This window comes from Anabrus simplex, chromosome 9 (assembly GCF_040414725.1).
Source record: "Anabrus simplex isolate iqAnaSimp1 chromosome 9, ASM4041472v1, whole genome shotgun sequence".
Taxonomy (NCBI): Eukaryota; Metazoa; Arthropoda; class Insecta; order Orthoptera; family Tettigoniidae; genus Anabrus; species Anabrus simplex.
The window spans coordinates 43,774,189-43,914,134 of record NC_090273.1 but is presented as its reverse complement, the minus strand read 5'-3'; the positions used below and the strand labels follow the sequence as shown (position 1 = coordinate 43,914,134).

Sequence of the window (139,946 nt, the reverse complement as noted above, 5' to 3'; positions counted from 1 at the left end):
CAGAATCACATACTGTCACTGATAAACATTTAAAGGCCTGCGTTTCTAATTTATAAAGTCAGACGTTATCTTGTGTTGTTATGATCAGTGCTCCTTAAGGCATTTATTATTGTTGTCTTTTTTCTCAATTGTTTTAGTTATATCTTTGTTTTCATTTGTTCTTTATATGTTTATTTTCTTCGGTTTGTTCTTCTGTCTTGTCTTTATTTTCTTTGTTTTTGATTTTGTGTTTGGTTTTACTTACATATAAGTATTGATGTGTTAAGAAAGTACTTTATTGGTTCTACTGGCTGTGCACTGTACTTTCAAATAAATAAATAAATAAATAAATAAATAAATAAATAAATAAATAAATAAATAAATAAATAAATAAATAAATAAATAAATAAATAAATAAATAAATAAATACCAATATCAAAGACCCCCTAGAACGACGAGTATCAGTGATACCAAGCGTATCAAGAGAGCTAAAACTGTCGAGTACCTAGGAGAGTGGATTTCAAAGACCTCATTGAAACGGTTGCTCTCGAACAGAGGGAAATCAAACTAGACAAAGCATATTATACCTGCAGAAAACAGTACGTCTCAAAACACCTATCGAAGAATGTCGAACTATCTCTAATCAAGAAAACCCCCTCGAAGCACAAGAAAGGAAGTTCCTCAGAAAGATAGTGACGGATACCGTGGTTCAAATCCCGGTTACTCCATGTGAGATTTGTACTGGACAAAGCGGAGACGAGTCAAGTTTTTCTCCGGATACTCCGGTTTTCCCTATCGTCTTTCATTCCAGCAACACTCTCCATTATCATTTCATAGCATCTATCAGTCATTAATAAATCTCTTTGGGAGTGGCGACCCCATTGTAACAATAGCCTATATATGGTTCATTCTCATTACATCGCTGACCCGGTCAAAGACCGGAAAACAGGTTGTAGGTTTTCAATGGGCCAATGGAAAACTCAAGATATCAACAAGAAAGCAGCCACCAGTCCTATATGATTTTTCACGAGAGTTTAATCCTGATGTAAACAAATAGGCGGAGCACCTTGGCTTTGCACGTGGACACAGACGTAGTTGATTGGAGAAGCAACCGTCGTACTCACTGGACTGTATGCGAGCTCGAAGAAAATTAGTAGGTGGCATTAATTTAATTTTATCTTAGTTTATAACATTTAGATAGTCTGAAAGAGTACGTAATCAAAGTAAAATATGGTTGTCATATATACCGGTGTGTATCTATAATTTTTTTTAATTAAACAGTGATTAAATAACGAGATATGAAGGCAGAAGGCGTGGTGTAATGCAGGAAGTCTTCTCATAGCGAGGGAAAGTCCCAAGCTGTACAGCGTGGAGATAAGGTGTTGCATCTTGCAGCAGCTGTAAAGTGTCAGTATTCACAGTGAGAGAAATGGAGCAAGAGGTGCTCTAGCCTACGATAGCTTTCTTTAATATTCAGAAATGAATAAATAAATAACGTAGGCCCTAATCTTCAGCAGTAGATCTCCCTTTAGACCCCTCTGTTTAGTTTCGCACAGCTCAAAATCTGTTCCTCGTCTATTTTAGGTAATATGCTCAGCACTGTATGTCCGAACACGAGACATTGACGGGTCGGAGGTCGATAGTACACGCTCAGCGAATCACAACTCTTTCTTTGGCTGAGGCGTGGACATGCCTTGTTTACATCAGGATTAAACTCTCGTGAAAAATCATATACCACCAAGAATACCAGAAGCGGCAAACAGCAACAAAACAAGAGCACAGAAAAGCCACAGGTGGCCCAAACGAACTTAGAAAGAAGACACATCTTTTCATAAAGAAGAGATATAAATGTCAATGTCGCGCTAAAGACTAAAGGCCGCGTTCACACTAAGGTGATATAAGATAAGTGATATATCGTAAGCGATATACGATACGCGACACGCACAGACAGATACTTGAAATCTAAAGGGAGGCGATAAAAAAGGTTCACAGCTGCGCGATTGCACAACATATCGCAAGTGACATATCTCTCGAAGTGCAGCTTGCTAGTCTCTTCAGCGATTGATTAGTATTGTACGATATTTCGAGCTGTGAACATGACGGGAAGAAGAGAAGACAATTCTGTGATACCTTTCATTAATTTAGTGGAACTGATTGGTAACTTACAATTTGTAAAAAAATTATGTAAAAAATATCAAATTAAACTGCTAAATTTTATTAATACTGCTTTTTATATTCATATCTACTTACCGTCGACCGGGGTGACTACGGTTTGCTATGGTCCCAGGGGTGACTATGGTCAAAACTGAGGAAAAATGTTATTGAGGCTTAAGTTATTCATATATTATATATTTTCAAAATCTCAATTTTCAAATTTCCCTCCAATCTAGGCACATTTTTCTTTCCAGAAAGGGAAAACTTGTGATTCTAACCTGAAATGCGTTTTTCTGACTATCATTTGTTTCAGCACTTGTTTTTTTTTTGACAGAAACAACAGTTGACTAAAATGTTCATTGTTGCTGCTAGGTAATCGCTTCTAAATGTCATCTGAAAGTGTTGTTTACCTTTGTTTATTCCTTGTGAAGGTATGTATGTAATTTTATCTTTATAAGAAATTATTTTGTACCTTAAAAGTGCAAATTTATAAACAATAGTACAATTGTCTTGTTTTTGGGGGTTACTATGGTCATGAGTATCAACTCATTGCAATTGTCTTATGGATTACGTTAGATTACTCTTGTTAAATATTATATACAATTAATGTATTTATATTTTATTATTCACTTGTTTGTTTCATACTTCATGCTTGTGTCCTTTTTATTTCAGCGTTAGCGGCAAAATAGTAGGTCTGTCCTAGAAACTGACAATTCTTCAGTTGCTAGTGACATTGCTGTTTCTGTTTTACGTTTCTTGAAAGAAATGTGCTATTCCAAGGAAAGAAATGGCCCCACAAGAAAGAAGAGATGGTTTGTCGAGCCAGGAAAAAAAAGTCTCTCTGGAGGATATTGAACTTTGTCCACCTCTTCAAGATCAGTTTCAAGCAAGAACAAGTGGTGAAACATCAGTGCTACCAATCTTCAGAAAGAAGCAGAAAAGGCGTACAAGAGAAGATTCACCAGACTCTGAAAGTGATGTTGAAATTCATTTAAATGGAAGTGATGAAGAAACTTGGGAAGAGATGAAAGTAGGACTGATGGCAGAAGAAGAAGAAGATAATGATGAATGCTGTAGGAAACCAACAGCAGGAGGCTATGTTCTGGTTGAGTTTAGTACCAAAAAAACAAAACTGCATTACATAGGTAAAGTGATAGATGATGATGGTACTTGTCAAGAAAATGAATTGAAAGTTATATTTCTTAGAAGATGTCATGAATATTTTGTGTGGCCAAAGGAAGCAGACACTTATGTTATCAATGTGAATGAAATTCTTAAAATACTACCACCTCCAGTTGAGCAAAGGTGGGTGTAAGCTAAGCTTCTATATGAAGTTTACTGGCTACAACTTGAAATGAGACAATTATAAATGAAAAGAACAAATTAACCACATTTTGCAAATTTTTAAAAAATGTTTTACACAATTGTAATTTTTTTAGCTTTAGAATATAGTTAAATATAAGATTTCTTACATCAATATGCTTGGAAAATCACGTTCTGTTCGACCATAATCACTCCCTACTAATTCCTGCATATTTAGTAACAATTCTGGAGTGATTTTAATATATGACCATAGTGTCCCCACCCCATGGGGTTACTATGGTTACTATATTTTCAGATGTGAGACAATTACCGGATGTTCGAAAAATTTATTTTAGTAAGTAGATGATACCCAACACTCTATACTAAATCTTATTTCATTTTTACATGGATATCTCATAAAATGTGCAAGATATTCACACAAAACTTACAAAAGTGACCATAGTAAACCCAGTTGACGGTACCTTATAGTAATCAGAATTATTATTAATAGCGTATGGCAAGGAAATTATATACATAATATACGATATATACACAATAACAAAAAAACATTGATTCACTTCAGGCATTAGTGTTATCTCTTATATCTGAATGTCCAACTTATCAATTCACTGTAGTGCTTCGACTGTTGGAGATAGGAAGTCTTCCAAACTACCTGGATAAGCCCGTAGTTGACACTCGCTTACAATGTCGGGAATAGTCTGGCGAGGGGCTCCACAGTCACATTCTGGAAATGGTACAAAGTTCCACTTGTAGAGAGAATCCCTGCACCTTCCATGACCTGTCCTGATCCTGTTCAGTCTGGACCAAGTTGCACGTGGCAGATGGGATCCATTTACAATATTTTCCCCTCTGAAGATGTTATGCAGGGGCACGTCGGGAGAGTTATTCCAGCGGCCTTTGCACTCCTCCAAAGCATTGAAGTTCGTGGACGTCTTCAGAGCAGCATCACAAAGGGGTGGATGTCGTGATTTCAGTCTTTTGAGACTAAGAGCTGGTATGTCATTTAGAACAGGTAGCAGAGGAAGTTTTTTAATCTGAGGAAATGGCGTTCCTGAAGGGTGTATTTTTTTTCAAGGGTTCGTGACACTAGGCTTTTCAGAAAATGAAAGTTTTCAGGATTCATTCGATAAAAATCGCTGAATTTTGATTCATGTTGAGACAGCTTTCGAGAAACAACAGCCGAGGTATTGTGCAGGTTGGTAAGATTGTAGGGATGTACCCAGTATTTCCATTTTCTTTTCATCCTACGCCTAAACCATTAAGCCACTAGAACGTTTGAACTCATATTTGTAACTGAAGTAGTGAGAATTGTGTTCCCGCCAAATTTTTATCGCCCAGATCGCGCCGATTTATCGCCCAGTGTTATGAACCTTCCTAGCAATATATCGTCGCAATATATTCCGTACTATATATCACTTATCTTATCGCCTTAGTGTGAACGGCGCCTAAAAGGTAAGCATTCAGTCCAAGAATGCCTTTATGAACTTATGCGACTTCAATATTGTTTGTTTTACCACGTGCTGTATTTCTAGAACGACGTCTACTGCCAGCGTCCTGTCTAATATTTCTCACAGCTCTCCAGATTGTATTACTGTGTCTAACAAACATCTTGTGTTTATTTCGTACAATACCTACGTGACTTCCTAATCATTGGTTTCACAACTCAGAAGGTGGCTTACAAAACACTGAGTATGAGTGACAGGAAGTACAGAATGATAGATGCGATTACATAACAAGCCTATGGAGACAAAACTTCTCTCTACTTGTTGATGTCCGGCTTCATGGCTAAATGGTTAGTGCGCTGACCTTCGGTCACAGGGGTACCGGGTTTGATTCCCGGCAGTATCGGAAATTTCAACCATGATTGGTTAATTTCGCTGGCACGGGGGCTGGGTATATGTGTCGTCTTCATCATCATTTCATCCTAATTCACGACGCGAAGGTCGCCTACGGGAGTCAAATCAAAAGACCTGCACCTGGCGCAGTGTTGCCAACTTGGCGGATTTTCCGCTAAATTTGGCGGAATTATAGATTTATTATAGCGGAATTTAGTGTTTTATCCATTTTACGTTTTTTTTTTCATCTGTATTCCAGTCTGTCTCCGAGCTATTCTGTATTTCTTCTCAGGAGCTAGCAGTCGCATGAGGAAAACATGTAATTTGGATTTGATGTTATGAGATCATGGTATCATAAATTTGTAATGTATGGGGAAAGGTTTCTTATCTCTTAGTCGACGAATGACGACAGATAATGAAACAGAGAGAGTAGCATTTATACTTATGCATGAAGGAAGACCGTATAATGAACTGGCCTGTTCTGTGAGTGGCCCATGAGGTAAGGGATTCACCTAGTTTGCACCCGGCAGTAAAACGCCAACAAGTTTTAGTTCGCCGGCTTGCAGGCAGGGGGTTAATCCCAGTGAAACTCACAGATCAGGTGAGTGCAGGCATTTACTTTTATTATTATTATTATTATTATTATTATTATTATTATTATTATTATTATTATTATTATTATTATTATTAATTTTTATTGCTCATTATTTGAGATCGGATTTCTTGGCGGAATTTTAGCGGATTTTTAGTAGTATTTAGCGGATCTTGAAAATATAAATTGGCAACACTGACCTGGCGAGCCGAACATGTCCTCGGACACTCCCGGCGCTAAAAGCCATACGCTATTTCATTTCATTTCTACTTGTAGACACTAGTTCAAGTAACGGGCTTGGAAGGTCGTGTACTTCATGTGAGAAGACTGGCGGTGGCGACTGGTGCTCCAAGGCAGCGTTTCAAACCCGAAAAGTCAGAACAAAGCACGTAGATCGGAAAGAGAAATTAGCTCGATAAAACAGATATGTTTTATTCGTTACATTGTGGACGCACCACCATAGATATCAGTGAAGACTGCAAACACCTCAGTGAGAAGGGACTCCAGCACCTTGTGTCATTTACTACTGCTGAAGTAATAGAGCTACTTCTTCTTCTTTTTCTACCTTCATAAAAGGTTAATGCACGTCCGGACTTAAGACTATATCTCGCACCTCGAGAGCCTGATTTCAAGAAACTGAGTGAAACGAAGCATATATTTTTAAGGGTAACTTTCTTGGGATCGGGCCATCTTCGTATCGAAAAAGAATTTACCGAGCTGCTGTGTCTCGAAGGTTTGCATCAAGGTCAAGAGCTGACTGACAAATCTGCGTGCACGAGAAACAGCTGTTATAAGCGCTAGTCTAGGATGTTATCAGATAGCGCAAGCCTGAGGGATAAAGTCCGTTAACACTTGACGAGGCAATACTTCACGGAATATTGGAGGTAGAGAGGTCATAACTGACACACGTGATTGGCATAACATGGGGTTTTATTGACATCAAAATAAAGTACACAACATTACCAACAGATGAGCGCTTCATACTGTACGATACCCAAGCAGTAATTAGCACAATAATCGACGTTCAGCAAAGACAATCTTTATAACGTATCCTCAACATGTCGGCCAACATTCATCAACAATACTTGTCGTCGAGGGACAATGTTGTGACCAGCACTGCAGAGCATATCAGTGGGTATGGTGAGAAACTACCATCGGTTGTTGTATTTTACCATCCCTGATAAAAAATTCGAAATTCCCATGGAGGGAACTAGATATTTTTCACCAATAGAGCATGTCAAAAATGTCAAAAACAGATCAGATGTAAGGCTTTTCAGGCGTTTACTCTATTAACCAGCGCTTCATCTTAGGTCTGACACTAGAATCATGAGAGTGGGATGTGCCAGACCCTACCCACTGACGCTGGGGTGTATGCAGGTGAACTTATCAGAAGCCCTTATAAGAGGCACAGTCTGATAACTGCATACGGGAGATAAATCTCCACAATGGAATTATTGCCTGCCTAGCAATTCCCAATGGAAAATTCTAAATTCCCATGGAGGGAATTAGATATTTTTCACCAATAGAGCATGTCAAAAATGTCAAAAACAGATCAGATGCAAGGCTTTTCAGGCGTTTGCTCTATTAACCAGCGATTCATCTTAGGACTGACACTAGACTCATCAGAGTGGGGTGTGTCAGACGCTACCGACTGACGCTGGAGTGTATGCAGATGAACTTATCAGAAGCCCTAGGGCTCTGATGAGTCTAGTGTCAGACCTAAGATGAAACGCTGGTTAATAGAGCAAACGCTTGATCTGTTTTTGACATCCCTGATGAAGTCGAATGATCGCGGTAGATTTGGGACCTCAAGTAACCCCGCAACCAATAATCACACGGATTGAGGATGAGGGACCAGGGAAGCGAAGCATGACATACCACGATTGCAGGCTTATCTGACGCTCTGTCTACTACTACTACTACTACTACTACTACTACTAAATGTTTTGATTCCTCCCCTAAAGGAGGAGGCGGGCCTCTTGGACGGTGACGCCGTCTCTCAGGCTGGGAGATTTGTTACGGTGAAGGAGAAGCACGGAGAAGGTGAGGGGGTTGGCGGCCGTGACCTATACTAGGAACTGTCCCGGCATTCGCCTTAGTACAGGAAAATGGAAAACCATTCTCAGCACAACAGGCGTTTGGAGCCAGCCCTGTCCCGTCTACCGAATGCAGAGACGTAGAGCCACGGTAGAACCGTGACTATCCCTCCTCTGCTCGGTTGACCGGTTAGAGTGCAGAGCCGTTGGACCACAGACCAGCCCTGGCCACTTATGGGCCGAGACCCACTCTGCATCTACCGACGATGTCCTATCTCACGACAGCTCCTTTTATACCGTACACGGGTCTCATGCGGCATAACTGACTTGTTGCTGTCCAGCACCATCTGTTGATCATTTTGTGTAATTTATTTTGGCGTCAAAAAAACCCATGGCATGGCAAAAATGTGTGTTAGGTATTACCTGTCTACCTCAAATATTCCATGAAGTATTGCCTCGTCAAGTGTTAACGGACTTTTGGGTCAACCGAGATTCGCAAATGGAGCTTGTCATCTGCGACTTCGGGGGTTGCTTTCGTATGTGACCGCCAATTAATTCACACCGGAGAAACAGCGAGGCTTCGCCGCTTTTACGATTACTAGAAGTTACAGTTTTTCGGTGGTTCCCGTCATATTAGCTCCCAGCATCACTGTAACCCTTTCTTGTTAACTGATCCTCACAAACCGCAAATCCCGTATTGAACAGTCAATGTTGCACAAAATTTGAGTTGTAGGTTTTTTTCAGCTTCAAGGGAGGAAATGTTTGGTTCGAGAAATGGAAAAATTCGTGTAACAGAGTCCGGTGCCTTGGGGTCTACCTGAGACTTGTTCTCACACAAAACTGTCCCTTCGGTGACATCAATCATTACGATGGAATGCGAAAGCACATGAAGAAACCCACTTAAGTGGCAAATGCAGCACATCAATGCGTTCTCATTAGGAGGAATACGACGGCGATAAACAGCCCTCGTAAAATGTAATACCGTACTCAGAAAAGCTAATGAATCGGAATTGAAAACAAATTCACAAAAACTACACTTACTAACAACATCCGACACTAAAAGGAGAATACGTTATTAAGAATAAAAGAGGATGAGGAAATAACAGATCACTCACCACTAATAGCTGGAACCGGAAGGAGGTTATGGCCTGCAAAGGGAACACTCCACTGATCTCAGAGTTCCTTTCTTGCCACTTGTCTTTCCTGAACTACAGTGAGACATGATAAAGACACATGCACTAAGTACACTTACCAATACACAAACGTAAATAAAACTACAGCTATTTTTATACACTGAACTACTAAACCTGTATTGTACTAACTTATGCTATGCTAAACTGTAAACTACGCTATACTCTACTATACTAGAGAGATAGACTAATATGAAAAACACCAATTACTGTAGAAAAATGCAAAAGATCGCGTACCGGTACCATATCGTTACCGAATACCATGCAGGCTGAGCGTTAACCACGTGGTGAGTGTAAATCGTTGCCTACGTTATAATACAACGCCTGCAAATAGAGCCCGTAAAACGCTATCGAAGTGGTCGCACTGCAGTTCATTGCCGGGCCGCTAGGATCGCTTTCTTGCCCTCTGTTTACCAGGTTCGCGCCTTTAAACGTGTGTATTGAGTTGGTTATGAATGTGTGTATTCTTGTGATAATAAGCACTCGAAGTTTCAATCATGGTTTATTGCTGTGTTCCTTATTGTCATTCATGAGAAATTAAAGGTAGTGGAATTTACATTTCACAAGTTTCCAGTGAATAGTGCTTTAAAAGAACGGTGGGTTGTTGCTATATCTCGCGGAGGAGACAAACCGGGATCTCTCTGAGTTCCTACAGAAAAATCGAGGGTGTGCAGCAAACACTTCAGAGAAGAAGACTTTAATATAAGTACATCTAAAAAGACACTCCTGCCTAATAAAGTCCCTTCATTTTTTACAGAGTTCCCCAAACACAAACAAGTCCCTTTAAAATGTAGGAAAGCTCCCAAGAAAAGACAGCTTGAAAAACCGGACAGTGAAAATGAGTATATAAGAAATAAGATAAAATGTGTGGAACAATCGGATCCTCATGTGCCTGATAATACTGGAGAATCTTACCTGATAAATGTAGGCACTACAACAGTAGGTACACAGTTTTCTCCCGTCCTAAAATCAACAGTACCAAAATACATTACCAGGAAATTAAGGAAGGAGATCAGAAGAAATAGAAAGCACGTGACCATTATTAAGAAGTTGCGCGTAAAAATCCGTGACTTGGAAGCAGAACTTAGTAAGGTAAAGACGGATCCCGGAAATCTTGTAAGTCGAGTTTCTAAAATTCAGAAGGAAGCTGAAGGAGGTAATATGAAAGCAAACTTTTTGTTAGAGCAACTTCAGAGCTTTGGAAAAAAGAAATGTAAATACCAGGAGACTACAGTTAAAATTTGTGTGGTATTATCTTCAAGGTCGCCAACTGGTTATCGGCTTCTCAGAACACTCGATATTTTGCTTCTTTCTCATCCAAGAACGTTGGATACTCAAAAGGGGAAACGGGCATAACTTCGCTAACTAAAGCCCGATTACTGGCAGAAAAACTATCGTTAGTGAACGATAACGAAAAGGTTAGTTCCCTTATAATAGATGAAATGTCCATAAAGCCGAAACGTATGTATGACAGGAAATTAGATATGTTTATTGGACTGAATGGCATTGACGTTGACGCTCTTGGAATCGAAGATAGGTTGGCCAATAAACTACTCTGCATTTTGTTCACGGGATTCTCTACATATTACATAATACCGGTGTCTTTCTATTTCACTTCATCCGTTACGGGCTCACAACTTGCAAAATTAACCTTGGATGCGTTAAATGCTGTTGAAGAGTGTGGTTTCAGAGTGATCAGAATTGTGGCCGACAATTCCCAGGTAAATGTTTCGATGTTCGAAACATTTTGTGGAGGAAGCATTACGTATGAGATACGACATCCAGCTGATGAAACTAGGCCTCTGTTGCTAAGTTTTGATCCCAGTCACGTCATAAAAAACGTGCGATCCCAACATTTGTCACGAGACTTTTTTTAAACAATGCTATCGTGACCGGCGATCATTTGAGAGGTCTTTTCAAACTTCAGAAATCTTCAATTATGAAGCCGGTGAGGAAACTAACCAGAAAAGTAGTTTACCCTACAAATTTGGAGAAAATGAATGTAGCAAGAGCCAAAATTGTATTTTCCCCTGAAACAATCGCTGGTTTGAAGAGTATGGGGGTGGTTTGTCCAGAGAGCATTAAGGACAGGAACAGTTCAAAAGAAACAATTTGTTTTATGGAGCATTTTATGAAGTGGTTCGATGCCCATGATGTCTGCAACACCTCGTATGGGACATATTCCAGGATTGAGAACAAACTGGCATTTTTCAGCATTGAAGATGAACGCCTCAGCTGGTTAATAAATGATTTCCTGTCATATATCAAGAACATTCAAATGCATCCAGAGAAAGAGAAAGGATTCATGAGGGAAACGTATCAGGCGTTGGTCTTGACTACCCAATCCACTGTGGCCTGCGTAAAATACTTCATAAGTATACATTTTCATTATGTCTTGACGAGGAACCTAACAAGCGAAGATATCGAGCTTTTCTTTAGCCACCTACGACGCAAAGCGGGATACAATGATACAATGGACGCAAGGTCATGCCTTAACGTAATCGAAACAACGCTCCATACAGGAATTATTGCGGCATCAAAACATGGCAATGATGAGCTGAGGGATGAAGATAAGATCCACAATGTACGAACCAGTTTACTACAATCAAGAATGTGCCAGATGGATTAAAAATATAGAAGGAATGAAAGTCGCGATGATGTGCAAATTCCGCATCTTCCTGAACACATAATGTCTATCATTACAAAACCCCTTGCAAGGTAAATTACATCAGATCTGTGTGAACAATACTTTATTACTAAGTGTTCGCTAGTACATAAATATGATTAATTTGTTTCAGATTCAACAGCTACAATACCTGGTATTTCTGTAGCTATGGTAGCAGGATACTTAGTGCGTGTGGCAGAAGAACAAACAGACTGTGAAGGCTGTTTAGAACATATCACTTCTCCAGCTAGTGAAAGTCCAACATTGTGTCTTATTCGCTTTCAAGATCGAGGAGCCTTCAGATACCCGAAATCATCGTTTGTGGCTCTTCTGCAGCGCATGACGGAATTTGTCACCTCTGCTGTGCAGTACTTACCCCGACGACAGTTACTAAAAATGTGTACGTTTTTTCTGAAAGCCAGGTTCATTAGTGAAATTAAGTGTAGAGAGTGTTAAGACGACAAACTACCTCTTTTTCTACTCCAAAAATTTCTGAGACCTCTATTAGACAACATTGCTTCGAGCCACTCAAGTAGAAGTGAGAAAGTTTTGAAACTTGATAAGAAGCCCCTGAGTAGGAAAGTTTTAAAACTTTAGACACCTACAACATTCAGCTCTCTTTATTTAGGATATAACTTACTTATAAACATACATGGCCATGTGAATTCAAAGGGGCAAGAACGCGATCCTAGTGGCTGAATGGTGAACTAAGATGGCACCCGTTTTTTTTCATTAGTGCATTTCAAGGCCTTGTATTATAGCGTAGGCAACAGTGTAAATATTGGAGTTGGCAACTAGGTTTCGAGATCGTACTCTGTCGATGTAACTCGATATGAATGGCAGCTTGGGATCGGTTGGATGTCTACGTTTCAGCGCATAACCACCAGACAGAGCCAAAATCGGCCAAAACGTTAATTTAGAAGCAAAGCAGTGCGGAGTCCATCACTTGTAGGAGTCAGCAACATGGGGAACATACACGGTCACACTACGAACAGGGCTTCGGTGGCAACTCTTTTTCACATCTCCAAGCTTTTTTTTTTCGGCTGGGTGGCGCTCTTCTCTGCTCAGTCGGCCCAAGAACAATCAAACGGGCAGACGCCTAGTTGGCTGTCGCCTATCCCCCACCATTTACACCTGTCTCATCACAAGCGTGGACACGTCCTTCTCCGACTGGTTCATTTGTAATGAAGTTGATGGACACGGCCACTCAATCTGGGAAGTTGCCCGGCTTCAGGACAGATCTTCTGGCCAGACCTCACCGGACGTCCTCGCCTTCTTCCGGGAACAAGCCCAAGTGGAGAACTTCATCCCAGATGGCGCCATCATCGCTGGTCGTCGGCACGAGGTGATTCCAACTCCTGATTATCTCACCCGTGACCTACGATCCCTTATAGGCCCTCCTCTCACAGTTGCACCCCGTTTATCTCGTCAGACGTCGTCACCAACCCCAACCTCCATTATGTTTACTAACACCACACCCACCTTCACTACTTCTGCCTCCACTCCCTTGACTACTTCGCCAGTACTTACCACGACTAGCCACTCTTCTCCTATCATGTCTACTCCCCCATCTCCTTACCTGCATCTCTCCCGAGTCCATTGCTTCCCTCTGTCGACGTTTCGGCTACCACCTCTGAGGCTCCAGCTCCACGGTGTAGATCCACGCCCGACGCGGCAGCACCACCTCTCCACCCGTCTCTGAGCTGCGTAGTCCGTGGCATCGACCCGGCCATCCCGGAACAGGATATCCAGACCGAACTTCAACTGGCTGGTGTTGCAACCCGTCGAGCCTTTCGGATCTTCAACGACCAAGGCCCCACGTTCATGGTCCGTCTTCAGCTCTCATCTCCAGCCGACGTTGACCAACTGATCTCCACCGGCGTCCGTCTCCGCGGAAGAACTTATCGAGTGCAACCTTCCCGCTCCCCGCCCCGCCATGTCCGTTCTTCTTCGCCCCACACTTCTCCTCGCCCAGCACCGGTCCCACCACCCACCCCACCCCCGCCGCCCCTCAACGTCCCCGCTCCCCCACCCATACTTTCTCTACCACCCCTCCCGATCTTGGACCTTCTCCGTTTACTCGCCACTTCCGTCACCAACATGACCATCACCCTGTACCACCTTCTCTCACAACACTCCCCTCCTCCTGCCTCCAACTACTTCCCGCACCCCCTTATTTCTCCAGCTCTGTATGTGTATTGTAACTCTCTGTCACGCTATGTAACATTGTCTTTTGCGAAATGCGCGCCCGAGATGCTTTGCTCCAATAATAAATAAAGTTCTCAACCCTTTCCCTCTGGTGTTCGCGGGGGTTTGCTTGTGCGGGGTGCCTTGCGGGTCTCCCCTGGGGTCCGACTTGTTGGCCCGGTCTCCTTACGCCAGTTTACTACACACTTTCTTTTATGGTATGTACGACACATACCCACTGCATTTCCATTTTTTCTCTGTTCTTCTTCCTCTCTCTGGCCGACGAGCACCTTCGTTGAGCTGATGGCCCGTCCTTCCTCGTCTGAGGAACGGGAATGAAATAACCGCTTTGATGATGATGAACATGGGGAAGTACAACCCGATTGAGGGGAAGCGACTTCGCCCTCCTGCACAGGTATTTCTAACACGGGCACCGCACCACGGCGAGCGAACTTTGACAGCCGTGGCTTACATGGTGCCAGCGACAGCAAAGATAATAATTAAAGATGGATGAGGTGGAGTCAAGCCGAATCTAGTGAAAAACTGGTTTATCATCTCAATCAATCACAATCAGTCACTACTGTTCTGCATTTAATCCTGTCATCCAGGAGACAGATTCCCTCTCCTTTGTTTACCTAATCTTTCATGAAATGATATCAAAGAAGTTGAAAATCTATCGAACATGTCCCTTAGTAAATTATTCCAATCCTTATAAACGAATATTTTGCCCAATTTGCCCTCTTGAATTCCAACTTTATCTTCATATTATAATCTTTCTCGCCTTTAAAATCTCAAATCAGACTTATTCGTCTACTAATGTTATTCCACTTCATCTCTCCACTGACAGCTTGGAACATACCACATAGTCGAGCAGCTCGTCTCCTTACTCCCAAGTCTTCGCAGCCCAAAGTTTGCAACATTTTTGCAACACTACTCGTTTGTCGGAAACCATCCAGAACAAATTGTGCTGTTTTCCTTCGGAACTTTTTTCAATTCTTGTATCAAGTAATCCTGGTATGGATTCCGTACACTGGAACCATACTGTAGTTGGGGTCCTGCCAAATATTTATGCGCATCTCCTTCACACCCTTACTACAGTCCTTAAATACCCTTATGACCAGGGTTCGGAAGTTTATAAATCAAAGAACTATAAAATATGCAAGCAAATATACCCTAAAACTAGCTAAACATGACCTAAAAAGTAAAATATGACGTAAGAATTTTAGGGATAGGTAGCAAGTATTAGAGTATTACCATGACGAATAGAATACCGAGTGAGATCATTCCACTCTCTCAACACTGTCATTGGTGGCCCCGCCGGAGTGTAGCGTTGCAGTCGCAATGCACCAGCTGCAACAACACGTGTCCCAAATTGTCGACGAAGGTAGTAGCGTGCGTGCGTAAAATCATGGTGATAAATTTAACGCTTATCGAGGGAATTTATTTGTTCTAATATTTTCCGAAAATCTGTGTCAGTATCTGTACAGTGCTTTATTTGTGTAATAAACTAGTTTTCTATTATTTCCAGAAAATGTCGTACAGTTTCGTTCCTGGTTGTAAATCGCCTGACGGAAGGAAGCTTGATGGTAGACGATTTTTTTACACCAGCAAAAGAAATTAAAGTTATCGAAATGAGCGAGACTTATTCCGCGGAAATTTAAGCAATTGTCGGCCAGAAACATAACATGTAACCTGCATTTTTCCTCAAATTTAATTATATTACAGGTCCGGCAGTGGCACGAGGTTTCCAACACGTTCATCTACAAGTGTGTGTGACATTCTTTTACAGACTGAAAGGAAAATTCATGACAGATTGAGCTCGTTTAGGTCGATGTGGGGCGATATTTTTTACGAATGTCTTGACTCGATTGAGGCGATTTCAGTTGTGCCATCAGGAGGTGGCTGTTGTATTGAACACACTTTGGACATTATTCCTAAACTGGTCTACCACTATTTAAAGTGCCGATTCTTCTTCAGAGCGAGTGAAGTCCGCAGAGATCTTAATGCTCGACAATATACTGACTCTACTCGCAAACACTCAAAAGTGGCCTCTGACTGGTTTTGGTGGATAATTTAAGTCATTTATTTTATGTAAGAAAAGTTTCAGTGTTATTTGCAATCTGGTGTATGTTTAATGTTTTATGTGCTCTGTTTAAAAAGTATTTTTAAAGTGTGTAAAGCACAGTATTGCTTTCGCTTTTCGTAATGTTCCATTTTATCTCGTGTGTTCTCTTATAAAAATCCAGAGATATTTCTTTGTGATGGCTAAGAATAGTATTTACAACTCTCTGACAGTATTATTCATAAGTCTAAGGAATTGAGTGTTATATTTGGTTATTTGCGTATCAGTGTAAAACAGCTGACCGTGTAGCATTGGTGATTTGCTTCGCTAGAGCCCCTTTTGCGGGAGCGCGCCTGAACTCAGTGAGTGATCTCCATGGCCGACTGGATCGCTCGCTGAGCTCCTGGAGCTAGCTAGAGCGACGCATCAAGTCAGCCGTGGTGATCTCACTAGGTATTCTATTCGTCATGGTATTACTAACATTAAACGTGCCAAAAAGTGATTAGCGATAATGCACCAGATACATTTCATCGTGCAAACTGACAGTGTTACAGTAGGCAAATTAAAACTTTATATATTCAGTTATCATAGTGCTGAGGCGCAATTCTCACTCTGCTTTCATGAAGAAAGCCCAAATAATGGAAACATTAGCATGCTCTTTGGTGTCTGTCGGCGTACGTGTAGCTCCTGCCTGTTGTAAGAGGCGCCAAGAGACCCCCAGGAACTCTGAACTTGAAGCGATCAAGGGCCCTTAGCTGAATTGTTTCCAATTAATTATGCCAGGCTCCTTATTCTCATCTATCCTATCCGACCTAAATTGGTCAACTCTTGTTCTTTTCTGACCCCGAGCGTAGAGGCGCGCGGCTGTGAGCTTGCATCCGGGAGATAGTAGGTTCGAATCCCACTATCGGCAGCCCTGAAAATGGTTTTCCGTGGTTTCCCATTTTCACACCAGGCAAATGCTGGGGCTGTACCTTACTTAAGGCCACGGCCGCTTCCTTCCAACTCCTAGGCCTTTCCTATCCCATCGTCGCCATAAGACCTATCTGTGTCGGCGCGACGTAAAGCCCCTAGCAAAAAAAAAATCTGACTCCGACGTTTTTAGGTTCACGAGGCCGAGGGAGTCTTTCATTTTCACGCCCTTCGTGGCCCTTATATTTCCTTGGCCGATACCTTCATTGTTCGAAGTGTTGGACCTCTTCCATTTTCCCTCTGCTTAATGTTAATAGCGGATGGTTGCCCAGTTGTACTTCCTCTTGAAACAATAATCACAACACACACTCACACACACACACACACACATACACACACGCACTCATTTTATTCCTTCTTCACTCAAGACTTTGAGGCTAATAATTCCTTACAAAAACAATTGCAAGAGGTGGTGGTGATGGTGATTATTGTTTTAAGAGGAAGTACAACTGGGCAACCATCCTCTATATAGCATTGATCAGATAGGACAGAATTAAAGACTCCCAAGGCCTCCATCAAGGTCGGAAAAGACAAGAGTTGACCAAGGAAGGTCAGATAGGATAGATGAAAGTTAGAAGCCCGGCACAAGGAAGTGAAAGCAACACCAAGACTCAGCTAAGGGACCCATGATCGCCAACCCATGCGCCCAAGTTGAGGACCCCTTTTAGTCGCCTCTTACGACAGGCAGACGATACCGTGGCTGTTATTCTACCGACCCCACCCACGTGGGGTAACAATTGGAAGACACTGGTGTGGTCGGTGATAATAACGGCCTGTAGCCTGCGAAGAGGTCTGGTGCAGGTCTTTCGAGTTGACGCCATGTAGGCGACTTGCGCGTCTGTGACGATGTGGCCCTACTTGTGATGAATTCTAATGATGAAGATGGCACACACACACACCTATCCCCCGAGCCATGGGAATTAACTAATGAAAGTTGAAATCCTCGTTCCGGTCTGGAACCGAACCCGGGAGCCCCTGGACCAGACGCCACCACGCTAATTATTTAGCTATGAAGCCGAACGATGTGGTCGGTGAGAGTATTTCGTAATCAACCAATAAGTCACATACAATGAATACCGAGCACTTCATTCCATTAGCTGTTGAGGAAATATTTCAGTTTTCCCAAGAACGAACACAAAATTGTTTGAACTCATTAAGGTTTTGACGTAATCAAATAACAATGATTCGCATATTTAGTGGCAAATCGATTAGAGTAGATGGTGATTAGTGATAGAGCATGTGATAACAAGTGGTATTGCTCACTTCTAACGCGATACGTCACAAATAGCTTATTAAAGTGGACAGACACGAAATGACCGAGCTCAGAGCCGCAGCAACAAGCATGGAGACCATGGAAACAGAACCTGCTACCAAAGGTGGAAATAAAGGTTAGTGCGTCGCATTCTTTAGTTATAGTATTTCTCTTGCTCCGTTCACCGGTCGTGAAATTAACATACCGCATGCCATGTGGATTTCTTCATGCTCTGTTCTTGTTTCGTTTAATGAAATTAAAGCAGTGATGGCAAGGTAATAAGACTTATCACTAGAGACCGGAAGTAAGGCAATTTTTTTTCTAGGTAGATATATCGAAGTGTCGCATAGAAACACACATGTTTCCGTACGTTTGGGAACGTTAGGACCTGTTATTATTTTAGCCTATTTGATAGATTAATGCCTTTTTAAGTTGTGGATATTTTCTTCTGTTATTTATGTACTAAAATTAATCAATGAAAAGAAAAAATACACATAATTCCAACGTACTGTATTCATAATAAAGAAAAACTAATTTTAAGTTAATAGATTAAAAAATGACATTTACACAAACGATATTTTCATATTACACAAATCTCTACTGAAAACTCCACAAGCCAAATGGCCGAGAGGGTTGCCAGGTCTCGTCTTTGGTACGTAAAATGAGTGCTGGTGGTGATTATTGTTTTAAGAGGATGAACAAATTCGTAGCCGATACTTCGAACGGGGTTAAAAGTCAGGTTGTGAGTTTCACAAATAGGAAAAGTCCTCTCACTTTTAATTACTGCGTTGATGGGGTGAAAGTTCCTTATGGGGATCATTGTAAGTACCTAGGTGTTAATATAAGGAAAGGTCTTCATTTGGGTAATCACATAAATGGGATTGTAAATAAAGGAACAGATTTCGGCAAAAGAAAGCGAAGGCCCACAAATCTACTATCGTCGGGGTCGGAAAAGAACAAGAGTTGACCAAGGGAGGTCAGACAGGTTAGATAAAAGAGAGGAACCTGACACAAGTAAGTGAAAGCAACGCTAGATTTAGCTAAGAGAAACCGTGGTCGCCAACCCACACTCCTAAGTTGAGATCCTCCTGTGGGTGGGGGCGGGAGAATAACCCCCACGGTATCCCCTGCCTGTCGTAAGAGGCGACTAAAAGGGCTCCCAAGGTCTCCTATCTGTCATTACTTCCACTTACTTGTGCCAGGCTCCTCACTTTCATCTATCCTATCCGACCTTCCTTGGCGAACTCTTGTTCTTTTCCGACCCCGACGCTATTAGGTTTGCGAGTCCTAGGGAGTCTTTCATTTTCACGCCCTTCGTGGCCCTTGCCTTTCTTTGGCCGATACCTTAATTATCGAAGTGTCGGATCCCTTCCATTTTTCCTTCTGATTAGTGTTATATAGAGGATGGTTGCTTAGTTGTACTTCCCCTTAAAACAGTAATCACCACCACCACCTCCCAAGTTGCGAGGTCCTGGTCCCACTTATAGTCGCCTCTTACGACAGACAAAGCATACCGTTGACGTTATTCTGTCACCCCCACGCACAGGTGGATTCAAGATTAAGTACTAAAATGTCATGCGGATATGTGTTCCGTAGCTTACATTAGAGCATCTTTATTATTTGTGTGCCAATTTTTGTCATTACGAAATATGCCTAATTAATTTAATGCCTATTTCCTAAATGTCAAGTGCTTATTTGCCTGCTTCTTTGTACGTTTGTACGGGCATCGCGAGGAAATGCCTAAAGAGAATTTAATGAAAATCAGTATGTAAAGACGGGGAATGATGCTGTACAATATAGCTATAAATTATTTTATTCACGCTGAGTAAAATGGTAGTTTAGGGGAAGGCCTAATATGTAATTCTCAAATATTTATGTTATTAATGGTCCTATCGATAATTACTTCATAATTCAAGTTATATATAAGTGAAATTCCGATCATTTATGCCTTATACATTTTTACCGTATCGGCTTTGATAACAGAAATATTCGTGAATTTTGATATGTTGTTGCTAAGTCCACATCAACGCCGAAACACGATAAAATGAGTGAACAGAATTTAATGAAAATCGGGATGTAACGTCTGGGAATAAGATACTACAGTCTAGATTATAGATAATTTATTCGCGCTGGATAAAATGGTAGTTTCGGGGAAGGCGCCTAAAATTTGTTTTTAAATACCTGTCTTATTGGTCCTGTCGAAAAATATTACATACCGTAACAAAAGTTATGGAGAATACAAGTTTCATTTGCCTGGTGTGAAAATGGGAAACCACGGAAAACCATCTTCAGGGCTGCCGACAGTGGGATTCGAACCCACTATCTCCCTGTTGCAAGGTAACAGCTGCGCACGACCAAGTCGCCCGGTTTTTCAAAAAATACAGTTTTAACGTACCGACTATGATAATGGAATAATGTAGACTTTTGTTGTTTAGTCCACATCAGCACAAAGCTTTGTTAATATGGAAATATTGTTTAATCATGTTAACTAGCGATGGTTTCTGTCATGATTGTCTTAAGGTATAACACCACGCGGTCATCGGTCATATCGAAAAGGAACGATCGCTTGAAGATTAAGACAAAGAGGGAGTCATGAAAGAAGGAAAGACTGCCTTTACATTATATTAGAGATGGCTGGAAAAAGAAACAACGTAGCAGTTACTTTGTCACAGTTACATGCCTGTCGCTGTTACAAATGTACCAAGGACGAAAAATAACAGGTCACCGAGTAACGACAACAGAATAACGTACTAGTGAAAACAGTAACTGGGAAGTGGGAACTGTCACTGGTAGCAGCTTACAGACACAGAATGTGACCTTCAGAGTTCAGATGCTACGCATGTTTTCCAAGTGAGAGCGCTTTCGTAGGAGATTGCTTTAAGTCAAACACACTATAGTGTATTTGTTTAAGTTGCTGGTGCCATCTGGTAACTAAAGTGAAAATGAAAACCTACAACCTGTTTTCCAGTCAATGACCGGGTGAGGAATGGGATGAATGAAGCCCCCAACTTGCGGTGATGACATGAATTGTGCAGGCTGCCGAGGCCTATCGTACTCCTCTGGGGCAATGATTAATGACTGACAGATGAAATGAAATGATAGTGGAGAGTGTAGCTGGAATGAAAGCTGTCAGGGAAAACCGGAGTACCCGGAGAAAAAACCTGTCCTGCTCCCGCTTTGTCCAGCACATATCTCACATGGAGTGACCGGGATTTGAACCACGGTATCCAGTGGTGAGAGGCCGGCGCGCTGCCGCCTGAGCCACGGAGGCTGGTAACTAAAGTTTAAACTGTTATGACATATTCAACTGCTCAGGGATAATCGTTGACTCAGACATCGCGCATGGCTACCTGCATTATAATATTATTATAAATTTCAACCGTATATTTTTTCTTGTATCATAAATAAATTAATATGCTAACTTTCCATATTGATATTATAGATAACATAACATTAGTTCATTTTACTTAATCGATTCTCTTGTACCGGTTTGTGTCGAAGTTTGGCAGACAGATCATCACTTTTTCTTGTCTTCTATCCTTCATCGGGGCATTGCCGAACTCACTCCTCTATATTTCAGAAAAGACGCTATGTTGTCTTCTCATTTTATCCGTTGTCTGCCTCTCGTTAACTTTATAGCAAATAGGAATGCGTGTTTTGCTGCACCGACTTTCAACAGTGTAGTGATGCGTGCGCGCATGTGCGAGTGAATGAATGGGACTTCGCAACACAGCTGTAAGGAGACAAGCTTGAAGCCGTGACCAATAAAAGGTGAGTAACGTTGGTCGTTATTTTTAACTGTTACTTTTCTCAGCTTATTGTAGCAGTGCCAGATGTAGCAGTTATACGAAAATAACCGTTTGTCACACCTCTACATTATATGTTCTAATATCCCAGAGTCGGAAGAAGACAAATGTGAAGGCCTACAATACCGAAGGCCCGTAAAACTGATCAACAGTAACATTACATTGACCATTGTTGTGATTAGATTTGTCTCTTCTGCTGCCACTCGTCTCCAATAGATGACATTGCTGCTGCGTCCCGCGTGAAACAGCATGCCTGAATATTGGCGTAAAGTAGGTGGGGAGTTGGAGAACTTTGCACCTTCTGTATGATTATTCCGTCAGCGGCGGATACTGCAGCTAGTAACTGATTAACCCAATGGCACTGCAGTCCTTGAAGTGCCTTGGCCTACCAAGGACCGCTGCTCAGAACGAAGGCCTCCAAATTACCATGTGTCGTGTGATCAGCACGACGAATCCTCTTGGCCGTTATTCTTGGCTTTCTAGACCGGGGCCGATAGCTCCTCAATTCTAATCACGTAGGCTGAGTGGACTTCGATCCAGCCTTCAAATCCAGGTAAAAACCCTGAACTGGCCGGGAATCGAACCGGGGGCCTCTGGGTAAGAGGCAGGCACGCCACCGCTATACCACGGGGCCAGACTGCAGCTAGCATAAAATAGTAATTGAGGAAAGAAGTAGCGACAATATAAATTGATCAATATCACATACGATCTTGGCTAATGACATCTTCTTTCTGTCCTTCCTGTCCGGCTCCATGGCTAAATGGTTAGCGTGCTGGCCGTTGGTCACAGGGGCTCGGGTTCGATTCCCGGCAGGGTTGCGAATTTTAACCATCATCGGTTAATTTCGCCGGCACGGGGACTGGATCTATGTATCGTCTTCATCATCATTTCATCCTCATCACGACGCACAGGTCGCCTACGGGTGTCAAATCAAAAGACCTGCACCTGGTGTGCCGAACATGTCCTCCAACACTCCTGGGACTAAAAGCCATACGCCATTTCATTTCTGTCCTTCCAAAGTATAGACATCGTTGAGTGTGATACATTGAATACTTTCGCAATGTTTGTTTCCCCATTTCGTAATCGCCATATTATGTGTAACTTTTCTTAGATATTAAACACTTTCCCTTTTGCGACATCGTCACGGCGATGCTTGCCTTGGCAATTTAACAGACAGACTGAGTTGAAATCTACAATCTACTGAAAACAAGAGTTTGAAATTAAGCGTTAGATTGATATCAGCATTCCCTAAAAGCGTAACAAACAAACAAAAAATCAACATTGGACGTTATAGTCGATACATTTAATCGAAAAAGTGATAAAAATATGCCGTTTTATAGATATGTCGTAATAAGCGGTGTCGTACCCCCTGTGGGTGGGGGACGCAGACGAAGAATACACGCACGGTATCCCCTGCCTCTCGTAAGAGGAGACTAAAAGAGGCGACCAAGGTCTGATTTATTAGAACTATTAGTACCATCACGCGGGGAATATCATAGGTTGCCTTTACTTGCAAGTAGTACCACTATGTTAGGTAAACAATAGGCTTGTGATCAGTAGCAACAGAGTGTGAATCAGTATGGGTTTTACAGTACCCGTGCTTAGTACCATTAGTTCACATATAATTCGAAATTGAGATACCTGTCTTTATACACGTCTTGCAATAGAACTTTTTTTTTTTGTTAGGGGCTTTACGTCGCACCGACACAGATAGGTCTTATGGCGACGATGGGATAGGAAAGGCCTAGGAGTTGGAAGGAAGCGGCCGTGGTCTTAATTAAGCTACAGCCCCAGCATTTGCCTGGTGTGAAAATGAGAAACCACGGAAAACCATTTTCAGGGCTGCCGATAGTGGGATTCGAACCTACTATCTCCCGGATGCAAGCTCACAGCCGCGCGCCTCTACGCGCACGGCCAACTCGCCCGGTAGAACTTGTGTAACGTCAATTTATTTGGGTTGTATTTCAAAGATTCATTAGTAGCTGAAGATTCCTTCACTAAACGTATACGAGTGTAGGTTTAAGAGAAACAAGATGATTGTTATACTTCCACTTAAAAGAGAGAAACTGCTGTTTAAACACGACATTAAACTTTTAAAATTAGCTGATTTTGCCTCTAACGCTGAAAATGCCATTTGATAATAGTTTCTAAGATTATTGATTTTGAATGAAAGAATTTCTTATACACTCCGAATGTTTTCAAGCCGTATTCACGCAGATTGCTATTCTCATCAGGCTAATTATGATGTGAATATCACAGTTCATTCAAAAACATATTGTTATAAAGTCTTTTTATTCTGCCATAACAATTAATAACCATGGCAAAAATATGTTTCTCATCACTTTACCTAAAATACCTCCGTATCCATGGCTAAAGGTGGTGGTGGTGATTATTGTTTTAAGAGGAAGTACAACTGGGCAACCATCCTCTATATAACACTACCAGTAATCAGAAGGAATAAATGGAACCGATCCGACACTTCGAAAATTGAAGGTGTCGGCCAAAAGAAGACAAGGGCCACGAAGGGCGTGAAAATGAAAGACTCCCTAGCCCTCGCAAACCTAATAGCTTCAGGGTCGGAAAAGAACAAGAGTTGGCCAAGAGAGGTCGGACAGGATAGATGAAAGTGAGGAGTCTGGCACAATTAAATGGAAGCAATTCCAGGACTCAGCTAAGAACCCCGTGGTCGCCAACCCATGCTCCGAAGTTCAGAGCCCCGGGGGGCCCTTTTAGTCGCCTCTTACGACGGGCAGGGGATACCGTGGGTGTTATTCTACCGCCCCCACGCACAGGGGGATCCATGGCTAAATGGTTAGCGTGCTGGCCTTTGGTCACAGGGGTTCCGGGTTAGATTCCCGGCAATTTTAACCGTAATTGGTTAATATCGCTTGCACGGGGCTGGGTGTATGTGTCATCTTCATCATAATTTCGTCCTAATGGCGACGCGCAGGTCGCCTACAGGTGTCAAATCAAAAGACCTGCATCTGGCGAACCGAACTTGTCCTTGGACACTCCCGGCATAAAAAGCCATACGCCATTTCATTTACCTAAAATATAATTTGTCAATGAATGAAACACAAATTGACAACGGTTAATTTACAGTATTTTCATCTTACACCTCGTTTTCGAGACACGTCTGTATGGAATTTGTGGTCGACAAGTGTAGGATTCAGTGGATCGAAATGGGAAAACTAACAATAAAACATTTAAGTCCAGAAGACAGAAGTAATCTTGTTGTGTTGTTATTCCTGTCTCAAAACTCTGACAACCTTCACAAATTGCCCCAAAGTGTGTATTATTTCCTGTAAAGAATTCCAGTCTTGGTGATAATATGTCACAGACTGTAACTCTAGTAGGAGGTTTTTGTCAACACCTCAATCAAGGTGATCATCCTAACAGACATGATGCGCGAACAGATAGATAAACATACTTCAAGGGCATCTCAGTTATTAATGTACAAAATGTTTGTAACTTAGCTCCCAGCTTATCTCGCCAGGTGTCAATATCATGAGATATTTCTCATTAACTTGTTGGAAAGAACTTGAATTTCGGTTCAGATCTGCATGAATATCGCTCTGCTCTTGTCAGTATCAGACAAATCACTTCTGATATGCATCTAGGGTTATATTCTCAATCACCAGTATATATAGTTTTCTCTTAAATGATTTCAAAGAAGCTGGAAATTTATCGAATATTTCTCTTGGTAAATTATTCCAGTCCCTAATTCTTCTTCGTACAAATTAATATGTGCTCTGTTTTGTCTTCTTGTGTCCAAATTTATCTTCATATTATCATCCTTCCTACCTTTAAAAACACCACTCAGACTTATTCGTCTACTAACCTCATTTCACGCCACCTCTCTACTGAAAGCTCGGAATATTCCACTTAGTCGAGCAGCTCGTCTGCTTATTTCCAAGTCTTCTCAGCCCAAAATTTGCGACAATGTCGTAACACTACTCTTTTGTCAGAAGTCATCCAGAATGTATCGTATTGCTTTTGTTCTGAATCTTTTCTCGTTCTCAAGTAGTCCTGGTGAGGGCTCCATACACTAGAACTATACTCTAATTGGGGTCTTGCGAGTGACTTATACGCCCTCTCCTTTACATCCCTACTACAACCCCTAAATACCACATTTCAGATGGTCCTGTTCACTTTCTTTCTGAGCTAGTTATTGTATATGTTTCACTTCCATACAAACCACGCTCCAGACGAAAGTCTTCAATGACGTCTTTCTAATTCTTATATCAATGTTCGAAGTGAGCAAATTTCTTTTCTTAAGAAAGGCCTGCCTTGCTTACGCTAGCCTGCATTTTATAATCAGATCCCTGCATGGATATACAAAATATTATCCGCTCCGCATCCACACTTCCTTCATCCACACACCCATCCACATCCGCGAATGGTTATCTGAGGATAAATATTTAACTACAGTATATTGCACCCAACGGATAGATCTGTTAACATAAAACAATGGTCCTGATACCTAGCAACAGAACCCCTAGAGCAGGGCCTCTCAAACGCCCAGAATCTTCCGCGTGCAAATCAAGGCGCAAGAACTCAGTGCACTGTGCATCGGTTCCACTCGGTTCGGCTCGGACCAACGCTTCGTCTCTGGGCTACTCGGCTAAGCTCGGCTCAACTCGGCTCGGATTTGGAGCGCTACGGAGCAAGTAAGGAAGAGGGAGACAGTGGGAGCGAGTGAGACAGGCGTGGGGAAAGAGAGAGACAGCGCCATTGCTCTAAATCGAGGAGTGGGGGGTCTGCACTCTGGGCAAGCAAGCGAAGTCGTCTTTTGCACCGTGCACAGTGCATACACCAGGCATATGCACCCTGAGAGGCCCTGCCCTAGAGTCACAGGCTCATGAGGGATTTCTCTTACGACAACTATGTTTCTTTCTTCCATTAATTGCGGGCAAGGGCCAGTTAGGCTTAGATCAGATTTTCGGCGTTATGGTCTCAAGGCTCTTTATGTAGCACCATTCTCCCATACCAATGTCAAGGATCGCCCGACCACGAGCAAAAGTAAGAGTATGCCTGAGTGAAAATCAATCTACTTTATTTTTCAGAAATTATCAGCAAAATTATCCGCACTGCCATACAGTTTGCATCCGGCAAGACAATACCTTCGCGGACATCCGCATCCGTGCAGGGCTCTATTTATAACCTCTTTACTTCTGCCATCGTTAGCTATTCTGCTACTCAAATAACAATATTCATCTACTTTCTTTAAGATTTCAGTTCCAAACCTTGTATTACCTGTACTACCCGACTACGTTCGACTGCACTCCAATATATTTGCTTTGGATCTATTTTTTACCCCTTCTCCAAGACTCTTTCCATACCATTCAGCAATTTCTCCATATCTTCTGCAGACTCAGACGAACAATATCTTCGGCAAAACTCAGAGTTTTGATTTCCTCTCGTCACCACTCTCAAGCCTAGCCATGAAGCCGGCTGGATCTTGATCATGGCGTTGCAAAAGTTCTCTGCTCACGTCCACACGCCTCTGCTTTTCGTCTGCAGACAAGAGTCTAGGCACCCGTGTGGATGACACATTCCCTAACTGTAAGTGGCCGTGCACGATCCGTTGCAGGGTGTTTCGGCTAATTCCCGTGGCCGCCTCCATTTTAGTAAATGTGATGCATTTGTTTCCTTGGATGGCTTGTTCGACCCGGGCAATGTTGGCTGGTGTTGACACTGTCACATTCCTTCCAGAACTGGTTCCCTTGACCACCGATGTGCACCCAGTTGTAAACTGTTTGCCGTGAGGCGCATGTTCCCCACAGACTGCCACCAAGTGCCGATGAATTTCTGCAGTGGTCACGCCTTCTTTCCATAAGAACCAAGTCGCATAGCGCTGTCCCTGGTGGTTGCTTTCCATGTTGTCTGCTCCTACGCTGACAGTGTTGTTATGAAATGGCAATGACGAGCGCATTCGTTGGCCCCTGTGCGTGTGCTGCTACAAAACGGTGGAACCAAACACTGGTTACACGTCACCACCTTCAAAAGTGAAATTGCGATCCATACCCGGACGTACAAAAAATAAAGTGTAAAACAATATAATACGCCCTTCGTATTATTATTATTATTATTATTATTATTATTATTATTATTATTATTATTTGCGAATTGAACACTGAGGATCACGTTAAAATTGCATTACTTTCTTTGTCTGAAGTTTACTCATCCTCCAGTAGACCCTACTCATTCATATTAAGGGCGTTATGATGTTCCTTCTCTTCATCCGTCCAGGCTCTTCCCGTCTTTGCAGTTCTTTCGACTTGAAACCCTTCCAAATTTTGGATCATGGTCCGAAATGTTTTCCTGTCAAACAATTGAACTTCCTGGATGTTGAACTTCTCCAGATCTTTACGAAGCCACCGTTGTCGTTTTGTTTCACAGGTAGTCGAATAGCTTTTTCGTTAGTCTGGTTTTGTCCATTCTGTACAAATGTCAGGAATATGATAATCTCCTCTTTTTCGTGGTCTCTGAAATTTTCTCCACGTTTCTGTAGACTTCATTGTTGTTCCGAAGTTTTCAGCCGATTTCAGTCTGGATTGGGCCCAAAATTCTCCGTTTTCTTCTTCTTTTTTTTTATTAGTATTATAGCCTGTATTCATGTTCCATATTCCGTGGAGGTATGGTATTTGTCCCGGGCAACTGATAAAGTATCGTACCCTATTGATATACTCAGTGGCGCGGATTTGGGGGGGAAGGCATTTTTCGCTTCCCCTCAATATGATCTATATGATCTTAGGGGACAGAGAACCATTTCCCCGCCCCAAAAAATTCCCGTCCTAGATGTTCAGTCACCTTAGAACGTGGAGTTTGATACGAAGGCTGCTAAGGTGTTAAATCTGGAGAAGGTGGTAGATGGTTTTACATCAAGAAATGAGATAAGAAAGCTGGCATTTCTGCAGAGAGCTGCATTTCCTAATGGGGACTGTTCAGGCGGTACATCTGGGGGCAGAGCTTATCACATTTCGTATCAAGAAATGCATTATGTACTGTGATAGGACATTTATTAAGAAAATATATTTATGAAGCGAGTTCTAATTTTTTTACTTATGATTATTTTTGATAGATTCGTACATAAAACATTCCTTCAAAATATTTATTTATGAATCAAGTTCTAGTTTTCTGTTAATGTTATTGAAAACTCCCTACTTATGATTCGTTCAAAAATGTATTTGAGAAACAAGCTCTGTTAGTATTGTTATTTGTTTTTCTGTTTGTTTGTGACTATTGTTGTTATGTAGGAATGTTTGCATTAATAGTCGTTCCTCATTTCACATGCCTATGTTCATGTTAATCATCTCCCCCCCCTCCCCAATAATTACACGAATTCTGTATATTCTGCATGTTTACTTGTAAATCCTAATGATCGCCATTATTTTTGCAGGAAGGTTGCGGTATGCTGTCGCATTCCTCCTGCTGTGTGGCGTGGCCTTCAACTACATCATTAAGGTGATGCTGTCAGTGGCTATCGTCGCCATGGTCAAGGAAGATGATGACTCTGACAACACTACCATCGCCAACCACACACTTCTCGACACGTGTCCAGGGAAGGTCCCTCGCTCTAAGGACAATGATGGGGTAAGATTATATTTTTATTCCTTCTTTTCTTATCTTCCCGTTATGGCCTGGTAATGACAACGTGCCAATACCAATTCAGCAGCCTTTAATGTTTCATCTTTCTTTCATGCTTTCTTTCTACCTTCCTTCCAATACTCCTTTATCCTTTTGCTGTGTTTATTCTTCCTCTCTTCCTCTCTTCAGACCAGTTTGTACCAACTTTCTTTTCTCTCTTCTCGAATCCAGGTTCTCCTTGTTGACTTTCTCTTCCAAAGACATTTGAGTATCTTTTTTCTTTTGTTAATCTGTTTTCATATATCCGAAAGGTATGCCCAAAATACAGGGCGGTCCGAAACAGCGTGACCCGGGTAGATGAGTGTTAGAGGGTTGGTCATACTGATAAATAACTTTTTATTATTATTAAAAAATACGTCACAATTGGGAAATATCCCGGTGGCAATGACCCCTTACAGTAGTGGGATAATAAAGTAAAGTTAAAACATAATTACCCAACAACAACAAGAACAACAAGAGTACAACAAACAATTCCCTGGAAAGAATATGTTACAAGAAATACTACTAGTTTAAAATTCTAAATCCAAAACATCATCATATATAAATTCACATACAACTTAAGTATTTCCAATACTTAATACTACGGCTTAAATCACTATAGGTTGAGCTTATTATCAGCTTAATATTACAGCACCGTCATATACAACCTGTCACAATAAAGTTCGGTGAATGAAGTCAGAACGGTCGATCCGGCAACACTGGCGACACACTGGCGTAGCAGCAGGTTTTGACCACCTGCTCCCAACGTTGTTCAGTTGAGCATCGTGTTTGTGCCGTTTAAGACCTGTTTGACACAGTGCGTGTTTAGAGCGTTGGCTCTGAACTGCGAACAGGAACATGAACGACCAAAAGATCAATGTACAGTTTTGTTTCAAGCTTGGCAAGACACCGAAAGAAACGCATGCGATGCTGGTACGTGTTTATGAAGATCAAGCACTGTCCTTGAAGTGTGTGTAGGAGTGGTTCACCCGTTTTCGAGGAAGCCGGGAAAGTGTTTCTGACAACCCCCGTAGCGGAAGACCGGCGACCGCCGTCAGTGACAAAAATATTGAGAAGGTGAGGATATTAATCACGAACGATCGGCCATTTACTGTGCGCATGATAGCAGATGAACTGCAGATTAACTGTGGATCCGTGCGACAAATCGTTACCCAGAATTTAGGGAAGAGGAAAACGTGTTCTCGTCTTGTGCCACATCACTTGACTGACGATCAGAAGCAGGCACGTTTAGAGGCTTCACAGGATTTTATCGAAACGGCGCATGCGACACCAGATTTCTTGAACTGTATTGTCACTGAGAATGAAACCTGGTGCCTCAGGTACGACCCTGAAACGAAACGGCAAAGCATGGAATGGCGTTCTCCATGATCCCCTCGTCGGAAAAAGGTCAGAGCCGAAAAGTCACGCAACAAACTCGTTTTGAAAGGAAAGAGATTTGACGATATTCCTGACATCCAACGAAACGTGACGAGGCTTTTGAACACCATCCCATAGGAAGCCTCCTTGCAAAGTTCCCAGGACATGCATCGCCGATCTCAGCAGAGCATAGTTATGGGAGAAGACTATTTCGAAGGAGAGTAAGGTCACTGTCGTGCATTGTTCATCTATGTTGATAGTATAGAATTATTCACCGAACTTTGTTGATAGTACAGGATTATTCACCGAACTTTATTGTCACAGGTTGTACAAATTCATACGTACGTTAAGTATTTCAAACTTTTACACTATGACCATGCCGAATAATTCGTCATGCTATGATTTACATTAAACTGAGCTGCCAAATTACTATTATCTTAGCATTGTGAATACAGCCCGTTCATACACAAATTCATACATACCTTAAAATATTCAGATGCCTTAATACTACAGTTTACAGAGCATTAAAATATGAAAAGAAAAATTCGGCATTTCAAGAGCCTCCGTGGCTCAGGCGGCAGCGCGCCGGCCTCTCAGCACTGGGTTCCGTGGTTCAAATCCCGGTCACTCTATGTGAGATTTGTGCTGGACAAAGCGGAGGCAGGACAGGTTTTTCTCCGTGTACTCCGGTTTTCCCTGTCATCTTTCATTCCAGCAACACTCTCCACTATCATGTCATTTCATCTGCCATTCATTAATCATTACCCCAGAGGAGTGCGACAGGCTTCGGCAGCCGGCACAATTCCTATCCTCGCGCTAGATGGGGGCTTCATTCATTTCATTCATGACCCGGTCGAATGACTGGGAAAAGGCTGCGGATTTTCGTTTTCAGTTCGGTGTCTCACACCGTTGTCATTTTATCAGCGGCTGAAGTTAGCCAATCAGATCACTTCGCGGGCGAATTCAAACGGCCTTTGCGAGGCGGTGTATAACAGTCTCCCTTTTCTTACTGTTTACGTTCTGTGTTCTATTTTCTGATAGATTCCCTTTTTATTTCTTAATTTCCACAATTCTATACTTTTGACTGAATTCTGAATGTTTCTAATTATTATTTTTTTTCTAATATTTCAAGTTTATCTAACATACAATTTAATATTAATATGTGTTTATTTGTTTATTTATTTACTTATCGTTTAACTTTTAGTGTCGGGAGTGTCCAAGGACATGTTCGGCTCACCAGGTGCAGTAATATATTTCTATTTAACGTCCGTGGGCAACCTGCGCGTCTGGATGTGGGATGATGATAAAGAGATAGGGAGAAGTTGAAATCCAGCGTCGGACATAGCCTACTCCTGTCGAAGGGGTCTGCTCAAGGCTTAACGTTTCCATCCGACGGATGAATCACCACCAACAGCGTCATATGCCCTCACTCCATGTGAACACTACGAAGAGGTTTGGAATTTAATCCAGGCTTTTGACACGCAATGTAGTGATTAGAAATTGTATACCACCACCTCCCCTACCCTGTCGGTCAACATTCTGAAAGTGATATTTTTGCACCTTGATTCTAGAAAGCCCATTGTCAAAAAACTGTTTCCGAGCTGTGAGAATTTGAAGCTTCGTTTATAGTCTCCAACTATTTCTTACAACAACTAATTTTAAATAAGTTTACACTTTCTTTGTGGAAATAAACTGACTAAATACCAGGGGCGGTGTGTGGTATTGTTAGAGTTTTGCACAACTCCCCATAATTTTACATTCTAACTTATTAGTGTAATAAACCTAACATATATTCTAAAATATGTTGAAATCAACCACCTTTAGTCGTTCGATGTAGTAATGCTTCGTAATGGACCAATAAACGCTGTCGGCTTCGAATCAGACTCAGGGGGTTTGCTTTCCTACGGCAACTCCCAAGCGGACAGCGCGGCACAATGTAGTTTCAGTAGGGACGAGCCTAAGCATCAAGCAGCACGCTCGCCAGTATTGACCCTTGAGCTTGCACGAGACCAGCAAACCCACTATCGAGAAACAATTCCAAATGTTCCCGTTAGATAGCACAAATAAGTAGTATGACTTCATTCTTGCTTTGTATCCTATCGCGAAGGTAATTTATTTTCCACGCCACTAGTACGCCATGCCGGTCCACCCACAATACTACCAACGTTTTGTGTCAATGAAAAACAGGAGGGCAAATTTTCAAATCAAGTGAGGTAAGTATAATCGTAATTATACTGTATAATTGGTCTCGTATTTCCTGTATTTTAATTGCCGGGTATAGTTCAGTTTTAATAGGAATGTAGTTCATTACTTAAGGATAATAGAGTTTCTGGGTATTTCAGCAAGCTTCTCATATAAAAATGTGATATTGAACATTTTGCTGAAACACCCAGCTTCAGATACCACCAGCCGCCGCTGGTAAATACAAAATATTTGTATCTTTTTTTTAAAAAATCTCAGGTCTCTAATCTAACATAATTGGCAATGGTTTATTTAATTAAACTTCAACTGTTCATTTAATATTTATCGGATGCATTGGCTCTTTTAATATGTTTTAAGCTGAGATTAACAGCTTTCGTATCTGTTACTATCTCAATTCCGATTAAAAAGTGACATTGGCCCTTTTAGAACCAAGGTATAGATTTGTTTCCACCAACGGGGTTCGAACAGGCTAACCACTAGGGTGACCAAGCGTCCCGAATTTGAAGGTATTTTGTAAATGTTCCGCGCGGGACGTCATTTGTCCCACAACTGTTTCGGAAGCAATTTTCGTGTTACTGTCGGCGCGAAATTTCACAATACGCAACTATTCTGCCATTTGAGATGAGCTTAAATGATATTTCAGAATATCTGTGACCGCCGTATTTCTGACACAAAAATGTCTGTAACTTCGGTGATTCAGTCACAGGAAGCGCGAGCATATGCTTATCGTCACTGTCACACTTTGGTCGCGGGAGGCCAGTGTGGAGATACTTCTAGTTGTGATGACAATAACGGGTACTATTTTTCGGAAGATTTCGGACATTAGAAATGGGAAAAATAATATTTATATTTATAATTTGAAGTTTTAATAATGCATAGGGAAAAGGTTGTTAACATGATGTGCAATAAATTAATAAACGGAATGTGATTACCCGTGTCGTGTCTCCGGGATACCAGTTATTTACAGTACTTAATTGTAGGTTTAAAAATAAAATGACTAAAAATAATAAATTTATGAACTTAATACAAAGATTCCTGCCATATACAGGGCTATTCAGCAACGTTATCCACCTCAAATAACTGGTGAACGGTTAAAGATATTGGCGTTTTGTTTTCATTTTCAGTAACGGTACGAAAAGGCTAATAATCGGACTTACAGTACTGTTTCGTGGCTTAATATTTTATGAGATAATAATTGTACTAACTTCGCTTTTTAAACGGTACTACACTATTTTGTACATACAGCCTTGCGTCTACAAACATTATAAATTCAGCACCGTGATTATTTTGAAAATCAGACAAGTACTTCTCGAAAAAATATTATGTATTCAAACGTGCTTCATTTTCCAGCTACGTATGAAACATGAGCTAGCTGTTGACATACAGTGTTGCCAGATAGGTATTCTCTCTACTGTGTTCATAAATACACTATGATAAAATGTATGATTTAACACCTTTAATATCGCCGTAGGTAACTGGTAAATGAGAAACGGATATGGACCTTGAGCTACAGCAGATAACATAACCCTGTGAACATGATCCAAGTCAACGACATTAAAAATATAGACTGCTAATCTGATGGCCATCTTTGAATCTACTTGAACCACTGGCAGCCATGACACTTGTAGGCAAAACATATGCTTATTTCCTCTGAATCTGCCATAGAAAGGATCTGCAGAAGTTGTTGTGTGATGGAGTACGGTCTTTGAGAAAGTGTGCAAGGTTAAAATAAATAAATAAATAAATAAATAAATAAATAAATAAATAAATAAATAAATAAATAAATAAATAAATAAATAAATAAATAAATAAATAAATAAATAAATAAATAAATGTAGGCTATGAATTCAGTAGAATCATCGCCCTCTACTATGACTGCGCTAATACGCCTTCCCAATACAGCAATATGAGTGATATGGGCCTAGTTCCCATTTTTACCACCGAGCGCTGCTTCGCTGGCATTGAAACACGATTGTGCACTACGGCACACGTTAAGTGTTTTGTATATTTATGTTCAAATATATAGCCAATCACTCAATAAACATATTTGAATCACACCTTACACCTTAATAAAGAAATTCAGTGAAGAACGTACCCCTATGAAGCGGAAAAAACGTACAAAATAATGATAACGATAGGTATTAAATGCTGTAGAAAATAAATAATTTTACACACTTTTCTGTTTAAGTGTTTCACGTCCTCGCGTTCAAATCTTTCAAAGATCTATGTTATTTAAGAATACAGGACTAGCACAGTTGCAAATACTGTAACTTCACTCAATAACTATGAATGTCTGATTTCAGGACAACTGAAGTGAGGAAAATCACGCAACACAGGCACTAAATAGTCACTCAAAGACGCAACAGGATTTTTATGCACAAATGATTGTTCTTTCAATACAAAAACATCAATAACTTTCAAAATCCACAGTGGCAAATCAGATGGGTACTGCAGCCTGCTATTTTAATCTCTTTAATAAATCAAGTCCATGAGCACTGTTGAACGCCTTGGTCTTGTCAAAAGAATCAAGCATCTTGTCCGGCTGCAATGTTGCTACATTTGTGCTACTGACACGTACCGGTATGTCGAATCAAATTTTTATCGATAAAATGTATTTGACAGTGGTACCTGCATTAAAAAATCGTGCATATCTGTATACGAATGGTCTTTTAAATATTCTCTTGCTAGGGGCTTTACGTCGCACCGACACAGATAGGTCTTATGGCGACGATGCGATAGGAAAGGCCTAGGAGTTGGAAGGAAGCGGCCGTGGCCTTAATTAAGGTACAGCCCCAGCATTTGCCTGGTGTGAAAATGGGAAACCACGGAAAACCATCTTCAGGGCTGCCGATAGTGGGATTCGAACCTACTATCTCCCGGATGCAAGCTCACAGCCGCGCGCCTCTACACGCACGGCCAACTCGCCCGGTTTTAAATATTCTAGGGCTGTTATTACTTCAGTCGCGCAAAAATATCTTTCCACACGCCGCACATTTATTTTCTTAAACTTAGACGGCTCGATGGTTTTGCATGTAAGAAAAATGAACCGGTTTCACAGTTTCATTTGATTGCATCTGATACAGTTTCCTCATAAAATCACCATTTATATCCTGATAACCATCAAACAGATTTTTTGAGTAAAGAATTTCTTACTTTTCAGAATGTGTCATTTGTCGAAAGCAAGAAGAGGCATTTCACTATCAACAGAATGACAGATCTTCGGTTTAATGTGCTTTGAAGATTTATCCTGTTAACATTAGTCTTATGATTATCACTCTCAATGCGGAACACGAAAAAACCGCAAGCTTCGACTTTCTTTATTGTTTTGAGTGTTAAAGTATGTAGCTCTGTACCCAAAAGCCTCTTAAAGAAGAAAAATGACCGGGCGAGTTGGCCGTGCGTGTAGAGGCGCGCGGCTGTGAGCTTGCATCCGGGAGATAGTAGGTTCGAATCCCACTATCGGCAGCTCTGAAAATGGTTTTCCGTGGTTTCCCATTTTCACACCAGGCAAATGCTGGGGCTGTACCTTAATTAAGGCCACGGCCGCTCCCTTCCAACTCCTAGGCCTTTCCTATCCCATCGTCGCCATAAGACCTATCTGTGTCGGTGCGACGTAAAGCCCATAGCAAAAAAAAAAAAAGAATAAAAATGCTGCCGTAACCTTCATTTTGTAGTAACAGAAGAAATTATAAAAGAGAAAAGGTTATTGACTAGGGTCATTCGATTTCTACCTTCGATTGCATGACAGTCATCTTGAGTAGTTTTTATTCGCTCAACGTGGAATGAAGCGTCTCTCTGTTGAAAGAAGGTGTCGAGTTTCTTGTCATATAACATCTGCTGTTCGATGGACTACAACAATCACAATCTCTCTGCTTCCTTTAGGCAATGACTTTCTGCTAAGAGGGACTCCTTTACTAAGAGTGTTATTCCAGTCTCGCAGTTTATATCTCCTACGTAGCGTGAAAGTGTGGTGGATTTATTCGGTGTACCAAACATATCGTTTCGATGATCTCGAATTGAAATTCGGCGGGAAATCCTTTCTTGAAATAACATTCAGCCATTTATGACGTTGTTGCTCGTTGAGAGGAAATTCATGAAACGAAATCCCACTTCCCGATCTGCTTTTCATCTTACATTAAGGCACACAGCAGTATACAATATTATGTACATACACATTAAGACGGTTCACAACCAACGAAACAAGCCAAATAAGGTAAACACTGGCTCAAATTACACCAGCACTCTTAGCAATGATCACCGAGTGTGTCTCGTCAAGCAGACTAATGCCAGCTTCTCAGCACTCCAAGCGTCTGAACTGGTAACTACATCGTGTTCGCTCGTTTACATGTGTGACTGGGCGAATGAGAAGGCGTATTAGCGCATTCATAGTAGAGGGCGATGATAGAATGAACCCAGGCGACCAAGAGAGGTTCGATAGAAATATTAAAGTGGTAAAGCTGGTAGGATACCGTATGTGGAAGGAATGCTACACTCAACCAGGGGTCAGCTGTTCTCAACTTCAGAATCTGGGGTTACCCCATTTAGTGGCCCCTTACGACAGGCAGAGGATGCCGTAGAGATGTTCTACACCGCAACCAACGGACGTATGTGCTACATGTCGCAGAGCAGTTCTTAGAAAGTAGCCATACGTAGCAAAAAGCATAAAACATAACAAACCAGACAAAGAAGCAACATTCAAAAATTATACCAGAATGACACTGAAGGTATGTCATGAAAAGGCAGGGTATCTTTCTCTACGCGTGTGAATTCTTCAATGGACTGCTGTACGTATAACATGTCTTTCTGTAGTTAATGACTTCATTGTTAGTGCATGACGCCGAATTATCCATTCTTCTACATACGTAATTCTCGTTTTAACCAAGCAAATGCTCACCATATTCACTGCGCTTATTTCTTCTTCTTGTTTCGTATAGGCCAGCTAAGGACCACGACATTCAGCTATTGCATGGGCTTTGATGTTTGCCCAGTAGTTGCGCATCCTCAGGCTGTGTTGCTCCTTCCTCTCCTTTGTCCAAAGGGCGCCAGTCTTCTTTGTTGGTAGTCTGTCCTGGAACTTCTTATGTTTAAGCATCTTCCTGAGTGCTGTACGATCCTTTAAGATTCCTTCTGTTATTCCCAGTTCCTGTAGATCTTTATTCACTTCCATCAACTATGGTGACTTGGTCTTCCTATTTTGCCAGTAGCTGAGAATCCGGTTGGTCAACCTGGTAGGATGCATCCTGTAGACGTGCCCATAGAATGCTAGGCGTCTCTTCCTTGCTACATTCGTTATTCTTTCACAGTACTTGTAGAGCTTTTGGTTAGGCCGTCTTTTATAACTGTCCCCTTCCTTGACTGGCCCCAGTATCTTCCTCATTATCTTTCTTTCCTGGATTTCAAGTTTTTCCATGAGTCCCTTCCTGTTGAATGTTAAACATTCTGAAGCATATAAAGCTTCAGGGCGGATGACTGTCCGGTAGTGCTTCATCTTAGTATTACGAGACAGACACTTTTTATTATACGTATTCTTGGTCAGTTGGTAGGCCATTTCAAGCCTGTTAACTCGAGTTGACAAAGCTGTTCCTTCAGAGAGATTGGATTCCAACCATTCTCCCAAGTACTTAAACCTGTTGGTTTTCCTGATCTCTCCCTGTTCCAGATGCAACGTACAAGGAGATTCACCGATGTTCGTGATGAATTGTGTTTTTTCGAGAGACACATGTAGCCCAACCTTTGCTGCTTGTTGTCTGATAACATTTAGTTGTTTCACTGAAGTTTCTATTGAATTAGATATCAGGGCCAGATCATCGGCATACGCCAGACAGTCAACATTGAACTCATTGCGCTTATGTCCCAAATAAATGCCACTTGGAATCTCCATTCTAGCTAACTCCTTTCGCCACTCTCTTATTACTTTCTCCAAGGCACTGTTAAAGAGGAGAGGGGACAGACTATCTCCCTGTCTCACTCCTGATTTAATTTCAAAACTTTCTGATATGATTCCTCTGAACTTTACTCGTGACCTGGTGTTGCTTAAAGTCTGTTTGATTAGGTTATGGGTCTTCTCATCAAGTCCTAGTTCCTGCAAAATCTTCATAAGAGTAGGTCTGTCTACTGAGTCATACGCCTTTGTAAAGTCGACGAAAATGACAACGTATTTCTTACCGGCCATTTTTGCTTGATGTAATACTGATTGCAGATTGAGTATCTGTTCTGTACAAGAGCGTCCTTTTCTAAATCCTGCCTGGTACTCTCCTAATTGTGGGTCTAGTTGAGGTTCGGCTCCATTTAATAAGGCTTTAGAGAAAATTTTGTATGTGACAGGTACCAATGAGATTCCTCGATAATTATTGATGTCAGTCAAGTCTCCTTTCTTGTGCAAGGGATGAATCAATGCAGTGGTCCAGTCACTAGGTAATGTTTCTGCCTCCCAGATGTTTTGTAGAATTTCTGTCAGCTTGCTTACAGTCTTGTCTCCAGCCTGCTTCCATAGTTCGGCTACTATTGAATCTTCTCCGGATGCTTTGTTGTTTTTCAGACACTGGATGATTTGTATTACTTCTTCTTTGGATGGTGGTTGCGAGTTTGGTTGCTTGATGTTGTCTTGGTAAACAAAAAAGGTATCAGGTGATTCACAATTAAGGAGATCCTCGAAGTACTTGGCGAGAAGGTGGCAATTGTCAGTGTCATTATAGGCTATCTTCCCATCTGGTCCACGGAAATGGAGACTGGGTGGACTGTAGTGACTAAAGTTCCGTTTAAAGCCTCTGTAAAAGTTTCTGGTATTGTTCTTCTTGAAGTCATCATCCAACTGTGTCACTTGGTCTTTTATGAATTGCCGTTTCACTTGTCTGATGATATTGGCAGTTATCTTCCTTTGCTCTATGAACTTCTCTCTCTTGTCTTGTGTCTTCTGTGAGTTCCACTTTAACCAGGCCATCTGCCTCTGCATTACCGCTTCTTCACATCTAGCTGTCCACCAGGCATGCTTCTTCTGTTTTAGTAATGGCGCAGTCTCTGTTGCTACTTATACTAGATTTTTCCTCAATTCATCCCAATCTCTGCATTCTATTCTTTCCAATTTCTCCGTAAACTGTTTGCAAGTTGCAAGTTTTTCTAAATCAAACTTAGTAAGTTTAACTGACTTGGTTCTTTTAGTGTTCCTAGGTAGAAATTTCAGCTTTATTTTGGAGAGGTAGTGGTCGGAGTCCAAATTCGCTCCAATTAACACTCTTACATTCTGGATCTCTCTATGGGCTTTCCTTGCAATGGCAACATGATCTATCTGAAATTCCCCTAAGAGGTTGTTGGGTGACGTCCAGGTCTTCTGTTTCCTTGGTAGTCTCTTAAAGGCCGTTGACTTCATTAACAGGCTTTGCAGAGTCCCACTAGACGCTCCCCATTTCTATTTGTTCGTAAGTGAGCTGGGTATTCTCCCACAATGTCTCTAAATTTGCGCTCTTTCCCTAACTGTGCGTTGAAGTCCCCGAGTAGAATGATTGTATGACGCTCTGGGACTTTGCTGATGATGTCCTCTAGTTCTTCCCAAAATTTGTCGGTACTTTCAGGGTTACGTTTATTGTCCTCATTGATAGGTGCGTGAACATTTACTGCAGTGTAGATCTTGTTTGTGCACCGGAAGGTTAGAAGGGACACTCGACTATTGGGCGAGTTGAAGTCAATTACCGAGTCCAGTATCTTATGGCTTACAATGAACCCAGTCCCCAGGTGTGGCACATTCTTCATTCTCCTGCGCCCTACCTTTCCCTTAAAAATACGGTACCCCTGCGAATCAAAGGCATTCTCATCTGTATACCTGGTTTCCTGTATTGCTGTGAGTAGTATCTTGTGGTGAGTCAAAGTGTCATTTAAATGCTTCAGTTTGCCTAGCTTAAGTAGTGAGTTGATGTTCAATGTGGCGAAATAGTTATGTTCCTTATATCGGATCTTATTGCTAGTAGTTCCAGGACGCTCCGACTCGTCCTCAAAGCATGTTGGTGTGGGCTCCCCAGAATCCGAAGGCCTACTAACACCGCCAAAGGCGGAGGTGGATTTGATACCACCTGGGGTAGTTACTTCCGTGAGTTTGTCCTCCATGTTTAGTTGAAAATTGTCTTAGGAGACCAGAGGTTAAACCCCCTGATCGAGATACTACCGAGGTTGTGAGCTCCGGTAGGTTTATTTAGGGTTTTCTCCCTTAGACTGATTGCCTTCCCAGGCTTACAACGGAGACTAATCTTCCCCACAGCGGTTCTTCCGCCTTCCTTGCCGTTGGATGATGTAAACCATCTTCGTCCGCCTCAGAAGCCGTTGACCGTTTTTCTCTTTAGTTTATTATGTTTTCATAGACCACCAAGATGGCTCCCAGCAGTAGGCTAAGATCTGTTGCCTTAGAAACGCCTTAATGGAAGAGTGGAGTTATACATCTAGTTATTAGTATCTATGGAGACCAAGAAAATTTAGCAAGTGGGTGGTTGTTAGGGCAAGGTTAGCAACCAAATTACACTCTTAGCATGTTATCTATGGAGAAATTGTAGTAAAATCCAACATGGAGGCACTAAGAGCCATAAAATGAAACAAAATTATGCCCTCAAATCAATTATAACATCAATGGAACATTAAGCATATTTGAAAATGTCGTGTTTGTTCTTAAATATATCTTTAATTTGCAATAACATATAATCTCATCAATTCATTGAACTGGTAAGGGCTAACTGTCAAGACCAAGAAGTGGCAGCCGCCATGACAGTTGCAGGCAAAAGTTAGTTCGCTGTGCTTCAGCCAGGGGCGCTGTAACGAGTATGTTTAGCAGTCTATATATTTCATGTCGTTGACACAACTTGAACGATCTTTTGTCAGAGATACTTCTGTGTGAGCGTGTCTGATATATCGGCGACAGAAAAATATTGGTGACAAAGTAGCAGTCAATGATTTGTCGACCATATCTACCTGCCATCTAGCTTCAGCTAAACATAGCATAACCGTTGGTAACAGTATGATCTTTGAAAATGCAAAGCAGTAAGTTATAGCATCTTCGGTGAAGCGTTCCGGATATACCTCCTGACTTGCGAGTTACCGTTAGTTCGTGGCACCGCCGTCTCAGTCTGTATCACCGCCATCTCAATCTCGCCATCTCAATCTCTATATACTGCCTGCTCTATGCTAAGCGGTTAACATGCTTCTCAGCGTGAGCTCTTAGTGTCACCAACCTCCGCTGGGGGCGCCAGCTAACGCACCCAACTTGATCTCCGTACCCACGTTGTTGTGTTCTAGTGTGTTTGCATCGAGCATTTATGTGTGTGTGTCTGGTTGTAAAATGATTAATTGTTGTGTTCCAAATTCTTCAGGTGTGAGGATTCCTGTTATCCTCCCAAGTAAATAACTTAGGGAAAATTGGCTTAACGCTATATCAAGGCAAGGATCAACCAAGGGTAAGCAATGGATTCCATCCGATTATTCTCGTGTTTGTAGCCTGAATTTTAGAGATGGAGCTGAAAGATAAAACCAAAAGAAAAATATATTGAAAACAGAGAGCGTGCCTAGTCGGACTTCGAATTATCCCCATTACCTTCAAACAGAAAAATTTCTCCACGGAAGACCAGACAGCGACAAGATATTTCTTCGGAAGAAATCTGTGATAAAACAAGCTCTTCAATCGCAGGAAATACATTGGATCATGAGTACGAAATTCATTTGAACAACGATGTATCAATCCAACTCAATATTCCAACGAGTAAAACTGACAGCAGTGATCAGAAAATTAGACATTAGAGGCTCCGATCAAGAATTCTGAAACTACAATAACAGCTGATGAGTAACCATAATGAAGTCAAAAGACTACGGAGACAATTCGAAGACAACCCAGAAAGTGATCGTCTGAATAAAGTAAAGGAAGCAGCCAAATATAAAGGAAAAACGACCGTTTTAAAAAATAAATTTATAATTTTCGCATGACAAAACCCGGGCAGTCAAGAACAAATCAGGCGGCACTATGTGGCGTGGGGAATAGTATCCTAAAATGTTACGAATATGGCAAGACTCCTGGTCTAGTGTCAGCTCCGTCACGAAGTACTCTGGACAGGTAGCCTAAATGGAAAATGTTGATAGTGTTTGTCAGGATTTCCCAATTAGTGAACGAAAGACTTAGAGCTGAATGTTAAACTCTCAGACCAACAGAGAGGATTGTAACAGTGATCGCCGATTAAATGTCTGATTAGGTACGGCTCCTCTACGTCGGAACCAGTGACAAGTTCGTTTGTGTGGTTAATGTTGAAGGTGTATGCGGTACATATATTCTAAAACCTCCTGCTCTCGCAAATAAACTGTTGTGTTTTCTTGTGTAATCCGACTTGTAATCCGAGTTCTCTAGTCCTGCTGTCTACTTCCTCGTTAAAGGCTTAGAAGTCTCCGATCCATTCCTTTTAGTTCAGAAATGACTACTCTAATGTTTTTCGGCAAAACAATCCAGATTGTGTGCATTTCTATTCACCAGCAGACAAAATACTTACAATGGTTGAATGATGATTTCATCAAGTACGTTAAAATGATTCGGTTGGAATCAAAACGTGAAAAACTGAAGTGCCTGACTAATGAGACGGGAGATGCTGTCTCGCTAACTGTGAAATCTATAATGGAATTTGTGTCTTATCTGTTAAAAAGCTAGTTATTTTATGTTCTGACTAGATGATTTTCTGGAGACGCAATAGAAGCTCTATTTAGTTCAGTGAGATTGGGTGGTGGATTTAATGACATGACGAACGCACGCATTATGTGCCGTAAAACGCAACCTGAAATCTGGTTATGAACATAGGGTCAGCGAAATAGTGATAGAAATATTTTTGCGTCCACTGCTGGTAAATAACAGTAAGAAAAAGACTGAAAAGGTGCTCCGTTACTCGTGTCGAGAAAATTCTGAAATGTTTATGTACCATGCATCAGTGGGATGATCCTAATATATTTACTGTAACTGGTAAGATTTTATATATTTTACGTTTCTATATCTTAAGCCAAGCTCAAATGTGAAATGTAAGTTTCTGTATGTGCATTATCTTTTCAGTTAGTAACATGTTAAGAATTATTTTTCATTTTATATTGGCTTTACGGACGAACTCTCATTTAACCAACATGTGCTCTGGGTGCAGTAAGTGCTGCCATCTGCAATGTCGCTGCAAACGCAATTCTCGCGGCACAGAGCAGGCAGTATATAGAGATTGAGACGGAGACGGCTTGGTCTGTATATATAAGATTGAGACGGTGGTGGTTTGTGGCATGGCGTGTGTGTGTGGCCATTCTGTTCCACGAAGCGCATCAACATAGACGTGTTGTATTAACTGGTGTTTTCCCTGACGTTTTTGTGAGTTTTGAAATGGATTCGGCGTCGGATAGTGAGGACTGTACTTCTACTTCGTCACAAAAAAAGAAAGTAATCATTAAAACCCGAGAAGGTAAAAGGGGAGAATAAATTCATATGTGCATATAATGCAAAGTGGGGAAATCAGCATGTCATACTTACATCCTGATCGAAGTAACGTCGACATAATTTTGCAAGAATACGTTCAGTATTCTTCGTGGATTTGAAAAGAAATTGAAGGTAAAGATGCGTGAAATGTGTTTTCCTACATTATTACATCATTAAGAGTACTTACTCTTAGTCAGAAAAGAAGAAAACTGGTAACACAATGCTTTTGAAAATGTTACAATTTTTTTCGTTTAAAAATACAGCTAAATATGTAGCTGTCTCCCCTAAATCGTGCAATTTCCACCTTTCTTGACTGTCTTGTCCTTCATTCCTTCCATCAACAGTTGGTCACCCCACTAACCGCAGTGTCAGACCATATAGACTTGACCCTTAGCGATCACGACCACCAGGCTGGCTGCATTTTATACTCAGAGACCATGGTCCAAGAGGCTCTTGCAGATTTGGATCATGGTGTTCATCTTAATGGTGAGGATATTAATAATACAAGATATGTTGACGACATAGTTGTGTTCGCTCATTCCTTGTGGAGGGTCTACACGGATTAGTAAATAAAATACCAGAAGTAAGCGAATCTTATGGTTTCCATATTAACGCAAAGGAAACAAAAATGATGGTTGTTGTTAAACAGAGCATTATTCCAGGAAGATTATTTCTGTATGCTACAGGAACTGAGAGACCAAATAAATTTACGGATCTAGGCACCACCGTTAGCTCACATTGGGATCACTCGGTTGAAATGAAATGCCATATAGAGCGAGTACCAGTAGCGTTGGTTAATTTGAATTCCGTACTGAAAAAGCCTTCCTTCATCTGAGCATAGGGACTCAACTTTTGTTGGTAAGCTATTATGTTTTCACAGTCCTTATCTACGGTGAGGAAGCATTGTCGTTGAATGTAACCACCACAATGGAACTAGACCACTTGGAGATGTGGATCTCTAGACTGATATGCAAAAATTAATTCTTAAATATACAGGTTCCACTTTTTTTCACAAAACTGTCTCCCAATTGAGGTGGCCCCCAAGGATTCAGTGTACCTACATTACAATAATAATCAACATTAAAATTATAATTACAATATTAAAATACACTGAGTGGCCAAAAGTCACGGGAAGGGGCGTTCCATTAGAAAATGTGCCGTGTATGATCCCTGAGCATTGCTGCTAGCTGCGGTGTAGCCGAGCAGTCTGTCACTGTCACGTCGCGAGTTAACCGACTTTGTCCGTGGGATGATCATCTGCGCACGGCGCATGGGTCATAGCATTGCGGAGATTACACGCGAATACGGGTTTCCGAGGTCAACAGTGTTGAGGTGGATCTTCAATATCGTAGAGAGAATGTTACCACCGGCGTAAACCACCGCACGGAAAGGCAATAGGTGTCATATCACCTCCGCAGAATCGTACTGGGCGCTCGACGGGCTACTGTGAGTCAGATCACCGGCCAGTTGAATGTTGGTAGTCAGCAAACCATTTCTACAAGCACTGTAAGGAGGAAACTGCACTGCATAGGCTTCACCGGCCGACGACCAACTTGTGTCCCTTTGCTGACACCTCGACAGAGAGCTCAATGACGTGCATGGGCCCGCGATCATCGGCAATGGACTATGGAACACTGGCGGCGTGTGGTATGGTCCGATGAATCCCGGTTCCCGTTGTATCGAGCTGATGGGCACAAAGGAGTGTGGCGTATGCCGCATGAAGCTATGGTTCCGGTGTGTCAACAAGGCTGTGTCCAGGCGGGAGGTGGCTCAGTTCTGGTCTGGGCGGCATTCTCATGGTCGCAATTATGCCCTATTGTCCGGCTGCAGGGAGCACTGACATGTGCATGTTATATGGACATTATTTAAGACCATCTGCATCCCTTTCTGGCCCTAGAGTGCCCTGATGGACATGCCATGTTTTAACAGGACAATGCGCCATGATACCGCTCTGGGTTGGCACGCAGATGATTGGAGGAGCACTCCTGTGAAGTTACGACCATGGCTTAGCCCTCCATATCGCGCGATCTTAACCCAATCGAGCAATCGTGGGATGCTCTCGATGCTGGTGTACGCTCCATGAACCCCGCACCAACTACACAAGACCAATTTTCTTGTTATAAGTTGTTTTACATCGCACCGACACAGATAGGTCTTACGGCGACGATAGGACTAAAAAGGGCTAGGAGTGGGAAGGAAGTGACCTTGGCCTTAATAAGGTAAAGCCCTTGCATTTGCCTGGTGTGAAAATGGGAAACCACGGAAAACCATCTTCAGGGCTGCCGACAGTGCGGCTCGAACCCCCTATCTCCCGAATGCTGGAATACTTAAGCGAGTGAAGCTATCGAGCTCGGTACAAGATCAATTGTGGGCAGCAGTCCAAGATGCTCGGGTCCAGATCCCTCCAGAACGATTCCAATACCTTGTAGAGTCATGTCTCGCCGTCTTGTTGCCGTTTAAGGGCTCCCGGAGGAGCAACTCGTTATTAACATCACATTTAATGTCTTCTCATGACTTTAGGCCACTCAGTGTATAATAATATGAAATAAATTTTAAACACCTAGAGGTGCGGATTAAGAAGGTGATTCAAAACTTGACAACTCTTCTTTAGTACTATGGTGATATCTCATCTCGTACGGAAGTTGTAATTTGATATTTTTTTGAAATTTTATAAAAAAGAACGAGATGTAGCGCCTCGTGCTCTTATCAGTAGATCTATTACATCAACGCATTTCAACTTATATCTGTCTTTGAATTAATTAACAGTAGGTTCATAGATTGCTTTATCCACTTCCTAAGCTTGTTGAAAATCAACCTCGAATCGGATGGAGGGGTCAATAACTATGCCATGCCTAGAGTTGTTAGAACATGCAATAATATCAACTCTTCTAGTAGACCCGTCTGAGGAAACGCATAGGATTTCTTCGTGTACTTGCTACCCTTTCTGTCGCAAAGCATTAGCGAACTTATACCTCACCATGTGATGGTGTGAATTACGTAATAATGTTCCTCCATCACAGAATCCTAAGACATGACCAAGTGATTCATTCTCGGTGCAGTGTCTGCATCGGGTAGCGTCTAAGGATCTGCCTGGAATGGTCCGGACAGCCGCCACGTTTGCGTTCATATGTGGATAATCCAGCTTTGTTAGAGTCAGATGCATCTGCAAAGACTTTAACACTCCTACCTCCAAATTCGCGAGTTCTTAGATCTTTACGAAGCTCCTTTACTGATGTTTTTGACAAAAGTTCATATTGAGGAAGGCTGAGATGTTTGGAGTTCTTCTTGAATTGGACGTAGGATATTGATATGTAGATTATTTGCTTTAATTAAGGAGACACATATGTTATAGTGTAGTAAAAAGGCTTCTCATGTTGCTCGAATTAATCCAACGCCTCTCACATTCTTGTTACAATACAGCATACTATTAGGGATATTAGCAGGCGAAAATATAATATTTAATAGAATCTGGCTGGGGATGGCCACAATAAAATCTAAACATGTTCTAGTTTTAGGAATGACTTTTTAATTGTTAAAGGTCGATTTCAAGTATTGAATATGTGGGACTTTTATAATAAATTCATTTTAAGAATTAATTTTTGCATATGTTTAATGTCAAAGTGGAACTAACTATGAAATTCATAAATTGTAATCTAGACAGATATTGAAGAATTCGTGAACTAACTATTTATCCAACAATTATGTACAGTATTGAGAAGAATAAGAAAGGTCCTAGGTATCCTAAAAATCTAGAAAAAAATAGAAATTTGAATACCTGTGCCATTTGATGAGACACGTTGAGAGATACGTGCTCCGTCAAGTAATACTTGGTACGCGGGGACTAGGAAGACGAAGGATTATGGAACTTGGTTTAAGACTGAACTGTTCAGAACTGCAGTAAACAAACGCATGATTGTACATTGACAGCCAACATCCGATAACGGAGATCGGCACCTTAAAATGATGAACATGTTTGCATAATATTTGACTGGGCAATCTTATTTTGACGACATTTTCTGTCGAAGTGCTTGCAATCCAATATTTATTTATTTAAATTTAGCCGTGGAGGAGTTAGGGCTCGAAGCTCTCTTCTAAACTTAACCACGTACGAATAAATTACAGGATAAGAAGAGAAATATAGTATTCTATTATAAAATCAAAGATAACTAAGCTAAATAACAGATTTGGAGAACATAAAGCAAAGTTCAACAAACAAAAGGAACAAAAGAAATCCGGAGCTGAGAAGTAAACAGGAAAGAGGAAAGGAATAATTAAAAACAAGTCACATGCAATCTATATAAATAAAATTGTTTCTGTTTGTCTGTTTGTCTGTCTGTTTGTCTGTTCCACCATCACGTCGAAACGGCTGGATAGATCTCAACCAAACTTCATATTTAGAGTATACTGACCCCGGGGAAGGTTTCGATATGCATATCATTTTAAAATCTTTGAAAAGACGGGGGTTTTATAGGAAAAACGGTTTTCCTCCATTTTCTCTTATACTATTATAGGCAAAATATCGAATTTGTCGTATAAGGACGAGACAAAGCTCAATTTAATCCTCTTGACGCAAAGAACAAAACTCGGTAAGCCCTACGGGCCCGAAAACCATGTTTTAAGGCCCTAAAACCAACCGTTACGGAGATATTGGCACCACACTACCCCTGCTCTAGGAATCGGATAAAGAAATGAACTGCCGTAACCATGGCAACGTCAGCTCCAGGATTCTAGAGCAGTGAGATTATGCATGTACGTTTGGGCATAGCTGTCAACCAAAATAGGTACAAATAAGACTTAATATCTGGGAAAAAAATATACTGTTGTGTAAGGCACTCATAGGACTCCTTTGGGCGGGGATGGAAAGGGGGTGAAGAACGAGTGTAAAAATCTTACTATATATAGAAATGGAAGTGTGTGTGTAAATGACACATCTCCAACTAAACCACTGGAGCAATTTCAACCAAACTTGGTACACGAATCACTTACTATCGGGAGACGATCACTGTGGGGGGTAAGCCATCCCTAGCGCCCTTAAGGGAGAGGGTCAGGGGGGTGGTAGTTACAATAATAATCGAGAATAGTGTCGAATTCATAGTTTTCGGGGTCGCTGAGTTGAAAAGTGATACTCTAGAATTTTTTTAAAATCCAGCCCCCTTTTAGGTTGGGAGCAAAGGGTGGGGGGGTGGGGTGAGATATAGAAATAATTAAAAACAGTTTCGAATCCATAGATTTCAGGGTCTCTGAGATGAATAGTATTACTCCGGATTTTTTGCAAATCCAAGTGGGGAGCGAAGGGGGTGAGATATAAAATTAATCGAAAAACTACATATAAAAATATTATCTTCTTCTTCTTACTATATATAAAAATTGATGTATGTGTGTGCGTGGGTGTGTGGGTGTGGGTGTGTATATGACACATCTCCTCCTAAACCACTGGAGCAATTTCACCAAACGTGGTACACTTATCAATTAGTATCAGGAGACAAACCGCGTGAGGGTAAGACACCCCTAGCACCCTTTTGGCAGGGGGCGAGGGGAGTGGTATAAAAATAATCTTATAAATAAAGTTGTTCGTTTCTGTTTGTCTGTTTGTCTGTTTGTCTGTTCCACCATCACGTCGAAACGGCTGGATAGATCTCAACCAAACTTCATATTTAGAGTATACTCATCCCGGGGAAGGTTTAGATACGCATATCATTTTAAAATCTTTGAATACACGGGGGGTTTATAAGAAAACCAGAATGGTTTTTCCACCATCACGTCGAAACGGCTGGATAGATCTCAAGCAAACTTCATATTTAGAGTATACTCCTCCCGGGGAAGGTTTCGATATGCATATCATTTTAAAATATTTGAATACACGGGGGGTTTATAGGAAAACCAGAATGGTTTTTCCACCATCACGTCGAAACGGCTGGATAGATCTCAAGCAAACTTCATATTTAGAGTATACTCATCCCGGGGAAGGTTTCGATATGCATATCATTTTAAAATCATTGAATACACGGGGGTTTATAGGAAAACCAGAATGGTTTTTCCACCATCACGTCGAAACGGCTGGATAGATCTCAACCAAACTTCATATTTAGAGTATACTCCTCCCGGGGAAGGATTAGATATGCATATCATTTTAAAATCTTTGAATACACGGGGGTTTATAGGAAAATCAGAACGGTTTTTCCACTATCACGTCGAAACGACTGGATAGATCTCAACCAAACTCCATATTTAGAGTATACTCATCCCGGGGAAGGTTTCGATATGCATATTATTTTAAAATCTTTGAATACACGGGGGGTTTATAGGAAAACCAGAATGGTTTTTCCACCATCACGTCGAAGCGGCTGGGTAGATCTCAACCAAACTTCATATTTAGAGTATACTCCTCCCGGGGAAGGTTTCGATATGCATATCATTTTAAAATCTTTGATTACACGGGGGTTGATAAGAAAACCAGAATGGTTTTTCCACCATCACGTCGAAACAGCTGGATAGATCTCAACCAAACTTCATATTTAGAGTATACTCCTCCCGGGGAAGGTTTCGATATGCATATCATTTTAAAATCTTTGAATACACGGGGGTTTATAGGAAAACCAGAATAGTTTATCCACCATCACGTCGAAACGGCTGGATAGATCTCAACCAAACTTCATATGTAGAGTATACTCCTCCCGGGGAAGGTTTTGATATGCATATCATTTTAAAATCTTTGAATACACGGGGGGTTTATAGGAAAACCAGAATGGTTTTTCCACCATCACGTCGAAACGGCTGGATGGATCTCAACAAAATTTTATTTAGAGTATACTCATCCCGGGGAAGGTTTCGATATGCATATCATTTTAAAATCTTTGATTACACGGAGGTTTATAAGAAAACCAGTATGGTTTTTCTACCATCACGTCGAAACAGCTGGATAGATCTCAACCAAACTTAATATTTAGAGCATACTCCTCCCGGGGAAGATTTCGATATGCATATCATTTTAAAATCCTTGAATACACGGGGGTTTATAGGAAAACCAGAATGGTTTTTCCACCATCACGTCGAAACGGCTGGATGGATCTCAACCAAATTTCATATTTAGAGTATACTCATCCCGGGGAAGGTTTCGATATGCATGTTATTTAAAAAAATTTGAATACACGGGGTGTTTATAGGAAAACCAGAATGGTTTTTCCACCATCACGTCGAAACGGCTGGATATATCTCAACCAATCTTCATATTTAGAGTATACTCCTCCCGGGGAAGGTTTCGATATGCATATCATTTTAAAATCTTTGAATACACGGGGGGTTTATAGGAAAACCAGAATGGTTTTTCCACCATCACGTCGAAACGGCTGGATAGATCTCAACCAAATTTCATATTTAGAGTATACTCATCCCGGGGAAGGTTTCGATATGCATATCATTTTAAAACCTTTGAGTACACGGGGGGTTTATAAGAAAACCAGAATGGTTTTTCCACCATCACGTCGAAACGGCTGGATAGATCTCAACCAAATTTCATATTTAGAGTATACTCATCCCGGGGAAGGTTTCGATATGCATATCATTTTATAATCTTTGAATACACGGGGGTTTATAGGAAAACCAGAATAGTTTATCCACCATCACGTCGAAACGGCTGGATAGATCTCAACCAAATTTCATATTTAGAGTATACTCCTCCCGGGGAAGGTTTCGATATGCATATTATTTTAAAATCTTTGAATACACGGGGCGTTTATAGGAAAACCAGAATGGTTTTTCCACCATCACGTCGAAACGGCTGGATATATCTCAACCAAACTTCATATTTAGAGTATACTCATCCCGGGGAAGGTTTCGATATGCATATCATTTTAAAATCTTTAATACACGGGGGGTTTATAGGAAAACCAGAATGGTTTTTCCACTATCACGTCGAAACGGCTGGATAGATCTCAACCAAACTTCACATTTAGAGCATACTCCTCCCGGGGAAGGTTTCGATATGCATATCATTTTAAAATCTTTGAATAGACGGGGTGTTTATTGGAAAACCAGAATGGTTTTCCTCCATTTTCTCTTATACTATTGATTTTCTGTAAACTTCGTTTACCGTACGTGAAACGTCTCTTCATTATAAACAACTTTCGTTATGTTTATAATTTACCTTACTCTTTACATGACGGAGAAATTTACAATTTTCTGCTGGTACCATGCTCTGCATTGAGTGACCGACAGACCGACAACGAACCTACAGGTTACCATGGCAACGTCTCTGACTGCATGCCAGCAGGGAAGTAACGTATTGCCATTTTCCTCATTATGCTTTTAAATTCTTGGCTGTTCCTTGGGTAGAATGCAAGAAAGGCGTCAATCGGCCTATCTGCGGGATATTGGCGGAATATCGTTGGATGTTATAACCGCCTTCGAATAGATTAAATAATAACACCATTAGTCATCTTCTTATTATTTGTTTACCTAGGAATCAATGGACCTAAATTGCTCCTCTGTTACCGTTTTATTATATCCATAACTCACACTAGCATAATTTATGGAGGGGCATTTGTTTTTCCAATACATTAACTTGGCATTTACATATTTGTCGTTTTCCGGCTGTCCTCAGTTATAATCCATTTTCTATTACTTTCAACTATCTTAACTGTATTATTTTCTTCCTTAATTACGCCGTATGTACGCGAGTGCTACAAACTACTGGATGTATTTCCACCAATACTCATATTTAGAATACACCTGTCCTTGATAGATTTTAGGGCAAATATTGTTTCTAAATCCCTGAACTGACTGGGGGTTTATACGAAACCGAAACAGTGATTTTGCACTTCCACAAAATATACACAACCAACGTTAATTTAAATCTACCTGCCATGGTAGAAATTAATTTCTAAACCTTTTTTCTCATGTGCATCATTTCGATACGAGGATTAATAAGGGAGATATCATTAACGGACCGTTTTTTTGTACAAGTCCCATCGGACTTAACTCACGAGCGGGTGCGTGTAAAGCGTATTCCTTACAACTTGAAAACTACTGAAGACATTCGAACCAAAATTCATATTTAGCATCCACCTGTCCAAAGGTAGGTTTTAAACGTAAATAACATTTCATATTCCGGAATGGACTGGCGGTTTATAGGGAACCGAAATGGTGATTTTACTCTTGCACAATATATAGAGAACAAGACCAACCTGACTGGAAATCGACCAAACGTGATGGAATTCCACCTCTAAACCTTTTTTTCATGTGCATTTTTTCGTCAGGAGGATTAATAAGGGAGATATCATGAATGGTCAGTTTTGCAGGTTAAGTCCAGCGGCCATAACCAAAAAGGTGTTTTACATGGAGCAGATTCCTTATCTATATAAATCAAATCGTAACGACTGTGTGCCTCTACACTGACTATTTTGGCGAAATTTTCGTACAGCTTTCCGTTTAAGGGGTAATAATGACCATCTGCATAATTTTTGGTTTAGTTTCTGAAAGTCCTAATTTTTACCCGCCTCGCCGAAAATCCAGATTGCGGCATAATCTGCCAGAAGAAAAAGAAGATAATTGAAATTTGACAAAATTATACGTTTTAGCCTGTAACGAACGGAAAACATCCAAGATCATTAAATTCTTCACTTTTTATCCCCGAAGAATATCGAAATATGCAGGCAATTTTAATAATGGTGCAGACCTTCTGAAATTCCTATCGCATAACAGATTGCACAATCTCCGTTCAATTTGGAATGATCTACAACCTTGGTCTTATTACTCTTTGCCGTATCTGTATCAATTTTACGTTTGATTTTTCTCTATTAATGGATGTTAAGTCAATTTGGAATTTTCACATGCATAATTTACACCTTCGATTACTTATATGAAATACAGAATCATCAAACTCTTCATGAAAATTGGCCCACCCAGTAGCCATATATGAGCCAAATGCTATGTATATAGCTGTCACATAATTATCCGAAAAGTAATGTAATGTGAGATAATCTTACAAGAACGTTACCCTGTTCCACGTTTCTAACTCAATCTGACCCAAGAATAGATTACATATCATAGGACCAGCCATTTAGGCCACTAAATCCGGCGTGTCTTATGGTATAATCCTTTGTCGATATGACGTACGTTTAGTAGCAGTTAATCTGTAAATGAAGGTCTTCAGTATTGTAAACACGCATATAGTTTCGTATGTCGATCTATATATATTCACTGATGTCGATTTGTAGCGATCGAGAAAGGGTGGGTCTGCTATTGTAATCAGTACTCCCCACACCGACTTTGACTGGCAGTATGAAAGGGTTCCTTCTCCAACTCCTGTGTAACTGTCATTAGTAAGGAAGGTCTACAATTGTAATGAATAGTTCACTTCTCGATTTGACTTGCAGAAGGCAAGTGAGCATGCAGTTTTGTTTAAAACTCCCCTACCCGATTGTGTTTGGCAGTAGGCAAGGGTGCCCGCCATTATAAAGAAATGTCCTCATCTAAAATGTGACTGGCATTAGGCATAGTGGCCTGCTATTTTGATGGAAACTCACCAACTTGGTGTGACTGGCAGTAAGCTGGCTGAAAGTAGGAAAATGGGCCTGACATTATAATGATAACTGCACAACTTAATGTCGAGTGGTAGTAGGGTAATTGCATGCCATTATAATAAAAACTCTAATCTGTCTGGAAGTAGGAAAGGGGGGCTGCCATTTTAACGAAAACTCCCCAAATCGATTCTGTCCGCATAGTAGGCAATGGGGCCTGCAATTATAACGTAAACTTCCCAACTCGATTGTGAATGGCAGTAGGCAGTGAGCCTGCCGTTATATCACAAATCCATAACAAACACTTTACATTGGAAACAACGTACGGGGACCTCCCCATGCTCTTTCTCGGATAACGCTAAGAGACATGCAATTTTAAAACAATCTTATTTACTGCATGCACACTATTTACTTCGATATTCGAATACAATGTAGAATACCGTAGCGAAGCACGGGTACATTCGCTAGTCTGAAAATATAAGCCAGTGCATAAACAGTACACAGGACATAACAAAGCAATGGGAAACAAATGTGGCAAAAAACAGTGTCAATCAATCAATCAATCAATAAATCAATCAATCAATCAATCAATAAATCAATCAATCAATCAATCAATCAATCAATACTGATCTGCATTTAGGGCAGTCGCCCAGGTGGCAGATTCCCTATCTGTTGCTTTCCTAGCCTGTTCCTCAATGATTTCAAAGAAATAGGAAATTTATTGAACATTACCCTTGGTAAGTCATTCCAATCCCTAACTCCCCTTCCTATAAATGAATATTTGCCCCAATTTTTCCTCTTGAATTCCAACTTTATCTTCATATTGTGATCTTTCCTACTTTTATAAACGCCATTCAAACTTATTCGTCTACTAATGTCATTCCATGCCATCTCTCCGCTGACAGCTCGGAACATACCACTTAGTCGAGCAGCTCTTCTTCTTTCTCTGAATTCTTCCCAACCCAAACATTGCAACATTTTTGTAACGCTACTCTTTTGTCGGAAATCTCCTAGAACAAATTGAGCTGCTTTTCTTTGGATTTTTTCCAGTTCTTGAATCAGGTAATCCTGGTGAGGGTCCCATACTCTGGAACCATACTCTAGTTGGGGTCTTACCAGAGACTTATATGCACTCTCCTTTACATCCTTACTACAACCCCTAAACACCCTCATAACCATGTGCATAGATCTGTACCCTTTATTTACAATCCCATTTATGTGATTACCCCAATGAAGATCTTTCCTTATATTAACACCTAGATACTTACAATGATCCCCAAAAGGAACTTTCACCCCATCAACGCAGTAATTAAAACTGAGAGGACTTTTCCTATTTGTGAAACTCACAACCTGACTTTTAACCCCGTTTATCAACATACACTGACTGACAGAGCAAATGCAACACGAAGAAGGAGTGGTCAGAACTTTATGCCAATTGCAGGGTAGACTGACGTCACTGAGGTATGCTCTGTGAAATGCGCCGCTGTGCTGCGCATGTAGCGAACGATAAATGGGACACGGCGTTGGCGAATGGCCCACTTCGTACCGTGATTTCTCAGCCGACAGTCATTGTAGAACGTGTTGTCGTGTGCCACAGGACATGTGTATAGCTAAGAATGCCAGGCCGCCGTCAACGGAGCCATTTCCAGCAGACAGACGACTTTACGAGGGGTATGGTGATCGGGCTGAGAAGGGCAGGTTGGTCGCTTTGTCAAATCGCAGCCGATACCCATAGGGATGTGTCCACGGTGCAGCGCCTGGGGCGAAGATGGTTGGCGCAGGGACATGTGGCACGTGCGAGGGGTCCAGGCGCAGCCCGAGTGACGTCAGCACGCGAGGATCGGCGCATCCGCCGCCAAGCGGTGGCAGCCCCACACGCCACGTCAACCGCCATTCTTCAGCATGTGCAAGACACCCTGGCTGTTCCAATATCGACCAGAACAATTTCCCGTCGATTGGTTGAAAGAGGCCTGCACTCCCGGCGTCCGCTCAGAAGACTACCATTGACTCCACAGCATAGACGTGCACGCCTGGCATGGTGCCGGGCTAGAGCGACTTGGATGAGGGAATGGCGGAACGTTGTGTTCTCCGATGAGTCACGCTTCTGACACAACGCAGACGAGTGTGGCGTCGGCGTGGAGAAAGGTCAAATCCGGCAGTAACTGTGGAGCGCCCTACCGCTAGACAACGCGGCATCATGGTTTGGGGCGCTATTGCGTATGATTCCACTTCACCTCTAGTGCGTATTCAAGGCACGTTAAATGCCCACCGCTACGTGCAGCATGTGCTGCGGCCGGTGGCACTCCCGTACCTTCAGGGGCTGCCCAATGCTCTGTTTCAGCAGGATAATGCCCGCCCACACACTGCTCGCATCTCCTAACAGGCTCTACGAGGTGTACAGATGCTTCCGTGGCCAGCGTACTCTCCGGATCTCTCACCAATCGAACACGTGTGGGATCTCATTGGACGCCGTTTGCAAACTCTGCCCCAGCCTCGTACGGACGACCAACTGTGGCAAATGGTTGACAGAGAATGGAGAACCATCCCTCAGGACACCATCCGCACTCTTATTGACTCTGTACCTCGACGTGTTTCTGCGTGCATCGCCGCTCGCGGTGGTCCTACATCCTACTGAGTCGATGCCGTGCGCATTGTGTAACCTGCATATCGGTTTGAAATAAACATCAATTATTCGTCCGTGCCGTCTCTGTTTTTTCCCCAACTTTCATCCCTTTCGAACCACTCCTTCTTGGTGTTGCATTTGCTCTGTCAGTCAGTGTACCATTGCCTGCTGTCCATCTCATAACATTTTCGAGGTCACGTTGCAGTTTCTCACAATCTTGTAACTAATTTATCACTCTATAGAGAATAACATCATCCGCAAAAAGCCTTACCTCCGATTCCACTCCTTTACTCATATCATTTATATATATAAGAAAACATAAAGGTGCGATAATACTGTCTTGAGGAATTCCCTTCTTAACTATTACAGGGTCAGAAAAAGCTTCACCTACTCTAATCCTCTGAGATCTATTTTCTAGAAATATAGCAACCCATTCAGTCACTCTTTTGTCTAGTGGTCTACTTACATGAGCTTAAAGCTAAATATTATGCGCATTTACACTATAACTATCAAAATAATCAAACAAATATTAATTATAACAATATAAACAGTATTCTTCAGTTATACAGTAAAATGGCAATGCTAGTTTACATACCATAATCATACAACCTATCATACGTAACCAATAACACGATTCAATCAACGGTATTCAGCAGGTAATATCTGCATGGAGTCCTAAATTTTGATATTATCTTAGAGTTCCTGACAGCAATTAGAAGTGAATTCCACATACAATGTTAAAATTTATATTTATGATCGTATTTTTAATCCCTTTATGTTTTTTAATTGATTATTGATGGGTGGTTCAGTCTTTAATATATTTTATAACATTTATATTTTTTGTAAAGTCGTGACCTAGCCAAAACGAAGGATCTATTTTACATAGAAGAGTCGTTGACTGGAATGGCGAGAGATGTGTCACACTTATAGAATGAGTACAAGAAATTAAATTTTGAAGAAATTAATATTTCGGAATATGGTGAAAAATTATTTATAATGTGGGTGTCCATATCATAACCCTTTAATGTATTATTTGCTTATTCTCATCCCTACATTTTAATGTTTGATTCTCTGGAAGGGAAAAGTGTATTCTTATTTGTACCAGATTGTTAACGTATCCATGTTCGTATTTTGTCAGGCAAGACCAATGAGATCCTAACATGTGAACCTTTTACGCCAATTTATACCAATATATTTTAAATAACTTGATATACACTTGTTATAAGACACTTGCTAGTTATTGATGTGAGGGATACCATGTTTCACAGCAGTATTTTATACTCAGACGGAGAAGTGAGTGATCAAATTAAGATGAAAATTACTGCATCATTCTTGCAGAAAATTCAGTTTTCTAATAACACTATGAATTCATGCTCTTTCCTGTACATGTTGTTATTTTTCAGAACGGTGTATTCGAATGGGACGCGGTCATGCAGGGTAATATACTCTCGGCGTACTTTTATGGCTACGTGGCGACGCAGTTCTTAGGAGGGTGGGCTGCTGACCGGTTCAGTGGTCGGTGGGTCTTCGGACTTGGCGTATTCATGACGGGAGTGTCGTCAGTGTTCAGTCCTCTGGCGGCCGACGCCGATCCTGTGGCCTTCATGGTTCTGCGAGCATTTCAGGGGATATTTTCGGTAAGTAACTCAAAGAAAAAATTATATTGTGGAGCTATAGCTGTTGCACCTATTTCGACTGAAAGGTGGGTTGTCTACACAATATAATATGCATCATTTAAACTTTTCCATTTGTATTCGTAGGGTGATGATAGAAAATAAAAAAAATCTTGACACCAAGAAAATGGTTTTCATTTGAAGAATCTTCACAGGAAATAACTCGATAGCAAGGAGGAATCTGCGGACTGGCTCCTTGGCTGAATGCCCTTCTGTTCATAGGATCCTGGGTTCAATTCCCGATCGCGCCAAGGATTTTAGCCACGTTTGGTTAATTCGTCTACCTCGAGGGCTGGATGTACATTATCGTTGCATTCGGGAGATAGTGGGTTCGAATTCTACTGTCGGCAGATCTGAAGATGGTTTGCGGTGGTTTCCCATTTTCACACCAGACAAATGCTGGGGCTGTACCCTTATTAAGGCCATGGTTGCTTCCTTCCCGCTACTAGCCCTTTCCTATCCCATAGTCATGATAAGATCTATCACACCTAGGCGGATGCGGTGCGAATTCCTACCGAGGCATGTGCAATTTTTGAAATGTGAAGTCATACTGTATCCCTGTGGTTTTGGTTCCACGTAAAATTGGAATTCCGTTACTGTGATTACGATATCAACAGTCTCATAAAATTACGCACTTGCCTATCCAACTTGTATAGTGTTGGTTACAAATGATGTACAGTATATGATAGAAAGTCATTACATATCAGAGTTAACAGCAAAAAATATTCCAAGTACGTTCTTTAACCCTTTCCGGCCCTTAGCGCCCGAAAGCGCCCGACTGTTCATTTAGCCTTCCGGCCCTTAGCGCCCGAAAGCGCCCGGCTGCATTATCTGCATTCGTCTGCGATCTGTGCGATAGTTTTTTATTTTTCTCATCAGTGAAGTGTTTATAAGGCATTTATGAACACGCAGTGCAATCTACAAGTCTTAGGGAATAAAGGAAGAGAGATAATCTGTCTTGACGTTGCCTAGGCAACGGTCTTGAACTTCCGCGAGCGCGGGTCAGCTGTTTCGTCCGTAAACATGGCGGGATTGAATATCGCGTATATTGAAACTGAGCTGAATATGGGCGAAAAAAGTGACACAGAATCCTTGAGTAAGGGTGCAGGTGAATTTTTAATGAGTGAATAATGTATCAACGAAGATAATTTTAGTGATAACAGTGATATGAATGAAAACGAATATCGATAAATCGGACCTGATGGCGATGCCACGGCAATTCGGGTAACACAAATATTACGTTTTGTTACTCCGAATGATGAAATGGATGATGTTGAACCTGCGCATAATTCGGAAAAGTATTAGGGGAAAGAGATTGTTTTTTACGTAAGTTAGGAGGAGAAAAACTATTCAGTGACATAGCCTATTGCGCATATAACAATGCAGCCTTCAAACAGTCACATTCCGGTAAGATAAAAACATAATGGGAAGACCCTTGCGCAGATGAAATGAAATCTTATATACATAGGCATCATTCCACTTCCAAAATCACGTGATTATTGGTTTTGAGGGATTCAGACAACATGGGAATGTCTCTGTGTCGAGTATCACGAAGAGGGGGGGGGGGACACATTATGACTCAATAAACAAAGAAATGGATGTGATGGTATCTTTTCTAATGTTATTGAAAATTTGAATTCATTGTGATCAGTAGTTTTTACTGCATTTAACTTTTTCTGAAACAATACGGTCTGTTTCAGTTTTTGCTAAATAATAGGTTGAAACCTGGGGATAAGCGGAGTGAAAATGCGGGCGGGAAAGGGCTAAAGTATATTACAGTTTTATAAAGCTGCTATATTTTATCAACTAAGCGCATACGAGTGGCCAATAAGTAATATTATTGAAATAAGGAATATTTTGGATGACTCAGTATCGCCTTCAAAATTTTGGGCAAAAAAAATCACTGTCAATATAATGTTCTGTTATTCCTTAGACAGATGAAGACATCGTCTTGTATTTAAAAAAATTCCACAATAATGTTTGCAAAACCTTAGAGAGAATAACAGATTGTACTTTTAATTAATACAAAGTTTTTAATGGTTATATTATTGCTTATAAAAACCTAAAGAGATTAGCAGATACCCTTCTTGGATAAACTTTTGTCAGTTCCTCTAGTATTGTTTGAATAACGTCAGAGAGACAAGTGTATTATCTTTTCTGCCAATTTAAATACATTTTCAATAGCTACAACATTGTTTTCCTCTCGTCGCTATATTTTATAAAAATGGAATTGCAGATATATGATTCGATGATATAAGCACATTATAAACATAATTGTTTTTAATTTATTTTCTTCCTTAAGAATGAGGTGAATTTTTCATATCTCATCCACGTAATTTACTGTGTAGAGCTGAAGATGTCAATTTCATTATTTTCTGTATCACTTTTCAGGGCGTCTTGCTTCCTGCGGCCACTGTCATCATCTCCAGGTGGTTCACACTCACGGAGAGGCCTCGCATCGCTGGAATTGTTTTCTCAGGTGACACTTACTACCTATGAGTCATGCATACATACATACTGTACCCTTCTACCTGTCCTAAATTGTCTGTCTATAACTTTTCTATTAGGGTCGCGGAACGTTCGAGGGGACCCTCATATCTAACTATAAAATCTTATTTAATGTACAAGGACAAGATCAGAGCACATAATTATAAATGAGAACAATGTCGAAGTAAGAGATAAAATCTGGTTAGTCAGTCCAAGACCATGAAATTACCCTATTAATAAAAAACACAAAATTACAGTACAAATATCGCATTTCGCATGGGATCACACTTCGCATGGGATCACACTCCCTTTTTTATTACCTCGTTAAGTCACAAGGGGAAGCTGATGAGGATCAATCGGCACAATACAGTTCGCACATTGATTGATGGGAGCCTCCGTAAACAACAACATCTGGAGATCCATGAAGAAGTAGGATATCTTTCCACAAATGGTTCTACAAGACGAACTGCTATTGTTGTCATCGACCGGGCGAAAGGTACGGGTATAGTGATTGATCCCAATGTAAGACTCGAGGAAAATGAACAGCAGCCTCGATTAGTGTGTGAGGAAAAAAGGCCATATATGAACCATGCTTTGAGGATCTCGGAAAGAAGTTCGAAATTACAAAATGGGAAGTCATTGGCCCTATTATTGGCGCCAGAGGGACGATTCCTAAGGAGATGCTGGACATTTTAAGAATAAACAAAATCCCGGAGACTATTATCCAGACTAGAGCCTCTCAAACGCCCAAACTCTCACGCGTGCAAACTGAGGCGCAGAGGTTCTGTGCACAGTGCATCGTCCCACTCGGCTCGGCACGGACCAGCGCTTCCTCTCGGGGTGACTCGGCAAGGCTCGGCTCAACTCTGCTCGGATTTGGAGCGCTACGGAGCAATTGGGGAAGAGGGAGACAGGGTGAGTGTGCGAGACAGGCGTGGGGAAAGAGAGACACAGTGCTATTGCTCCAAATCTAGGAGTGGGGGTCTGCACTCTGGTCAACCAACCGAAGTCCTCTTTTGCACCGTGCACCGCGCAATGCACTGGTGCATCCACCCTGAGAAGCCCTGATCCAGACCATAGCGGACTCAGCGTTGAAAAATTCATTGGCGATTGCAAGACACTTCTTGTACTCCCTAACTTGAAGAACCATGTATTGGATTTTCTTTCTCAAATAAAATCTGAGAGAGACAATCTGCCTGATGGTGGAAATAGTAATCTTGACTTATGACTCAAGCCCTGCATAATCCGAACATCATATAACATAAATATTATTCGTGTGAACTGATTAGGAGGCTGATCTTTAGATTCCCTAATTGGAGCGGCCATCAGGTGGATTATCTCTCTTTCGTGGAAATTTGGATACGTTATAACATCGACGCGGAGAAGAGATACATCTTATCAACTTTAGCCCAGAGATCATCAATCAATGAGTGTTGTAAGTAAACCAGTGGCAATGTAGATAGAACGCAATATTTAATGAACTAACAAGTACAACTGCATTACATTCCTTCAATAATGTTTGCTCAAGTAGGGAAGCTGTTGGGCACCGTTGGCAAAGCGCTCTCTGTTGATGACAGCGACGGAGCGTCCTACTGCTCGGAGTACAGATGCCATGTCAGGAAATCGGCGGCCTTGGAGGGGTTCCTTCAACTTCGGAGACGAGTAATGGCTGCTGAGTACGGAGGGTGTTCCAAGACCTCCCAATGCCACCGTTGCAATAAGAGCTTGACACTATTTGCGACATGACAACACGCGTTATCGTGCAACACGATACGGCAATCGTCTCGCAATAAACATTGTCGTTTGCGCCGCATAGCCGGACGCAGTAGTCTCTCCAGAAATCGGCAATAGTAATCACTGTTGACGGTTTGTTCGTCAGGCACAGCTTGCGCAAGAATAACCCCCTCTTTGTCGTATGCCACGATCAGCATGAGCTTCAGCAGACTGGGATCCTATCGGAATTTCTGTGGAAGCGCCGAATTTGGGTGGCACCTTTTATTCCATTGATGCTTTAATTCAGACTCGTAGGCTCATGCTCACGTCTCACCAATGGCGACAATACGGTGTAGTAATGCGTCTCCTTCGTTATAGTATCTGTCCAGATGGATGCAAGCCAGTGCATACCGGTGCCATTTCTGTACGTCGGTGAGTTCATGTGGAACCCAACGCGACGCGATTTTCCTCATGTGAAGAAATCTCGTCAGTATATGCGACACCTTTTGATGACTGAGACTAACCTCTACGGATAATTCTCGGACACTCAATCGACGGAAACGAGACCGCTCATGATGTCAATTTGATCTTGAGGAATGGACGACCGAGCTGTGCGGTGCAAAACCGCAGTCTCATTCCGACCCACACGAAATGCCTTGACACACCGTGCAGCCGTCCTATTATGTAATGCATTCTCGTCACAGGTTTCACGTAATCCTCGATAATATTCTGATGCATTTTTGTCACGGTCAACCTCGATTTTAATAAACAAAGACGGATCACCTTTTGAAAACATTCTTTAGAGCGGTGAAATCGACACTCTTCACTTCAACGCCACACAACAACAACACTCCCAACTGGATGCCCGTCAAATGGTCACTACACATCGACAACAGCGCCACCTGACCGCTCCCATATCCTATTTGCGCATGCCCGATCTCCTGTGACTGTCTAGACTACGTTGCCAATACTTCATTTTGCAGTCCTCGTATAAGAGAAAGGAATAATTTTTCACCTCCAAAAGAAATCCTCCCGGCTTATGCGGGCCTGGCAAATTACATTCGTAAGTACGAGTAAATACACGTTGGATATGGAACCGACCTTACAGCCACAAACATACACATATTCTAAATATTATGGTCGCGGCGATAACAGCACAGATGGAACCGAACCCAACGCCTCCAAATGCGTTCGACACTATCAACCAAACCATGAACAACTTGAACACAACAAAAATACAACACAAAAGCAACACATAAGTAACATGAAGATCACCGCACTCAAAATCAAATCCACATCAACACTTGCAATAAAGTGCATGTATTAAAAATAACGTCACCTTCAGGATCGGCGCATGGGTCACGAACCCTTACACTCTCAGTCTCACAGCTGGTCATCTGGGGTCCGTCCTTGACACGAGCAAACGACCCTTAGAATTTTGTAATTATTCAAGCAGCTGTCTGGTTCAATAACCCGAATCCTTCCTGCCGCGGAGCCAAACAAGGTCAGACTAAACTTCATTCTGCTAGATCTCGTAAATCATTCGACACAGCCGAGACCTTCCCTCAGCCAGACGCACCCCACAAAAAATCTATCCATTTAAACGTCGTCGGCAGGATTTTAACCTGCATAATCTGTCTTTACTTCCTCAGCCGATTCTCTGCAGTTTATGAATTCCACTAAGTCTCTTCATGGTGCGTGCATTACTACTTAATTTACTTCCTCGGCAATAGCCGGCGTGTATATATTTATCTCTGAGGAACATCTCTTATTCATCATTCAGACCTCATGGCCATATCTCACTTGACACAGTTTTATCTCATCTGGGCCTCAGCCTTTACTCTGACACATCCTGCTTCGACCCTGGTTTACATTTCTGAACCATTCAACCCCTTGTCATTAAAGAAGATCCTCATTACACAACGAAGTACAATTGTACTGCCCAATCTCCAACATTGTCTGAAAAGCTCATGCAGTACAGAAAATAAACGACACACAAGCATGCCCTGGCGTAAAATGGTTGCCTTCTCTTCTCTAGACCCCAGGTTCGATCTTTAACGTGGGTGCTATAGCCCCTGACTCAAGATTACTCTACAATTACACATACGTAAACTACTCTCTACGATATACTAAAATCCGGTGACCTCATCGAAATCAAACCTTAAACTAAACGCCTCCATAAGGCAAACCATAACGAAAGAAAATCACGCTCTCTAAATACGCATTTCCGGCCGCATTCCGTTTAATAAAGAAAATAAATTTCGTCATGATTCGGCGCGAATACTTTATACATATTTACAAAGCAGATTGCGAAAAACTAATCCCTTACATACGAAGTTGATTAGCTTGTCTGTATCCGTGTCTTGACGTGTGAGCCCCCTTACAGGTTGCCCACCATCAGGCTGGTGACGGCGGTTAGACAGATTCTTTCTTCCCTCCTGGCACTGCACATCCACTTTGTGTGGCCGTTGATCCGTCTGCCGCTACAGTCAGAAGAATCATATAATGATTACTGTCTCTGGACATACTTCTTCGGGCAGCTCTGCGTAGGTAGTATTCTGCGTGAACTTTTCTAGGGTGCTGTCCACCCCTTTTGAAGAAACCCTAGTTCGTCCCCCTCACTTCACTCAAAACAGCCCACTGGAAATGAATCGGCTTTTTTAATTAAAGTTCTCCATTCACTCCTTCCACTACTTTTAAATGTTATATCAATTATTGTTTGAGTAGCTGTTATCTTTTTAACGACAGAGAGTTATACGCATACCTCACACTTCTTCAAGGATAAGAGCAGGGATGCGGGCTTTCTCGGACTTTTAAAGAATGAACTCCCTCCACCAGCCTCGGGCAACCTAATAGATACGAGCAATTTTCATTGTGCAGCGAACTAGCCATTTCCCACGACCCTTCAAATAGTTCACACGTTTCTCTGACACTTTTGAATACTAACTAACCTACCTAACCGCATGGCACTACATCCCTTGAAGGGTACTGGCCTACCAAGCGACCGCTGCTCAGCTCCAGGCGAAACTATCTTTCCATCGGTCTGTTTTCAGACCAACTTTGCTTTACGGGAGCGAATGCTGGGTGGACTCAGGATATCTTATTCATAAGTTAGAAGTAACAGACATGAATGTAGCAGGAATGGTTGCTGGTACAAACAGGTGGGAACAATGGCAGGAGGGTACTCGGAATGAGGAGATAAAGGCTAATTTAGGAATGAACTCGATGGATGAAGCTGTACGCATAAACCGGCTTCGGTGGTGGGGTCATGTGAAGCGAATGGAGGAGGATAGGTTACCTAGGAGAATAATGGACTCTGCTATGGAGGGTAAGAGAAGTAGAGGTAGACCAAGACGATGATGGTTAGACTTGGTTTCTAACGATTTAAAGATAAGAGGTATAGAACTAAATGAGGCCACAACACTAGTTGCAAATTGAGGATTGTGGCGACGTTTAGTAAATTCATAGAGGCTTGCAGACTGAACGCTGAAAGGCATAACAGTCTATAATGATAATGTATGTATGCATGTATGTAATTCAGTACTAGACAGTCACTCGTGTACAGGGATATTTTTGCTAAGGTTATGGACAATGAGATATGATTCACCTGCTTGCCGCGTACATTCGTAGGTCTGGCACACTCACTCAGTCAATGTGTCTGTGAAGTTCTATTTATTGTGTGTTAGTTTCTTAGTGTGTAATCAGACACTAAATGGCTTTTTATTGTATAATCATCCCGTACTTCTATTTAATTGTAGTGCATATCTAATTGTTACTTTGGTGAAAGTGTATTGTATGGTATTGAATAAAAATATATTAAAAAACTATTATTAACACAGTTAAGGGGCTCTGGTAGGGTACATCTCTCCCATGGATTTTTTACAACCTTCATCGCACCTTTCCTCAACAACTAATTAAGGTACATGTATGAAAAAATAAGGTGAACCTATGATGGTTTTCTGATACTTGGATTTTCATTGCCAGAATTAATGTTTTTCATACTCCAATATTTTTTGCACTTTTGGAGGTGCTGTACAGTCAATGATCCACACACTATGAGGTTTAATACAATATTCCTGTGTTAAAATACTCACAGAAACATACTTTCAACGTTGTAAAAAATTCAGGAGTTTCATGCGGGTATTTTCCGAGAGAAGGTACACTAAATCTTTCAAAATGTAAACATACGGTAAACTTCTGTCAAAGTTTCAATGCATTCCAGAGCCATAACTTGGGTCATCTGGATCGTCCTGATAGGTTTCTTCCAGACTTCTCTTTAGTTTTCTTCTCTTTTCTCGTGCCTTATTTTCCACTTCCCTCGTTGCTTTCTTTGAAACTCTAACGCTTTCTTTGTCAAGCTTGTACATGATTCGTATGGTATGATACCCAACGCTAATACTAAGTTTCTTCAACGCCCCACATCTTGGCAAGCTGCAATTTTTAAAATTCATTACAGCATCATAAACACCAAAATGAAGAGCATTAATTCACACAAAAACTGTTTTTGGAATTCCTGACCAAATACCACTGTTGATGCACTCAATATGATTTTGGGGGCGACCATGTAAACGCTTTTTTTGTAACTGTACACCAGATATGACTCTGAAAAGATGCCTCTGTTCCTCTGTGACAGCATAGGTAAACCATTCTTGTGTGGAAATGTTTGGCCTGCTGCTTGTTCTTTGTTGTACTTACACCATGTGTCAATTTCCTTGGGGCAGGGTCCGTGGTTCGGTGCAGAATCGTTGAAGCAAAGCGGCGAAGGCTGCCACGCACACACTGCTTTCTCTTAAATTGGTTATTTAAAGCAGTTTTAGGTTACAAAAATATATGTATTATACACCAAATTAAAGAGGAGATTCCAAAGCAAAAAATAAAAATGATAAATTTCATCATTTTCCACCTTACCGGAGCCTCCTAAAATGGTAACATTTACTTCTCTGACGAAATTCGCTTACAGAACATCAAAACTTACCACTTACATTTTCAGTTTTGTTGTCTATCATTCACTATATCCCCCAGAACCTCGGTACTTTCTTTCTGTCTATAAATTATTTTGTCCCTCCGCTTGTAACTCACAATCGCAGCTAGTGCTGTACATCGAACATGGAGGGAAGCACCCCGACCTTGTAGGTATTCAAGTAGTTAATAATTTATCTTGAACAGTGCTGAGAGGTTAATGTGTGGGTCTCAGATCAAGAAAACTTAAAATGATGAACTGATTAATGCAATTCTGTTCACAGCCAATTACGTGGGCACTCTGATATCTATGAGTCTCTCTGGGGTCCTGGTAGAGACCTTAAACTGGAGGTCAGTCTTCTATGTGTTCGGAGGAGCTTGTATTCTCTATGGTCTACCCTGGTTCTACATCGTTTACGACGTTCCTGAAGTACATCCTCGAATTAGTGAGACTGAGAAGCAGCATATCTTGTCAGGCAGGGATGTCCACTCGGACAAGACACAAGAGGAGAAGAAAATTGTGGAGCAAGAGAGGGTAATTAAAACTGAGAAGACTTCCCTTCTTTATGAAACATAAAACTTGATACTGTATTTCATCCTGTTTACCATCATACCATTGTCTGCTGTCCATCTCACAATTTATAACGAAACTCATAACAAAAGAGTAGCCTATATGATAATTGATGTGCCAGATAGGTAATTAATGGTATATAACAGTGGCGGCTGGTGGTATCTGAAGCTGGGTGTTGCATCAACATTTTCAATGTAACATTTTTATGTGAGAAGCTTAAAGAAATAACAAGACATTCTGTCATCGTTAAGTAATGAACTACATTCCTATTGAAACTGAAATATATCCAGCAATTAAAACACAGAAAATAAGACTCTAATTATACAGTACAACTACAGTTATTCTCATCTCACTTGAATTGAAAATTTGACCTCCTATTTTTCATTGATGAAAAATGTTGGTAACATTATGGGTGATCCGGTATGGCATATACCCTAGTAGGGTAGAAAACAAATTACCTTTGCGAGAGAAGAGAAAGCAGAAATGAAGTCATACAACTTATTTGTTCAATCTAACGGGGATATTCGGAATTTTTTCTCGATAAAGGGTTTGCTGGTATCTTGCAACACCCAAGGACCTATACTGGCGAGCGTGCTACTTGGTGCTACGTACAGACTTAGGCTCGTCCCTGCTGAGACTACATTGCGCTGCACTGTCCGCTTGGGAGTTGCCTTAGGAAAGCAAACTTCCTGACTTGGATTCGAAGCCGGCTGAGTTTATTGGTCCATTATGAGCCATAAGTACTCCGAACAACCAAATATGGTTGGTTTTAACATATTTTAGTATATATGTTAGGTTCATTAAACAAAACAATTACACGAAAAGACGACAAATGAAGTGCCAAATTATTGGGAGTTGTGCAACACTGCAACGATACCACGCGCCGCCCCTGGTATATAACTAATTTATATGCAGAATAAAAACTAAAAAACTAAAAAAATTCATTATATCTGGCCCAAGAGCTGCTCGTTCAGCATACGGCCCCGCCTAATCCACTTAGTGTTAAGCATTGAAATGACCCCTTTTTCGTTTTCTTTTCAAGATAAACAGATGATAGTTCTACCGGGTGATGTACAGAGCGTGCTGCTTCCATGGCAGTTTTCCGCACAATGTTAAAGCATTAAATTTATTGTTTTACTGAGGGTTATGCACCCGCAAAATTAACATTGGCACTTGTTTTACAGAAAGCTATGCCTATCCCCTGGTTGAGAATCTTAACTTCGATACCATTTTGGGCTGCTGCGTTGATGCACTTTGGATCCACGTGGCTCAACTATACTCTCATGACTGAGCTGCCAACGTACACTGAGAAGATACTGCATTTCGACATTGAAGACGTAAGTCAATTATTATTATTATTATTATTATTATTATTATTATTATTATTATTATTATTATTATTATTATTATTATTAGATGAAAAAAAGACCAGAAAACTGATCACGCAAAGCTCACTTAGAAGTTGTGCATTTCCTTCTTTGCCAGGCAGCCTTCAGTGTTTCTCTCATCGTGGTTCTTCGTTCTTCTGTCCACTTAGCTCCTGTCTTATTCTTGTGGTTTCTCTCTGACTCTACTTCCCACTTGTTGATTTTCGTTCTGTAGCAGGTTCGGTTAGCGATGTCGGCCACTTTTATTCCTGATTTTTCCAGGTCTTGGCGGATTTCCGTTGTCTACCTATTTGTTTTGATGTTTTCTGTTGCCTCAAGTAAGATTCTTGTCAGTCTGTTTTCTGGAAGGCGTTTGATGTGTCCGTAAAATTTCAGGCGTCTTTTTCTGATGTCGGCCGCAAGGTTTGAGAGCTCCTCGGTTTTTGTACGAGATTGCAGTCTACATTCTTCGTCAGTCAGTTTTGGGCCGAGAATTTTTCTGATGATTTTTCGAGTACTGTTTTCCTGTGGAGATCCAGTGTTTCACTCGCGTATAGTATTTCAGGTTTGATCACAGTGTTGTAATGCCGAATTTTGGTGAAGATTGAAAGGCATTTTTTTTGTTGTAAATGTTTTGCGTTCGGCCGAGGGCTCTCTTCATTTTCTGGATGCGGATCTCGAGGGCCTTCTGTTCTTTTCCTGTTGGTACTATAATTTCTCCGAGATATCGGAACTCAGTTACTTTTTCGATTGTGCCAAATTTCGTGTTCAAATTCTGGAGGCTGCAGTGGTTGCACATGAGCTTGGTTTTTGAGAAGGAGATTTGTAGGCCGAATTTTTCTGAGCATTTCTTGAGAGTTTCAATTTGGCTGATTGCCTGTTGTTCGTTTGTTGCAAGGATCGCGAGATCATCTGCGAAAGCGAGACAGGAGATATTTACATGTCTTCTTGTCATACTTAATGGTTGCCAATTTCCTTGAGCTTCTAGAGCTTGTTCCCATTCTCTCATGATTTTGTCCAGGGCTATGTTAAAGAGTAGTGGGGAAAGTCCATCTCCTTGTCGGACACCGGTTTTTATCTGAAATTTTTCAGACATATTTCCCATGAATTTTACTTGGGAGGTTGTGTTGGTGAGAGTTAGTCTGATGATTTTTTGAGTCTTGTTGTCCAGTCCGTACTCACTCAGTGTTTGGAAGAGAGATTGCCGGTCAATGGAGTCGTATGCTTTCTGGAAGTCCACGAAGGTGCAGATTGTGGGTTGTTTTCTTGTGTGTCGTAGTTCATTCATACTTTGTATTTTTCCTTTTTATTCAGGATCATAAGTGCAGGTGTATCTAAATTCAATACTCGAACTTCTAGAGAGACGATATAAGAGACAAAAAAAGACACTTGTTACTACGAGAGCCATCCAGAAATTAAACTTCCTAATTTAAAAAAAATATATAGTTACATGAAAATGTTTATTGACGCCCGTTACAGTAATGTTAGAGCTATTTCCGACATAATCACAACCAGTTGTCATTTCGAGTGATCAACTTTTGTATGTCGGGATCGTAGAAATCTGCCGCCTGGGAATGGAACTAGCGGGTGACATTCGTCTTCAGCTCTTCGTCCGTGTGAAAATACTGAGAACAGGAATACCTTAAGGTGCAAGGAAAGATGAAAATTACTGAGAGCAAGATCAGGACTGTATGGTGGATGATCAAACACCTTCCGGCCGAACTCTTGCAGAACAGTTGCTGAGCGCCGAGCATTGCCATGGATCAGCACAACACCCGCGTTGAGCATTCCAAGCCTCTTGTTTTGACTGTCCAATCGCAACTTCCGTAGAAACTTTACGACAGACCGAACCTCGCAGGCGGCGGGAGAAAGAATACAAGCCGCCATTTCTAGCCACTGCTGTTGCGCTGCTGACACCAGGAGGGACTTGTCCGGCCGGTGTATGATTGCTACGTCATGGATCTCTCGCGCATTCCCGGCTAAATACGTTTACTTTACAAGAAAATAAATAGGGAAACTTAATTTCTGGATGGCATACGTACATAACAATAGATCAGAAATCAATAGTTGTAGTACATTTTGAGATCGTTGTCATTAAAACTGTTGCATGTCAGTTCAATTGCAATCTTTTAAAGAACTGTTCAAAAGTGCGTCCTTCTGCTTCAATATACACTCCGCAACGACATGATATTATTATTATTATTATTATTATTATTATTATTATTATTATTATTATTATTATTATTATTACGTCGCACCGATACAGCTAGGTCTTATGGCGACTATTGGATAGAAAAGGACTAGAAGTGGGATGGAAGCGGCCGTGGCCTTAATTAATGTACAGCCCCAGCACTTGCCTGGTATGAAATGGGAACCACGGAAAACCATCTGCAGGGCTCTTGATAGTGGGGTTCGAACACACTATCTCCCGAATGCAAGCTGACAGTTGCGTGCCCCTAACCGCACGGCCAACTCGTTCGGTGATGATGATGATGATGATGATGATGATGATGATGATGATGATGTGAGATAAATGTACAGTTAGAGAAAATAATTGAGAGGAAACATTATCTCAAATGCTAATAGGTTTAGGTTTTTTGATTTTTGCTAGTGGTTTAACGTCGCAATAACTCATCGAAGGTTTTCGGCGATGCAGGGATGGGAAAGGGATAAAACTGGGAAGGTAGCGACCGTCACCTTAGTTCAGGTACAATCCCATCATTTGCCTGGCGTGAAAATGGGGAAACCACAGAAAAATGAAATAGTTCTCTGGTATTAGCAAATTAGTCAAAACCTATAATTTGTATACGCTTTTTATTTTTATCTTGATTGATTTAGATCTGTTTTTATCTTAACAATGTCTTAATTTTATTTAATAACGTATATAAATTCCGTCCTCAACTTGCATGTTTTAATGACGTGTTTTGATGTTAAATGCATGTCTGTAATTTCAGTACTTTTTTGCAGCATACTGTAGGATTCCCTTGGGAGAAATTTCCGACTCCTCTGTGTGTTTGAATAGCGCAAAATTAGTTAAGCGGACGTAAAACTGATGTTATTATTATTAATGTTATTATTATTATCTTCGGGTAGGTATACTATGGACCACGTTAAGCATCGTTCATTTCCGGTTCTTCTTCCTCCGATCAGCCCAGTACTTCTTCATCCTTTCGGAATGGGCTGCTTTGCGTTTTAGCGACCAGGTATTGCCGGTCCGTTTTCTGCTCATTCGATCTTAGAATTCCTTAAATTTGTTGATGACCATCATGTATTCTAGTCTATTGTATACTGCCTCCTGTGTTATGTTCTTTCCTTCCAGGTCCTCCTTGACTCCTTTATACTTCCTTCTTTATTCCCAATTATAGAGCGCGATTGAACTTGTTAGCTTGGTCTGAAGGCTTCCACTTCTTCTTCTTTTTCTATTTCTTCTTTTCCTCTTCCTCTTCCTCCCCTCCTCATCTTCCCCCAAATCTCCTCGTGAATTCCCTGCGGCGATTTTTTCGTTCTCCTGCCCACTGTTTTCCAATAGCCACTTTAGCTTTCTCCACGAATGTGTGATTTGCATCCAGATTTCCAAAGTCTTTACCATTTTTATGGTATCGTTTATAGCGCTAATTTGTTGTAAATCCTGCTTCATTTCTTCCAGCCAGTTGATCATAGTTAACAGTTCTTTTATAAATCATTATTATTATCATCATCATTAAACTCTTGCATAACTACATGGATTTTCCTGTCTGAAGATAGGCAAGTTAACATTCGTATTTTAACCTAGGGCCATCTAGTTATGCAGTAAGTAACCTTGCATTTTCTGTTTTCGACTTCGTCAATTTCTAACAATCACAATTATTGCATTTCAGAGCGGTTTCATCTCGGCTCTGCCTTACTTATTCGCCTGGGTATTCGGTGGTCTCTTTGGAACCCTGTCCTCGTGGCTGCGTCAGCGAGGCTACGTCTCTCAACTCGCTGCTTATAGAATCTTCAATGGCATAGGTAAGTGCAATACATTCGTTTCAAAGTAGTTTAAAGTTGGAGTGAAGTACAGCTGACTAAAAGGCTGAATGTAAATGAAGGGCTGAGAGTAAGGAATGGACTGAATACGTGTCTTGAATATAAACTAACCCTCAGAGCTAAAAAGTACTGTTGCGAATAAAACAGCGTTTGTTTTATTACTTTAATTTATTTCAGGATGGCCAAATAAATGTACGTGCACTCACACACGCACACGCACACACGCACACACGCACACACACGCACATAAGATTCTAATCAACTATGAATGGCCACACTTACTAATTGACGTCTATTTACAAGTCTCTCTCCCTGATGACACAGCAGGCGGCCCGGCCCGTTTCTATCACCTGGGGACGGGTAATCCTTACTTCGACTTCACCAAGTCCGGTGACCTCAGACAGCAGTTGTGTGTAGACCGCTGGATTTGAACACAGGGTTATGGGCTACATAATACACGATGACTATTCCTTGGTTCGATTCCAGAGACAGTCCAATAATTCGCACAGTTACATGCAGTGAAAAACTAAACAGCAACTGTTCAACAGTATTCAATATCAGGACGATATTCACAACAGCGAATATTAGCACAGGTCCATTTACCCTCACACTCACGATGGCGGCTTCCCCCACTGACTCATGGTGACCCTCAGTCCACAGAAACATCCTTGTGGGCGGGGATGGTAGAATAAAACCCACGGTATCCCCTGCCTGACGCAACAGGCGACTAAAAGGAGCCCCTGGGGCTGTCAAATTGGGAGTGTGGGTTGGCGACAAAGGGGCCAGAGTTGAGACCTGGCATTGTTTCCACTTGTGCCAGGCTCATCACTTTCACCTACCCTATCCGACCTCACTTGATCAACTCTTGTTCTTTTCCGATCCCGACGGTATTAGGTTGCGTGGCCTAAGGAGTCTTTCATTTTCACGCCCTTCGTGGCTCTTATCTTTCTTTGGCCCATATCTTCATTTTTCAAAAACGTCGGATCCCTTCCATTATTTCTCTCTGATTAGTGTTATATAGAGGATGGTTGCCTACATGTACTTCCTCTTACGACAATAATCACCACTACCACCACCACTCCACAGAAATACACAAACACATATATACAGTCTTCCGTTCCGTACGCCGTCTTTAGCCCAGCTACTCTCTGGACACTCCGACACCAACAACCACAGCTCCGCGTCCAGACCTCGGTGGGACACTAGCAACAGCCAACATTTCTGTCGCCCTCAGCCCAGTCATCGAACCTCAACACACTGAGTCTCACTCCGATTCCACACTGACTCCGTGTCCAGCACGAAATCTGACTGACTGCCCGTGGCTAGCTACCCTTTTTATAGCTCGGGTGATGTGAACCAGAATATTCGTGAGGTGGCTAGAGACCTAACATTCTCTTTGAAACTTCAAGTAACTCAGAGGTAAGCCAGCTGACGTGAGCAATGCACGGAAGGGCCGGCCATGCCCTCGGCTGACTCACTAGTCCCTTCCAAGAAATACCAAAAGGGCCACGACAGGGCTGGGACGTAAAAGTACTTAGAGTGTCGACTAATTTAGTTCAAATGAGGTTCAGAATTTAATGCAACACTACGCTCCTCTTGCTATACAGCCTCTATTACACAAAACAGGTTATAAAATGGGCAACATTGTTAAACTGAGCCGTCCTTGACGGAAGAAATAGTCGTAAAGAGTGTGAATGAAGTAAGACATGGAAAATATGATCAGATTCTCTCTAGATAGAAGAGAGAACTTCAACAAGATAGGTTCCTAATTCCAATCTCTAAGGATTTAAACAGAAATAAACATAAATATTTATATGTTTCTAAATAGTTTGAGTGTGATTTGATAGAAACTGATGATGTTCTTTCAAACACGAAACATGTCATTCTATTACAATGAAGTTATTTCTTCTTCAGATAGTTTATAAATATGTTTATTCAGAACTTAGCAGTTATAAATTAGCCGAATCGAAACTGAAAAAAGATGGCTTCAAATTTTACCAGAAAAAAGTGGTTTTTTTCGTAACAATATTTTTACCGTTGTCATTGTATTTTGTCCGCCTCTGTGGTGTAGTGCTTAGTGTGTTTAGCTGCCATTCCCGGAGGCCTGGATTCGATTCCCGTCTCCGCCACGAGATTTGAAAAGTGGTACGAGGAATGGAACGGGATCCACTCAGCCTCGGGAGGTCGAATGAATAGAGGGGGGTTCGATTCACACCTCAACCATCCTCAAAGTTGTTTCCCACTTCTTCTCCACTCAAATGCTGGGATGTTATCGAACTTCTTTCCCTCTTCCATGTCTATCCTTTCCCATCTTCCCATGTCCCACACAAGGCCCCTGTTTAGCATAGCAGGTGTAATCGTCTGGCGAGGCACTGGTCCTAAACCCCAGTTGTATCCCAACCCAAAGTTTCGAGCCCCAGGATCCCAGTTGGGATCCCTCCCTGAGTCCGAGGGAAAACCAACCCTGGACGGTAAACGAGAGGACCAATACCTCGCCCAAGAGGCCTCACCTGCTGTGCTGAATAGCGACCTTGTGGGGGGGATGGGAAAGGGAGAGAGAAGGAAGCGATCGTGGCCTTAAGTTAGGCTCCATCCCGGCATTTGCCTGGGGAAAAGGTGGGAAACCACAGAAAACCACTTCGAGGATGGCTGAGGCGGGAATCAAACACCCCTCTACTGAGTTGACCTTCCGAGGCTGAGTGGGCCACATCCCGGTCCTTGTACCACTTTTCAAATCTCGTGGCAGAGCCGGGAATCGAACCCAGGCCTCCGGGGCTGGCAGTTAATTACACTAAGCACTACATCACAGAGGCGGACTGCCGTTATATGAAGGTTGGAACTTTAATATTGGTAATACTGTTGTAGAGACGGAACCTAATAACGTAGCTGGCAGCACACGTTCATTACATACCTACCTTACTTCAGTGCACATGTCCGGCTCCATGGCCAAATGGTTAGCGTGCTGGCCTACGGTCACAGGGGCCCCGAGTTCGATTCCCGGCAGGGTCGGGAATTTTAACCTTAATTGGTTAATTTCACTGGCATGGGGCTGGGTGTATGTGTCGTCTTCATCATCCTTTCATCCTCATCACGACGCGCAGGTCACCTACGGCAGTCAAATCAAAAGACCTGCATCTGGCGAGCCGAACTTGTCATCGGACACTCCCGGCACTAAAAGCCATACGCCATTTCATTTCATTTCTCAGTGCACATGGACTCTCCCTTCCCACATCACGCGCATGCGAACAGAGCCTCGTGTTAGCTAGCGGTCTAAGATAGTGTTGTGACGATGTTTTAGAAACAGGAACAACGGAGTTGGAAAAAGATTGAATGTGTCAGAGGTCGTACAGCACAGGATGATCAAGGCCTTAAAGAGGCTTGCGGGGAATCTGCATTAACTTACAGAACAGTGGCTCGGTGGGTAAAAGCCTTCATCGAGGTGACACCAAAATGTGGCAGAAATGTGTCGGCCAGGTCGTCCTAGAGTCAGTGAAGAAGTGCTTTTCTATTGCCGCGTTACTGGACATTGATCGACGCCATGCGATTCGTGACCTGGCCTTAGACACCGGACTGGATGTTCCAAAGATTCGTCAGGCACTATACCGTTCCCATCGAGCTATCAACACACTAGGCGCTGCTAAACGTATCCTACAACTCGGCGGTTATGGGTTGAACACAATGCTGGTGACTACTTTGAAGGACAGTAAAATTTGGTAACATGTAGCTCCTTTGTATCAGTTGTAATTAGATAGTTGCCACTATTAACATTCCAACCCTCGAATTTGATTTAAAATAAAACTATTTTGTCGATAATCCTCCGAATTTTGTCGACCACACCTCTGTCTCGAAAGGATTTGAACCTCAGCACGAATTACGGTTGTTTGAAATTGGGCTGTCTATGTTTCAGGTTCTGTTGGTCCAGCCATCTTCCTCCTCGTCATCACGCTGATCGGCTGTGACACTACCCTCATCGTGGTGTGTCTGGTGATCACTGCAACCATGAAGTGCGGCTTTTATGGTGGGAGCATTACCAACGTCCTGGATCTGGCCCCCAATTTTGCCGGCACCATGAGTGGCATTTACTACACTGTCGTCAACCTGTCGGGGATCCTCTCCCCATTAGTCACTGGCGCTATCACTGAAGGACATGTAAGTAACTTAAGAGATAGAATGTTGAGTATTCACATTGTTGAGTTCCTGAAATTCTGCCAAAAGTTTCCGGATTGAGGTTTATTTGCATTGATCCAACTTTTGCTACTATCACGACCGAAGTTCTTCAGGGAAAGCTGTCCACCAGGTTTTGGACTATTGCCACAGAAATTTGCTTCCATTCTTCTTGTGGAATATTCAGAAGGTCGGGAGCAGATCGTGGGTGTCTTAATCTCACTCACATTCGGCGTTCCAATTCATCGCAAAGATGTTCGATAGGGTTAAGATCAGGTCTCTGGGCAGATCATTCCAGTTCTTCAACCTCCTGCGTTTGTAGAAGCCACTCTATGCACTGGGGTATTATCATATTGAAACTAAAATGGACCCTGTCCGAATTGTTGCCATATTGTTGGAAGTGTGGAATTGCCTAGAACTGTTTCAAACAATTTGCCATTAGCGCTCCCTGTACAGGAACTAGAGGGCCTAGTCCACACCATGAAAAACATCCCTATACCTTGATGCGTCCTCCACCAAACTTTACAGTTGATAGTACACATTGAAGGTGGTGATGTTCACCTGGCATCCTCCATACCGAGACGCTTCCTTCAGATTGCCAGATAGATAATTCGTCGCTCCATGGCATTTGCTTCAATTGTTCAGGAGCCCAGTGATACTGTTTTTTACATCACTTTACCCGACGTTGGGCATTGACCTTAATGATGTTCTGTTTGTGTGCAGCTGCCTGGCTACTGAAACCCAATTTGCGGAGTTCTACACAAACAGTTCTGCTTGCAAGATTGTCGTAAGGCTACTCGTTTGTCCGAAATCGCCCAGGTAAAATCGTGCTGCATTCCTTTGGATCGTATATTATACATCTGCGAGGCCTTCGAAGTCCCCACTGTACTTCACCCCTACAGGCAGTCCCCTACTTCGGCTGTCCAAACTCCATAGACCAGGGGATGGAATTAGTTTATACACACACATTTTTTTTATTTACAATAACCTGCACTGGTCGAATGCCCTCTAACATTTCATTTATTTTCTCTGTTGCTGTTTATTCTCTTCTTGAATATCTGTACAGATTTTGGAAAAGGATCAAACACTACCCCTGGTAAACTGTTCCACTCCTTCACACACTTCCCAATGAATGAAAATTTACCCCAATCGCTTCTGCTAAAATTCCTTCTAATTTTGTACTTGTGGTCAGTTCTGCCGATATAATTATTTTCCAACTGAAGCCTCTCACGGATTTCTCCTCATGCTTCTTCTCCTGTATAGGCTCTATATAATCCTATAAGTCTAGTTTTCTCCCTTCTCTTACTTAAATTTCCCCAACCAAGTTCCTCTAACATTCCTGATATACTACTTTTTCTCCTGAAATCCCCTGTTACAAATCTTGCTGCTTTCCTCTGCACACTATCTAGTTCTTTTTAGGTATTCTTGGTGAGGATCCCAAACAATGTTTGCATATTCCAATAATGGACGAACCATACTTAAGTAACTTTTTTCTTTTAATTCTTTGTTGCATCTTTTAAGTAGCCTCATTATGACATGTAACGATCTGTATGCTTTCCTAACAATGTCATCAACATGACACGAAACATAACCGAACTTTGAAAATATATCGTAAATGCAAAGTGTTTACCGTTTCCTGTAAGTGGCACTTTATAACAGTATCCTTCGTAAGTAACCAACCATTTGCCGTGCTCTTTTGGAAAAAAAAAATACTAATGCCTTCGTGATGTACAGTCCGTACTGTTGCTCCAATGACGTCACACTGTTTCCTCCATCCGACGAGCGAGCGCAATGCAAGCACATGATTCGTCTGTGTTTTGGAGTTAAAACATATTCACAAATGTTGCATTAACACATTGCGGACGGGACCCGAGTTAACTCGCGTTCATGAGACTTGTACATTCGGTGGCATCTGTTGGAACTTCTGAAACTAGCTAGCGGTATTTATTTATTTACTCGAGTCAGAAGCATACAACAGAACTTTTTTACATTGCAATTTAGTAGCAATGAAACAGAAGGAATTTATTCACATATGTACCAAAATGGTATTAAATAGTCTTTGGGTAGAAACGAGCAACTGCGATTGCATTTCCTTGTGCCTTGAGCAAATCCTTCCCCCTGCAAGAATCAGGGCAACAGGAGCACTGACATGGATGCTTGGTAGTCTGCAACTCTCCGCATTCACATAGTGGTGATACATCCAAATATCTCCATTTCACTAGATTGTACTTAGAATTTCCAACACCTGTTCTTAACGTGTTCAATGATCTCCATGTGATCCAGTCCAAGTTGTGTCCGGTTGGTAAGCATTCAGCTGGTTTTGTCCATGTTTGAAGATGACTTGTTCTGGCTACCCACAGTTTTTCTCTGGATTTCTTCGGAGATGTATTTAGTGGAGATGTTGACTGTAGGAAGCTTATCCTGGATTTCAATCTAGTCTTGGTGGAGTGTGTCTATGTAATGGAGGTAGCTCATTTTCTTCTACTTTTTCCTTTCGGCATTTGCGGCTACTTCCCGGCGTATATCAGGAGGAGCAATTCCTGCCATACAATACAGTTTGCCAACTGGAGTTGGCTTCAAACATCCAGTAATTAGTCTTCCAGTTTCATTAAGGGCCACATCCACTTGCTTTGCATGGACGGATTTATACCACACTGGGCAGGCATATTCACCAGCGGAGAAGCAAAATACCTTGGCAGAAGTACGGACCACCTGCGGTTCAGCACCCCAGTTACTACCAACAAGTTTCCGAATGTTGTTGTTGCGGTCTTGGTTTATAGAATCTCGTTGTTGAGGGTTTTGGTCGTGCCATGGTTCCATGCTGCATTTACTTTTCGTTCTTCTTCTGTTTTATGCTTCAATTTCTTAGTTTTCCGACCTAATGTTTACGTCGTTCAAAGATTAACGACTGTATTTATTAGGAATGCCCAAGTAACGTTGAAGAACGTGAGTTCGATAGTGAAAGCTATTCTAATGAAAGTATGATTAGTAATGCTGAAGATATACACCCTTCAAAACAACGTGAAACCTGTATGTGTTGCCGTATGCCCCTTCACCAAGGTCATTGCTACACAACTAATCACACCAGAAAACATTATTAGGACTCCTTCAGAAAGTTTTCAGTAAATATTATCACAATCAGTACAGTACAAGAGTACTGAAGCCAGGCTCATTTGAGTCTGTGCTTGCGCTCACACATTATGTTGCTCAGAAAATGGTTGGGCACAGGGGATGGGCAGAGTGAAGATTACCCGGAGAGATCATTAAACAAAGGGATTGTTTGATATCTCGTAAGTTAAGCAGTGGGTTAAAATGTAACCAAGTGGTTAAAGCATAACTATTGTTTTACTCGTCAATGTACCCAACAAATAATTATTACGCATTAATAAAAATATAGAAACAACGAACGTGTAAAAATAATAATAAGGAGTAGGCCTATTATTATCAGCGTTTAACACATGGCTTTATCTTCATACCTGTAATTGGCCATAAATACGGTAGCTTCCGTGTTTTTCTTTTCCTTGGAATTTCCTGCACCATCCTTCAACGACCTTTTTGAGACCCTTTCATTAGAGCGAAATGAAAATATTGGTTATACACTTGTATAATAGCATAGGCATTGTGGTAATTGCCGACTTTTGGACATTTCATTTAAACTCACAACAAATCCGACAACAAATGTTACATACGATAACAGTTCAATGAATAAATGTCATGTGAAACAACTACATCCTTTAAGTGTACGTATGCCATCCCGTGAAGGTAACATATCTAACCTAAACTATGAGATCTCATTAATAAGAGCTGTTTACGTAAATCGTGATGTGATAAATTAAGAGAACGAGCATGAAATATACTTGAAAGTAAAGGCTTGCCTTTATATAACCGCGGTTATCCAAATAATGTTCTCAATTCTTATGTATTACATTCACAAGTTCATGTTTAACATTCAGTTTGCTCGCCTCAATCAATCAGCTGATGGGCTAGGCGCGCTTTCTACAGTACAGTCTCTTTAATGCAAAGTCAATGCAATTACTTATCGCTCACCAACTGTTAGTTTGCCTGTATGTTGACAATTGCTGCGATTGGAGAGTTATCCGAATATTATGAACAAACATATCAAGATTCCCTTCTGTTACAAACTGGGGATTTTCTTTTTTTTTTTACGAAGAAACACAGTAGTGCGGAAAAAATTCTCCGAGATTAAGGAAAGCACGGAAGGTCATGTCGAACGTGACACCGAGATTTGCCAGTTCGTTGGCACAATAGTTCAGGTGAGAATCAATATTACAGCTATGATATTTTTACGTTGAACTCGGATATTATTTTTAACTACTTCTTATAAGCAATTCAGGAGCGTGTGTTCAAAGGGGGCTATTTCCACCCTAAGAATGTTGTAGAAAAACGTAAGGAAATGTATTAAAAGAAGGCATATGAAACTTACATCATTCTGGTCTGGATTGCTAATGGCATTTGATAGCATTCAACTACTGCAATGCGTGTGGACGAAATACTAAAAATGTGGAAATAGCATCTTTCGAACAGACACTCCTCAATTTTTATTAAATACTAGCCGATGTACCCGTGCTTCGCTACGGGATTCTCAGAGAGACTGACTTTATGGTTAACTAAAGTCAGTATCTGTCATTACTAAAACGTCAGTAGGAACGTAGCGATTAAAAGCAATGTTATCATATAAAATACTCGATGAAATGAAAAAGTGCACATTTTCTCACTTTTAACGAACAATACTACGGTGCCGATCTAACAGTCCAAATTACCCGAGCTGGAATGACCAGGCCGCAGACAGCGGTGAACACTTCTCTGTCATTATTCCGTTAAATATGCACACTGCTCATTCCAATCAGTGACTCAGAGTAGGGATTGAATAGCTCGAATGCTATGATGAACCAGTGTGTTACGTACCAGTAGTATCGGAAATGAAATGGCGTATGACTTTTAGTGCCGGGGGTGTCCAAGGACATGTTCGGCTTGCCAGGAGCAGGTCTTCTGATTTGACGTCCGTAGGCGACCTGCGTGTCGCGATGAGGATGAAATGATGATGAAGACGACACATACACCCACCACCCGTGCCAGCGAAATTAACCAAAGATGGTTAAAATTCCCCACCCTGCCGGGAATCGAACCCGGGGCCCTGTGACCAAAGGCCAGCACGCTAACCAATTAGCCACGGAGCCGGTCAGTAGTATCGGAAACTTTATGAAGCAGAGGAATGGCATGCTAAAGAAGAAAGTTACCTAACTCCCCTGCTACCTCCCGCCAAAATTTAGGTAGACGGTTACACTAGTAACAGTGTTGGCCGTGTGGTTATGGGCGTGCAGCTGTGAGCTTGCATCCGGGAGATAGTGGATTCGAATCCTACTGTCGGCAGCCTTGACGGTGTTATTCCGTGGATTCCCATTTTCACACCAGGCAAATGCTGGGGATGTACCTTAATTAAGGCCAAGGCCGCTTCCTTCACACTCATAGCCCTTTCCTATCCCATCGTCGCCATAAGACCTAACTGTGTCGGTGCGACGTAAGGCAAATTTTAAAATAATACAGTACTCGGTACGCAGCAGTAATCCTATATATCGGAGATGAGTGGCAACAGAGACAAAGCACATCACAACAAACAATGGTCAATGTAATATTGTTGATCAATTTGATGAGCTTTCTATATTGTAGGCCTTCACATTTAGTTTTTTCGACTCTGTGATCTTAGGGCGTCTTATAAAATTATTTATACCTTAGACAGTAGTACCTTATTCTCCGAATTTACATACCGATTTTCATTAAATCCTGTCTACCCATTTTCTCGTGACTCGGCGCTTATTTATTTATTTATTCGTATCAGAAGCATACATTTTGCATAGCATAATGGTACTTAATGACATACATATCAAATAGTGTCTGCTCAGAATTTTGCCAAATCACGGGCATTAGGTGTTGCAGCCATCAAGTCCTCTATTGTGCAACTTAAAGGACACTTACTACAGTTCATGAAATGGGCTGTGGTTTGGTCTTCACCACATTCGCATTGCCTGGATGTGCCAGGAAAGCCCCACTTTACCATACTGGTTCTTGATCTACCAACCCCAGTGCGAAGCCTATTCAACGATTTCCACGTAGACCAATGTTCCTCGTGTCCTGGGGGGAGATGTTCAATTGGTAGCATCCAATCAGCAAGTTGAGGATTTCTAGTTCTCCATAATCTCAACCTTGTGGATTGAGCAGATTCGTTTAAATCTTCGGTTGTATTCAGGAAACTCCTCCTAGACCTCAATCTTCGGTGGGCAGGTTCATATCCATTCAATGGGTGTGCACATGAGGTAAGTGCTTTAGTTCTCTCATTCATGGATGCAACTTCTCTTCTTATATCTCGTGGGGCGATTCCAGCCAAACAGTAGATTCTATCTCGTGGAGTTGGTCTCAAGCAGCCAGTAATGAGTCGACATGTTTCATTTAGAGAAATGTCAACTTGTTTAGCATGACTTGATCTGTACCAAACAGGGCAAGCGTACTCTGCAGCGGAGTAACACAGAGCCAGGGCTGTAGTTCTCAGCATCTTTGGATGTGTACCCCAATTGGTTCCAGACAACTTGCGAAGGATGTTGTTTCTAGCCGACACTTTCTGCTTGATGTTCATGCAGTGTTGTTTGTAGGTGAGAGCACGATCCAGTGTTACACCTAGATATTTAGGTGTTGGGCAGTGATCTAGTTGAGTATCTTCCCATACTACCTGCAATTTCCTTGACGCCTGTCTGTTCTTTAAATGGAAGGCACATACCTGAGTTTTAGATGGGTTAGGCTTCAATTGATTTCCTCTGTAGTAGTAGGATAGTTCAGAAAGAGCCTCTAATAACTTTTCTTCTACAACCTCAAAGCAGTTTGCTTGAGTAGCAATAGCTCGATCATCCGCATATATGAAGCTTCTGGTGCCAACTGGAAGAGGTTGGTCATTCGTATAGATATTAAAGAGCATAGGGGGCGAGAACACTGCCTTGTGGCAGACCATTCTTTTGTTTCCTCCATCGACTTTTCTGATCCTGAAATTCAACGAAGAACCTACGATTTTGGAGAAGATTGCGCTGATAAGGACTTAGTAACAAAAATCCAAATTCATGAATATATCTGATCATAGCCGATATGGTAACAATGTATAAGACATATGTGATCTGAAATGTAATACCGTACTATATAACATTAGTTATGTAGTGCTTATCGATACGACCACTAATAACATAATTATTTGGGAATTAAATTTTAGGCCTACCCCTAAACTACAATTTCATTCAGCCTGATTAAAATTATTCATGGCCTAGAATATAGCAACTTATTCCCCGACTTTGCATACCGATTTTAAGATAGGACCACTGATAACATAAATATTTGAGAATTCCATTGTAGGCCTTCACCTAAGCTACCATTTTGCTCAGCGTGAGTAAAATTACTTATAGCCTAGATTATTGCTACTTATTCCCTGAATTTGTATACCGATTTTCATTAAGATATGAGCACTAATAACATAAATATTTGAGAATTAAATTTTAGGTCTTCCCCTAAACTACCATTTCCGTCAGCGTGAATAAAATTATTTATGGCCTAGACTGTAGCGACTTGTTACCCGACTTTCTATACCGATTTTCATTAAATTCTCTTCAGCCGCTTTCTCGTGATGCGTGCACATACATACATACATACAGACAGACAGACAGACAGACAGACAGACAGACAGACAGACAGACAGACAGAAATTACGGAAAAGTAAAAAGTGCATTTCCTTGTTACTGTGAGCACGACTGATACATAAATGCCATCCTTTTTAAATTCTGAGCAATGTACAGACAAAACTCTTATTTTATATATATATATATATATATATATATATATATAATATCAAAGTAATCTCCGTACAGGCCATGAAGGCTCTTGGAGTGTTGGAAGGTAAAGGCTTCCACTATTAGTAACCTCGGCACTTGATGGGGTAGAGTGGTTAGCTCTACGCCCGGCCTCCTTTGCCCTCAGGAATTAACCTGGTACTCATTTTTTGTGTAGGCTAAGTGAACCTCAGGGCCATGCGCACTTCCGGAAGTGGAAATCTCGTTTCTTAAATTTTGCGACTTCCTGACGGGGATTCGAAGCCACGTCCTTCCGGGCGAACCGAGCACGCCCTTACGATATGCTCAGAATTATTTCGCTGTTGTTATACGATAATGTTCTCAAATCAGCTACCGTGGGCAATTACCTATGTAATCGCCTGTACGATACAGTGGATGGTTACCTAGAAACTCTGGAATAGCATCTACCTGTATAGCTCCAACTTTCTTGCACGCTCTGTTGCATTTCTAACACGAAACTTACACTGATTTCTAGACGTTATTCTTTGTATTTGCTTCAACTCGGCCCAGTTTCTTCACCGAATGTTAAGTGCTAACACTGCTGTTAATTTAGCAAAATGGCCGTCTCATCAAGAATTGTTATTAATAATTAATGTTATTTGCTTTACGTCCCACTAACTACTTTTTAAGGTCTTCGGAGACGCCGAGGTGCCGGAATTTAGTCCCGCAGGAGTTCTTTTTACGTGCCAGTAAATCTACCGACACGGGGCTGTCGTATTTGAGCACCTTCAAATACCACCGGACTGAGCCAGGATCGAACCTGCCAAGTTGGGGTTAGAAGACCAGCGCCTTAACAGTCTGAGCCACTCAGCCCGGCACAAGAATTGTTAACTGTAACAAATTGTTAATATTTATGTTAAATTAACAAGGCAGCAGCCCTGTGTTAACCACTTAACAGCTGTTAAACTATCAAAATGGTAGCATGTAGAGGGCGTAAGTTTGACTTTTAACCGAAGTGTTAAATTAATAACTGTAAAATTGAATACAGAGTTGAAGAAACAGGACCTGAGTGGTTGTAAAATACTTGACAATAATTTCTGATCGATGCTTAAAATGTGGTCCTCTCCATCTTCCTCTCTAGCCAATGCGACCCCCTGATAAGAAAGATAGGAGACCACCATAAGATGCTATCCATCCACATTTGTAATTTTGACTTATTGTACAATCAACCGCACTAAAATTGACCGGCAAAGAAGTATGCAGTTTCATACATACTCAAAACGTGTGGATAGCCGGAATCCTACCACCTGCACAATATGTTCATCCTATTGCGACGGCCAGTTTTTGTGCGATTGTGTGTATATACCAGTATGATATCTTCCTATTATGAGAAAATCGAAAATTCCTTTTGAACACCTAGTTAACTTACATGCAGCTGATCCTGTCATTCTGTTTGTTGCAGCAAACGCTCACCAGATGGCATACCATCTTCTACATTTCCATGGCAATTTGTGTTGTTCCGTACGTTCTGTACCTGATCTTCGGCACGGTTAAAGAACAGAGCTGGAACAAGCCCAAAGTCAAGAAGGTAAAGACAGAGAAGTCTACAGAAACAGCGTGAAGGACCGTAGCTGGCGGCTGTTTCTAACCACACTAGATTTCTCATCGCTCCTGGTCTCGTGCAGAAAAATCTATACATCGACATGGTTTTTAAAGTAATTATTCCTCACGGAATGTGAATGTCAAATGTTTGACAGGGAGACGGAATACTCCGCCTCGCTGAGAGTACGTTTTAGGTCAGTATCATCCTGTTTTAAGGTGTAAATAGTTCCTTATTTAACTGAGTTTGATACGTTAAGAAATGACAATAATTCAAACTGTCCATTGACTGTAAACTAATGAGTCTTGTTTCGAGTAACACTGTCATGGATCTCTGTTAAGGTTTACCAGCGCCAATTCTATATTTATGAAGGTTGGCGATCAACATGGCGATTTTTGAATTTGTATGCAACGGCAGGGAACAATAATATCGTGCTCAACCCGCAACACTCCACGAGATTCCTCAGCCTCAAGTCTGTCGTCTCCCAAGTACTCTACGTCCTTCTATCCTTCCTTGTACGACAATTTTCAGGATTCTCTACTTGTCATTCCGCATTATATGGACGAAATATTCCAGCTTCCAGTTTTTATTGTCAAAATTACTTCAGTCCTATTCCCTAGTCGATCTGACATCTCGGAATTCGGGATTCCGGGGCATTCGTCTGTACACCCACATTTCCAATGCCTCCAGTCTCTAATAGAAAGCCTGAGTAAGTGTTCAACCTCCCATTCCATACAGTAACGGTGGAAAGACGTAGGCGCAGACCAAGCAAAGCGTAAGGTTCACATGTAGGCTGTGGTTGCTGAGCATTTCCTCGTTTCTGTGAAGATACTTCTTGTATGTTCGATGTGGTGGACCCATATTTCTTGATTGCAGTCCCAATGCTGGTTGAGCTATCGTCGCAGGTAATGGTAGTGGCGAACCTTAGCGATGGTCTTATTGCAGAAATGTTTAACCACTAACGTGTAAAAAGTAATATATGGTTGGTTTGCAGCAGCAGAAGCAAAAGTAGCCATTCTCCAGGCATTTATGTCTTGAGCAAGTCGTTTCATGTCTTGATACTTCGTGCAGCGAACATCCCATTGAATTCGTTTAATATAAGATGATCTAGGTCTTCCTCTACTACTTTTTCCTTCGTGTCATCCCTCTCGTATGGTCACTAAAATGTCTTCATGCCAGAGTATGACCTAACTAGGCTTCACCTTCGTCGTTCAATGTTTATCCACAGGCTCCATTCTTCTTGTATTTGCATCACGACTTGTTCGTTTGTCATTTGTTCTGTCAAGCTAATTTTCAGCATTAGCCTGTCAAACCAGAGCTCGAAAGCCTCAAGCCTATACTGTAATAGTTCCTCACTGTCCAAGTCACATATCTGTGTAAAACTATGCTCCAGATAGATGTTTTAAGGAACTTTTTCCTGACCTCAGTACACAAGCTGTTGGATGTTAGGAGACTTATCTTTTTTGAAGACTGATTGTTTGACCTGCAAGATTGATATGAATCTTCCTTCTCCCGCTAGATATAAATTTACTCCCCAGGTAACAAAAGTTGTTCACCATTTAATGTTACATTTATTGCTGGTATCTCATTTCTGACGAAGACAAACGCCTTAGTATTACTGGCATTCCTTTTCTTAAAGGGATTGGAGAATATCACTTAAGGCCATCTTCCCTTTTTGTTATAATTGCTATATCATCATCACACTTCAGCATTTCAGTTCTTTTTTTTTTTACCTTGGATCTTAACTCCCACATTGATTTTCTCTCGAAGTTCATTCAATGTCGCTTGCATGTACACAATGAATATCAATGGAAGCATCAAACCACCACGTGTAACACCTTTCCTGTTCTTTGCTTCTCTTGTCTTATTCCTTCTTATTAATGGCCAGCTGATCCTTACACAGTTCGCATATGATAACTCTTTCTCTGGTACCAATTCCGATCTATTTCAGGATATAGAATAGTTTACCCCAGTCAACGCTGCTAAATGCCTTTTCTAAGCCAGCGAAGGCTCCGACATGTGTTTATCCTTCCTGATTCTCTGTTAGATAATAATCCTTGGAGCGAAAATAGCTTTCCACATTCCTGTTTACTTCCTGAAACCAAACTGATCTTCTGTTAGAAAAGTTTCTATTCCCCTTTAGAGAATTCTGGCGAGTATCTTAGAAACGTGAAGAACAAGACTGGGTGTACTAAAGCTTTCTCATGAGATAAATTTTCTTTTGAATTGGAACAATTGTGTTCTTTTTAAAGTCATTAGGGATAATACATAGTGAACTGAAATATAACCATAAAGTTCAATACACACATGCAGCCATTGTGGGCTTGGATTGCTAAAACGACTACTGCTCAGTCAGATATTGGAGTTCTATGTGATCACTGTGACGACATCCTCAGCCTATTGCTTGACTTCCGAGACCGGATGCACTGCATCTTATATCAGCCAACACCTCAATTTTTCTGACGAGGCAGAATGAACCCCTTTCCAACTGTCAGTCCAAAAAGTGAGCTGAATGATTTACGTAGAATATATAGCATGACCTATTTTTACTGCATACCGCCATTGAGTTCAGGATTCATACAGATTATGTGTATTATTAAAGAATTCGATGATAAATGCTCTATTTATTTAACTGACTGTATTTTCGAAGCAAAGCTTTGGAGAAGAAATTAGTATTACATGTTTTCGTAGAGAGCAAACGTATTTCACTTCTCTAACTCATTTTTATTTTGTGTGATAATTGTACCAATTTTGTGCTGATATTATTGTATTTGTGATAAGATAATGAAAATAAAGTATTTTACATTTTTATTCGCTAGTGAATACTTCATTATTTTTTATTACTAAATGGAACTTAATATTTGTGTGTGCGGGACTTGATTAGCATCGTAGCTTACCTTCAGGATTTCCACTACGACGACAGGTTTGATTTCTGATCGATCACTGGTTGGAATTTTCACCTGAAATGTCCGGTGGTGTCACGAAGTTCCTCTGTCCTTCGGTCACAAAATAACTCAAATGAATAGCAACCTCAGAATTACTGGGCTCTTCGGCTGAATAGCCATCCTAGTTGCCTCCAGTTCAGAAAGTCCTAGAGTCGAATCCCGGCTGGACAGGGGATTATATCTGCTTAATTCCTCTCGGTCGGGTATTGGGTATTTATGTTCTTCTTACTACAGACCTCTTCATTTGCACACAGTAAATCTCATCACACTACCAACCACCACAGAAACACGCTATCGTGAATACAGTATTCCACATAAAGTTTGTGTCAGCAATGACATCCAGCCCTAAAAATTTGGGCCAAATTCATGTATACTACCAAATCCTAAGAAAAGGAAAAAGACCAGGGAGGAGAAAAAGGTCACAATTAGGAGTCATCCCACTAGTAGTATCTGCCTACAGTAGTATAGAATGTTCTTTAATAACAGAATACAATTCGCGACGCAATATTACTGCGTTAGCATTTCCTCCTGTTTCGCAACGTAATATTACTGTGGTCGTCAGTAAGAGTTAAATAAAGTGGAACCTTACAGCTTACACAAACAATGACTCAAGCTATACTCGATATTTCGAGAGAACGTAAATGGTATGCATGTTGAGCGCATAGCCCGGAGGCTGGTTTGGATATCAACAGCTCAACCATCAGCCGTCATAGGTGGCCCAGGAGTCACTGAAAAGTCGTACCAGGGAAATGAAGAATGTGGTCATTTTCCTTTGTTTTTCTCACTGAGCCAGATTTCAGTCTGGCAAGCCCACTGAAATGCCCGTAACAGCCGACCCTATGAGCAACGTTTTCACACCATTTATAGCAGGGACTGGTTTCATAAGGAATGGCATTACTAGTATCGCTAATACCTCGGTCACTTTCATGTTGTCAAAGCCAAGGATGAGACTGAGACAGGTCAATGAAAGTAACAAGTTTATTCTAGCGCATACCAGAAGACATAGTACACTGTAAACACTAGTTATTGCCAGAAAAGTCATACATAAATGATAATAACAAACATACGGAAAAAAGAAATCACATGAAAATAAAACGTAATAAAGTAAATCGCTGGAAAACAAGAAATTAAAGAGAAACATTACACTGAAACAAGAAGAAAAGGAAAAATACGTAAAGATGAAAATCATATGGAAATTAAAAAAGACTTACACGAAGTGTAAAATAAACAATTACAACGTAGCCACACAGGAATTCACACAAGATTTACAGAATATAACTTATACAATGCATCATTACGTGTCGTCCATTTCATCTGAGCATCGGTCCCGCCGGTGCAGGTTTGATTTTTGGGTTTGGAACGTCGTTTTACTCGATTAAAGACATCATCTGATTTTAAATTCAGAACCTTCATGCCAGCATTATCGGCGTCCTGCCATTGTTGTCACATCAGCCTGATATCGATTTTATATCGGCCACCTCAAACATGGGGTACAGTCATCGTTTGCAGTCGCCCGCTGAGAGGTCAGACGCTACCGTGGTTTTCTTTCAGAGTTTTCTTCCCTTAGCTCATAGCAGCCAGTGTTCTGCCACATCTACAAGACAGTAGCTTTGATGAATTTATGTGGCATTTCCTACACAAGGGCTTCATTTGCCTCCTAAAGAAAAACTCTTCCGCACACTATTACACGTGTCCTGCTGCATGGCTAAATGGTTCAGATGGTACCGGGTTGGATTCCCGGCTGGTCGTAGATCTTAACCTTCATTGGTTACATCCAATGACTCGTGGGCTGGATGTGTATGCCTTCTTCAGCATTAGAATTCATCCCATCCTCATAGAAGCGCAAGTCGCCTGTACGGCGTCAACTCGAAAGACCTGCCTCAGGCCTCTTCAGGAGCCGCATGCCGTTATTTTCAATCGTACCCTTTTAAATTGCACAATACAGCCTCACATTTTGCTTATTTTTATGTTTCCCTCTCTACTTTCGTCCCGTGAGTTATAGTGAATTGGATTGCCGGAATCTCTAATAACTTCAAATGCTCGCTTTTAAAACAAAAACTTGAACCGTTAAAGAAGAATTTAAAATTAACCCAATTTTTCCTGACTTACTAAAAACTAAAATGGTATTACATTGTAAATCACAGACAAGTTTAAAATTAATCAATACAAGAAAATAAGCACTTTGGTCGAATTATATACAAAACTAGGAAGGAAAGGAACTTTAGAAGAGAGATGAAAAAATCAGCCACTTCGAAACGTTAACACATGTTTCAGCATTAACGTTGAGATTCCATCCAGTCACGCAATCGTAGCACAAATTAAAAGCATTTTGACACACCCTAAAAGAAACACCTAACGTAACATAATTATTACAACACAGTCACATAGGAAGTTACACATAATAAAAATTATTATTAGTGTTCTGAAGATTATGACCTAAAGAAGTACAAAATATACAAAGAAATATGCCCTAAAACTAGCTAAATATGACCTAAGAAAAGTAAAGTATGACCTAAATATTTTAGGGATAGGCAGCAAGTATTAGTGTATTACTAACATTAAACGTATCTAAAAGTGATTAGCGATAATACAGCAGTCACAACAAACTGACAGAGCTGCAGTAGGAATACATTCATTCAATGTCATAGCCCTGAGTCCTAGTTCTGATTCAGTTTTCCTAAAAAAACACTAAAAATGAAGTATTAGCATTCTTTTTCGTATCTGCCTGTGCCCGTTCGTACAGCACCCCAATCTCGGAATCATGTCTTCTAAACCTGTGTTTGAAACTCGACGCAAATAGACATGACCTTGCAGACATGATGTGGGCTTTTGGGCTCATGCAATGTCAAGAAAACTAGGTGAAACTCTTCACTTTTCACCCATGTACAACTACGGGCCGTGAAAGCATCAATGTTAACATGTCCCTTCTTAAAAACGATGCCTCAATTTAAGCAAAATGCTCAGAATACATTGCCTGACAAAAAAATTTAAGCACCCAGAAGATGTGGTTCAATATTATCCCATTTCGCTATACATGCACACCATTGATGTGTGAATACATGAGTAGATTTACAAGGTTCTGTAATGTGTAGAACGCCCACCAGAGTGCATTCGTCACCTGCTGTAAGTCAACAAGTTATGCAAGACGTGCAGAGAGGACTACGTACAGTACGAAGCACCCATGATGCCTCGCAGACGCGTTAGACAGCCTATCCACCAACTGACAGCATTTGACAGAGGCCGCTTTGTGAAACGGCATGAAGCTGGTTGGTTGTCAGGCATGTAGGCCTATTCAGATGTCAGAGTGGCCCGATGTTGTACTCAACGGGTACATGAGGACACCCAATCAGGTCGACCAAGAAACACCACCCAGAGGGAGGAACGTCGTATGGTGCGCCAAGCATAGCGAGATCCCATAATTTCCGCACCGCCATCCGCGAATATGTACTGGAGACTCTCCAACATCCTGTGAGTTCCTGCACAATGTCTCGACAACTCGCATCCGCCGGATTGGGGTCTCACCTCCTCATGCGTCGGTTTCCATTGACACCAGAACACCAACGCCTGCATTTGGACTGGTGCCTTGCCCGGGAGGCATGGACAGAGGACGACTGGCGTTGCATCATGTTCAGTGATGAGTCCCGCATCTCCATAACCTCCGATGACCATCGTGTGCGGGTTTGGCGGGGTCGAGGGCAGAGCGCAGATCTTTCCCATATTGTGGAAAGGCACACAGGCATCATGGTGTGGAGAACCATATGATATGCGTTCAGGTCACCTCTAATAGTGCTGCGGCAGACTTTGACGGCACAGCGATACGTCACAGACATCCTGTGTCCGCACGTCCTACCCCTTAGAGCACAGCACCCTGTGACAGTTTTCCAACAATATAATTCAAGTCCACACACAGGACGTGTGTCTATACACTGCCTAGAGCATGCTGAAGTCCTCCCGTGGCCAGCAACATCCCCGGATCTCTCCATCATTGAACACGTGTGGGATGACGTCCCAGTACCAACCTGCGGGATCTGCAGGTAGAGCTGCAACAACTGTGGACGAACTTGTCTCAGGAGATGATCCAAAGGCTGTTTCACACCATTCCAAACCGTATAAGGGCATGCATAGCGGCCACGAGGGGTGCGCCACCCTATTGACCTGGCGCCAACATTCCACCTGAAACAGCCAACGGCCTTGTCTCTTTCATCCCATATTGTAATCAGTTCAATAAAGGTACATGGTATTTCAGCATATGTAGTTTCATTCACTTTAAACCACTCCTAGGTGCTTAACTCCCTTGTCAGGCATTGTATAAGCAAATATGACCTTATATCACTGACATGAGCAAAATATGACCAATGCAATCAAAATGGCCGAAATTTTCACTTTATTACGTATTGTGTTTTCATTATGCATTGCTTATATTTTTCAGCTTATATATTACTTTTCCATTATGACTTTCCCTCTTTCTTCCTTTACCTTTATCCTTCGGATTGATTTTAATTTATTCCATTTTATTTGTTGAAATTTGCTTTCTTTCTTCATTATATGTTGTCCAAATCTGTAATTTTTAGTTTATCTTTGATTTTTAAATAGAATAATACATTTCTTTTTTATATGAATTATCTGTAAATTATGTAGTTTAGTGTAAGAGATGGCTACGAGCCCTGACTTCGCCACTGCTCAAGTCAAATAAATAAATAAATAAATAAATAAATAAATAAATAAATAAATAAATAAATAAATAAATAAATACTAAGGAGGATTTTAGGACCAATAAGAGAAGGGGATGGTACTTACAGGATAAGGCACAACAAAGAGACCTATGACCATCAAGAAGACATAGTTACATCCATGAGGAAGAGGCGATTGACTTTCTATGGGCATTTGACTCGTATGAGTACTTACAGACTAACCAGCAAGATCTTTACCCCTACAGGCAGAGGGAAAGCGTCCAAAAATAAATGGATCACCACAGTGAAGTCCGGCTTAGAACAGCTGGGGATTTCAGAACAAACCATACAGGATCGTGTATTATTCCGGCAGTTAACCTTTCAAAGTGTCTTTCCAGAGTCTCTCACCAGCAGAGTACAGGCACCACCCGACCGAAGTGGACCGAGGAAAGGAAACAAGCACACAGCCAGAAGATTAAAGCTTTCTGGGCAAAGAGAAAACAGAATTTCCATACAAGGAGTCGAAACGAGCCCCGTGGTCCTCAGTAGGCCCAAACGACAAGAAGAAGAAATAAATAAATAAATAAATAAATAAATAAATAAATATGCTACATGAAATTGCTTTAAACGGGGTCAGGAACCCATCGTTCAGTTATTTTTCAGATTTTGGATAAAATTACCCCACGAATGAAATGTGACTATTCCTTAACATTTGAACCTTACTTACTTATCTCTACTGCAGGCAACATAATGAAACATCATGTCAAGTCAGCGGCTTTGTGGTGTACGCGTATCTTTCACGCAAGCAGAACTTTCTATTGTGCATATTGTAATCAGTTCACTTTTGACCAAGTGTCGGCCGACACCCAGACTGTGTTAACTAGATGGAGAGACTGCTCTATACCAGGACTCCTCAATGTATTCAAGAGTTAAAAATTAGTCTACTTCGTGCACGTTTCAAACGGTTCCTTACGTACCTCAAGATTGATTAATGGAAATGAAGAATGAAAGACTCTCTTAATGTTCTGAAAGTAATATACGGTATGTAAATGTCTATCAACTTGTGAAAGAAACTTTCCCCTTATATTTGACTGGTTCACGTAAGGGTAATTTTCTTGTATACTGAATGCTAATGTCCTGGAGGTATTGTACATGTTTGACCCTTCTGTTGCTTGTAGATATGCATCTTGTACACTCTAAGTACAGTCGAATCATAGCAATACAGAAACCCATTCCCAAATAAAAGTAGAAACTACCTTCATTCCTTTTTCTTAGGTTAAGAGCTTCTCTTAGTAGAAACTAAAAAACAAAACAAGAAACAAAAAAGGTGATCATAGGCTGTCACTATTCGTAACGGGTTTCGTAGACTTACTTATTAAATTATTATTTTGAAGCCTCCGTGACTCAGGCGGCAGCGCGCCGGCCTCTCACCGCTAAGTTCCGTGGTTAAAATCCCGGTCACTCCATGTGTGATTTGTGCTGGACAAAGCGTAGGCGGGACAGGTTTTCTCCGAGCACTCCGGGTTTCCCTGTCATCTTTCATTCCAGCAACACTCTCCATTATCATTTCATTTCATCTGTCAGTCATTAATCATTGCCCCAGAGGAGTGTGACAGGCTTCGGCAGCCGGCATATTTACTATCTCGCCGCTAGAAGGGGCTTCATTTATTCAATTCCCGACCCGGTCAAATAACTGGAAACAGGTTGTGGATTTTCACTTCACTTATTAAATTAATTTTCGCTGATTCAATTACTTATGCAGCCACTCCCGGTTATGAATGGTGTGAAAATGTTGCTCATAGGGTCAGATGGTGTGGGCATTTCAGTGGGCTTGGCAGACTCAATTCTGGTTCAGCTCATGAAAGCAACGGGAAACTAGATCACTCTTCATTTCTCTAGTATGCCTTTTCATTGACGGCTGAGCACACAACACACCCATCAATTATGTTCCCCCGAAATATTAAGTATTGCTTGAGTCATTGTTTGTGTAAGCTGTAAGGTACCACATTATGTAACTCTTACGTGAAGACCGCAGTAATATTACGTTGAAAAACTAGGTGATGCAAACGCAGTAATATTACGGTGTGCATCCTGTTATTAAAGATCATTCTATGCTACTGTAGGTAGATATTACTAGTGGTACAACTCCTAATTGTGACCTTTCTCTCCTCCATGGTCTTTTTCCCATTTGTTAGGGTTCGGTAGTGTACATTAATTAGGCACATAGGAGTTGTGTCAGAAATTACATCCGGCTCTTTACGTTTCATTTCTTTTATTCCTTAATCATTCACTTTTCTCGTTTCAACTTTTACTTTTGCTCGATTTTTTTTTTTTTTGTGGAATCTTAATCAAATCTGTCTTTTCATTATTAAATTTGTTTGTCTATACAACCACGACGTACAGTATTCACATTGACAATTAACCTCGAACTGAAAGCGCAAGTCAACACAGCGTCATCTTATAACTGAGTATGCGTGACACTTCACCTATTTTTTTCTCACTCTGATGTTCTATTTCATAAAAACTACGCTTTATATTTTCATTTTTTTTTGTTACAGGTAGCCCCTTCTTTTATCTGCCAGTTGAGACATTAAACATAATCGTAAGTTAAATTCTCTCGGTGATATACTCGTTCAACCCAAACACTATGATCGGCTTAAAATTTTGATTTTCATGTAGCCGTTGTCGAGGAACGTAATTCTACGTTAAAAAGGACCGAGCTTCTGCTATAAGGAAAGTAGTAACACAAATAAATGTATTTTCTGCTTTTCAAAATGTTTTTGATCTGAAATTTCAAATAATGTGATCTTAGAATTTATTATCTGGGAAGGTTGCAGATCCAGATATTACATAATAATAATAATAATAATAATAATAATAATAATAATAATAATAATAATAATAATAATAATAACTGGCGCCAAGTGAGCTAGAGGGGACTCACGGAAAAGTCAAGCGGGTTTCGTACATGAATAAAATTTAAATGGCTTACCATCTGACTAAAAATGTTTAAAACAGATCTATATCTCTGAATGCAAAAATCAAACAATATTGCACTGTCATCCGGCCAGAGGGTCTATATGCAGTGGAATGTCTCGACATGGACAAAAAAGGCATGATGGAGAAATTGGAGGCTAAGGAAAGGAAAGGAAGATTTTGAGGAAAATCTTGGGTCCAGTCAAAGACAATTGCGAGTTTAGAAGACGGCACAACCAGGAATTGTACTCGCATGTGGAGAAAATAACCGACGTGATGCGAAAAAGGAGGAATACTTTTTATGGACACATGGCCCGAATGAAGTCAACACGGTTAACCAACCGCATTTTCACTTTCCTCCAAGAGAAAAAGGCAAAGGGAGCATGGTTCATTGAGGTACAGAAAGATCTGCAGGAGATTGGGATCTCATTTGAAGATATCCAGGAGCGTGGCTCACTTAAGAAAAAAGTCCAAGAAAATCAGAGTTACCAACCAAAGCCGGAACTGAAAACTGGAAAGGCATGGACGAAAGAGCAAATGAATACTGGGCCAACATTAAAGCTCAAAGGAAACAGTGGAAATGACGTGGTTCTTACTTGGCCGAAACGACATAATAACAATATATTTCAGGGGTGGCCACTAACCTTACTTCTGGGAGCCGCAAATTTAAGAGACAAAAAATTGGGAGCATGTTTAGAAAATGATGTATAAAATGAAGACACGTTTTTCATTTTATAACAAATGAAGGAACATTTATTTTCTACACTACACAGAACATTATTTTTCAGGTTAACATCAAGGAACGAGATTTTACTTTTGAGAAGTGATTTTTCTGAGTGTTCATTTTTGCTGTTAGTTTTTTTTTTTTAATCTGGCTGATAATTGGTAAGCGCAGTTCGCACAATTTCACTTAAAAGTTCATCAGTTCGTTCAGATCGATATGTAGATTTAATGAATTTAATCGTTGAGTACAGTGATTCACACACATAAGTAGTCCCAAAGATTGAGATTAGTCTTTTGGCACACTGTTTTTGTTAGTGCGTATTTTTCTTCTGGAACATTCTTCCAAATTTCTATGGTAGAAGTGCCACTTCGTTTGAGTCCTTTTAATTCTTCGTCCTCTTGCAGTTCTTGTAGCTCCAACTCTACAGCTGCTGTATCCTTTGTTATTGGTGATGAAACAGGACAGCCATCGCTCACATCAACAGAAAAAGTATTTTCCAGGAATGATCTCAAATAATTAAATCTGCCACTGATTTATTCAGCAAGGTCAGACATTTTACTCATGTAATCTTCAGTTTAGACCTGAACGTCAGGAAGGCTTTCAGTAATTTTCTTCAAACATTTGAAGTGAGAAAATGTTTTAGTCTGAAGGTTTTTCCCAAAAGCTTCAACTTGCTATGAAAGCCTAATACAGTCTGGGCCAATTCAGAAATATCTTTACAAGGAAGATATTGCTTTTGAGCGGGAGAGTGTGTCAGTGAGCCGTTCAAAGCACTACCAAATGGAAGGCGCTGGAACTATCTTCGCCTCCCACGTCTTACCACTGACCTACAGCGCTAATAACGTTAAGCCGCACACCACTGCTACTGACTGACGCCAGCCGCGAGATGTCGTTAGATTCCATTCATTATATCATTTAATTTAAATCAGAGGTTGGTTTCAAGAGCCGCACAAGACTGACTCAAGAGCCGCATGCGGCTCGCGAGCCTCATTGTGGCCAGCCCTGATATATTGTATCATGTAATTGTGATCGTTTATCCAGGTCAAAAGAAAGAACTCATCACGTTGTATCAGCTTGCCCTCATATAGCGGATTGAGACTGCAAAGATCGACATGACAAAAGAGTAAAAATTATCTAGTACAAATTTTCCCATTTAAATTTCTTCAATCATCTTCCGGCTATTGAAAATACATACCAGAAGCAGTGCTTGAAAACTCGGGTGACAAGCTCCTTTGGTGTTTCGCGCTGTGAGTGAGTGTGATAGAACAGCATACACGGTATCCGCTATCTGTCGTAAGAGGTGACTAAAAGGGACCCTTCGGGCACCTATCTTGGGAGCGTTAGTTGGTGACCACGTGGCCCTTAGCTGAGTACTGGCATTGCTTTCACTTACTTGTGTCAGGCTCCTCAACTCCATCTATTCTATGCGACCTCCCTTGGTCAACTCTTATTCATTTCCGACCCCGACGGTGTTATGTTTACAAGGCCCAGGAAGTATTTTATTTTTCATACCATTCGTGGCCCTTGTCTTTCTTTGGCTGATACCTTCATTTTTCGAAGTGTCGGACCCTCTTCAATTTTCCTCTTGATTTGTGTAAAGAGAAATGGTTGCCCAGTTATACTTTCTCTTAAAACAATTATTACCACCACCTGTTGTAACGGATCAAACACCCCATATATATAATTAAAAACAATTGCACACTGGACGCCAGGCTTCGAAATTAAATGTAATTTGAAACCGAATTTAGATATAAAAAGTAATAATCATGCCGCCTCTGTGGTGTAGTGGTTAGCGTGATTAGCTGCCACCCCCGGAGGTCCGGGTTCGATTCCCGGCTCTGCCACGAAATTTGAAAAGTGGTACGAGGGCTGGAACGGGGTCCACTCAGCCTCGGGAGGTCAACTGAGTAGAGGCGGGTTCAATTCCCACCTCAGCCATCCTCGAAGTGGTTTTCTGTGGTTTCCCATTTCACCTCCAGGCAAATGCCGGGATGGTACCTATCTTAAGGCCACGGCCGCTTCCTTCCCTCATCCTTGCCTATCCCTTCCAATCTTCCCATCCCCCTACTAGGCCCCTGTTCACTATAGCAGGTGAGGCCGCCTGGGCGAGGTACTGGTCATACTCCCTAGTTGTATCCCCCGACCAAGAGTCTGAAGCTCCAGGACACTGCCCTTGAGGCGGTAGAGGTGGGATCCCTCGCTCAGTCCGAGGGAAAAGCCGACCCTGGAGGGTAAACAGATGATGATGATGAATAATCATAATTTAATGAGACTATCTCGGTCGTGAGGTATAGGGATACTAACCATTAAATACCATGTGGAAAAACATAGGGAACCTTTTAAAAAATCAATTATTTAAAGACGTAAAAAAAGTTTTTTTTAAAAAAAGGTGAAATACGTAAAAACGAGTTTTTACCAAAATTAAAAATTATTGACTGAGATTACAATTCATTACTACACGCGCGGACTTGCGTTAACACGGATTACTAATGCTCACCGTAGGTTGATCTTTTCTTCGTCTGCTTCCGTGGTTGATTGTTGTCGTCCCTCTTCCACCAGCAACATCCTTGGCATCTGCTTCATGGAATGAATTCCACCCTGAATTTATCACTCCCTATTGTGCTGAGTACAAAAAGCATAGTACCAGCCTTACAATGTGAAATTCCACATCGGAATTAATTGAATATTGAGAACGGAAAACATCCAGTCCTTCTATATTATTTGAACTTGTCTTTCTAAATAATCTGAGTAAGTCTCACAGAGCCGATAAGAAATGTTGAGTATAAGCACATCGTAAGCGATGCACTCAAATAGCAGAGTTGGATGCAGAATGCCGAATACAGAATCAGAATCAGAATGGTGAATGATCTTCACCACGCCGTGTAGATCTATATAAATCCTCTTCAGATTCCCACTTTCTCCCTTGGTGTCACATGATATCTCGTTCCAATGAGAGCCGATATACGTCACCCCCCCCCCCCCCGTCTACATATAGATGAAGTATCTGTCCTTGACAGAAAAAGCCCTCCTGATAGGAGCACGTGATATGGGGTAATTTCGCCTCCCAACAACGAAATTAGGTAACTTCCTCTTGCTGTTGCGTACGTTTCCAAGAACCATCCAAAATTAACCTTCCTGGACTATTGCGAGACACCAAGTAGCCTGTTAGGGCAAGACCTGTCTTGACATTACCACGGAATATTCTAATATCTTACAATTAAAAATTATATCTCGTTCTTACGTACAATTACATAAATGATGATGATGGACGTTAATAATGAATAAAATTACATATGATACATGATACATATATATACAATTAATTCGGGTGGGCAATCAAATTATGTAAATGTCGTGGCGACCACGATTATTACACTGTTACACTTGTTGATGGCTACGGTTAGTGCTATTAGCTGCCGTCCTCGAAGACCCGCATTCGATTTCCGGTACTGCCAGATATTTAATAATGGCAGGTTAAAATGCTACATGCCCCTCACCTGTTCAGGTGTGTCTGAAAAGAACCGCACCACCTCGGAATGAGGACACGAGTTTAGTTCACATCTAAGAAGACTACACGTTTCATAGTAATTGCCTGCCCAAACACTCGCGGTCTGCGGGCAATAGGAACAAGGATACAGGGTCTTTATTTTACAAAGGGCAATAGGAAAGTTTTGCAATACGCAAAAAAGGTTGGCTGGACACCCCTGTTATGGTGAGGGATGAAAAGAGGGGTGAAAACCGGTCTAGAAGACAGCAAGGCGCGACCTTCACACCGGTTGTTACCAAGCAGTGGGATTGAAAGCAAGTTAAGATGTCATTGTGGTATAAATGTGAATGTCGCCCAATTATCCACTACAGTTTTGCTCGTGCATTAACTGTTGACCAGCGCCTGGAGTAAATGACTCCTATGCTGGAGAAAGACTGTCCACATCGGACAACAACTTTCCGCTAGTACAAAGAGTTCCAGAGAGGAAATTTTTGGGGTTGAAGACGATCCTCGTTCTGGGTGACCGTCTGAATCAGTGACTGAGGAAACAATTGAAGCTGTGAGGAAAATGTTGCAGCAAGAGAGGCGGTTGACATATCGGCAGGTAGAAGAGACCCTCCACATCCCTGCACCAGCTACTTATTCAATTCTACACGACCATCTCCATGTTAGAAAGCTCGAACCCTCCTCTCACGTATATAAGCTGCGGCTTTTTCGAGCTAACTTGTGTTATTGATCGTCGAACTTCTGAGTGTGTGTGTTAAGAGAGGAGGCGGAGTTCCTCATTCTTCGGCAGACAGAACATCAGACCAGGTAATGGCCACAAGTTTTCTATATCTGTAGCTATCTCCGCAAAATGACCCGAGGGGAAGGTTCTAACCTTTAACTGTGTAATCGTCTGTTTATAAAATGTAAACCCTCTTTTTTCTCATGTAAAATTTCATAAAGACTTAAACTGTAAATCGGGGATAGAGAGTGCGCTTCCCTCTCGAATTCCCCTTTAATTTATCTTGAGATGACTACGATTTTGTAATTGTTTTTCTCCTGTAAATCATAAAGTAACTTGTCCTTCTAGTCACCTCAGTAGTGTGGGATTAGCCTCTGCATCATCGGGCCACAAGCCCAAGTAGGGTTTTAAAAACTTGGTTTTCAAGGAGCGCAAGTGTAGGCCTCCATACATTTTTGAGTTTGGGCCAGTAAATTAACCTGTTCCTCTTTTTCACGAAGGCCCAGTAGGATGGGTACTGGAAACCCCTGTATAAACTAAGGTACTTAACATGGCATTGTATATTGTATGTTGGGCCTAGAGAAGGCAGAAATTGTAAGGCACTGTGTAAAGTTGCCTTGAGTAGGCCGTAAAAGTTGGGGAGCGCAGTCTCCTTGGTTAAATTTGTAGAGTATGTGAGCTCTTTTCTAATATTGTGTGGTGCCTTTGGAAGGCCGTAAATTGTAACAGTTGGAGCAAAGTGTTCTTGAAAATTGTGTTTTCGGGGATATCTCTCCTGTTCCACCTGTCTAAACGCAACATAAACGATGGTGGGACCTTTGTAAAGTATGAGCTTGAAGCTCAAAATTGTAACTGCTCTTTTCTGGGGTTTTCCTGTTTTTTCTATTTTGTACGTAACTAACTTGTACCTGAAAAGTTGTTTGTTAAAATTTAATTTCTGAAAAGTAATATAACCTTTATTTTAAAGTTTTAAATTGACTTTCGTAGATAGACCCATTCCAGCCCGCACCTTCTTTCACCTCTCTGTTCCACGGAAACTCCGGAATAATAATAATAATAATAATAATAATAATAATAATAATAATAATAATAATAATAATAATAATGTTATTGTTTGTAAGTTCCACTAACTACTTTTACGGTTTACTGAGACGTCGAGGTGCCGGAATTTAGTACCGCAGGAGTTCTTTTACGTGCAGGTAAATCTACCCACAGGAGGCTGACGTATTTGAGCACCTTAAAATACCACCAGACTGAGCCAAGATCGAGCCTACCTAACTGGAGTCAGAAGACCAGCACTTCGACCGTCTGAGCCATTCAGCTCGGCAAATATGACTCTGGCTATACCCAACAAATAACAAACCAAACAAACCCGATGGCACTACAGCCCTTGAAGGACCTTGGCCTACCAAGCGACCGCTGCTCAGCCCGAAGGCCTTCAGAGTACGAGGTGTCGTGTGGTCAGCACGACGAATCCTCTCGGTCCTTATTCTTGGCTTTCGAGACCGGGGCCGCTATCTCACCGTCAGATAGCTCCTCAATTCTAATCACGTAGGCTGAGTGAACCCCGAACCAGCCCTCAGGTCGAGGTAAAAATCCCTCACCTGGCCGTGAATTGAACCCGGTGCCTCCGGGTAAGAGGCAGGCACACTATCCCTACACTACGGGGTATAACCAACAAATACCTGATGAAACCAAACTTTCAGAGTACTGTAGTCATATACCTCCAACATGCTTTTCAGACGGTCACCATATTCATATTTGTGCTTAACTTTCTTTTCTTAATTTTCCGATAAAGTGATAGATTTATATTAATTTCAGTTTACATAGGCTTCTGACAAGATGAGGGAGGACAAACGGAAGAAGAAGAAGAAGAAGAAGAAGAAGAAGAAGAACAGGAGATGGAGGATGAGGAGGAGAATGATGAGGACAAAGAAGGAGAAGAAGGCATTAGTATCCTTGATACATTACCGGGCGAGTTGGCCGTGCGCGTAGAGGCGCGTGGCTGTGAGCTTGCATCCGGGAGATAGTAGGTTCGAATCCCACTATCGGCAGCCCTGAAAATGGTTTTCCGTGGTTTCCCATTTTCACACCAGGCAAATGCTGGGGCTGCACCTTAATTAAGGCCACGGCCGCTTCCTTCCAATTCCTAGGCCTTTCCTATCCCATCGTCGCCATAAGACCTATCTGTGTCGGTGCGACGTAAAGCCCCTAGCAAAAAAAAAAACATTACCTGGCTATAAACATTATTAATCAAAACCTCAATCAGATGAGCAATAGATAACAGAAAGGCACTGAATATGAACATACCCCTCACTACCACTCGATCGTGTCATTGCTCCAGAGTATCGAACAGTGCCGCCCTACTTCGCAAGATCGATAATTGCGACTTGGTTCATTACATGTAGATAATGTAGTGTAGGGTAGGGAAAATCTGCATTTCTTATCAGAGCGTCTTATCTCGGCTTTCCGGCCGGTCAGTCCAAGAAGTGTGTCAGCCAACCAGAGGGTGGATCGATGGAGGGGGGCGTGGTACTGGCCAGCGCTCAGCAGAGAGCCGGTGTTCGAGTCAGTCCAGCGCCGCGGGTCATTGACAGAACACGTACGAACTGCAGCAAACGCCGTGTATGGGATCGCGATATCACCGTCCGCGGAACTGTGATTTGAAATAATCTTTTTCTTGCTGCGAAGATGACTGCTATAGCGCCCTAGAAACTTAGCTTTTTCGCCTTCTTACATATTGACATTTGTAACATAATTTTTCTGATTTTTTTTTTCAATTAAGGAATATTTTCTGTGAAACTATTAATTTAGTCACTCGATTTTTGAATTATACACAGTAAGAAATCTTAATAGGCTTCACTAAACAGGAAAAGTTGCCCTGCAAAAATAATTTGTCGATTACCAGTGACTTTTCGTGTATGATTTCCACTGTCTAAGGACTTGATGTAGTATAGTGTAAAGGCTACATGCTCTGGTGCACATCTTCATGATCCTCCGCGGATAGATGTGAACTCAACTATTTCTACATCAACTTTTCGCTCTGTCAACATTAGAACCAAACCAGGTTCAATCCTGAATTTCCATATAGTTGTTCGTATTACAACGAGACTGCGTAATTATTGAAATAAAAAGTGCCTGAGTTTTTAGCATATTTGGAATATCACCCTGATCACATAGTTTATAATAACTAAGATGGACTAGTAAAACATTTTACTATTTCTTTTTCCAAGAAATTACAATAAAATAACTTATTTGAAGCTAGTCACAGTCGATATTTAATAGGATTTTACTACAGATTTGTGTTGAAAATCTTCTTTGTCTTACAGTTCCATGCTAAGGCATTATATAACTGTAGATTAGATTATACATTGAGATCGTATTCCGTATTCATAGAATCCAACTGCCTCAATTTATAGGTAGACGAATTAGGAAATAATTTTCCTTAGTTTCTGCGTATGAGTTAAAATCGTATTGCGTTTGCTGAACAGACCAATTACGCACAGAGTTTGTAGTACTGAAGAGATAGGCGTTTCCCTTGATAAAAGTCCTTATTTTAGTTTAATCGAAAGCGAACATTGAATAACTAAATTTAGTAAAATCTGTCGTAATGTAAGGCAAGGTGGAAAGGACCTGTTTGATTAGTCTACAGTTCCTGTACCCGAAGAGACACGCGTCTTCCGTGTTAAATGTCGTTCTTTAGTTGTATCGAAAATGAACAATGAGTAATTAAACATTGTAATATCCGTCATATTATAAGGCAAGGTGGAAAATAACTTTTAGATTTGGTAGACATTTCTTACCATTAAAGAGAAGAGTGTTTTTCGTAATATAGTTCTTTTATTTGTATCGAGATCGACCATTGAGTGACTGAACTAAGTAATATCTGCCGTATCATAAGGCGAAGCGAAGAAATGCCGTAGTTATTCTTAATAACATCCGGTCCGAACGATAATATTTGTGAAAAAGTTTGAATTTCTGCTAGACTGTATTTTCCTTGCACTGACCTGTTATGTGAGAGGACACCAGCTGTGTGCGATGGCTCGATCCCTCATTAATGATGAAGACACCCAGCGACACATTGGTCGGTCTTTAGTGTGGTAGTCGTTGCCTAGCAACGCATTTTGGTGCAATGTGACGGCCACATGATGGCCGCGTGTTGTCTTCTTTCAACCAAGTGTGAGTGAGGGATGTAGGTACTTGATGGTGCGGGGAGATGTCAATCAGATGTGCTGGTGGGGGAACAACTCATGGTTGCAGCAGGACGGTCTAGCCGACGGAACTCCTGACGCCTCTGCAGATGCCATGGACGGATTGAAGACGCTGCGCCCAGCCAAAGAGACCAGCACCAAGACCACCAACTCGAGGAAACTGCTGCAGTTGACACCGCTCTGGGAACAGGTGAGTCATTGCTCACTGCCGATGTTATATAGGGTGCCTCCAAATGTTGTATTCAATCATCATCGTCATCTAAATGTTTTCATTCCCCTCCCTGAAGGGGAGGGGCGGGTCACGTAGAAGGTAACACCTTCTCTCTGGCCAGAAGATTCCGATTGTGTCAATACGTCAAGATTCTTACAGCTCATATGAGACGGAGATCCCAGCTGGTCTGGTCTTGCTTCCAGTTATTTCCACCAGACTATCTTCTTATATTCCCTAATCGATCTCTCTTCATTAATTCTAGTACTATTTTGAAACTATTAGTAATATAATCACGGGAATAGAGCCAGCTTTGGGGTGATCAGGCCGTGTGCATTTGCAGAGTTTCGCCCAGACGTGCCTTTTGGGCTCATCAAGCAGAGTCTTGCAGGGGCGTGTCAATCAAACTGATGAGCCCAAATGGCACGTCTGGGTGAAAATGCAAACGCACACAGCCTAACGACCCAAAAGCTGGTTCCGTTCCCGTGATTTTAAGATCTGCGGCGGTGAAAGCCATTTTTGAAAATATTAGTGGGCTAATATATTTGCGAAATTTAGTTCTATTCCCAGTCAGGTCAGGGATTTTCCTGGACTTGAGGGCCGATTCAAGGTTCACTCAGTCTGCAGGAGAGCAATTGAGAAGCTGTCTGAATGTGAGGTAGGCTACCGGTTCCGATCTAGAAAGTCCAGAATATTGGTCGAGAGAATTCGTCGCACTGATCACGCGTCGTCTCGTAATCTGCAGGTCTTCGGGGTGAGCAGCGGTCACTTGGTAACCCAAAGTCCATTAGGGCTTGTAGCGCCATGGAATTTGTAAATTAATTAAATAAATAAATAAATAAATAAATAAATAAATAAATAAATAAATAAATAAATAAATAAATAAATAAATAAATAAATAAATAAATAAATAAAATAAAAAATAATGTTATAGGTTTTACGTTCAACTGACTATATTTTAATGGTTTTAGAGAAGCCCAGGTGCTAGAATTGTGTCCCGCACGAGTTCTTTTATGTGCCAGAGCAGAAGGCCAGAGTTCTACCATCTGAGCTATTCAGCGCGTCAAAATAAATAAATAAATAAATAAATAAATAAATAAATAAATAAATAAATAAATAAATAAATAAATAAATAAATAAATAAATAAATAAATAAATAATCTGTTGCTTTGCACCTACAATAGAGTACCTACCACCAAAGCTGTAGAAGAGGGATTCTATTAGTTTGGTGTTCGTCTCTGATGTCGACCTTCTGAGTGGAGGACAGAATACATCCGCGGTACTTCCCAACCTGTTGTAAAACATTTAAAACGGATGACGCTCTAGTGGCTCTTAAATTGAAAACAGTGACCTCTGGCCGAGAGGATAATTACTTCCAAACACGGCCGTCTGCCTCAGATGTTTTTTTGTTAGTGAATTAACCTCGCGCTAACACATCGAAGGTTTGTTTTCGACTTTGCTTTACGTCGCACCGACAATGAGATAGGTAAGGGCTAGGAGGTGGTGGTGTGATTATTGTGTTAAGAGGAAATACAACTGGGCAACCATCCTCTATAGAACACTAATCAGAAATACAAAATGGAAGGAATCGGACACTTCGAAAAATGAAGGTATCGGCCAAAGAAAGACAAAGAGCACGAAGGGCGTGAAAATGAAAGACTCCCTAGGCCTCGAATGCTCTAATACCGTCCGGGTCAGGAAAGAACTTTTTTTTTTTTTTTTGCTATTGGCTTTACGTCGCACCTACACAGATAGGTCTTATGGCGACGATGGGACAGGAAAGGGCTAGGAGTGGGAAGAAAGCTGCCGTAGCCTTAATTAAGGTACAGCCCCAGCATTTGTCTGGTGTGAAAATAGGAAACAACGGAAAATCATCTTCAGGGTTGCCGACAGTGGGGTTCGAACCCACTATCTCCCGAATACTGGATACTGGCCGCACTTGAGCGACTGCAGCTATCGAGCTCGGTAGGGAAAGAACAAGTGTTGACCAAGGGAGGTCGGATAGGACAGATGAAAGTGAGGAGCCTGGCACAAGTAAGTGGAAGCAATTACAGGACTCAGCTGAGGGCCCCGTGGTTTTCCAAACCAGGCTCCCGAATTGAGAGTCGCTGGGGGTCTATGAAGAGGAAACTATTGGGACAAACACCCAGTTCCCGAGTGAGAAGAATTAATCAAACAAGATTAATGTCGCCGACCAGGCCGAAAATCAGACACGCGACCCTCTGAACAGAAAGCCTCAACGCTGACCATTCAGCCAAGGAGTCGGACATTTTTATTATTATTATTATTTTTATTATTATTATTATTATTATTATTATTATTATTATTATTATTATTATTATTATTATTATTATTATTATTGCCGGCCCCGTGGTGTAGGGGTAGCGTGCCTGCCTCTTACCCGGAGGCCCCGGGTTCGATTCCCGGCCAGGTGAGGGATTTTTACCTGGACCTGAGGGCTGGTTCGAGGTCCACTCAGCCTACGTGATTAGAATTGAGGAGCTATCTGACGGTGAGGTAGCGGCCCCGGTCTAGGAAGCCAAGAATGGTAGGCTAAGGCCCTTCAAGGGCTGTAGTGCCATGGGGTTTGCTTATTATTATTATTATTATGATTATTATTATTATGATTATTATTATTATTATTATTATTAATATAATTATTATTATTTCGGACAACTAAAGACTACGTCATTTCAACTGCCTTCGTCTCCGGGATTTAATATTTGTCCTGCACTCTCGTATTTTTTATTCCTTTCTTGCTTCGGTTCACGATTTTCCTGTTTTCAGGGTCGGCCTTTCTTGAAAACTCTTGTGGTCTTGAAGTTTCCTCTTAAGAGGGTTGCGCTCCAGAATATCACCATGTTTGATGCCAGTCTCCTGTAGATCGTTTTCTACCTCGCTGAACCACGCCGCGTGTGTCTTCTTGATGATGATGATGAAGCTTGCTGTTTAAGGGAGCCTAATATCTAGGTCATTCTTGTCACGTGGCCATAAAAAACAATCCTCTTCCACATCGGTGATGGTGGTGATTATTGTTTTAAGAGAAAGTGCAACTAGGTAACCATCCTCTATATAACATTAATCGCAGAGAAAAATGGAAGGGATTCGACACTTCGAAAAATGAAGGTATCGGCCAAAGGAAGACAAGGGAAACGAAGGGAGTGGAAATGAAAGACTCCCTAGGCCTCGAATGCTCTAATACCGTCGAGGTCGGAAAAGAATAAGAGTTGACCAAGGGAGGTCGGATAGGATAGATGAAAGTGAGGAGCCTAGCACAAGTAAATGAAAGCAATGTCAGGGCTTAGCTAAGAGCCCCATGGTCGCCCACCCACACTCCCAAGTTAAGAGCCCCTGGGGCGTCTTTTAGTCGCCTCTTACGACAGGCAGGGGATACCGTGATTGGTATTGGTGTAATTTGTATAGATGATGGTGTTTACTCATTTCCTGTCGATCTAGAATTACTAGCATACATTTAACTACTGCTTTGGCTCCTATAAAAGAAGTAGCGTAAATATGGTTTTAAATGAAAATATCACATTTAATGTTGTGCCATAATAATTTATTTCTATTGATAGTTCCTTGCTTTATCAGCATACGTTTTTTAACAGCTCTTAAAATGCACGCTACTAGTTACTGTGAACAGCGACAGTGTCCGCAGCAGATCGTATCACTATCTGCTGTAATTACAAGCCTAACTGTACGTGATTAAACAATCGCTCCTCACAATACTGTATCACTTGCATTGTAATTTACGTAGTACGGGGGTCAATGAACATGATTTTATCGATCTATGTTTTCAAGGATATCGAGAAATATACTCGGCTGATATAAAGTAGGGGAATGCTTTTGTTTGAAGACTGCACATTTAACCTTTATGTTCGATAGAGATGACCCCTGGGAACAAAACCATTGGTTTTTAGACCTAAAGCTTTGCTTTTGGATATCCCAGCAATTAGATGATACCTACTTATTCTCTTTGGAAGATACTAGAATGCTGAGGTGGTGATGGTGGTGGTGATCATTGTTTTAAGAGGAAGTACTACTAGGCAACCATCCTCTATATAACACTAATCAGAGGGAAAAATAGAAGAGATCCGACACTTCGAAAAATGAAGACATCGGTGAAAGAAAGACAAGGGCCACGGAAGGCGTGAAAATGAAAGACTCAATAATTAATGTTATTTGTTTTACGTCCCACTAACTACTCTTTTACGGTTTTCGGAGACGCCGAGGTGCCGGAATTTAGTCCCGCAGGAGTTCTTTTACGTGCCAGTAAATCTACCGACACGAGGCTGACGTATTTGAGCACCTTCAAATACCACCGGACTGAGCCAGGATCGAACCTGCCAAGTTGGGGTCAGAAGGCCAGCGCCCTAGCCGTCTGAGCCACTCAGCCCGGCATGAAAGACTCCCTAGCCCTCGCAAACCTAATAGCGTCGGGGTCGGAAGAGAACAAGAGTTGACCAAGGGAGGTCAGATAGGATAGATGAAAGTGAGGAGCCTGGCACAACTAAGTGGAAGCAATGCCAGGACTCAGCTAAGGGCCCCGTGGTCGCCAACTCACGCTCCAAAGTTCAGAGCCCCTGGGGCCCTAGAATGCTGAGAAACTCTGTATCGCTGAAAGCACATCACAGTGTCTAGTTCGCCTGTTAATAAAACTCCACAGCCTGTTTCCAGTCATTCCATTGGCTCAAGAATGGAATGAATGAAGTCTCCAACTAGCGGCGAGGATAGGAACTGTTCCGGCTGCTGAAGCATGTCCAACTCCTCTCTTCCTTTCTTTTTCTTTCTTTATAATTTGCTTTACGTCTCGCCGACACAGATAGGTCTTATGGCGACGATGGGATTAGACAGCCGTGGCCTTAATTAAGGTAGAGCAAAGAGTAGAGTTTTTCTGGTGTGAAAATGGGAAACCATTTTCAGGGTTGCCGATAGTGGGGTTCGAACCCACTATCTCCCGAATGTAAGCTCAGAGCTTCGCGCTCCTAACGGCACGGCCAACTTGCTCGGTTACATTCCTCTGGGGCAATGATTTAATGACTGACAGATGAAATGAATTGATATTGGAGAGTGTTGCTGGAATGGAAGATGACAGGGAAAAGCGGATTACCCAAAGGAAAACCTGTCCCGTCTCCGCATTGTCCAGCACAAATCTCACATGGAGTGACCGGGATTTGAACCACGGAACCCAGCGGTGAGAGGCCGGCGCGCTGCCGCTTAAGCCACGGAGTCTAGTTCGCCTGTTAAATTAATATTTGATTTTAATGGGAAACCTTACCTACAGGGAAAAGATAGGTGGTGACATAATCAAAATCAGGGCTGGGATTATTATGTGCGATAGATTTTTTCATTGCTGCAGTTAATATTCTGCCATAGCTTTACGAATCAAGCTATTTATGGTGATTTAAATCTATTTTCCAGCTTTAGTAAAGGTTTTGGTAATTTGAGGAAAATTACATATATTTACATAATTTAACATTAAAAATATATTCCACATTTTACGATTTCAAAGTTATTCTTCACAGAGAAAATTGATTTTGTTAGCATCAATAATTCGTCGCTGTTCACGCAAAACGTTATACCTCCCAATCTCTTCCTATCTATTATTTTCCTTAAGACTGGTCATGCCTTCCAGCCATATATGGATATTTAGTCCATCAGAACAATATTCGTTGTGTTCATTTTCCATTACACGATAGCATACGAAAATTAACACAACGAAAACTGTTCTGATGGACTGTTTATCCATATGTGACTGTCAGAAGTGACCAGTCTTAAGGAAAATAATGGATAGGAAGAGTATTGTGAGATATTACATTTTCCCCGAACAGTGACGAATTCAAGTTTGAATTGTGGTATTTCTTTGAAATATGGAAAGAAATCTCTACTCTATGCATTTGTTTTCCTTATTTGATGGTTTTGTCACCCAACCCACTGTGATCCATATCCAAGAGGTTTAACTCTTTTTCTATGACTAATTTAAATTCTTGTTTTTGTGACTTTCATGTTCAAGTATTTAACTTTTAACTGTACAAGTATTAAAATTTAATACAATATAGATACTTTTTACATTATTCTCACCATTTTTGTAAAAAAACTTCCATATTTCACTCCGTATCATGAAAAATTTAGACCATATGTACGTACATATTTATCCATTTTTATTACACGTAAATCCAAGGCCTAATTATAATATCATTATTGTACTTCTAGTCCATTTTGGATTAGGTCTATTGGCCCTGTTATTTGATCTCTTTTAAACAGAAAACAAAGCACTATAATTATATGAAAGCGTGATAGTTCAGGGATGGGATCATGGCTTATTTTTATGGCAACAGCAATTCTAATTACACTGTTTGAGTACGGATCGTTTGGAATGAAAAGTCACATAGCCATGTAAAACTGTATATTTCGTGGCTGATGATCACAATATTAAGAGGCGCGTAGAAACGAAATCATACTTTTATTGTTATAATGATTAATTTATACTAGCCCAGTAAATTAAGTGGTGGTGGTATTTGTTTTAAGAGGAAGTACAACTAGGCAACCATCCTCTATACAAAGTTAATCAGAAAGAAAAAGTGAAAAGGACCCGACGCTTCGAGAAACGAAGTTATTGGTCAAAAAAAGACAAGGCCTGAAAATTTGAACATTTTATTATAATTATAATTTTGACATTATTGAAGTTGCTTCTGCTTGCCATGCAGCATGCCAATACTGGGATATGTGCAGAACTTGTCAACAACAACATTGTAGCATATTTAACAATCGAATGAATATTGGCCTCTTTTTTTCCTGTTAAGCGGGGTCTCCCCACTTAAGTTGTCGTATCGATTGTTTTAGTCTGATTATTCAATGTGCAGATATTTTCTTGTACGTTTTCTCGCACGTGGATCAGCAGTTAGTCACTGGGTTTCCCCATGTGATTTATTTGCCTTTCCGACATTGGAAATGAGGTCAAGGAGGGGGAATGCTTGGAGTGATGGACACTGTGGGGAGTATAGGTCGTAAGCTAAAGTAGAACTGGACACACTTCCACTGTTTACAGTGTTCATAAGTATAGTTTATTTCTGAAATATATTATTTTGATATTATTTGTCCGCTTCCATGGCTGAATGGTTAGCGGCTGGCCTTTGGTCACAGGGGTCCCGGGTTTGATTCCTGGCAGGGTCGGGAATTTTAACCATAAGTTGTTAATTTCGCCGCCACGGAGGCTGGGTTTACGTGTCGTCTTCATCATCATTTCATCATCATCATCATCATCATCACCACCACCACCACCACCACCACCACCACCACCACCACCACCACAACGCGCAGGTCGCCTACGGGTGTCAAAAAAGACCTGCATCTGGTGAGCCGAACTTATCCTTGGACACTCCCGGCACTAAAAGCCATACGTCATTTCATTTGACATGATTTAAGTTACTGCCATTTATAACACGGGGAACAGCTAATAGGAATGTCCTGCAAGAACAAGAAATTCAATAAATAAATAAATAAATAAATAAATAAATAAATAAATAAATAAATAAATAAATAAATAAATAAATACAAAAAAATATGGTCATACAACTAAATAGTAATCCGAAGAATATAATCAGGTCCGAACCTTTCAAGGTTTAACATATCGGTAAAAGGGAGGACAATAGAAAGAGAATAACCACGGATTTCGTGTGAATAAGACTCTTTACATCTCGTAAACCAAATACTGTTGAGGCAGTCCTTATTATTAACAGTTTAGAGGGCAAAATAGAGGAACTAGATTTAGATACTCTGCAAGTAATTTTTGTTTATTGTTGCTATATATTTAAAGGCCGAGTGGAATGGTCGCGTGTGGTGTGTTATGGCTATGGAGCCAAGCGCTATATTCTGGAGACGAGTGAGTTCGAACCCCACCGTTGTTTCCCCTTGGTGGGGGGGCCTAGAATAACACCCACTTGGCTGTCGTAAGAGGCGACTACAACGAGCCTCGGGGACTCATAACTTGGAGGCGTTGGTTGACGACCACGAGGCCCTTAGCTGAGTCCTGTGACAGGCTCCTCACTTTCGACTATCCTATCTGACCGCCCTTTGTCAAACCTTGTTCTTTTCCGACCCCCATGGTATTACTTATGCAGGCCTAGGGAGTCTTCCATTCATTTTCATGCCCACCGAGCTCGATAGCTGCAGTAATATCCGATATTCGGGAGATAGTGGGTTCGAACGAACCCCACTGTCGGCAGCCCTGAAGATGGTTTGCCCATTTACACACCAGGTAAATGCTGGGACTGTACCTTATTAAGGACAATGCCGCTTCCTTCAACTCCTAGCGCTCTTCTTGTCCTATCGTCGCCATAAAACGATGTGACATTAAACAACTTGCAAAAAATATTCACACCCTTTATGGCCCTCGCCTTTCTTTGCCCGAAACTTTCATTTATCGAAATGTCGGACGCCTTCCATTTTTCCCTCTGATTAGTGTTAATAGAGAATGTTTGCCTAATTTTACTTCCATGGTTTCCCATTTTCACACCAGACAAGTGCTGGGGCTGTACCTTAATTAAGGCCATGGCAGCTTCCTTCCCAGTCCTAGCCCTTTTCTCTCCCATCGTCTCCATAAGACCTACGTGTGTCGGCGCGACGTAAAAGCCAATAGTATATATATTTTTTGTAAAACACATTTTTTGAGTTCCTGTCGTTTGAAGGGTAAAATTAAATAAACTCTTCACCAATAATCCATAGCCGGCTAGTGATTGAAGGATTGGTGTAATTTGTAACACTTATTATTCATAACAAACATATACTTTTGAATTTAAGCATTTTTGAACGAAGCACTACACACACACTGAGCTTAGAACAGATTAGTTTTGAAGAGTTTTATTTTACTTCACCTTTCCAATTATAGAAATTCCAGTAGGAATGTGTTTTACAAGCAACTTTCAGATTATTTTATGTCTTTAACACTTTACTGCATACTGTTCTCTTAAGCGGAAAATCACCAAAGTTCGTATATATAACCCATCATGGCAAACCACATCACATATGAGTGTTAAGGTATTGGCTCCAGTTAAGAATCGTTGGTAAATGTAAGACTAAACACTAGTTGAAGTTCAAAGTTTGAAATTTTCCTCACCAGACGCAAACGAAAAGTAATCCATGCAGTAGAGCGTTAAGTATTGAGAAAAGGACAAGTGTTTAGGTAACAATTTTCCTCACAACGACTTCAGTAATTACAGTAGGTCGTTATGTGGAGGTAACTCCTTATGACAAAAATCCAAGTTTTTTTGTAATACCTGGAAAATTAATTGATGTACCTGTATATTCCTTTTGTGTTTTTTTTGTTTTTGCAATTTGCTTTACGTCGCACCGACATATATAGGTCTTATGGCGACGATGGGATAGGAAAGGCCTAGGAGTGGGTAGGAAGCGACCGTGGACTTAATTACGGTACAGCCCCAGCATTTGCCTGGTGCGAAAATGGGAAACACCGGAAAACCCCTAAGCGCACGGCCAACTCGCCCAATTTCCTTTTGTGTTTAATAATAACGTTATTTGCTTTACGTCCCACTAACTACTTTTACGGTTTTCGGAGACGCCGAGGTGCCGGAATTTAGTCCCGCAGGAGTTCTTTAACGTGCCAGTAAATCTACCGACACGAGGCTGGCGTATTTGAGCACCTTCAAATACAACTGGACTGAGCCAGGATCGAACCTGCCACTTTGGGGTCAGAAGGCCAGCGCCTCAACCGTCTGAGCCACTCAGCCGGGCGTTTTGTGTTTTCAAGATTAAGGTTTATTTTATAAATAAAAGCACAATTATATGTATTTATCTCTGTATCCGTTTACTCTCCAGGGTTGGTTTCCCCCCAGACTCAGGAGGGATCCCACCTCTACTATCCCAAGAGCAGTGTCTTGAAGTGTGACAGGTGGTGGTGGTGGTGGTGGTGATTATTGTTTTAAGAGGAGGTAAACTGGGCAACCATCCTCTATATAACACTAATCAGAGAGAAAAATAGAAGGGATCGGACACTTCGAAAAATGAAGGTATCGAGCACAGAAAGACAAGGACCACGAAGGTCGTGAAAATGAAAGACTCCCTAGCCCTCGAATGCTCTAATAGCGTCGGGGTCGGAAAAGAACAAGAGGCGACCAAGGGAGGTCGGATAGGATTTATGAAAGTGAGGAGGCTGACACAAGTAAAGTGGAAGCAATGCCAGGACTCAGCTGAGGGCCCCGTGGCCGGCAACCCATGCTCCCAAGTTAAGAACCCCTGCGGCCACTTTTAGTCGCCTCCCACGACAGGTAGGGGATGCCGTGGGTGTTATTCTACCACCCCCACCTACAAGGGGTGCTGGAGCGTGAGACATTTTGTCAGGGATACAACTTGGAGAGGAACAGTACCTCACCAAGTTGGCCCCACCTCCAATGCCGAACAGGGTCCTTATGAAGGATGAGAAAATTGGAAGGGATAGATAAGGAAGAGTGAACGAAGCGGCCGTGGCCTTACGTTAGGTACCATCCTGGCATTTGCCTGGAGGAGAAGTGGAAAACCACGGAAAATCACTTCGAGTATGACTGAAGTGGGAATCGAAACCCCACCCCCACCCCTCTACTCATTTGACCTCCCGAGGCTGAGTGGATCCCGTCCTCGTGCCAGTTTTCAAAATTTGTGGCAGAGCCGGGAATCGAACCCGGGCCGCCGGGTTTACAGCTAATCACTCTAACCCCTATACCAGAGGAAGACACAATATTTTTTACCACATTTAAAGTAGCAAATATTTCTAAAACCACCCACACATTTTCAAAATATTAAGATACGTTCCAGTTTTTATACCGTTTCTTCGCAACCAGGATGTATTAGATGGGGCTGATGACCTAGCTGTTAGGCCCCTTTAAACAACAAACATCATCGCCATCATATGTATTAGGTTATTTTTCATCAGATTCCTAATTTCTTTCTCACATTATTTATACCCCGATTCCTTTGCTTGTCTACATTCTGTATGGACAGTGCTTCTGGGAATATTCGCTTGTCTAATCCATTGCCTAGAAACAAACTATGTTTAAATAAAGTGCTATAAAGTCTTAATTTTTACAACATATTCCGAATAGTAACAATAGAGATATGTTAAGGAAACAAATGATACCAATAGGTTGTATTTGGTTTTGTAAATGTTAAGCGGTCACACATCAAAATGAAGTATATTTTGTTAGAGGATATAGAAATTCAGAATGTTGTGAGTAGAAAAAGAGTGAGATTGTTTTAGTTCCTTGTCGTACCAGATGCTTCTCTAACGTGCTTAATTCTTTTGCGTGATTTATTTCTTCCTTTGAAGTCAGCTGTAGCGTGTTCGAGTTCAGGATGACGAATCAAGGTCAGACCTCCAAGTTTCTTTCCAAAACAAACTTCTCAGTACTTCCCGTAAAAGTTGAGCAATAGATTCGATTTTGCAGTGGAATTTGAGAGTGGAAGAAAATTGTTGTTGTCATGATTGAAATACAATTCAGGACGTAAGCACTTCTCTCTTGCTGAAGTGAGGTCAAGAAAAAAGTCGTATTTACAACATCATTATTTTGGTGTATATTTCGTTTGCAAGTTGAGTAGTGCAACTGATTAGATGTTGACCTCTTGTGCTCCAGGAGTTCGAATCTTACAACACTTCGTTGGCATTTAGAAGTGTTTAAATGAGGGAGTTGTGCAGGTATATTTACTGGCACGTTAGGACTAAAAGTTCAAAGGAGGGGAAAATAAATAAATTCACATATTCGTGGCATTTTTGCTATTCATGCCGGGCTGAGAGGCACAGGCGATAGAACCGTCGGTCTTTTGAGCGCAAGTTGACGGGTTCGATCCCGGGTCACTCCGGAGGTGCAAATATTTGTTGGTACCCAAATACGCCAGCCTCATGTTGGTAGATTTAGAAATCCAAACACCATTGAGCAAGAGACCCGAAGGCCCATGGCGTACTCGTGTCATCTCAAAACCTCCGAGTCTCAAAATTTCCGAATTCCAAAGGACGGTTTAACAAGCAGTTTGTAATCTGGAGGACGAGTCTCAATATATCCGAATATCCAATGGATTTAAAACACCCTTCAAGTATCCGATATTGTTATAATAAATACGACGTAGACTAGTGCAAAAAGGTCAAAAAGGTCCACAGCACCGGAATTGCATGCACTCTTCTAAAAATGGTACATCAGTCTTGAGGAGGTGATGGTGATTATTGTTTTAAGAGGAAGTACAACTAGGCAACGCTAATGTATGTAACACTGATCAGACAGAAATGTGGGAGGAATCCGACACTTGGAAAATCTACACTTCTCGGATATTTTGACTCGTTGCCTTATTTATTCTGGCTACGTATATCTTGCGGATATTTTGAGACTCGGATGTTTTGAGACTGCACCGGCCTACCAAGTGACCGCTGCTCAGTCCGAAGGCCTGCAGATTACGAGGTTGTCGTGTGGTCAGCGCGACGAATCCTCTCGGCCATTGTTCTTGGCTTTCTTGGCCGTGGCCGCTTTCTCACCGTCAGATAGCTCCTCAATTGTAATCACGTAAACTGAGTGGACGTCGAACTAGACCTCAGATCCAGGTAAAAATTTATGACTTGGCTGGGAATCGAACCCGGGGCATCAGAGTAAGAGACAGAAACGCCACCCTACACCGTAGGGCCCGCTGTCTTGACGTGAATGATCTCATGAGGGCAAAAGTCTGGCTTCACGGCGTCTGTAAAAACCGTAAAAATATTTAGTGGACATGTCTGTCTGTTAGGTCATCAGCCCAGAGGCTGGTTGGATCCTCAAATAGCACCACCAAAGGTTATGCGGTTATAAGGAAACCGAAAAAAACCAATGGCAGCACCAAAATGAGGCGTACTAGGCAAGACGAGGAGTGAGGTAGTTTGCCATTGCTTTCCTCACTGGGTCAGAATGTGCTATTGCAGCACGACTGATCCTATGAGCAACATCTTTCATAACACTCAGATGCACTAGTCGTGCTCTGAATGTCATTACTCAGCACCACCCATACCCCAGCAGCTTCCGTATTGTCACAGCCATGGATGAGACTGGGACTTCGGTGGAAGCTACACTTTACTCTGGCCTGTGCTAAGAGATGGATACAAAAGTACTGTATCCATCAAGAAATGGCATCAGGCAATTAGTGGACATACAGCCATTGTTTGTTCACCGCTCAGTCCCGTTAGTTGATAGGCTGTCAGGGATAAGGTGAGATGAATTTATCTGGCCTGTTTTACGGCAGAATGTCCTTCTAGACGCGTATCTCAGTTGAGGCGCTAATGAGGATGAAATGAATTATTGTGAATTATTATTATTATTATTATTATTATTATTATTATTATTATTATTATTATTATTATTATTATTATTAAGTGTATGATGCTTACAAGGTAATAAGAATTACTTTAAATTATATTGTTACATATATACAATTTACAGCATTAGGACCACTTTTCAAATATGGGTAGAAATGTCTGCAATCCATCTAATTCCTTCTGGAGATGTGGAGTGGAGTTCATCCAAGGAGCCGGGATATGCACGTAGAGGGCATTCCTGCACAATATGCTTGATGGTTTGCAATTCAAAACCGCAATCACATTGGGGAGAACTTATCCAACCTCATTAACTGCATCAGTTCGACCGGTACCACATCGACTCGTGTTTGTCCGAGGTAGATTATAGCCAGCAAGGCTTGTAGTGGGATTACTGATTGAAAGTAGGCCGTGAGGTGTCGAGTTTAACCGTTCATCTCTCCAGACATTTCGGAAATTGATTCTGACTGACGTAAGATCTACAGCCGTCTTGCAACCTGGCTTCCTTGATTTCAATCTCGGTTTAGAAAGACGTTTGACATCATGATGAATTGGAAGAGCATCATTTTCCATGTTCATACACCACAGGCGAACAAGAGTTTGGTGTCTCTTAAGATGCGGTGGAGCGATGTTACATATTACAAGCAACCACTGGAAGGGAGTACAACGCTGAGTACCAGAGACGATACGCATTGTCTGGCGAAGTTGAATGTGTGCTTTAGATATTGATTCCTAAACTTCACTCTAGGATGATAGTTTGTAGGTGACTAAGGTGAAATGTGGCATCCTGAGATTTTGAGGCACTTGGCTGGAACTGCCAGTTTCTGAAGTACTCATCCATCTTCCCAAGATCTGCATTTAATATATCCTGAGAGAGGGCAAGAACTTGATCGCTCCAGTCTCGTTTTTGGCGAAATCCAGCTTGTTCAATAGGAATCAAGGAATCAATTACAGGAGCAATTCTATTCAGTAGGAGCCTTTCAAGTAGTTTGTAGGTGGCACTAAGTAAGAAAATTGGTCTGCAGCTTTGAGGTATCTTTGGATCCTTCCCTGGTTTTAATATTGCAATAATTTTGGCCTTCTTGAAAGATGAGGCAGACGTCCTGAATTCAAAATGGAGCTGAAGAAGGTCGTAAGCCATCGCTTGGTTGCTGAGCCGCACTTCTTAAGGAACTCTGAATAAACACCAATAAATCCTGCTGCTTTGCCAGTCTGGAGACCATCTAAACCCTTTTGTATCTCTTCTAAAGTGAATGGCTGTGAGTACATTGGATGTGGTTTGACTTCCTGTTTTAACTGATTGAATTCCAATCTACCTTTGCACTGAACTTCTTGTGTTTTACATGTAGAAACGAGATGGTTGGCTATGGACTCTACATTCATACATGAATTCTTTCTCGATGGTATAGATGTTGGGTCCAATTTTCGTATGAAGGACCATGCTTTCCTACTTGAGTGAGTAGAAAGTTCAAGGTTTCGACAGTCTTGGTCCATTTCTCTCTTCTAGCATTGTCTAAGGATTTCAGAAATTCAATTGCTTTTTCATGAACACTGTCTTGTTCAAATTCACAGCTTAGGCGAGTTGTTTCTTCATTCCAACCGGAGACATATTATTTCCGGAAACCTCTAGGGATGCTTCTTTTGGCAGCAGATTTGATTAAGCCAACAAACCGGTCATAGTCCTCAGGGGTTGGTTGTACCCATCTAATATTAGCATCTGAATATCTTGCGTATATATCCCAGTCAACTTTTTGGAAGTTCCAGCAAGGTTGGGGTACAGATCTTATTACAGAGATATGCATACCAATTGGTCTGTGCTGGCTGCGTGGAAAGTCCTTCGGAACTTGTCTACGGATTTGTGGTGTTGGAGTCATTAGGCCCTGTGAGACAAAGCAAAGGTCAGGAGAACAGTTCTGGTTCCACCGAGCAGAATGGAATGTGCCGCGATCTTTAGCATCAAATATCAGTGTAAGATTATTTATATCCATCCATTCACACAACTTATCCCCATTTTCGTTATTTCTGTCATATCCCCAAGAAGTATGATGGCTATTAAATTTACCAAGTATTATACTATATTCATCAGGTACAATGGTGACAGGATCTGACCAGCAGACCACTGGAGGCTTATAGATGTTTATGATGGTAACATCCTATGTTTTGATGGAAGCTGAGTGAATGAAATTCGATAAGAAGGTGGAACGAAAAGGCTGTGGCATTCGCTTGGAAGTGAAAATGGGAAACGACAGGAACTCATTCTCAGGACTGACAAGAGTGGGGCGTGTACCCACCCACTTCCCGAGTGCAGAGCTTGGTTCCATAGCCGCAGCGAGTTAATACATTTCTTCTTTTTTGTCCTATTTGTTCAACGTCACATTAATACAATGAAGACTTTCGGCCACGGAGGGATATTAAAGGGCTAGGATTGGGAAGGTAGCAGCCGTGGTCTTAATTAAGGTACAGGCCCAGCATTTGCCTCGCGTGAAAATGGGAAACCACGGAAAACCATCTTCAGGGCTGCCGGTGGTGGAATTTGAACTCACTACCTCTCGAACGTAAGCTCACAGTTTCGCGACCCTAACCGCACAGCCAAGTGGCTCGGTCTTATTCTTCGTCTTCCTTTTATCTTTAAATAGCTTCACGAATCATCTACCCCCACATTTCAAATTAATTCTTCAAATCTATACTGATATTATACAGAGAGGAATTTTGAGAATTTGTGTGGAGCTAAATCTAGTGAACGATTCAAACGATGTAACTAATTATGGTGGTGGTGGTGGCGGTGATTATTGTTTTAATAGGAAGTACAACTATGGTTCATTCCACGTTAAGAAAACAGTATTGCACTTATGACAACAGGGTTGCCATATCGAACGGCTCTGCGTAACACAATCACGGGGAAACGGTGGCACATAAATCTGTGAAATTCAATATTTAATTTCAAGATAACAAGCGGAATAAACTATGCTGCTAATAATTTGTGTGAACTAAAGGGGACGAGGAGTATACCGGGGCTATTTTTGGTTTGTACAGAATCAGAGGTAAACTACGGCACATAAAAAACCTCAGCATTGAAGTGTATGGTAAATCGGCGGAGAAAATAGACAAATAATATTTTTATGGGCTCGAAGGGTGAAGGATGCATATAATACATTTCCCCAGACGGACTGAGTGGCTCAGACTGTTGAGACGCTGGCCTTCTGACCCCAAATTGGCAGGTTCGATCCTGGCTCAGTCCGGTGCTATATAAAGGTGCTCAAATACTTCAGCCTCGTGTCAGTAGATTTACTGGCACGCAAAAACTCCTTCGGGACAAAATTCCGGCACCTCGGCGCTCCGAAATCCGTAAAAGTAGTTAATGGGACATAAAACTGTTATTATTATTATTATTATTATTATCATTATTATTATTATTATTATTACTATTATTATTATTATTAAATTTCACCAGGCAACGCGGGGTACTACTGCGCTGTCGTATCGCTTAACATCTGACAATAGTAAAAATTAAATGCGGTCTTTAAGAAAACAGCGGTGATTAAAATACGCTTAAGAAAGAACAGCTAAATAACAAAACCAAGCACAAACAAAACACATGACAAATTTTTGCATCAGTACAAGTTATGCCATGACTTATCGCTGCACACCACAGCATCAAAATCTTCAGTAAGAACTTCTGTACAGTACGAAAATAATACAACACACACACATACTATGCAATATACAACCAAAGGAAAATATCTGCCATTAGACAACTTTATGGTCTCACTCAACAGAAGATTATTATAGCAGAAGGCAAGTACGCACTGATTTACAGCCTAAAAATACACATGCAATAAAGAAACATTGTACGTGACTTCACTACAGAAGTGAGCTGCCCACGGTTCACAGATGCTTGTACCAGAGCAACACAGAAGGCAAATGAAGCAAGGCAACGAAGCGATGGCTGTTCCCGCCATTGTACTTCCTCCCTACGAATGTATTTATGAAAAATAAAATGTTATATAGTTATTTTAATATCTCACGGGTAAAAATGCCTCATCCTTTTTATCTATCTTTCATAATACATTACAAAGTACAGTATAATATCTCTTAATCACGAGGAATTATGGTTGTTTCAGAGGGGGTATGTTCACTCGTTGTAGGTCCGTAAGAGCAATACTGTTTTCTTAACGTGGAATGAGCCATAGGCAACCATCCTCTATTGGAACTAATCAGGGAGAACAAATGAAGCATCGGCCAAAGAAAGACAAGGGCCAAGGGGTTCATTTTCGTCAGTCAAGTGGTACTAATCTTCTTGTTCTGCCAAAAGGTGAACAGGCGACGACGATTATTATTATTATTATTATTATTATTATTATTATTATTATTATTATTATTATTATTATTATTATTATTGACAGGATACTTACCTTTCCCAGTGGATAAGCGCATTTCACCCCTGCATCCACCCTCTAACAATATCATGCAGCAGGTCAGGCAAACTGCGAAGCCAAAAGACTCAATGAATATCCACAGCCTGTTTCCAGTTATTCGATCGGGTCAGGAATGGAATGAATGAAGTCCCATCTAGCGCCGAGGATAGGAATTGTGCCGGCTGCCGAAACCTGTCGCATTCCTCTGGAGCAATGATTAATAACTGGCTGATGAAATTAAATGGCATGGGAGAGTGTTGCTGGAATGAAATGAAAGGAAAGATGACAGGGAAAACCGAAGTACCCGGAGAATAACCTGTCTCGCCTCCGGTTTGTCCAACACAAATCTCACATGGAGTGACAGGGATTTGAACCATGGAACCTAGCGGTAACAGGCCGGCGCGCTGATACCTGAGCCACGTAGGCTCTTACATCCTTAATACAACCCCTAAATACCCTCATAATCATACGAAAAGATATGTAACCTTTATTAACAATCCAGTTTATTGTGATACCCGAATGAAGATCCTCCCTTATATTCCGACCTGGGTACTGAGTTACGGTCATCCCATCAACACAGTAATTAGAAGTGATATGCACTCAAATAACTAAATTCTCTAGGAATTAAACTGTGACTGAAATCTACAATCCACTGCTTCTTATGTCCGACTGTTGTTATTTGCACCAATTAATAACTTTCTATTCCTGTATCCTCCATATGCCATACTCAATATAGGGCACTAGGAAAGTTTTTCAATACGCAAAAACGGTTGGCTGGACACCCCTGTTATGAGTAGGGATGGAAAGAGGGGTAAAAACTGATTTATGTTTTCTTAGATATATCTCAAGCCATTAATAGAAGCAATAAACGCAAGGTAGCCTCAAGTGTTAGTCAGGTAAATGTGGAAAGCTAAAGGAAAAAACATACAATTGTGATATATGAGAATGGGCCAGATTTTCTGCACCCAAGTGTACATCATAACTTGATTGGACACGTTTATATACAGTATATTCGTCGCCGCAGTTTTACACTCGGTTCTTGAGCTCGGTGGGCGGGGGCCACAACACGTGGAACGCAAGAGCTCGGTGGCGTACCGGGTGATAAATGATCACCACTCCCGTCTACAAAGGACGTCTTTCATAATGTCGTGGCAACAACATTACGATATTATCACTGGTACTCAAAAGGGTAACGAATCTCATTAATAAGGAGTTGGAATATTAAAAATTATACAGTATATCTACTCCCTTTGCTTTTATTTTTGGCTGCCTTTTCCACTCCCTGGCGGGGGGGGGGGGGGGGGAAGGGGTGTTCGCGTGTTGGGACTGTGTCGCACACGTGGAGTTGATCCTGTTTTACGGCCATATGCTCTTCCACACTCCAATTTCAAGTGTTCACTATTGTGTATTTCTGTGGCATGTTGTGTGGGTATCAAGACGAGCGTGTTGGGACAAATATAAACACCTAATCATCGAGCCAGGTAAAATCACCGACTTGGCCTGGAAAAGAGCCTCTGAATCTAAGGCCATGATGATGATCAATCATCCAAGAGGCCATGATAATAATAATAATAATAATAATAATAATAATAATAATAATAATAATAATAATAATAATAATAATTCCTTAACCTCTTAAAATAATGAAATAACGTAGTCAACATTTAATCTTCATACTCATGTCTTTTGAAGGCCGAATCAACCCCAAGTTCTAAGTATAGTACGCGAACCTTTTCTTGAGCCCTCGTTCCCATTCAGCACTATGGAGTTCAGGACTCAAGAAAAGGTTCGCATACTATATGTAAACTCGGATGAATTAAAACGAAAATTCATTTACCTTCTCAGAAGGACAGTCCTCGAGCGAAATCATAACTAAACTACCATAACTACAGCATTTCATTTTAATGTCCTTTCTTAGTCTCGATGGGAAGTCACTTCCAACGTTTATTGGGAGAATGAAACATTCTCAGTTCATTCAACAGAGTAGGAAGAGCTCTCCAAAGAAAAAATGGATAGAATGAGGAGTAAGGGAGTGCGAATGCAGCTGGGAGTGCTGGTGGTGGTGATAATTGTTTTAAAAGGAAGAACGACTAAGCAACCATCATCTATATAACACTAATCAGAGAGAAAAAGTGAAAGGGGTCCGACACTTCTAAAAATGAAGATATCGGCAATGCCAGGGTGCCGTGGACGCCAACCCAACCTCTAAAGTTCAGAGCTATTGGGACCCCTTTTAGTCAACTATTACGACAGGGAGACGATACCATGGATGATATTAGTAGTATAATAGACGGGTTCTGCCGCCTCCTCCTCCTCAGCCAGTGGCCTCCTCCTCCTCCTCAGCCAGTGGCCTCCCAGTGGCCACCTCCTCCTCCTCCTCAGCCAGTGGCCTCCCAGTGGCCTCCTCCACCTCAGCCAGAGGCCTCTTCCAGTGCTGCCAACTTAACCTAACTAGCGCGAGATAAACAAAGCCACGTGCTTTTTGACAGACAACAACGCACCGCTAACCTCAGTACTGCCATCTTGACGGGCCTAAACCTCAGTAGTGCCAACTTAACCTCACAAGCGCGAGGTAAACAAAGCCACGTGCTTTTTGACAGCCACGTGCTTTTTGACAGATTTGTAAACAAAGCCACGTGCTTTTTGACAGCTGTCATCGACAACAACGCATCGCAAACCTCAGTACTACCATCTTGACGGGCCTAACCCCAGTAGTGCCAACTTAACCTAACTAGCATGAGGTAAACAAAGCCACGTGTTTTTTGACAGCCACGTGCTTTTTGACAGATTTGTAAACAAAGCCACGTGCTTTTTGACAGACAACAACGCATCGCTAACCTCAGTACTGCCATCTTGACGGGAATAAACCTCGGTGGTACCAACTTAACCTAACTAGCTCGAGATAAACAAAGCCACGTGCTTTTTGACAGCCACGTGCTTTTTGACAGCTGTCATCCGCCATCTTTAAACTACAGAGCGCTGTGCTGCCCTCTTTCGTCACCTGTCATCGGCAGTGCTGCCATCTTGGCGGGCCTAAACCTTAGTGCTACCAACTTAACCTCACTAGCTCGAGATAAACAAATCCACGTGCTTTTTGACAGCCACGTGCTTTTTTGACAGCTGTCATCCGCCATCTTTAATCTATAGAGCACAGTGCTGCCCTCTTTAGCTACTTACCTTTGAAATGTGGTGGCGGATAATTTGAAAAATGCTTTTTGACAGCAGCCATCTTTGTACACCGTGCTGCCCTCTTTAGCTAGATACCTGTGGTGGCAGACAATTTCACGTGACAGCAGCCATCTTTAATCAAGAGAGCACCGTGCTGCCCTCTATGTGGTGGCGGCAATTTGAAAAATTTTACATTCTCTTGTTTGGAAACAAACCCATGCGCTTTTTTTGACAGCTGTCATCCGCCATCTTTAATCCAGAGAGCACCGTGCTGCCCTCTTTAGCTACTTACCTTTGAAATGTGGTGGCGGCAAATTCCACGTGCTCTTGTTTGGAAACAAAGCCATGTGCTTTCTTGACAGCTGACATCCGCCATCTTTAATCTATAGAGCACAGTGCTGCCCTCTTTATCGTAGTAGATGTAAATTCGTCACAGCTGTCATCCGCAGTGCTGCCATCTTAACGGGCCTAAACCTTAGTGCTACCAACTTAACCTCACTAGCGTGAGATAAACAAATCCACATGCTTTTTTGACAGCTGTCATCCACCATCTTTAATCTATAGAGCACAGTGCTGCCCTCTTTAGCTACTTACCTTTGAAATGTGGTGGCGGATAATTTGAAAAATGCTTTTTGATAGCAGCCATCTTTGAGCACCATGCTGCCCTCTTTAGCTAGATACCTGTGGTGGCAGGCAATTCCACGTGACAGCAGCCATCTTTAATCATGAGAGCACCGTGCTGCCCTCTACGTGGTGGCGGCAATTTGAAAAATTCTACATGCTCTTGTTTGGAAACAAACTCACGTGCTTTTTTCTGACAGCTGTCATCCGCCATCTTGCATCACAAACCTCTGTGCTGCGCTCTTTAGCTAGATACCTTTGAAATGTGGTGGCGGCAATTTGAAAAAAAATCTATGTGCTCTTGTTTAGTAAACAAAGCCACGTGCTTTTTTTTGATAGCTGTCATCCACCATCTTTAATCAATAGAGCACTGTGCTGCTATCATGCGGGTAATTTCATCACCTGTCATCCGCCATCTTTAATCTACAGAGCACCGTGCTGCTCTCTGTAGTAGCGGGCAATTTGAAAAGTTCTGTTAGCTGTCATCCGCCATCTTTAATCAAGAGAGCACCGTGCTGCCATCTATGTGGTGGCGGCAAATTCCACGTGCTCTTGTTTAGTAAACAAACTCACGCGCTTTTTTGTCAGCTGTCATCCGCCATCTTACATCGCAAACCTCAGTGCTACACTCTTTAGTTGAAATATGGTGGCGGATAATTTAAAAAGAAAAATTCTACAGCAGCTATCTCTCGGCGCTAATTGTACAAGATGGTGGCTATACATGACTCCTTAAAGGTGCTTATGCAAGATGGCCGCTATACATAGACTCCCTTGGGATGCTTGCGCAAGATGGCGGTTATACATGGCTCCTTTTGAAATATGGTGGCGGATAATTTAAAAAGAAAAATTCTACATCAGCTATCTCTCGACGCTAATTGCACAAGATGGTGGCTATACATGACTCCTTAAAGGTGCTTATGCAAGATAACCGCTATACATAGACTCCCTTGGGATGCTTGCGCAAGATGGCGGTTATACATGGCTCCTTATGAGACGCCCTAGAGATGCTTGCGCAAGATGGCGGTTGCTCTTATGAGGTGGCTTAAGGGTCCTTGCACAAGATGACTAGAGACGCCCTAAGGATGCTTGCGCAAGATGGCGGACACAAGATGGCGGCTATACACAACTCCTTATGAGACGCTTTAAGGGTGCTTGCGCAAGATGGCTGCTGCTCTTAGCTTAGAGGCTAACGTGTCGTGCTAGTTCGATTCATTAAATTTGGGGCTTAAATGCAAAATGTTAAATATCTCGAAAGCAGTGCATCGTAGAGCAAAACGGACAAAATTTTTCTGACCAATGATTTAACAGCTGCTGTTATGCATGCGGTGGAGGGCAATTTGAAATTCTATGTGCTTAATCAACAGAGCACCCTGCTGCCCTCTTTAGCTGAAATGTGGTGGTGGATAATTTGAAAAATTCTTTTGACAGCTATCATCCTTAAACAATGGCGACTATACATAGGCTGTTAAGGCCTTATCATGCTCCTCCTCCTCCTCCTCCTCCTCCTCCTTCTCTACCTCCTCCTCCACCTCTTATGTCAAGGCATAGCTTTATATCGAACAAGTTTAAACCTGCATCGCGAAGGCAAGCGTGTGCAGCGATAACATTATTGTGCATGTTTAGACTTTCGAAACATAAGAAGAGTAGAATCAAACGCTGTACTAGATACGACATGTGATCAGAACATTGATTGATGCGTTCAGAAAACAAAATAAGTGATCAAGACTAGAATCGAACACTGTACTCAATATATCATGTGTTTAGAATATGTCATGGGATACCCTTGATCAGATTGAAACATAACAAGACTAGAATAGAACACTGTAATCGATGTTGTTAACTTCAACATGTGATCAGAACATTGATTGATGTGTTCAGAACACAAAATAAGTGATCATGACTAGAATTGAACACTGTACTCGATACAACATGTGATCAGAACATTGATCGATGTGTTCAGAACACAAAATAAGTGATCAAGACTAGAATCGAACACTGTACTCAATACAACATGTGTTTAGAACATGTTAGGGGGTACCACAACCTCATCGATCGCTATCAGCAAGAACGCTTGTACTTTGTTAAGTGTAGAAAATTAATCTTTATTGGTAAATGGTTTTATGTTCAGAACAAGGAATGGAACCTAGGGGTTACGTCTTACCTAATAAAATCCCTGAGGTGCGATGAGTTACGTTTTTCGAACTAGTGTTTGGAACACTGAACTTTTCAAGATGGCAAGAGTGAGGTTAGCAATGTTCTGTTGTTGGATTTTAAATTCTACGCTATAACATGCATAAGGTGGCAGCCTTGAGGTTTACCGCCGTAAAGATGGTAAGAGTGAGGTTAGCAATGTTCCGTTGTTGGATTTTAAATTCCTCCGCTCTAACATGCATAAGGTGGCAGCCTTGAGGTTTACCGCCGTAAAGATGGCAGCAGTGAGGTTAGCGACGCTCTATTGTCCTCCAAAGTGAGGTTAGGGTTCGTCAAGAAGACAGCTGTCAGAAAAAAGCACGTGGCTATGTTTACCAAACAAGAGCACGTGGCCGTGATGTCACGGTCACGTAGTATGTTGCCTCAGCATGCAAAGTTCAATGTCTACACCTACGTAGTAAACATTCTGCTATGTTCACAAGATTTTTTACACATAACTATTCTTTATTCTTTAAGTTCATGCACATAGGCTATGCTAAGATAGCAGCACAAACACATGCGAACTTTGTACATTCTAATGGAATAAGTTTAGTACTGTGTGCATCATGGATACATGATGTGTGCACGCATTTAAACTTGACTATACGTAATGCTGCTGCTTTGTTTACAAGATTTTTATACATTGCTATTCTTTAAGCTTTAAGTTCATGCACACACAAGCGATAGTCGTACGCTCTGGCAGGAGAAGTTTAGTACGATAGTCGATGCATACATTATCGATAGGCGATGTGTACACGCTTTAGAACATAACTCTTCTTTGTGCATTAAGTTCGTGCACATAGGTTAGGGGTACACAAAAGCGATTGCTACATGCTCTAGCGGAAGAAGTCTAGTACGATAGTCGATGCATGTAAAATCGATAGGTTATGCTATGATAGCAGCACACTAACACGATTTTAGCACAATCTAGTGGAAAAAGTTTAGTATGATAGTCGTTTCATGCAAAATCATTAGGTAATGTGTACACGCTTTGAAACAAGGCTATTCTTTGTACTTTAAGTTAATGCGTCTTAGTTATGCTAAGATAGCAGCACAATTTACCTGAAGAAGTTTTGTACGAGAGTCGATACATGCAAAATCGATAGTTGATGCGTACACGCTTTGAAACATGACTATTCATTGTACTTTAAGTTCATGGGTATAGGTTATGCTAAGATAGCACCACAATCTAGCGGAAGAAATTTAGTACGATATTTGATGCATGCAAAATCAATAAGTAATGTGTACACACTTTGAAACATGGCTATTCTTAGTACTTTAAGTTCATGTGTATAAGTTATGCTAAGATAGCAGCACAATCTAGCGGAAGAAGTTTAGTACGATATTTGTTGCATGCAAAATCGATAGGTGATGTGTACACACTTTGAAACATGGCTATTCTTTTTACTTTAAGGTCATGCGTATAGGTTATGCTAAGATAGCAGCACGACCTAGCGGAAGAAGTTTAGTACGATATTTGTTGCATGCAAAGTCGATAGGTAATGTGTACGCGCTTTGAAACATGGCTATTCTTTGTACCTTAAGGTCATGCGTATAGGTTATGCTAAGATAGCAGCACAATCTAGTGGAAGAAGTTTAGTACGAGAGTCAATGCTTGCAAAATCGATAGGTAATGTGTACACGCTTTGAGACATAGCTATTCTTTGTACTTTAAGTTCATGCGTCTTAGTTATGCTAAGATAGCAGCACAATCTACCTGCAGAAGTTTAGTACGAGAGTCGATACATGCAAATTCGATAGTTGATGTGTACACGCTTTGAAACATGACTATGCATTGTACTTTAAGTTCATTGGTATAGGTTATGCTAAGATAGCACCACAATCTAGCGGAAGAAATTTAGTACGATATTTGATGCATGCAGAATCAATAAGTAATGTGTACACACTTTGAAACATGGCTATTCTTAGTACTTTAAGTTCATGTGTATAAGTTATGCTAAGATAGCAGCACAATCTAGCGGAAGAAGTTTAGTACGATATTTGTTGCATGCAAAATCGATAGGTGATGTGTACACACTTTGAAACATGGCTATTCTTTTTACTTTAAGGTCATGCGTATAGGTTATGCTAAGATAGCAGCACAATCTAGCGGAAGGAGTTTAGTACGAGAGTCAATGCATGCAAAATCGATAGGTAATGTGTACATGCTTTGAAACATGGCTATTCTTTGTACTTTTAAGTTCACGTGTATAAGTTATGCTAAGATGCCAGCACAATCTAGCGAAGAAGTTCAGTACGAGATTCGATGAATGTAAAATCAATAAGTAATGTGTACACGCTTTGAAACATGGCTATTCCTTGTACTTTAAGTTCATGTGTATAAGTTATGCTAAGATAGCAGCACGACCTAGCGGAAGAAGTTTAGTACGATATTTGTTGCATGCAAAGTCGATAGGTAATGTGTACGCGCTTTGAAACATGGCTATTCCTTGTATCTTAAGGTCATGCGTATAGGTTATGCTAAGATAGCAGCACAATCTAGCGGAAGAAGTTTAGTACGAGAGTCAATGCTTGCAAAATCGATAGGTAATGTGTACACGCTTTGAGACATAGCTATTCTTTGTACTTTAAGTTCATGCGTCTTAGTTATGCTAAGATAGCAGCACAATCTACCTGCAGAAGTTTAGTACGAGAGTCGATACATGCAAATTCGATAGTTGATGTGTACACGCTTTGAAACATGACTATGCATTGTACTTTAAGTTCATTGGTATAGGTTATGCTAAGATAGCAGCACAATCTAGCGGAATAAATTTAGTACGAGATTCGATGAATGCAGAATCAATAAGTAATGTGTACACGCTTTGAAACATAGCTATTCTTTGTACTTTAAGTTCATGTGTATAAGTTATGCTAAGATGCCAGCACAATCTAGCGAAGAAGTTCAGTACGATATTTGTTGCATGCAAAGTCGATAGTTAATGTGTACACGCTTTGAAACATGGCTATTCCTTGTACTTTAAGTTCATGTGTATAAGTTATGCTAAGATAGCAGCACAATCTAGCGGAAGAAGTTTAGTACGAGAGTCGATGCATGCAAAAACGATAGGTAATGTGTACACGCTTTGAAACATGGCTATTCATTGTACTTTTAGGTTATGCTAAGATAGCAGCACGATCTAGCGGATGAAGTTTAGTTCGATGGTCGATGCATGTAAAATCGATAGGTGATGTGTACACGCTTTGAAACATGGCTATTCATTTTATTTTAAGTTCATGCGTATAGGTTATGCTAAGATAGCAGCACGATCTAGCGGATGAAGTTTAGTTCGATGGTCGATGCATGTAAAATCGATAGTTGATGTGTACACGCTTTGAAACATGACTATTCATTGTACTTTAAGATCATTGGTATAGGTTATGCTAAGATAGCAGCACAATCTAGCGGAATAAATTTAGTACGAGATTCGATGAATGCAGAATCAATAAGTAATGTGTACACGCTTTGAAACATAGCTATTCTTTGTACTTTAAGTTCATGTGTATAAGTTATGCTAAGATAGCAGCACGACCTAGCGGAAGAAGTTTAGTACGATATTTGTTGCATGCAAAGTCGATAGTTAATGTGTACACGCTTTGAAACATGGCTATTCTTTGTACCTTAAGGTCATGCTAAGATAGCAGCACAATCTAGCGGAAGAAGTTTAGTACGAGAGTCGATGAATGCAAAAACGATAGGTAATGTGTACACGCTTTGAAACATGGCTATTCATTGTACTTTTAGGTTATGCTAAGATAGCAGCACGATCTAGCGGATGAAGTTTAGTTCGATGGTCGATGCATGTAAAATCGATAGGTGATGTGTACACGCTTTGAAACATGGCAATTCATACTGCTGCTCTGTTCCCAAGACTTCTAAGCATAGCTCACCTTAATGCTGCTCTTAACGACGTCGAGCTAAGGATTGATTACGTGACCGTGACGTCACGGAAACGTGCTCTTGTTTGGTAAACATAGCCACGTGCTTTTTTCTGACAGCTGTCTTCTTGACGAACCCTAACCTCACTTTGGAGGACAATAGAGCGTCGCTAACCTCACTGCTGCCATCTTTACGGCGGTAAACCTCAAGGCTGCCACCTTATGCATGTTAGAGCGGAGGAATTTAAAATCCAACAACGGAACATTGCTAACCTCACTCTTACCATCTTTACGGCGGTAAACCTCAAGGCTGCCACCTTATGCATGTTATAGCGTAGAATTTAAAATCCAACAACAGAACATTGCTAACCTCACTCTTGCCATCTTGAAAAGTTCAGTGTTCCAAACACTAGTTCGAAAAACGTAACTCATCGCACCTCAGGGATTTTATTAGGTAAGACGTAACCCCTAGGTTCCATTCCTTGTTCTGAACATAAAACCATTTACCAATAAAGATTAATTTTCTACACTTAACAAAGTACAAGCGTTCTTGCTGATAGCGATCGATGAGGTTGTGGTACCCCCTAACATGTTCTAAACACATGTTGTATTGAGTACAGTGTTCGATTCTAGTCTTGATCACTTATTTTGTGTTCTGAACACATCGATCAATGTTCTGATCACATGTTGTATCGAGTACAGTGTTCAATTCTAGTCATGATCACTTATTTTGTGTTCTGAACACATCAATCAATGTTCTGATCACATGTTGAAGTTAACAACATCGATTACAGTGTTCTATTCTAGTCTTGTTATGTTTCAATCTGATCAAGGGTATCCCATGACATATTCTAAACACATGATATATTGAGTACAGTGTTCGATTCTAGTCTTGATCACTTATTTTGTTTTCTGAACGCATCAATCAATGTTCTGATCACATGTCGTATCTAGTACAGCGTTTGATTCTACTCTTCTTATGTTTCGAAAGTCTAAACATGCACAATAATGTTATCGCTGCACACGCTTGCCTTCGCGATGCAGGTTTAAACTTGTTCGATATAAAGCTATGCCTTGACATAAGAGGCGGAGGAGGAGGTAGAGAAGGAGGAGGAGGAGGAGGAGGAGGAGGAGCATGATAAGGCCTTAACAGCCTATGTATAGTCGCCATTGTTTAAGGATGATAGCTGTCAAAAGAATTTTTCAAATTATCCACCACCACATTTCAGCTAAAGAGGGCAGCAGGGTGCTCTGTTGATTAAGCACATAGAATTTCAAATTGCCCTCCACCGCATGCATAACAGCAGCTGTTAAATCATTGGTCAGAAAAATTTTGTCCGTTTTGCTCTACGATGCACTGCTTTCGAGATATTTAACATTTTGCATTTAAGCCCCAAATTTAATGAATCGAACTAGCACGACACGTTAGCCTCTAAGCTAAGAGCAGCAGCCATCTTGCGCAAGCACCCTTAAAGCGTCTCATAAGGAGTTGTGTATAGCCGCCATCTTGTGTCCGCCTTCTTGCGCAAGCATCCTTAGGGCGTCTCTAGTCATCTTGTGCAAGGACCCTTAAGCCACCTCATAAGAGCAACCGCCATCTTGCGCAAGCATCTCTAGGGCGTCTCATAAGGAGCCATGTATAACCGCCATCTTGCGCAAGCATCCCAAGGGAGTCTATGTATAGCGGTTATCTTGCATAAGCACCTTTAAGGAGTCATGTATAGCCACCATCTTGTGCAATTAGCGTCGAGAGATAGCTGATGTAGAATTTTTCTTTTTAAATTATCCACCACCATATTTCAAAAGGAGCCATGTATAACCGCCATCTTGCGCAAGCATCCCAAGGGAGTCTATGTATAGCGGCCATCTTGCATAAGCACCTTTAAGGAGTCATGTATAGCCACCATCTTGTGCAATTAGCGCCGAGAGATGGCTGCTGTAGAATTTTTCTTTTTAAATTATCCGCCACCATATTTCAACTAAAGAGTGTAGCACTGAGGTTTGCGATGTAAGATGGCGGATGACAGCTGACAAAAAAGCGCGTGAGTTTGTTTACTAAACAAGAGCACGTGGAATTTGCCGCCACCACATAGATGGCAGCACGGTGCTCTCTTGATTAAAGATGGCGGATGACAGCTAACAGAACTTTTCAAATTGCCCGCTACTACAGAGAGCAGCACGGTGCTCTGTAGATTAAAGATGGCGGATGACAGGTGATGAAATTACCCGCATGATAGCAGCACAGTGCTCTATTGATTAAAGATGGTGGATGACAGCTGTCAAAAAAAGCACGTGGCTTTGTTTACTAAACAAGAGCACATAGATTTTTTTTCAAATTGCCGCCACCACATTTCAAAGGTATCTAGCTAAAGAGCGCAGCACAGAGGTTTGTGATGCAAGATGGCGGATGACAGCTGTCAGAAAAAAGCACGTGAGTTTGTTTCCAAACAAGAGCATGTAGAATTTTTCAAATTGCCGCCACCACGTAGAGGGCAGCACGGTGCTCTCATGATTAAAGATGGCTGCTGTCACGTGGAATTGCCTGCCACCACAGGTATCTAGCTAAAGAGGGCAGCATGGTGCTCAAAGATGGCTGCTATCAAAAAGCATTTTTCAAATTATCCGCCGCCACATTTCAAAGGTAAGTAGCTAAAGAGGGCAGCACTGTGCTCTATAGATTAAAGATGGTGGATGACAGCTGTCAAAAAAGCATGTGGATTTGTTTATCTCACGCTAGTGAGGTTAAGTTGGTAGCACTAAGGTTTAGGCCCGTTAAGATGGCAGCACTGCGGATGACAGCTGTGACGAATTTACATCTACTACGATAAAGAGGGCAGCACTGTGCTCTATAGATTAAAGATGGCGGATGTCAGCTGTCAAGAAAGCACATGGCTTTGTTTCCAAAGAAGAGCACGTGGAATTTGCCGCCACCACATTTCAAAGGTAAGTAGCTAAAGAGGGCAGCACGGTGCTCTCTGGATTAAAGATGGCGGATGACAGCTGTCAAAAAAAGCGCATGGGTTTGTTTCCAAACAAGAGAATGTAAAATTTTTCAAATTGCCGCCACCACATAGAGGGCAGCACGGTGCTCTCTTGATTAAAGATGGCTGCTGTCACGTGAAATTGTCTGCCACCACAGGTATCTAGCTAAAGAGGGCAGCACGGTGTACAAAGATGGCTGCTGTCAAAAAGCATTTTTCAAATTATCCGCCACCACATTTCAAAGGTAAGTAGCTAAAGAGGGCAGCACTGTGCTCTATGGATTAAAGATGGCGGATGACAGCTGTCAAAAAACACGTGGATTTGTTTACCTCACGCTAGTTAGGTTAAGTTGGTAGCACTAAGGTTTAGACCCGTCAAGATGGCAGCACTGCGGATGACAGGTGACGAATTTTGCAGCTACTGCGATAAAGAGGGCAGCACAGTGCTTTGTGGTTTAAAGATGGCGGATGACAGCTGTCAAAAAGCACGTGGCTTTGTTTACCTCATGCTAGTTAGGTTAAGTTGGTACCACTAAGGTTTAGACCCGTCAAGATGGCAGTACTGAGGTTAGCGATGCGTTGTTGTCTGTCAAAAAGCACGTGGCTTTGTTTACAAATCTGTCAAAAAGCACGTGGCTGTCAAAAAACACGTGGCTTTGTTTACCTCATGCTAGTTAGGTTAAGTTGGCACTACTGAGGTTTAGGCCCGTCAAGATGGCAGTACTGAGGTTAGCGATGCGTTGTTGTCGATGACAGCTGTCAAAAAGCACGTGGCTTTGTTTACAAATTCAAATTTCCCGCGGGAGGTGGAGGAGACCTCTGGGAGGCCTCTGGCTGAGGTGGAGGTGGAGGAGGCATCTGGGAGGCCTCTGGCTGAGGTGGAGGTGGAGGTGGCCTCTGGGAGCCTGAGGTGGAGGTGGCGGCCGAACTGTCCAATTATACTACTGATATTCTACCGCCCCACGCATAGGGGGTTTAACCAAGGGACGTCGGATACGATAGATGTAAGTGAGCAGCCTGGCACAAGCAAGTGAAAGCAATGACAGTACTCGCACTATGAGCCCCGTGGTCACCAACCCATGCTTTAAAGTTAATGGCCGCACAGGCCCTTTTTACTTGCTTCCCACAACTGGTGGCGGTAGTGGCGATTATTGTTTTAAGAGGAAGTACAACTAGGCAACCATCCT

At 41.5% G+C, this 139,946-nt stretch overlaps 1 protein-coding gene across 1 annotated transcript; it reads left to right on the top strand.

Moving 5' to 3' along the window:
• Positions 1–18,318: 18,318 nt before the first annotated feature.
• LOC136880798 (sialin) lies at positions 18,319–91,029 on the top strand. Its single transcript, XM_067153329.2, has 9 exons — positions 18,319–18,383; positions 29,456–29,649; positions 59,263–59,496; positions 61,924–62,011; positions 68,976–69,226; positions 70,447–70,599; positions 74,487–74,619; positions 78,545–78,786; positions 88,105–91,029. Exons 1-9 carry the CDS (start codon positions 18,338–18,340, stop codon positions 88,261–88,263), a joined length of 1,500 nt encoding a protein of 499 aa, XP_067009430.2. The 5' UTR covers positions 18,319–18,337; the 3' UTR covers positions 88,264–91,029.
• The last annotated feature ends 48,917 nt before the right edge of the window (positions 91,030–139,946 follow it).

Coding starts and splice junctions, on each gene's coding strand:
- LOC136880798 (XM_067153329.2), top strand. CDS start 18,338: ATGGAGACCATGGAAACAGAACCTGCTACCAAAGGTGGAAATAAAG. Junction 29,650..59,262: donor GCTCTAAGGACAATGATGGG/GTAAGATTATAT, acceptor GTTATTTTTCAG/AACGGTGTATTCGAATGGGA. Junction 69,227..70,446: donor AAATTGTGGAGCAAGAGAGG/GTAATTAAAACT, acceptor CTTGTTTTACAG/AAAGCTATGCCTATCCCCTG.